Here is a 137,810-nt window from a genome sequence, read left to right as displayed (position 1 = left end):
AAAAGATGTGGAAAGGGAATAAGATGTATTTTGCATGTTCACGCATGTTCAAACGCGAGAAGGAAACCCCTCTCTACGCGACGCGCGGCCGCGAAACGCGCGGGGCGGTCTTGGTGCGTGCTCCTCCTTGGCGCGAACGCTCTTGCTCCAAATACCTTCCTATCTAGAGCGGTGGGGAATGATGGTCACCATGCTCTTTGGTTACCACGCTCTTCCCCGCTCTACTACTATATCTCTCCCTTTAAAGAAATACAGTGGTTGCCAAAATCTGATGATGATGATGATGATGATTGGGATTTTTTTGGCGCAGCGACAACGAAGGTCATAATGCGCCAAGCTTGGTGATGTAATGTAACTTAAGTTAAAACTGTAATGATGTACTTAAAACCACAAGGTAGCATAGATAAAATAACGGAATTAGAATAAGAACAAAGGGGATAAAAATTTACAACTTGTCGAGAATACCTATGTCTCTAAAAAACTTAAAAACGTTCTCAAATTGAACAAGAGGTTCATCACCCAGTAAAAGAGCTGGGTGAAGAGGAATAAAGTTCTTATAGAAGTGTTGAAAGTACCGTTGGCGATGAGTGTTGTACAATGGGCATTCTATGAGAATGTGTATAATGGAAAGTTGTGTGTCGCAGTTCATACAATGCGGCGGCTCCTCTCCCTCAAGTAGGAACCCATGTGTGATATGTGTGTGTCCTATCCTTAGCCGGCAGCGTGTTCTCTCTTGAAGCCGGTTTTCAAGAGGATAAATACACCTCCCAATTTTACCTTTTATGAGACGGAGTTTATTATTGTCTTGAGTTCCCCAAAATTGCTGCCACTTTGCCTTCATTTTGTATTTTAGCACGCGAACTAAATCCTCAAACGGCACATCAAAAGGAGTAACATCATCGGACTGCAGGATGGCAGCTGCAGCCCGGTCAGCACATTCATTTCCTGCAATGCCCACATGGCTGGGCACCCAGCAAATGGTTAACTTGTATCCTTTGCTAGTGATCAATGATGCTAAGTGTCTTGCACGTTGAATAAGGAAGTTTTTTGTTTTGTGGAAACTACATATCGCTTGCAAGGCACTAAGAGAATCAGTGTAGATGACTGATGATGTGATATGGTTCTGCAAGATAAAGTTAAGCGCCAAAATAATAGCATAAACTTCAGCGCTGAATATCGACATCACCAGATTTAGACGATGTGCCCTTGTCGATGTCGTCGTTACCATTGCGCACGATACGCCTGTGCTTGTTTTTGATCCGTCTGTGTAAAGGTCCACATGATCACCAAAACTGTTCCTCAGTTGTTGAAATTCTTGTTGTAGCACAACTGAGGAAGTATCGGTTTTCCTGTACTTGGTTAATGAGCAGTTGGACTGTGTTGGTGCTGACCATGGAGGAAGATCTTTGCCAGATTCGGATACCAAGGAATTGTATTCATTGAAATCATAACATTGAACCTGGTGTGCAATACGCATGGACAAGGGACATGTAGCAGAGGGTCTGTTAAGAAACAGCTGTCTAAGACGTGTACTTTTGACACATGGAAGCGCCGCATGTTGAGGGTAACTTTTCGTCCTCAACGCATAACGGATAGCGAGATAAGTGCGTCGCCTCTCGAGGGACATCTCATCACATTCAACATATAGGCTTTGTACTGGTGAAGTCCGGAAGGCCCCGAGGACGAGTCGTAGCCCTTGGTGGTGTATGGGGTCCAGACGTTTCAATGTGGAGGGCCGTGCCGATCCGTAGATGATGCTTCCATAGTCTAGCCTTGATCGGACAACAGAGGTGAAAATACGGTGAAGAGTGTGTTGATCTGCTCCCCAAGATCTGTGTGAGAGGACTTTTAACAGAGCCAAAGATTTTGTACATTTCACTTTCAGGCTACTTATATGTGGCAAGAACGTGAGTTTCCTATCAAAAATCAGGCCTAAGAATTTGTGTTCTGGCCTGATGGCAAGAGATATCCCGTTCATATAAAGAGATGGGTCTGGAAGCACCCCTCTCCGCCTTGAAAAAGGCACACACACAGTTTTGTCTGCTGAAAACTTGAAGCCGTTCTCAGTGCACCATTTACTCAGTTTGTTAATGGCAAGTTGCAACTGTCTTTCGCATGTGGCTAAGTTAGAGGATGAACATGAAATCTGTAAATCGTCGACATAGAGTGAGTATGTGATAGTCGCGGGTAACGCTTTGGCAACAGAGTTCATTTTGAGAAGAAACAGGGTGACACTCAGCACACATCCCTGCGGTACGCCATTCTCTTGTACAAACGGGCGGGAAAGAGTTGTACCGAGTCGCACCCTAAACGTTCTTCGAGTGAGGAAGTCCGAAATACACTGGAAAAGGCGCCCGCGTATTCCGCACGATTTGAGATCAAGCAATATGCCGTATCGCCAAGTCGTGTCATATGCCTTTTCTAGGTCAAAAAAGATTGATACACAGAGTTGTTTTTTAACGAAGGCTTCGCGAATAGTAGTTTCCAGACGAACAAGATGATCAGTGGTAGAACAGCCAGCCCGGAATCCACACTGGTATCTGTCAAGCAGGTTATGTTGTTCTAGGTAATACACAAGGCGGCTGTTCACCATTCGTTCGAATGTCTTTCCTAAGCAACTCGTGAGTGCTACAGGCCTGTAGCTTGTTGGGTTTGAAGCTTCTTTCCCTGGCTTCAAAAGCGGTATGATTGTTGCAGTCTTCCAATTGGAAGGAAGGTGCCCTTCTTGCCAAATTAAATTGAAGAAATATAGTAGTGCTTCTTGGGAAGTTTTAGACAATTGCTGGAGCATGGAATATGTTATACGATCTGGTCCAGGTGATGTTTGCTTTGTTATTGACAGAGCTTTCAAGAGTTCAATTCTTGTGAAAGGCATATTGTAGAGGCACCTGTCACCTCCACTGCTTTGAATTGTTGCTTTTTCAGCACTTTTCTTAATTTTTATGAAGTCTTTACTGTAATGTGACGAACTGGAGACGTTTTGGAAGTGCTCGCCAAGGACATTGGCCTGTTCACTCATGTTTTTGCAAGGTACTCCATTAACTTGTAAGAGTGGTATTGTGAATCCTGTGTAATCGCCCTTAATTTTTCTAACTCTGTCCCAAACCACTTTAGAAGAAGTGTTGCTGTTCAAAGATGACAAGAAGCTCTTCCACGATGCACGTTTAGCTTCTTTTCTTGTCCACTTAGCTTTCGCTCGAGCTCTCTTAAATTGGATCAGGTTGTCTGGAGTCGGGTACCTGCGAAAGATACCCCACGCTCGATTTTGATCTTTCCGCGTTTTCCCGCATTCATCTGTCCACCAAGGTTTGGGACGCTTGGGGAGACGGCCAGATGTCTGCGGGATAGATCGCTCAGCAGCATTTATAATTATCCCAGTGACAAAACGGTTTGCATCTTCAACAGACCTACCAGCTAAGGATGATGCCACAAGACTGGCTTCCTTTTGGAACAAGTTCCAGTCAGCCTTGGACAGTTTCCATCGTGGTGGTCGTGTAAGAAAAGTGTTTGTGGAACCACGAATTGTCAGGACTACGGGGAAGTGGTCACTCCCACGAGGGTTCTGTTCAACGGTCCAGTCAATACAATTATAAATGGAAGGACTACTAAGAGATATGTCTAAGGATGAAAAACTTTGTGTTGAGGAGTTTATATATGTATGTAATCCTGTGTTTAGTAGACAGACTGGTCGTGAAAGGAATAACCTTTCTACCATTTTCCTCCGGCTATCTACCTTTGAACTGCCCCACAAGGGATTGTGGGCATTCAGGTCACCTAGAATTAGGTATGGCTGAGGAAGTTGGTCACAGAGCTGTTCCAAATCTCTCTGTTCTATTACCACTGAAGGGGGCAGGTACAGTGAACATATCGTAATGACCCTGTCCAGGCATACCTGGACAGCTACTGCTTCCAAATGTGTCACGAGTGGGATCTGTTTTGCAGGTGTGGATAGTGGAAGGACCACAGCCACACCTCCAGATGTACGTGTGGTGTTAATACGATCCTTTCTGAAAACATTGTGTCTGCGAAATGGGTTTACACTTTGTTCATTCAGATATGTCTCTTGTAAGCAAAAACAGACTGCATTGTATTTTTCAAAAAGGTCGTGAATGTCATTTATATTTGAAAGGAGGCCTCGACAATTCCACTGAAGGATTACCTGTCCCATAAAGAAAGTAGTGATAAATAGCAACAAAGAGAGACTGTACATTATGTGGGAGGGGTAACCCTTGGGGGCTTATGTTTCCCTAGGGACGTACTACCCCTGCCTCGGCCTCCTTTTTTCGTTCTCTGTTCCTTCCATGGGGAAGGATTGGGGGGAAGCCTTGACGATGATTTCTGCGACATGCAGTCATCATCGTCAACATCCATCGTGTGTGTGGCAGCCTGGGATGAGCCCCCTGTGAGCCCGTCCCAAACTGACAGCTCGCCATCAACCTCCGTAGAGGTTGTGGCCGCTACCTTCCCGGCTGCCCCCCTGAGCAGCTGGTGCCAGCGGAAGCAAGCTCTCCGCAGGCTTTTCTTGTGTGGGGGGAGTGTGGGGTAGAGACCCAGAAGTCTGGGTCTCTACAGATTTCCTCAGTGGTGCTACTCCCCTGCGCACCACTTCGGAGAAGGTTCCCTTTTTTGAAAACTCAACCTGCGCTTTTGCATCTCTGTACGAAAGATTCTGTGTCACTTTGACCTTCAGTATGTCTTTCTCTTCCTTCCACCGTGGACAGGAGCGAGAGTAGACAGGATGATTACCTTTACAGTTTGCACATCTGACATCCTTCTCACAGGTCTCTGCAGCGTGATCCGTGCCTGCGCATTTCGGGCAGGTGGCCTGTCCACGACAGACCTGCGAGCCGTGGCCAAAACGTTGGCACTTAAAGCACCTCCGCGGATTTGGGATATATGGCCGGACGTGACAGTTGATGTACCCTGCTTTAATGGTAGTGGGAAGCTTATGTAATTGAAATGAAAGGACAATGTGTTTAGTGGAAATCTCCTTACCGTCTCAACGCATAGTTATTCGCCGCGCTGTCACAACACCTTCATCCTTTAGACCTTCTTCGATTTCAGCATCTGAACAATCAAGAAGTTCATGCTCAGATATCACGCCCTTCACTATGTTCAGCGTACGATGCCTCGAAACTGTAACAGGTACGTCAGCAATTCTGTTCAGGGAAAGCAGAGTCGAACTTTGCTGTCGTGTCTGGACATCGATCTGCAAGTCTCCTGTAGTCAACTTTTTCGCGGAGTAGGACTTCCCTATGGCTTTTTCCAGTTCCTTCGCGATCACAAATGGTGATACTTTGCTCAGGGGCTTAGACTCGTTTTCTCCATGGATGATCAGGACCTTTGCAAACCATGGTTCTGGTGTGAGGTCCAGTGATTGTGTTGCTAGTACATCGGTGCGGTGCCGCTTTCGGTACCGATCATGTTTTTTTTAGTTTGAAGAATCCATAAAAGAAATGTTGTGGTTCAGTGCAGTGGTGCGTCGCCCACCATGGAGCCCAACAAGGGAACGTGTCCCACACGCTAACGCCTGCCTCTGCACTATACCCTAGTGCAGCTTCTGGAGAGTGAAAGGACTGCCCAAGGTTGACCCTTGCCGCCAAAGAAGGTGAAAAGAGGAAAAGGAAGATAGTGAAGGAGTGGAGAAAGAAAAAGTAATGAAGGGGGAGATGGCGACTAGCTGAATAATCCTGGCCGGGCCTTCCAGGACCACCCGACTATGGGAAGCAGGGGCCAAAGCGGTGTGTTGCTTTCCCGGAGGGGCCCCGAAGGGTCCTAAACAACCTCCGGGTCCACTCAACCGCCAGGATCCCCCTTTCCCCAGACACGGGAAAGCCACGCACAGCTATACGTGGGGATCTCCCCCCTGCGGCGACCCAACCGTGAGTGCAGGAGGGGGCTACTGCGGCTGCTGCCGGGCGATGGGGGCGCCAAGTTCCCGACGCCGGGGTTGCCAAAATCTGGTTTCACTGTTTGTGCCATTAGGAAACTCTTGGCAGGTACGCAACCTGTAGAACATGGAGCTCTCTCTTGTAGACCAATGATTCCTACCTCCTTGTGCTGGTCCTTTACTTTTTTAAATGTGTGTGTGCATATGTATCTTTTTTTTTCCCTCAAGCATTGTGAGAGCCGCTATATATCTCTCCCTTTAAAGAAATACAGTGCTTGCCAAAATCTGGTTTCACTGTTTGTGCCATTAGGAAACTCTTGGCAGGTACGCAACCTATAGAACATGGAGCTCTCTCTTGTAGACCAATGATTCCTACCTCCTTGTGCTGGTCCTTTACTTTTTTAAATGTGTGTGTGCATATGTATCTTTTTTTTTTTCCTCAAGCATTGTGAGAGCCACTATATATATCTCTCCCTTTAAAGAAATACAGTGCTTGCCAAAATCTGGTTTCACAGTTTGTGCCATTAGGAAACTCTTGGCAGGTACGCAACCTATAGAATATGGAGCTCTCTCTTGTAGACCAGTGATTCCTACCTCCTTGTGCTGGTCCTTTACTTTTTTAAATGTGTGTGTGCATATGTATCTTTTTTTTTCCTCAAGCATTGTGAGAGCCGCTATATATATCTCTCCCTTTAAAGAAATACAGTGCTTGCCAAAATCTGGTTTCACAGTTTGTGCCATTAGGAAACTCTTGGCAGGTACGCAACCTATAGAATATGGAGCTCTCTCTTGTAGACCAGTGATTCCTACCTCCTTGTGCTGGTCCTTTAGTTTTTTAAATGTGTGTGTGCATATGTATCTTTTTTTTGCCTCAAGCATTGTGAGAGCCGCTATATATATCTCTCCCTTTAAAGAAATACAGTGCTTGCCAAAATCTGGTTTCACTGTTTGTGCCATTAGGAAACTCTTGGCAGGTACGCAACCTATAGAATATGGAGCTCTCTCTTGTAGACCAGTGATTCCTACCTCCTTGTGCTGGTCCTTTACTTTTTTAAATGTGTGTGTGCATATGTATCTTTTTTTTTTCCTCAAGCATTGTGAGAGCCGCTATATATATATCTCCCTTTAAAGAAATACAGTGCTTGCCAAAATATGGTTTCACTGTTTGTGCCATTAGGAAACTCTTGGCAGGTACGCAACCTATAGAATATGGAGCTCTCTCTTGTAGACCAGTGATTCCTACCTCCTTGTGCTGGTCCTTTACTTTTTTAAATGTGTGTGTGCATATGTATCTTTTTTTTTCCTCAAGCATTGTGAGAGCCGCTATATATATCTCTCCCTTTAAAGAAATACAGTGCTTGCCAAAATCTGGTTTCACTGTTTGTGCCATTAGGAAACTCTTGGCAGGTACGCAACCTATAGAATATGGAGCTCTCTCTTGTAGACCAGTGATTCCTACCTCCTTGTGCTGGTCCTTTAGTTTTTTAAATGTGTGTGTGCATATGTATCTTTTTTTTGCCTCAAGCATTGTGAGAGCCGCTATATATATCTCTCCCTTTAAAGAAATACAGTGCTTGCCAAAATCTGGTTTCACTGTTTGTGCCATTAGGAAACTCTTGGCAGGTATGCAACCTATAGAATATGGAGCTCTCTCTTGTAGACCAGTGATTCCTACCTCCTTGTGCTGGTCCTTTACTTTTTTAAATGTGTGTGTGCATATGTATCTTTTTTTTTCCTCAAGCATTGTGAGAGCCGCTATATATATCTCTCCCTTTAAAGGGCGACTCCTGGACAATCCGAAACTATTATGATGGCTGTATAAATAAGTTCGATACTTTCTTCCGAAATGAGAAATACAGTTGGTTTGGCAATCGGGGACGCGTTAATTGCCAAAAGAGCTGGGAAGCTCAAAACGAAACCGAAACTTCTGAAGGTTCCCTCTACTACCTCCTGTACCATGCGTGACGTCACCGGTAGTCTCGTGTGGGCCACCGGCTGTTTTTCGGGCACGCGCTTTGTAACTTCTTCGTGTCGCATGGATGACCAGTCGTCTGCTTCCTCGATTTCATTCTAAAATATTCGCCAGCGGTAAAAGCAAAACCTACAGAAAGCCGTACACGAGGAATACCGGTGAGGTGGAGCACAGTGTTGCTGGACTGCTTTTCCCTGGAGGAGCGCCTAATCACTCAAAGGAAAATATTCATTTTCTAATCATCTGGGCCACTTGGGGATGAGAAATTGTATCCACTGAAATATCATACGGTACGGATTGATGTCACACTGTTACCTCAACACGTTTTTGGTGCGGAGTCTCCCTTTAAAGAAATACAGTGCTTGCCAAAATCTGCTTTCCCTGTTTGTGCCATTAGGAAACTCTTGGCAGGTACGCAACCTATAGAATATGGAGCTCTCTCTTGTAGACCAGTGATTCCTACCTCCTTGTGCTGGTCCTTTACTTTTTTAAATGTGTGTGTGCATATGTATCTTTTTTTTTTCCTCAAGCATTGTGAGAGCCGCTATATATATCTCTCCCTTTAAAGAAATACAGTGCTTGCCAAAATCTGGTTTCACTGTTTGTGCCATTAGGAAACTCTTGGCAGGTACGCAACCTATAGAACATGGAGCTCTCTCTTGTAGACCAATGATTCCTACCTCCTTGTGCTGGTCCTTTACTTTTTTAAATGTGTGTGTGCATATGTATCTTTTTTTTTCCTCAAGCATTGTGAGAGCCGCTATATATATCTCTCCCTTTAAAGAAATACAGTGCTTGCCAAAATCTGGTTTCACTGTTTGTGCCATAAGGAAACTCTTGGCAGGTACGCAACCTGTAGAACATGGAGCTCTCTGTTGTAGACAAATGATTCCTACCTCCTTGTGCTGGTGCTTTACTTTTTCACATGTGTGTGTGCATATGTATCTTTTTTTTTCTTCCTCGAGCATTGTGAGTCCCGCTATATATATATATATATATATATATATATAGGTACTAACAAAATATGAGGCAGACAACGAAGATGTGGGAAGTAGAAAAAAAGTCAGTCCTGACGAAGGCGGAGCTTCCGCCGCAACGTTGACTTCCCCCTTAACTTTCCACTAGTAAATAAATAACTCCCCCTTTTTCTACTTCCCACATCTTCGTTGTCTGCCTCATATTTTGTTAGTACCTATTTAATTTCGCGGTCGCCCGAACCCCTTTCTTCCTATATATATATATATATATATCTCCCTTTAAAGAAATACAGTGCTTGCCAAAATCTGGTTTCACTGTTTGTGCCAGTAGGAAACTCTTGGCAGGTACGCAACCTGTAGAACATGGAGCTCTCTCTTGTAGACCAGTGATTCCTACCTCCTTGTGCTGGTCCTTTACTTTTTTAAATGTGTGTGTGCATATGTATCTTTTTTTTCCTCAAGCATTGTGAGAGCCGCTATATATATCTCTCCCTTTAAAGAAATACAGTGCTTGCCAAAATCTGGTTTCACTGTTTGTGCCATTAGGAAACTCTTGGCAGGTACGCAACCTATAGAATATGGAGCTCTCTCTTGTAGACCAGTGATTCCTACCTCCTTGTGCTGGTCCTTTACTTTTTTAAATGTGTGTGTGCATATGTATCTTTTTTTTTTCCTCAAGCATTGTGAGAGCCGCTATATATATATCTCCCTTTAAAGAAATACAGTGCTTGCCAAAATATGGTTTCACTGTTTGTGCCATTAGGAAACTCTTGGCAGGTACGCAACCTATAGAATATGGAGCTCTCTCTTGTAGACCAGTGATTCCTACCTCCTTGTGCTGGTCCTTTACTTTTTTAAATGTGTGTGTGCATATGTATCTTTTTTTTCCTCAAGCATTGTGAGAGCCGCTATATATATCTCTCCCTTTAAAGAAATACAGTGCTTGCCAAAATCTGGTTTCACTGTTTGTGCCATTAGGAAACTCTTGGCAGGTACGCAACCTGTAGAACATGGAGCTCTCTGTTGTAGACAAATGATTCCTACCTCCTTGTGCTGGTGCTTTACTTTTTCAAATATGTGTGTGCATATGTATCTTTTTTTTTCCTCAAGCATTGAGAGAACCGCTATATATATCTCTCCCTTTAAAGAAATACAGTGCTTGCCAAACTAGTCTTTCTGGTTGCCAATTGCAAAAATGGTTCAAACCAAAAAACCACACCAGAAGCATGGTTATTGTGTACCTGTTCGATATAGATATGTGCATTACATACAACATACATGTTGGGTAGGGGTGACATCATCTGAGAGTTGTCATCTTCCTCGGGCTCCAGGAGATCAAAATGCTTCAAATATTGTATTTTAAAATATTTAGAGCAATAATTGCAATAAATGTTCCACAAATTCCTATTTGTGCTGTGGTGACTTAAAGCCTGGGATATAGTTAGTAAATATAGGCACTAGGGATGCAGGGTAGCGCATGCATTGGGAAAATCAAATAAAACCAGTAAAACTAACAGAATTGACCATCCCACAAATAACCTGACGCTGTCCTAATTCAGTCCCTGATGACATGCTTAGGACGATCTGAAGCATAACGTGAGGACATGTATTTAGTGCCACTTTGACACCTACGGGATACCCTGAGGATCGATTTCATCCTCCTCAGGACGTCCTGTCCATCCCTATATGACACCCCTAGGATATCCCAGGGATGACAGTGTGTTCTTGGGGTAATTATGGACGATTTTTGTAAGGATCAAATTGTTTTCAATGCATTTTCGTCTCGTTCATGTGGAGACTCACTTTTCGGACAATGGACAGTCCAGCGAGGTACATATACCATATGCAGCCATGTATTTTCGTCTCGTTATTATGTACCATATAAGTATGGAGGGCAAGCCCCTCCCCACATTCTACAGGATAACTTTTGAAAGTAGGACTTTCTGTTGCACAAATGGAGCTATGCCCTCTTCTTAACAGCTGTCCACAAAAACTATAAGAGGAAAGGGGTTGATTTGTGGACATGAAGGGCCTGGAAAACACAGTGCGACATCATGGGTGTTGAATTTTCCTGCATTGTGGAATATTGTGGATGAAATGTACCCTAACGTGCAAATTAAGAAGATGCTATGGGAGCGAATCGCGAAGGAGGTGAAAGTGATATACCCCATTCTTCGACCCTTCTCTGTTGGTAAGTAAATAACACTACAGTCTTAAATATGGACCATGAAATGCCATACGAAGAATTTGAATTGATCAACTGAGCCTTGTTGTCAAGAAGTAAAGCACAGCTAGTTCCACGTCACAATGCCTGTGCAATTGCATACTTTACCTTATGCGGATCTAAAGTTGCTTTCCGTGCAGCCACACTTCGAGAAATGTGTGTAGCATTAGAGGTCAGCTATGCCGATATCCTAAATAGTCGAAACGGTTGTGATATTCTGAAAGCCCACATCCAGCTCTCCCCAAAATGCACCTTCATTCTCTCAGTTCGGTACAGTACCATGTCAAAAAAATAGATAATTCATTCCGAAACACACATGGGCGCAGCCATTTTTATGACGTAGATGCACCCGAACGGGCATTGTGACGTGCCTTCGTACTTGCCAGTGGATTTCAGCTACGGCTTCTCGCGGTATAGAGTATACTATATACTATATACTACTATAGAGTATACTACTATATACTACTACTGTATACTACTATATGTACTACTGTATACTACTATAGAGTGCTTCACGTATCTGTGCTTGAAGATGGCGGACAGCCGGGTTCCACCGTTCCGCGATAAGTAAACAGTGCAGCAGCTGCGAACTCATTCGTGAACCAACCTCTGTGCGATGTTGTGACCGGAATTCTCGTTTGTGTTTTGTGAGCATGTACAATTTGTATCAAGTCTCGTCTGCGTTAGCCCCTTTACAGCACTTGCCCATTGTAGAGACTGACGTTTCGACAGCCGTGTTAGCAAGAAAATACCGACAGCGTTTTATTCCTGCAGGAAAAAATTGTGCTGTGTATTTGAGAAACCGCATACTACTATGGGACAAGTTTTACGTACGATTTATCAATGTGCAACAGCGTCGACGACGGTATGTAACGACGAGAGACATAAAACGAAATACAAATCACATTTTAAACTTTTTGTGGGATTCTGTGCATTTTCCAGAAGCTATCTTTGAATCACACCCCCACGCTGCGTTGTGTGGCACGCTACAAACTATTGCATTTTATGTCTAACATCTGGATATTGTTTGTAATGAACACCGTCGCACAAAAACATGCACACGAAAGCTCCAGTAGCCATGTGGTTGCACACTATGCAGACGCAAAAGAAGTACCAGAGCACATATTGCCACTTAGAAATTGTGTTTTTAGAAATGTGGTGTCTGAAGAGGTAGAGCATAGCATATATACTAGAAATCAGGTGCACCTTATCCTTCTGTAGAGTGCTCTTTCAATTCACAACTCAGCCCATGGGGTGTAAAAGTGTTAGAGATGTGACTTGTCGTCCCGGGTGACATCACTGGCCAAACTCGGAATTAATTCCGTGCTCAGGAATTATTGTACAAATCACTTTGTATGTAGGACATGATAAGCAATATGTAAGTTGCAACCTTGTCTGCAGCATTTTCGATGGCCTCTTACCTTTACAGTTTGAGACACGTTACCAAACCATTAAAAAGGGCGCACTTACAGCGGCCATGTAATTTGAGTTTTTAATTTATAAAAATATAAGTATACAATATGTAATATGAAATTTATATAAAATAAAAATAACATTTATAAAAGAATTTATAAGAAATAAATGAAAAGGCTTCATGGAAGCAATCCATTAGCATACCCATTGCACATGAAGCACAATTATATATGCTTGGACATCATCTAATTAATCTTCTGAACCATATGTGTGGCTGCATACGAAATTTTTTATGCGCATGCTCTACCTTCCTATTCCTAGATGTGCACACGAATAACAGTGAATATATGTGAAGTGGCAAAAAGCAATGCTAGACTCTACCATCATTGTGCCCCTTTAACTTTTCCACATTTATTTCTGGTCAACAGGGAATATCTCACTAGAAAAGAAGACATTTGTGCATTGTTTGGCAAGCAAATAAATATATTTATTTACATTTTCCATCAATCAACAATGTTGTGACCTGGTGCAAATATTAATGTCAACAAGGAAAGTACTTACAAATTATTCCTATGTGCTCAAATGCAGATATGACAATTCTGTTTTTGTACCTCAGCACAGTACAGTTTCAACATTAACAAACTGCACAGCATCAGCAATCTTAAAGTATCTCAAGAGGGGAGTCACATAAAGCTCCAATAATAGACTGTGCAAACAAAGCTAAAAAAAACAACAAAGTACTTCAAAAAAAATCTGAATAATCGGTTGTCGTTGTGATATGTACTACTATGCACGGTTCATGAATGGAACATGCTACCTCATTGCATTCCCTCCATGTGAGCACTAGCACAGGCAGCTTTTTAGGTCGCTCTTTTCGTGTTTTTCTATTGTCTTTTTTTGTTTTCTGTTTTTGCAATAGCAAGCATGGCCATAGTGAAACACAAGCAGCCAAGGACAGGATGAGACATCTGCAATGCGACTGCTAGCTCTCAACTGATATATTTATTAGCAGACTCTGGAATACACATATATGCTGCTAAGCAAATGACAAGTTAACCAATAGAATAACAGACAAGAAAAAAGGGTTATATATCTTCCCCTCTCCTCATTCTATTTCACAGGCAGCCCTAGTATCATTCGGAGTGTGTCCGTGCGTTCCCTTTGAGATAACGTATCTCAGACAGAAGCAAATCCAACAGCAGACTGCTTACACGTGCAACTGTCTTGTATTTCTCTAACCACTTGTTATTTATCCGCTGCCTTGAGCTGTGTGTTCTGGAAATTTATGCAGCATCCAGAATCCCTGCAATGTGTTGCCATGTTTCTCGAGGGCATCAAAAGTCTGTCCTTGGCTGCCTGTGTTTCACTATATCTCTCAGATACAAACTACCCCATTTCAACACAGTAGAAAACACAGATTTGTAAATAGCATCTGTTGATTGCACTGTACATACCCCTCATATAAAGGATCATAGTGGATACTACATCTCGTGCGATAATGTCAGGAACACAAAAAAGCTAGATTTGAAACCACTTTTACGTCGTAGTAGTAGTATTTGTGTGAAGCTACGCAATTCCTGTCCTGCAAATAATTTAAACGATATGTTTCATCTCCCAGCGTGGTGATCCCCTGAAAAGTAATTCACACTTGGCGGGAACTACTGGTTCTGAAACCTATCCCTGACATGTGTAGCCATCAGGGAGGAAACCCAAGGGCTGCGGTGGAAAAGACAAACACACACGGGCTATGTTCTCAATGTGTGTCAGCTGCTCTGGCTACTAAGAAGAACATGTTCCAAATTAATATAACATGGCTTGACATCATATGCCGGCGGAAGCTAACCAATAGAATTAGTAGTTAAATGTACAATACGTAAACACTTTCCATAACATGACAGTTCTCTTACTGGATTTATGCGCTACCATTCAACCCACATAAACAGTGTGCTGAATTTTTTTTATAGCATTACACGTCGTTTGACAGAACTTGAACAAGATTACATAGCACACGATAGAAGTAGAGTGAACATAATGTGCAGAAAAAATGGCTAGGAAGCAAGTGAGCTGGTGAAGATGATGCATATGTAAAACCCCGAGACTAGGGAACACAAAGGGACGTGTTTGTGTTTGTCCCTTCGTGTTCCTAGTCTTGGGGTTTTACATCATGCATAATGTGCAGCCTTCCATTCACGCTTAATGGCCGTGGCAGTAATGCATGAAGGCCACTGCTAAGTTGTGTTGAAAAACACCACTTTATGTTTGCCATGTCTAAATGAAACGTACCTGACCTGATCCAAATTAACCATTCTGAGTCTGGAGCACACAAAGAGAAAAACGCAACACACGCCACAACATTAACGGATAGACAAATGAGCTGTGGCGAGCTCCACCTTGGGACAAAGCCAACAAGTAATTCACCAAAAGTCAATGAGCGCCTGAAATGTAACATCTCTGACTGGTAGCAGGACGGTCCACGTTCAATTCCTGGTGCTAGCACTGACTGGCTTTTTCATGAATTATTTGTTGAAGTTCCGATGTACTTGAGAACCATTCGTCAACCATTGTATCCTCATGAGGTGATGAGGGTTTGTCATCTCAAAGAGACTCCCTTTCTGCCATGTGTCCTTATGGATGCTCGTCACTGCAGAAAAAAAGAAAGAAAAAGCATTTAATGACAAGAAATGGATAGTCGTATTTACTGTATAATGATTGTGCACAACAGAAAGAAGACTTTCGCACAGAAGGCTGTACTTCTTGAGGTCTAACATCAAGTTACAAAATTCCAGAATATATGACATGTTGTAAGGTAGAGAATAAGTAGAGTTATTGAGTTGTCGAGTTGAGTTGAGGGGGGAGTTGTACCCCCTTTTTATTTTATTATATATGATTGTGTAATTATTTTTATGTCTGTAGCAACCCTCGCTCTCTACATTACAACATGTTTTATATATTCTGGGAGTTTGTAACTTCATGCTAGACATTAACAAGAGCAGCCTTGTGCACGAAAGTCTCGTCCCATTAAAATTTAGATGCTCTCAACAGTCTTCTTTCTGTTGTGAATCTCTATCGCAGCATACCTGCACATTGCTGTTCTACGTACTGTGACTTTGCAGTAAGAGTATGGACTTTGGGTAAAAAGACTACACAGCACTGCTCAGGTATTTTTGCCTATCAAACAGTATGTATGTATGCAGTATGCACACAGTATTTGTGCACCAGACCCACTAAAAATGTAGTGAATGTGGCATTGCCCACGGTAATGCGCCAAGTTCAACACAATTATTGTAGAATCCAGGTATTTTAGCTTACATGTCAAGCCAGTACCACATCCAGTGTGAAGTTGTGACAAATAAATAGTTTCGATTTTTCTAAGCTCTCAGAACACAGACAGTGAATTAATAAGAGTAGACAATGTTAACATGAATTCTGGGCTATTCTCCAATTAAAGGTTCACAGATAGTAAAGGCACCTTCCTCAATGGACGTTGATGACACTGAAAATTCTAAAACGTTATCAGAGGCGACATCAGCTTCTGTGTGTCAAAGGATTGTATGTCCAACAGTAATCCAACTAACAGTAACGAAAATGTGCAAAAGACAAATTAACTGAACTAATGTAACGTACCTTCTATATCAGACAGTGAAGCTTGTAACAGCCCATCCACAGGAACCAGTGTCCAGACAGCAAAAGTGCTTGAACTGGGAGATAGCAGCTAATCGGAATGGCGACCTTTGTTTTCCACCCTGAAAGCACAGGTTGTAACTTTGAGGGCAGATTTAAAAGTGGTGTCAAGATGTCTGCATGCGAGTGCACATGAAAAGTTGAACATAGATGAATACTCAAATTATAACATCACACTGTCGTACCTGTTGGTGGAGGTAGACTGCAACTAACGTGCCAGCAATTTCTTCATGTACACAGATGCAAGCCAGATCATGCTTCATTTCCGCCTTCAGCGTGCACCTGTGACAATTCAGAAGTTAAATTATCAATACTATTGTGTTGTTAATCGTGGTTATATCAGAGTAAGCGCAGTAGGACAGCTGCACAATCGATTCATTAGGCTTGCTATTTTTTGTATCTGAACCTCAACTTACCTTTTTTGCTCTCATTTTTTGCCTTGATCCTCCGTGGCACGTTCAAAATGTTGTGCGTCGGGCACCTCAGATTTTCATCCGACGATTTCGTGCCGATATTCCAAATTGCCTCTGGAGTCGCGCGTAACCTATGATAACATTCGTTGACGAAATCCTTGCAGTTGAAATTAGCAGGCACCACTGTCAGCCAAGAGCTTCGCACTGCTTGGTCTTTTGGCAGCTTATAAAAGGTAACACTTGAATGCTCCGATGAATTGTTCTAACAGCGTAGCACGTAGCACCGTCGCATCTTCGACAACTTCGCCGTGGCATATCGCTCCAGCCCATAAAAGGCAAGGTCAGAACAAGGAAGTGCACTTTCCAAACGACGCCGTGCCAAAAAAAATATTCACATGCTTTGTTTCCGGCTTAGCAATAACATAACAGCTGTTCGCTTATGTACGATGCACAGAGGACGAAACAAAAGAAGCCAAGCGGCCAAGCCAAGAGTCCATGCCAAGCCAAAGACAGATAAACCGAGAGCAGTGACGTCGGTGCGCCTGTGCGCACGGTTTGCCGACGGTCTGACGGCTGGGCATGGGAACTAAAAAAACTGTTTTCTAAAAAACTACGAACAGTTGGAGCAAGATATTTCGCATACATATTCAGTGTTAGGTAACGAACACACAGCGCGAGTATCGCTCAGTTCTGCAGCAGTTCAAAATCGGCATATCTGACCTTTAAAAGTAAGAGCTTGGCACGTAAAGGATGACGACGTGGACCTGATTAGGGACGCGCAGGGATGTGATTGGCCAAAGTCGTTTTGGAGCCACTCTTGGGAGCAACCAAAATTTTGCTTGGAAGCAGAAAAGGTACCTTTCGGAGCAGACACGGGTGTCCACATGCCCTTAAAGTAAGAATATTCCGAAGCCAATGTGGTATTTTAAGCTCAGCTGTGTATATAAAACGGAGCATGATCCACTATAACCAGCTCTTGAAGGGTGGTATTCGACTCAATTTTCAATGCAGTTCTGAGTTCATTCAGAGCAATTTAAGCCCAAAAGGAAAATGTAATGAAACAAGCCTGTTTATTGCAATAGGACTACACTCTAAGAATAAAGGGAGTAATTTTACTTCTATTGGTGACTAAATGCATTATCACAAGAACAGCCACTTTCGGAAGTAAATGCACGGGAGTAAATGAACGTCACAGAGTGGAGACTGCATTTCACGCTCTGTTCTAACAGTTCAAGGTACATAATTTGTGTGCATGCATGAAAACACTTTGATTCAAACCGTCAACCATGACATATAGAGTGATATAAAATCTTGCGACATACATAGGACACAACTTGTGGAGAAAGAAGCACCAACTGTTTCGTACTCTGGGTGGGTGGAAATTTTTTAAGTCAGCTGAGGTTATGCCTTTAGCCTCATGCCATCAAATTAGCCAAGAGCAACCGTTGACCAAGGACCGTTGCATTTCAATGTCAAGTTGTGGGGACTAAAATAGTGAGTAATTGTGCTCTAGGGGACTAGAAGCTGCAATTACTATCTACTTTACTCCCTTTTTCTTAGCATGTAGCTCTTCAACCTATGCAAGAGAATAAATATTATTGGCACATTGAGATGGTTCAGCTGCCACCCACTTTGACGAGACACGTATGAGTTCCTGATGAGTCCAACACATACACAGATTATTATGAATTGGCATTTTTCTTCTTGTTCGATGCCATTTTCTCTAAAGCAGCGCCAAGCCTCACTTTGCCTACCATCAGTAGTGTCTGGCCACTTTCAATATCACCAAATTTCCTTGACTTAAAGGAGCACTAAAATGCAAAAACAACTTGCTGTCAAATCAAAGTCCGTGTTTCAATCAGTATGACGGAAGCAAAATTAGTTCACACAGCGCTACCGTTGAGAAGAAAAACACTATGAAAACAGAGCCGTCTTTGGTGGCAAAGACTGGGGGCATCCAACGAGACAGCAGGAGAAGCGCGCACATACCTATCATGGGCATGTGGATTTGGAATAGGTCCGATCATAGTGTTCCGCATATTTGCAGCATGATGCGCACTGGTGTATTTTTCAATAGTGAATCACTGAGTTGTAGCCCACAAGAGTTCTTGCCAATGTTCCACTGACAACATTTGCGTTCATGTCCTTCGGACAGCGACGCCAGTCCGCTTCGCAACATGCGCAATGTGTTTCACTGGGACTGCTCCATGACACGGCACGCGCAGTGTGGACTTGTACCCTAGTTACACTAGCGTTCTCAACCACAGTTCAGTAGTGTGAACCGCAGTTGACCCAACCATGGTCGAAATCAGTTACACAGAGCGAATTGATCTCAGTCGAGACCAGCGCCCCAAACGGACCAGATCAGAAGCTATGAAACAGTAAAAAAGTTTACGCGGAGCAAAAATAGAATTAAGTCATGCATAAATACATGCATAAACGGCATGTACTGTGTATTTAAAACAGTTTAAGCATTATACGAGCAGGCAGTTATGTATGACAATTTTTTTGGACACTTGCTGCAACTAGGGCTTTCAGTTTTAACGGAATACAACCGGGCGTTAGCAACACTGTAATTCAATCTGTCTTCTTCGTCTTTGTCTGCTCGCCTCCACCGTATTTTTGCCGATTTGCCTTCTGTTTCGTTCGTTTGCTCTCCGAGTTCTTATATAATAACCACCGTGCACTGTTTTCGTGTTGTTGCATATATCTTGTATCTATTATTGTACCTATTGTGCTTCACCGTGCATAGCGGTGTCACTGAACAAAGCTACGTCCGTGGAGATACGGGGGAAAGACAAACTTTTCCTCTGTTTCGCCCAGCTTCAGTGTGAACTCAGACGAAAGCAGTGTGAGCTCAATGCTGTCCGTAATGAACTGGACCGCTAACACCAGAAGAGAAATCGAGCGCAACAATAACTGCAAGCTCTGACCACTGTTGCCTTGCGGTGGTGTACAAGACAGAGACAGCTTCGCAATTACCGCAGTCCAGCATCGTGATGAGAGACAACACTCCTAGTACTTCCCGACAACTATTTTAAAAGTGACTTTTGCGTAACTCGGGCCATTTTAAAATACCTGGTGGAAGTATGCCAAAGTATTGGCCAAGGTTTACACCCACTTAAAGAATGTGATGCCGTCCACAGAGAGAGTAGCCGTTGCCCTGTATAGGCTGCCGTCATCTGCGGAGGACAGGACTGGCGAACTTGTTCGTGGTCAGCAGGTGCTTCGTCAACATTGTCCACAGCAAGTTCTGCACATAAATTGTCAGTAAACTGGAAGCACAGTTTGTCAAGCTTCCAACAGACGCTGAGTTGCCAGAGCACCTGCGTCTGTTTGAAGCCGTAACAGGTTTTCCGCAGGGCTTTGGAGCTCTAGATGGCTGCCATACTGAGGTATCCCACCGAAGGACCAGGGCTCAGACTACTACAATTATAAGGGATGGTACAGTGCTATTTTGCTTGCCATCGCTGACCATACCTACAAGTTCTCATATGTGAATGTGGGCTCCCCTGGAAGGAACCACGATTCAGCAGTACTCCAGAGGTCCAGGGTGCCTGCTGTAATCAACAGTACCCTCTTCAACAGATTCACAGTAACCTTGCGAGGTGTGGATGTGGGCCCTGTCATATTGTGTGACCAGGCTTTTCCACTGCAGCAACATCTAACGAAGCCGTATCCTGACAGGGCTACAAATACATATATCACAAAAACAAGAGTTCAACGCCCGACTCCCTGTTGCAAGGCTTGTCGTGGAGAACGTATTTGGAAGGCTGAAAGCGAAGTTCAGGATTTTACACCAAGGACTTGAGTGTGATATTGACAACTGTACCACCATCATCAGAGCCTGCTGCATCCTCCACAACAACTGTGAGGACCTCAACAACGGAGTTGAGCAACACTGGATTGAAGAGTGCAGACATATCCCAAGGGAGATGCCGCAACATCACACATCCGCTGCTATGGAAAGCGGAGCATGTGTTCGTGATACCCTTGTGCAGCACCTGTACTGCACGAAGACCGCAGCCTAAAGGCAAGCTGCAGAAGACCCTGTCCTGAACGATGGACCATCACGTAACAAAGACAGCTTTTTTTCTGGGCCACCCCAAATGCTTATATCAAAGGCTACATTTGCATGTAGAACAACCCCTTTAAATTTTTTCTTAGGAATACAGACCTTTTGCACAAGTGAGCAAGGGTGGTCATAAGCATCTACCTCAAAGTATCTACATTAAAGACAATGTATGTATCTAGAACACAGAGACACATGTATGAATTAAGAATAACTTGTTGCACATAATTTCCTATCCATGTCGAAACACTATGTACAGTGAACTCTGGTTAACATGCCCATCACAGTTGCAGATTTTGGTCGTAAAACAAATTGTCATACTAACGAGAAAAGCTTTAGTAGTACAAAAAGCCGTACGAGCAATACAGAGATCAACAACATCAGGAGTCCTGTGAAACCTTGGTGCTCTACTTTAGTATCTGTCACCCTCATCCTGAGATATCTATTAACTAGATGGGTTTACATGGCGACGAGATGGCCATTTCAAGCAAATACATGACTGTAATCAGCAAATGGAAAGCAAGTGTAGCACCAGCGTCATCTTCATCACCAGCACAGTCATCGGTTGCGCGCAGTTTGTCCCGAGCTTTCGTTTTTGGTTCACCGCCATTAACCATCCTTTTCTCCTGGGTTTCCCGATTCAGCGTCCTGTCCACTGTCACCACGGACAGAGGACGCCAGTTTGAATCGGTCCTCTTCCGTCACCTGTGCAGCGCCCTCGGAACCCATCACATCCGAACCACGGCGTACCATCTGGCTGCCAACGGCCTGGTCGAGCGCCTTCATCGGCAGCTCAAGGCTTCCCTCAACGCCACTGACCACAGCGACACAACATGGCCGGAGCGTCTTCCCTTAGTCCAGCTTGGCCTTCGCGCCGCGATCCACCAGAACGGCTGCAGTGGGGCCCACATGGTCTACGGCTGCCCGCTTCGCGTTCCCGGAACTTTCTTCACCCCTCGGCAACGATGGTGAAGACCCGTGCGCAGTGACACACGCGTGCGTTGCTCCGTGCGCAGTAACACACATTTTGATACAGATATTGCGAGAGCCGTGTGGGGGTGGCACAGGTACATGCTGAGCCAAATAGGCAATGCGGATCAAACTCCGGTGTACTTTGATATGCCCATGAGCTGGACTGATGATTGTGTTGGCGCGAAGGAGGTGAAGATTCGCACGACAGGCAACGAGAAGCAAAGGATCACAGTAATCTTGGCCTGCACAGCGGACGAGAAGCGGCTTCCACCATACATCATTTTTAACAGAAAGACGCTACTGAAATACGAATGTTTCCCAGCGGGGGTGATTGTTTGCTGCAATGACAAGGGCTGGATGACGGCGGACATGTTTAGTGAGTGACTTTGATTGGTGTGGTTCAGCGACCTGGTGCGCTACTTAGCCCCCGCTCTATGCTCGTTGTGGATTCTTTCAAAGGCCACACAACCGACACCAGCAAGGCACTGCTTGTCGCCACCAAGTGTGACCTCGTTGACATCCCCGGAGGAATGACATCCCAGTTGCAGTCGCAGACGTAATCATAAGCCCACAAATTACACCTCTGTTTCAATAGTCGGCACAGGATAAGCTGTCTGACTGGAGAGCTAAGTAGATGACTTCCGACTAGAGATTTGGGACAGGCTTGCTGGCTGCAGGCGGGTGCACGCCATCTATTGATGGCTGTAACAAACTTTGCATTCTTAGACACGCAGTGCCGTGTTCTCGCATCTCGGCAACACTTTCCGCTCTTGCTCTAGCTGTTTACCCTTGCCATGGATGCATCAGACATTAGATTGGAGGAAATATTCTTGCTATTGTCCACCATCATTCTGCTTACGGTTGCAAGAAACTGCATGCTCTTGCAGTGGACAACTGGTATTCATCGCAGGAGTATCAGAGCCTGAATAAATTTAAGTAAAGGAACTTGTATGCTGCATTCCCTACCTTTAAGCTCTCGGGTTAAAGTTGACATTAAAACTAACTATCATGGTTTGTTACCACAAGTGAATTGCTGTAATAACTCCTTTGTATGCTACAAAACCTGAGCAGCATTTGCTTACACAATGAAACTCGTGCAGCTACTATCCCCTTTTTTGGGGTTTCACTGCGTCTAATAATATAGCAGCAAGCCTGCGCTCTTGCACTTCAGCATTTACATGTGGTTTATGTAATGGCAGTGTTCATTTATCATACCATGCATTTTTCCTGAATTACCATGCTAAGGAACAAGTGCGGCTTTCAACATGCTGCTTTTTTCGTTATTTAAAGGTGGAACCTGTTTACGGCAACCCACAGATGCGTAGCATCACGCTGGAATATTTGACTGATGAACGGCTGGACTTCAAGCAGCATTTTAGGATAAGCCAGCAAAGTTTCAGGATTCTTCTTGGGGTTCTCTGGAGCGACATGCCATCAAGGACACACTCCTGGAAAAGGGAGGTCGAGCTACTGAGATCCCTGCTTTGGCTCGGCTGTGGCTCCGCATTTCGGATTGACTGCGGTGCGCCTTCAACATACCAAGAACCACAACCTTTCGCATTGTTCATCATGTGTTGAAGGCAATTGTGGCAAAGCTACATCTCATTGTCTTTCCAACACAACTGGGGAAGTTAGATGTCGTGCAGCAAGGCTTTGCACGGTTGTCCCGCAACAAGAACTTTCTTGGGTTTGTGGGAGCCATTGACGGGTGTCATGTGAGGGTACTGGCTCCAGTAGCCCTTCATGACGACTACATAAACCGAAAGCGTTTCTACTCTGTGCAGCTGCAAGCAGTTTGTGACCATGAAGGTGTGTTTCTGGACATATTCGCTGGGTACCCTGGGAGTGTTCACGACTCTCGTGTGCTCAGAAACAGCAATCCCTCTATCCTCCGCCAGGCTTTGCTATTCTTGGAGATTCAGGCTACCCCTGCATATCTTCCCCAATTATGTTGATCAGGCCCTTTAAGGGTCCACGGACGCCTGTTGACAGCAGGTCTAACACCTTACACTCTAAGGCCCACTCTGTAGTGGAGAGGGCATTTGTACTTATGAAGGGAAGGTGCCGATCAGTGTTCACAAAGGCCCTTGAGGTGTCAGCGAAGAAGGCACCCCTAGTAATCACTGCCTGTGCTGCTAGGCACAATGTGTGTTGCATGTGTGTGCATTCGGGCTGAGGACTTTTGTGTCGAATAGCTAAGGGAGGGTAAGAAGAGCCAGAAAGCATGCTAGCTGGCAACGTAGAACATGAAGGTGACGCTACAAGATTTCGAAGTAAGCTTGCTGCACGATTGTCATGTCCCACAAGCTCATCCTCCTCGGATCATGACTACCATCAAGTTTTAGCTAATAGCTTTTAGCTAAATAGCTTTGTAAATAGTTTTGTACATATGTCACCTTTTTAAAGTTGCATTCAACATTGTCTGTCTTTGTTTCCACATTTCTTTAATGTTGCATAAGCTTGTCCGACAGCAAACTAAAAAACTTTCCCATAATCTCTGTGTGCTTCTGCATTTCCTCCAGGAGGCTTGCCTCCATGTCAAAGACACAGCTCCTGTGTTTAGCTGGCCTCCTTTTTTCACTTGCCAATGGCCTGGTGTCGTTAGGTGGGTCCGAGTCAGTTGCTGCGGCCATTGGACTCACCACACCAGCTGAGGAGACGAGGCATGGTTGAGCGATAATGGCCCGACCACTCATAATGCTGTCTAATGAGTAATAGGGCCATGACTACTTCCCATCCTCACTCCCGGCAGGGGCGGTCCCAGCGAAGTACTTTGGGGGGAGGCGACATATGCGAGCCTTTAGCCAGTCGCTATCCATTTGGGTGTGACGGGGGAGGGGGGGGGGGGTTCTGGACACGGGCTCAACCTCTTGTGCTTTAATTCTGTCAAAAGACTGCAGAAACAAACAAAAACAGAATGGTGTGATACTTTTTTTTTTGCAGGGAGTTGCGCATACGCAACTTAGCAAAAGCCTAGTCGGCTCTCTGCTGAACACAGAAGCTGTTCGGCCTATTGTGTTGCCCATTTTCACAGTACAAAGCATTAATGAAAATGTACGACAAAGAACTTCTTCTGGTGGAAGTGCTTCTTCTTCCGAAGAAGAGGAAGAAGCTCACTCAACAAGGGAAGCGGTGGTGGGTGCGACCACTCCGGCTTAACAGGAAACAAGACAGTGATTACCACACTGCGGTGAGTATAAGAGACTCTAAATTTCAGAATATTTAGCTACAGCATTTTTTATGTAAAAAAGAGTGAATGCCATTAGAAAGCCTGCATATGTGCTTTACTGTATTCTAGATGGCTCTTATGCGTCAGAGCGGAGACGTCACATGCTCTGTGAATCATTTCCAGATGACTCCCAAAAAATGTTACCATTTACATAGCCGCGTGGGGAAAGAGTTGCAAAAGCAGCATGTGTGCAAGGAGCATATTTCATCGGCCGAGCGCCTGGCACTGGCATTGAGGTACTTTGGCACATAAAGTATCCTGAACAGACAAATGTGCACATAGTCATCTGCTTGTTGGCACTATCCTTTGCGTTAATATATGTGCCATTTTTTTCTTCATGACTTCACAGGTGTTTGTCATCCAGGATGACAATCAAAGACATGGCCCAGGAATTCAGAGTGTGCATACAGACCACCAGGGAAGCAATTCATCCGACACAGTCTGCCCTTAGGAATACGCTTAAAGACCTATACATGAAGGTATTGCAACCAACTGGATTACATAGTTAAGATCTCCACAGTTATCTCTGACCAGTTTCCTGTTTGAAATGGAATTGCAATTCCCCAAAGAATCTAGAAGGTAAGTCGTTGCGAAGGGATTTTCAAACTCATGATGATGAATGGATTTTTCTGGTGCAAAAGCAACAAGGGCCATAGAGCACCAAGACTGCATTCGAAAAAAGATGGCCCTTTCCCAACTGCACTGGAGCAGTAGATGGTGAGAATGTAAAAATCAAGTGTGTCTAAAGAAATGAAATCATGCAGCCTGTTTTACAATTACAAGGCAGCAAAGTAATGTCTTGTACAACTGGACACCACTTCGTATGTAGCATCTAACACTGTTGCGGGGTACATTCTCTATCGCACTCATGGCTGTCATTGACAGCCAGTACAAATTTGTGCTCAGTGACATAGGAGCTGAGGGCTGAAGAGTGACTCGGGGGTTTTGAAAGCCTCGGCTATAGGCAACTGCCTGGATCATCAGTACTACCTGAGACGAGCACTGCAGCTCTCCACGTCTTGATTGGAGATGAGGCCTTTCAGCTGCGGATAAATTTCTTGAGGCCCTATCCTGCCTGTGAGCTGACAAGCAAAAAGGGGGCCTTCCCCTTTAGGCTCAGGAGTGCAAAGTATCAAGTAGCTGCCACTTTAACAAACTCAAGACATATGTACCTCCAGTGCATAATGCAGTCCGGAACAAACATCCTTTGATTCAAAATTTAAATGCATGTGTATTTATTTTGGTACTGCAGGGAGTCTCATTGTGCGACCCTGTTTTTAATGTTCACGGTTTCCTTTATCTGGAAAAGATACCTGCAGAGCAATTTTTGCTAGTGCTTCTTGATCTGATAACACCAATGCCGATAGTGGTATTGCTTCTGTGTTTTGGCATTGTCAGTAGTGCTGCCTATATTGTGTACATACAACACATGCAGTTTAGTGTATAGTATACTGTGTACTGTATTGTGTACTGTACAGTAAATCCCGCGGATAGCGATATCGCGTACAACGATATCCCTCGTAAAACGATGTTTCATGATTTTACTGTCAAAATATACTATTTACTATCGTTTCTATGGGGAAACGACCCGCGTACAGCGATGGAAAACGCGGTTCCGAGTACTCGTATAACGATGTTGGACGCTGTCCCGTGCGTATAACCTCGCCGCAATTTTCGCCGCGATAAAATACAGTAGAATCTCGATGATACAAATCTCACGGGGTAGCGGAAAAAATTCGTATCGTCCGAAATTCACATCAAAAGAATTAAACCAAAATAAAAATTGAGGCAAGAAAATAGACAGCGACTGTTCATTTTCCAATACTGTCAGTGAAAGAGGTAGATGGTAACGCTTTTGTGTCTCCGTATTTGGCCAGTGCTGCTCAAATTCGCGAGATGATTCAAAAGGCCTAGAACGTGCTTTCCACCCGCGAGTCGCGCGACAGGGTTCCAAAGCGAGCTTCTCCTAAAGCGCGCAGGCGTTAGGTGAAGCCGGCTTGCGGAATGGTGACGTGTAGTGTTGCCAGAAGTTGTCCTGATATGTTCCCTGGTTCCCTCCACGAGCTCTGGTCGCCAAGCCAGTGCAATGTCACACAGCTTCGAGTTGTTTTTAGCATCTGTTTCTTTTTCTTTTGCTACACGCGGGGTGGCGCGCGACTTTTCGGGGACGCGCTATTTAGGTCAGCCCTCGTTTAACGATGTACCCCGTATAACGATGGAATTCGCGATTACCGTCAATATCGTTATACGCGGGTTTCACTGTATATGTGTGTATAGTGTACTGTATAGAGTAGTGATCAACATAGTATGTATGCTCTCATTTTTCCCAGGAACTGCATCGAGAATACCTTCGTCATTCTCTCTGCACGTTAGCGAGCACTGCTGTAGACTATAAATCTTGACCATGCAAATACAGAGGATGCTGTAGAGGCAAGCTGTGTGCTCCACAACTTCCTCCTGGAGCACTCCCAACTTTACAACACTTACGGTGATGTCATGGACTGCTTCAGATATATAGGTGGTGTCGGTTTGACAGACGAGGAGGAAAGGTGAGAGGAGGAAGCACTTCCGGGTCGAAGTTTCAGCGTCTCTCCGTGTCGCATACGTGAAACCCCTGGTCAACGATCATCATTTACGAGGTATTCTGTTAGAATGTGGCAAAATTAGTCGCATTTTGTGAGCATAGACACATGTAGCGACACATTTTGAAGGAAACAAACTTCATAAGCGATGTTCAGCGGTGAAGTTTAAATTGCGTGCGTGCATCTCGTTCGCTGTTCATGCGTATGTTATCGGACGGAAAATTTTGAGACTTTTGCTGAGATGGGGCGATTGCTCATTTTAGAGTGATGGTCAGACACTGCAGTATGTTTCGCTAGCATGTTGCAAAATATTGAAGTACAGGGCAGAATCGGCGCAGGAAATGAACGTTAAACAAGGTCTGCAAAGAGCAGCTTACATTTTATTTCCCCAGCAAGTTTGTAGTAAGTACAACGCGTCAGTTCGATGTTGGAACAATATTTTAACATCTGGAAGGCATTATCGAAACACATGCTCTTTGCATTTACTGCCCCGACAGCTGATCAAGGGCACACGGTTCCCTTCATACTCTCTTTCAAATCAACGCTTCAGTCCCCATCTACGTCAGGAAATATTGGTCAAAATATATATAATATAATTTTTAACTTTTCTACTCTTCAGTGAGCCAATGCAGAGAGGTAATCCCCATTGCCTGCTCATGTAAGACCACTGTATCTCACTCCTGTCGCATTTCTCTATGTGCTAGCTAGTTTGTAACAGTGACTCTACTGCGGCACGCTAAGCACCTTGTATTGATAAATCTTGCAGTGGGATCCATCTGGATATGACATCCGGGCACTTCAGTACACTGCAGACAAATGCATGTGGCCCCTCTTGACAGAAGCAGATATCAAATCATACTTCCTGCAGGAACTGGGGGTTGACAGCCAGCCTTTCGAGGCTTTTAAAGCCCTTGAGGGCGACAACTATGTTATGTCAGGTATACGTCCAGGGGCTTTGTGTGCAGCAGGTTTTCCAAAAACAAGACATTGCAATTTTAAAGGTTAAGTCGGTAAATGTTACTGTAACAAATTTTGTAACAAAACCTTTTTCTGGTGTTATTGCGCAAAAAAACATGAAACATCATCAAAACCCCTTTTTGCGCAGGCAAAGTGCACAGCGTGCTGAGTGCGAGTCCAGCAGTTGGCACTGTTGTTCTGCAAGGCGAAGTGACCCCCCACAAAGATCCGAGAAGCCTGCTGGATAGCAGCAACAGCATATGGCAAGATACTTGACGCATACTGCACATGTATGGCAGGGTAAGTGTAATGTTTCAGCGGAGATAACTGGATGACACTTGTTTTGCATGTGAAATTTTACTAATAAGAAACCTTCAGATATGGTAGGTGCTGCAGCTATGCAGCTGCCATCTGCTTCACAGTAAAAATGTGGCACGAAGAAACTGCACAATCTTGTGGTCCAACAGACCAGGCCTGCCAGTGGGCTGTGCCCTGCCTCAAGAAGGTATTTTGCACTTTATAACATATAGAACAGTAATTGTAATAGCATTCTGATTTCATAGTGATGATGCGTTAGTTAGCAACATAATCTGAAGTTGTTCTTGGAATTGTAGCAATCATCTGCAAATGGTTAGAGCCTGAAGTTTTGCAGTTTAACCAGATTCTCTCCCGATTTAACACTGCGAATTCAGGATGACTATTTTAGGGTAAAACCTGATTACTAACAGAAAAATAGCCCTTTGCTAAACCATATGCAGGTAATGCTTTTTGTCTACGATAGTACCTACCAACACCCAGGATCGCTCAAGCCTCATGACTATAGCTGTGCCAATAGGTCTGATTTAGTTGTCCTTCTTTTGTGTTCCTAGTCTCCATGTTTAGGTTATCTCGTAGGATATCATCATGTATGTATAGGTTGTGCTACCTGTTCTATAATGTGTACAAAACTAGCCTACAGCACTAATGGTTTTTGAGGGTGCAATAAGATTTGCTTCAGATTCTAGAGTCCGGTTGCCTCGTGAAACTGGCATGCTGAAAGGGTTCCTACCTATTTGCATAAATTTATTGCACATACTTAATTACCCGATTTGTACCCAAAATTGGGGAAAAAATATTTTCTCTAAATGTTCAGGCTCTAAAAATGTTCTTGTTGCTGTAACACACATGTACAGTCTGTTGCTGCATGTGATACACTCACGTTTCATGATTGTATTTCCCTTCAGGTTCAACCTGTGCCAGCAGAGGAGTTGTTGTTTGTCCATAAGAGGACAGAAGTAAGGCAAAGAAAACGTCCACTGCAAGCTGCACAACAGATTGAACCAGAAGTTGATGCGTCCCTGGCAGAGCTGAAGAGAGTAAGCTTTGCACAATATGACTTCACTTGGAACATGCAGAGCTGAACTGTCCAAATTCATCATGACACTGAATATTCCTTTACAGATTGCACCAGATGCACGGTACTTCACATTAGTGGAGATGAATGAAACGTCAGAACCTGCCTCTGACAGTAGTGATGACATATCTGACAGTGATGGTCTTCCAGAGGAGCCACAGAAGATCGTCATTAACTTGGAGACTCCTCTGTGCTCGCTGACCCAGCGAACCCTGCGAAAGAAAGGGCACTGTAATGAGAATATAACTGAACTATGTGAAAGTGTTGTGCACCACTTGTGTGTGAGTGAAGACGATGCCATTGAGATAGAACAGGCAACACGTGCGCAGCACGAATGCGTAGAATGGAAAAACCATCGTAAGGGGCGCATCACTGCCTCTCTGTTCAAGGACGTGTGTCTATCAAAGATGGTGAACTGCTCCTCACTGCTGAGAAAAATCCATGACCATTAACTACGCCGGCAGTACTGTATGGCCGGAAAAATGAGCCAATTACAAAAGTGGCGTTACTGGATGCCCTCCGCCAGAGGCATCTCAATGCCCTCCTGAAGGAATGTGGGTTGATGGTGCACCCCAAGTACCCCTTCTTGGACTGTACACCGGACGGAATTTTTGAGTGCGACTGCCACCCTCCATCACTGGTGGAAGTGAAATGCCTGTACTCTTTGGAGGATGTGAATCCTTGCGACCTCCTTTCTGTGGGGCAATCAAAGAAGGATTTTTGTCTTGATAAAGACGGAAACCTAAAGACTGCACATAGGTACTATTACCAGGTACAAGCACAAATCCACCTCAACCTGCAGAACATCAACCAATGCTACTTTTACGTCCACGTAAATGGTGGAGGACATTTGGTGTTGATCGAAAAGGACGATGATAACTTTTTGAACCGAAACATGGCTAAGTTGCGTACATTTTATACACAGAAGGTCCTCCCACAAATGCTCCTAAATAGCAGTTGTTAATTCCTACACACAAATCTGTGCACATTGTATATATTTTCAGTTGTCCCCACAATTTCCTTGGGAGTGCCGTAATGAAGAATAGCTTCGATTTTTTCCCATGCTGCTGTCATTGTCTTTGATATTGTAAATAGCATCTATACATAGTGCCCTATTTTTTTTTCATTGTAAGTGCTTAATCCCATTATTTTTGGTCAACACTGTCTTATCTCACATCATTGCGTGTTTCATAAATATTTTCCAAGTCTGAACAGATATCTCTTGTTTGTTCTGCAGAGTAGCTGATTATCATATAACATACCTTTCTTTGCAATCGGTAGTGCTACATTTGTCAGTCCTGACACCACAACAAGTATGTCATCATACATTGGGCAGAGGTGGTATGGAACAGTCCCTGTCAAGATACGCCACTTCTTCAGGTACCCAATAGCCCGCTCCACAATGATCCGTGTTGAGGATATTCTCCGTGATTTGGCAGTCTCAATGGCACTCAACTGTTGCTTGTTTTTGGTGAATGTGGGCGTAATCAGCTCCACATTTCTCAGGGCAAATTCGTCATGCAGAAGGAATCCTCGGTCTGCCAGGACCTGGTCCTTTTCATTGAGAAGATCGAGGAACCCTGCAAATATAGCAATACAATATGCTTGGTCTCTGTACTCCTAGTATGAATGCGTTTGAATCATTCCATACTTAAGGTGGCCTTCAACAGTGCATTCAAGCTATAATACATCTTAAAATGCAATGACATTGTGTTCGTCAAATTTATTGCAGTGCCTCTTTCAGGGCTTACTAATTATCGATTAGGTAGAGCAGACAGCAGCAAGAAAACAAGATTTATACATACCACCCTTCAGGGTGACGGACTTATCCGATATACGACCTCCACACGCCATGCTACATTCCATATTGCAGTAGAGAGTCCTTACCGTGATACCTTCACTTCTGTGCAGTCCATAATGCTGCGCAGACGTGGGAACTTCTTCTTTCTGTCTTTGCTAGCCAACTCTGTGCAACACTTGGACTGAGAAATTTCACTAGATGGCTGCATCGAATTGCCAGTGGCTTGATCCAGATCTTGAATGTAGAGCTGACAGTGTGTCGGTGGACGTTAAACCTGTATGCTAAGTCCTGGTACGGTAGTGCTAGTCTCAACTTCATAAGTACCATGAGAAGCTGAGCTGAATGCGGGATTTTCTGTGCCTGTGGTAGGCACACCACAATAGCTGCCAGCAAGGCTAAGAATCTTGCCTTGGAAATGCCTGCAAGCAATGTTGTTTGTATCAATGATCCAGCAGATGCCAGAGTAACGCGTTGACGGTGGCACACCAAGGAAGGGAACAATGAAGGGAGGTTTACATACCAGTATAAAATATCAGCTGCTTCTCTGGCATCAAGTTGACATTGTTCTGTGATGCAAGCTGTTCAGACAGTTTCTTGTTGGAGATGGTAAGTTCTTCTACCCTTTGTGTAAGAATGTTGACCTTCTTGTGCAGAATATTGCAGGAGGTGCATAGCGCTCCACATGGAGCAGTTTGCACTTCTGCGTCCACAACGTGGTTTGTCGTCAGATCTGACAGCGTCGTATCTGTAGTGTGTCAAAAGCGTGATGGAATAGCGCACACCACACCATACAGTGAAAGTATTGACTAGTTACTGAAGAAAACTAACTGTTAGAATTGGAACGTGTTAGAATTGGAAACGGATGCGGATTGGCATGTGGACATTGTGTTTATATGATAGTGAGAATGGATGAAGTGGCTCGTGGTGTCAGGTACCGACAGTTAGGAGCGGTGCGTTCTCAAGGGAGCCGACGGTGATGTAAGCAACACCTGGAAAATGATGATGTAAGCAAGAGGAAGGAAAGAACGAGGCAGAAGGAGCTCAGGTGCCATCAAGGAGAGTTGGCCGAACGCTCACGTGCCTTCTCTAAGTTGTACATGTAGACTTATTTGCATAAAGTATGTGCTTGTTAAACATCGACTGCTGCAATCTGTTTTCCTGAACTATTGGGGAAACTTTACTGGCGCAGTCGACAGGATTGCAGCACCCACCATCGTCAGCAACACACACTTGAGCGACTGAGATCGACAGTACAACAGTGGGAGAAGATGAGCAAAGCTAGATCTACGTGAGAAGTTGTGGTGGCTACGGCTGAGCAGTACGGAGTGTCATCGAAGCGGCATCGGGAGGCTTCGACAAAAATGTTTCTGTAAGGCGGTACCTACGAGGGAGGTCTTACGAGGGCTACGGCCAGCAGAGCGAAGCGGCACCTACGTGGGAGGCTTCGGGAGCTACGGCTAAATTGGAGCGGCACCTAAGCGGGAGGCTCCGAGGACTACGGTCAGAACAGCGGAAAGAACTGCAGAGAAGCAGCAACGAAACACAGACGCATCATAGAAGACTGCGAGGACAGGTAGGCCTTTGTCCTGTTTTCTTCGAGGTCCACCATGTCGGTAACAACTAGGTCAATGGAGAAAAAGAGCCCTTCTGACGCAGATCCTGTAGAAGTCGTGATAGATGAAAATGGGACCCAAACTGGGCAGGAAGATGTAAAAATGAGATTGAGGGAAAAAGAAATGGAACTACAAGCGTTACAGCTACGGATTGAATTAGAAAAGCTAAAACTCTGTGATGACGTCACGCCAAAGAAGTGAAGATCTGCATTTACTGCGAGAAGTTGCTGTAATTAATCCTTTTGAAGGACCTGGAAGGTGGAAAAAAGTGATAGATGCACTCAACAGCTATCTAGGGCCATCATTTTCAGTGTGTGCTGTGCGTGGTCCCACACACTAGCTGATGTGGCTTTTTATCCAGCAGGACCACGCAAGCTTGAGAAAGTGAGTTCCCTTTTTAGCTATGCCCTAATATAAGGTGCAGACAGCAATTTCGGCTTTGAGAAGTGCGGCGCCATTTTTTCGCTCACAGCACCACCCCATGGCAAACAGCCATGTAGCTCACGGGGACTGTGGGAATCCGGCGCGCACGCTTGTTTATCTGCACGGTTCATGCTTACGGCTGCACATGGCAGGCTCAAAAGTTGTCCTGGATTCCACTGCAGATGGTGAGATGTAGCATTGTTTGCACGCGTTATATTCACACACTGCTCATCCAAGTTTTTAGAGAATACATCTGCGCACAGGTGTGCTGATAAGGCATGGAGAGACGTGTCGCAGGACACATTTTGAAACTATGTTCTAACTATGTTTGAAGTGTGAAAGAACCTTTGTTGTGCCACAGTAACACTATGAGAAGTGCTCTGTTAAACATTTCGATAAGACATATGCGGCTCTGTGTGTCAGTCCACTTCGCCTAGGACCCAAAGCACAGGGACGGGATGGTCATGTTAAACTCAGCTCTATTTACAAATAGATGTGTCAAAAGCTCGAACTGTGACGAAGGCGTCACTGTATCTAGTGCATACAATAGACATGGAGGGGGTTCTGTATAAATCACCAAAGCGGTGTGCCAATAACGGTGGTTTATGTTTCAGTGTCATCTCCATGTGTTCAGCCCCCTCTTCATGAGGAAGATAAGTGGCAGGATAACGTGAAGTTATGGCCGCCACTTCGAGAGCGCAACATCGTGTATTATCTACTTAAAACCAATGCCTGTGACATAGAAGAAGTACAGGCAGTAATAAGCATGGACTCATATAAGTTTGTTGTCAGCGGGAAAGTGGGACGAGTGCTCGTATTGAGGCCCTTGCATGACCTGTGCTACTTGAAAACAGATGTCATGCCATCCCAAAGTGAAAATGAAAAGCCACACAAGCCTTGGGTTTGCATCAACGCTGACTGCAAAACGTTATCTGCAGCTTGTTCATGCAAAGTTGGGACTACATGTGTCTGCAGTCATGTTGGAAAGTTCAAAACAATACAAAAGCAACATGCTGTTCACACATCTAATATGTAGAGTTCCTGCTAATCCTTGCTTTGGCCTATGTCTTCTTACTATTGCAGGTGCATTGCTGTGGAAAATTGAATTTGCCCACCGCAGTGGACTCACTGGCACTGCATGCACCGACCAGAGTGCAACGTGATACAGGTGCCCCAAACGGAATGTGCAGCCTGGGTTGATTGCACAGATGGACTTTTCGCTCCGGAAGGAGTCCCATAATTCCAGTTCAGGAAGCCAACAGCCACCATCATTTAAGAAGTTTGCATTACATCGTGACTTCGTGGAGGATATCCTGTCATCAGCAGCCGCACCTCTGCTACAAACCAGAGGAACCCTGCTGCACACTGTGGTAACGGCAGATGTTGAGCCAGCCCACATGAGAGCTCCTCAAGGCCCAAACCCAACAGTCCAGCATGGTCATCATGGTGCTATTGATCCTTTGACGTGCCTTTGCTGGGAGTTTTATAACAAATGGATTGCTATCAGTGAAAAAGCAGTATGTGAACTATCAAATGCCACCAAAAATCAGACTGATACCGTCTGCGAATTCACAAGAAAGATACAACTGACCGCATCACTAGTATCCCAGGTTCCTAAAAGGCCTGACATTCCTCCGGACAGGTTTGTCAGGAGCATCTTGTCTCCTACGTTTCACAGCTCTAAGGCAACTATGCATGGCCAGCACTATGAGCCAGTAGACCTCTTGAAATCCCTAGAGGTTAGGCAAAGGTGTGGCGCAGTTGTGTCATCATCTCAGAACTTCCTCTCGACATCTCCCGACGGTCTTATAGGAACAGACAGCATACTTGAAATCAAATGCCCCATGACACAAGACTGCAATGAACAAGTAAAGACTGGAAAATATGATGTCAGAGTTGACTGTGATGGGAAGTTTTTTCTGGCTGAGAACAGGAGCAGAGGGTACTACTATCAAGTGCAGCTTGTAATGTTTTGTACCAGGTGCACAAAATGTCTCTTCTTTGTCTGGTCTAACAACAACAACTGTATTTTGAGATGGAGAGTGGGGAGGTTCATCGCCAGAGGCGATACTCTACCCCATTGCTGATGGAGTTGTGGGGAATTAAATATTGAGCCCCTTCACAAGAACGATCGAAGTTCGATGGTGGCCAGAAATGTCAGAAGAGCTTTGAGCGCAGATCGTTGCTGGGCTGGATTGGGCCAAGGAACAAGCAATTTCGATAGGTAGAAAGGGCGAGAGTCCAGCTGACTAAGAGACTCAGAGAGTCTCTTAGTCAGTCTGGTCTATGCACAGCTTCATCTTACTTGAAGTGCCATTTAATTATGAGTTCATTCTTAAGCACATCATCAGGCTGTCTAGTTTCTAGTTTCAGCATTTTCTGCCATCTGTTGTGGACGCTGTGGCCAGTGGGTGATGAACATTCCTGATACATACAAAGCTCTAGCCAGTCTCTGAATGTGACAAGGGTGGTTGCGATAGTAAACTTTCTGACATTATGCATGCATGTCCCAACAGTCAAGTAGAGTTCTTCTTACTGCAGCAATAATTCCCACTAAGTATCATTATCGTATTCTGTCTTTCAATTTCAGCACCCTGTTGCCAGCAGTATGTGAAATACCTGTAATGAGCTTGTTTTTATTTCTTCATTTTGGTATATTTTATGAGTGCTTCTGCACGGGAGTCATTTTGAGAATTCTGGGATGCAGGATACATGTGCAATATCTGTGATGTCACAAGACATTGATCTCAGAAAAGTGTCTTGCTAGCAGTACAGAAAATATGATATTTTTTATTATCTTTTAGTTAATGCAGTGTTCAGCACGGAGTCTTGAGAATTCTGTGACGATGATAATGACGATGATGATTCGGGTTTTCGTGGCGCATCAGCTACTAAGGCCATAACTTGAGAATTTTATGATGTGGGTTACATGAGCAATATCTGTGATGCCATAAGTCATCGATCTCAGAAAAGCACTGTGATATTTTTTTGTTTTAGTAATGCAGTGTTCAGCACAGAGAGCCTTCTTGAGAATTCTGTGATCCGGAATGATAGGTAATACCACAGACGACGCTGATACCACAAGATAAGTGTTTTGAAAGCAGCATGTCAAATACGTAGCTGCTAGGTTGTCACTTCAGTAAAGAAATACACTAACCCTGTTTTGTGATAGTCTCATAGCTGAACTTCTAAAAACTTTTGTTTGCAGCCAAATTGCTGTCTACAGATTTTAACCTGACTCTCTTCAACATGCTTGTTTCTGTGACGTGCTGTGATTAGCAATCAGCGCTTCTTTTAAATTACACGGACCAGCACATGTCAGTAACATACTGTCCATTATATTTTTGTGGAACTGGCAGCGGCTGCTTGAAAATGCTGTAAGGCTACGAAGCTTCGCAAGGTGCAAACGAAATGGGATGAGCCAAACATCAGGACTGCTGGTGGACACGTCGTACCCCCGACTGGCTGATGCACGGCAGCCGTACAAGTGCGTAACATCCAGTATGTCGTCAGCTTCGTCGTCCTCCCGAACTGCCCACGTGACGTCATCCTCACGATGGACTTTCTACTGGAAAACAAAGCAGTTATCGGCTTCACCAATGGAGTAATTTCCTTAGAGACGCCAGAAGGAGAAGACGATGATAATGCGTGGCTCACACGTATAGGCCCAGAGGAGCGCACAAATACGCATGTGACAACTATAGCAAGTCAGCGGGTCGACCTTCCTCCCTTGTCATCAGTCATTATTACTGCTGTGACTGACACAGCACCCAATGGTTGTCTGTTGGCCGAAGAAAACACTCATCTCCTCTAGAACGCGGAATGGGGATAGCAACAGGAATTGTGCCTGTCAAAGACGGAAAAATTCAGCTACTAATTACAAACTTTAGCAAGGAACTGCAGCATCTCACAAAAGGCACAAAAATAGCTGTTCCTGCGGATGATTATGTCATCACAGGTATTTGTTTACTGGACAGTGTATGCATCGACTGCACCACAGAACACTACGACTGCCCGTTCGAAGTAAACCCTCAACTAACTGCGGCGCAGAAGCAGGCACACTTCGACCCCAACGCTGAAACCGAAATATACACCGATGCAAGCAATGAAGCTCTCGGCGCAGTGCTGGTTCAACTACGAGACGGCCTCGAACATGTCATTGCTTACGCAAGCAGAATGCTATCCAAGGCCAAGAAGAACTAGTGGACAACAGATAAGGAGTGCCTTGCTCTTATATGGGCCATCACGAAGCTGCGCCCCTACTTGTACGGATGACCTTTCAAAGTAGTGACAGACGATCATGCTCTATGCTGGCTCGCCGGTTTAAGAGACCCGTCGGGGCGATTAGCACGGTGGAGTCTTTGGCTACAGGAGTACAACGTCACCATCACCTACAAGTTGGGAAGAAAGCATAACGACGCAGACTGCTTGTCGCGGGCACCACTCCAGGGAGCAGACAGGTTATTTTTTTTTTTTATATTAAAAAGGTTTATTTGTCATCACTAGGAAACAAGGAACAAGAAAAACCGTGGCGCGTGTCCAATAGCTTTCGCTAGTACAGGCTCATGCCCCGCGGGGCTCATATAACAGCTGGTACAGGCTCATATAAATATGAAGGTTAGCACTGCTCATACTTTCATGACTTTGCTAGCCATTTTCCTGTGATGGGATATTAATTACCATTTGTAAATTTTTGCAACTTGCATGCGAAGAGCAGCCATGTGGATATTTACCTTCTCTGTGCTGATGCTTGTTATTATGAATTATATGAGTACAAATATAAAATCTATATGCAATTACACAGGCTCTCTCAGGCACGTAGGGTGTCAGAGAATGCCTTCGGAATTCTGGCAAACCGTTGGAGAATATACCAGTACCTGGTAGGTCACAACCTAGAAGAATGTAGTGCGATAGTAAAGGCTACTGTGGTACTACACAATTACCTGAGGTCCAAAATCATTCCAAGGGGACGCTACACTCCACCAGGAAGTCTGGACACCGAGGATATTGCAACATCCTCTGTGTGTCTGTGTTTATTTGAAATGCCAGCTGCTAGAGCAGGTGACATTTCCAATAAATAATACTTTGCTATTGAAGAAATGTATGTTGTAGTATGCCATGGTATTTGAACAAATAACATAATTCTAGGCACAGTAAGCGGGGTCCTCGCGACATGAGGGAGGTCTGCTTGGTCCATGGTCCATGTATTTGGTATTTGGTCCATGTATTTCTTTGAAAAAGCGATTTGTGGTCTTGTTGGATCCTACAAACGTCACTATTTTTGTGAAAACTGTAATGGTATGACAGAGTGTGGAACAGATCTGGAGAGAGAAGCACAGTGCAAGAAATGCAAAAGTGTCCAGTCGGCAAACTCTTACTTTCTCACAATTGATGTTGCTCATGAGATCAGAAGGATACTTGAGCAAGGAGGGCACGGATCAGTGAGGCTACCATCAGGTAATCCCTCCATAAGCGACATTTACGACGAACTGTTGTACAAGGAGCTACACTGCGAAGGATTCCTACAGAATACAAATAACTTTACGTACACATTCAACACAGATGGCTGTCCCTCATTCAAGTCATCAGGGCTGTCTGTCTGGCCAATATACATAATGCTGAATGAGCTGAGCCCTGCCGAACGGTTCAAGAATGTGATCTTGTCTGGCCTGTGGGTTGGGAGAAAAGATCCAGCAATGCATGTATTCCTCCAGGAGTTTGTACAACAAGCCAAGCATCTCTTCTTTGAAGGAGTGCAATGGATAAAAAATCAAGAGTTGATTACTAGCAAATTTGCTGCTGTCTGCTGTTGTGTGGACTCTGTGGCACGACCACTACTACAGAATATGAAACAGATCAATGGGAAATTTGGATGCTCCTTCTGCCTCCACCCTGGTGAAGTTGTAGGACGTACGGTGAAGTACACCATGATGCGACCGGAGCCAAGGAACAGGACAGATGACAAAACACTACAACACATGGAAACTGCACTTACCACAGGAGAGACTCATAGAGGCGTAAAGGGACCAACAGCTCTGATCAACCTTCCACTTTTCCGCATTGTTACAGGGTTTGTCCCTGACTACATGCACTCGGTTTGCCTTGGAGAGGGGCGGCAAGTTACCCTGCTTTGGTATATTGGACCGCTGAGCTCATACCATCTGGTGCCCAGCGAAAGGAAGAGCCTGAATGCCAAATTGCGCAGCATTTCACCACCCATTGAACTGTGCCGTGTGCCCCGAACACTTCAAATGTACAAAGTGTGGAAAGCAATGGAGTGGAAGAACTGGCTTCTATACTACAGCATCCCATGTTTGAAAGGCGTCCTACCCTCAGACCACATCATCCACTGGTCAAAACTTGTTACGGCTATCTACATCATTCTGCAAGACAACATCTCCACTTCCGAACTTCGAAAGTCTCAGAAGCTCTTGCAAGAATTCGTCTGTGGCACAGAACAGCTATACCAGGAGGAACAGATGACGTTCAACGTACACCTTTTGCTGCATTTGACAAGAAGTGTAAAAAACTGGGGACCACTCTGGGCACACTCTGCATTTATGTTCGAAGGCATGAACCACATCGTCCAGAAGTTTGCCAGAGCCCTGAAGGGTCTTGCCCTCCAAGTGGCCAGAGGCTATCTGCTGTCATCAGCACTGAGGACTATGAGGATGCACAGCTCCATCTCTGAGGTGGCGCTTCAATATGGGTCAAACCTGACAAGCTACAGAAATGTGAAACATAGCATGTCAACGAACTTTTTTAGTGCCTTAGGAAAGGCCATGCCTATCCGTCATGAAGAACTCATTCCTCTTGCGCATTACGTGAACTGTCACCATCCATCCGTGTCTGAATCCTCCCTTAGGAAAGTGCGGAGGGTCGTATATAAATCCCTCACATTTTCAAGCAGTGACCGGGCCACTAAGATTTGTGACAATAGCAGCAATAACCTAAGCGAAAAGAGATAATTTTTGGCTCCACTTGGCCAAGCTGCCGAACAGGATAGACGCGTCCTTCTAACTATATCTGTCAACTAAACTTGTCTGGGAGTCCTATGAAACAGGAAGTGGCAAAAGTAGAGATCCATTTGAAGGTTGCAGTGATTTTATATGTATTTCACTTTCTTAGCTGAATATTGTGACTTGTAATAAATGGGTAACAGCTCTTCATCTGTTGCAGCAAAAACCTTTTTAGGTTAATGCCTCAGCATAATCTAAATATCACAAAGAGGTGCGCAGAACAACGGCACAGATCGGCTACTTTTTGCAGTAGCGGCTCATGTCAGCAACCTTCAGCACGATTACAGCAGGTTTGCTGCAACTCCAAATCTGCTGTATCCTGCTGTGTCTTGCAGTTGCTGCACATTTCAGCAGGACCGCAACAGCCCTGCTGGAAGTCAGATCTACTGGATCCTGCTGCTTGTTGCAGTAAGACTCATGTCTGCAGTCTTCAGCACGATTGCACAGGTTTGCTGCAACTGCAAATCTGCTGTATCTTGCAGTACATGCACATTTCATCAGAACTGCGGCAGCTTTGCTGTAAGTAAGATCCTCATGTCAGCAACCCTCAGCAGGTTTGCAGTTACCACAAATCTGCTGTATATTGCTGCTTCTTACAGTAGGTGCACATTTCAGCAGGACTGCAGCACCTTTGCTGTAAGTCAGATCTGCTGCATCCTGCTGCTTGTTGCAGTAAAGACTCGTATCAGCAACCCTCAGCAGGACTGCAGCAGCTTTGCTGTTACTGCAGACCTGCTGTATCCTTCTGCTTTTCTGCTGCTACAACAGAAATGCAGCAGGATAGCAGCAAAGTTAGTTAGCAAAGTTAGCCTGTCATGATCTCGCAGCAGAAATGCAGTAGAAGTCTGCATTTTTGCTGTAATTGTTACAGCAGAATATCCTGCTGTATCTTGGTGTGCTTTGCTGTTTTCAGCAAAATGCACTAAAAACACAGCTGGAATTCAGCAAAAAGTTAGAAATACAGCATATATGCAGCAGGAGTACAGCTCATATTTTTGACAGGGACCTCAGCACTGATGCAGGTATGAACTGCTCCACAGGTGTCAAACCTGTTTGTGATGTCATCAAAGATTAGTTCAACAATGAAGGCCAAGTAAGCTGACAGCACAAAATGATATGAAATGCACTGAACATGTGTGGAATCTAGGAGAACAGTAGCATCATTGACACCACCATTCACATTGTATATAACTATGTGTCGCTCCAAATAAAGTGTACATTCAGTGCTCCGCAGTCATACCTGCTGACAATACAGATAACCTGTCAAAGAAGATGGATGCTGCAGGGGGGGTCGGTAATGTGACATTATTTCACTCTTCTAGGCATTCTTGCAGAAAGCCGAACCATTGCTTGTCTTCTACAATGAGCCAACAACAAACTGCAAAAAGCTTTATGGGCAATGCCCCACTGCCTGTGTTTTTGGACAGGCCAGGGAAGCCGGATATTCCCTGGGTACGGTAGCATTGAAGATTTGAAATCTTCTAGCGAGCTTCAGCAGTGCAGGGTTTCCCAGCGGAAGGCTATCGCACAACACTCAGTGGGGACGGAGGGACAACAAGCCTACTTTCCACTACCTCAAGTCTTTCCGCGGTCACAGGTAATGGAAGGTGCACATGTAGGAGCAACAGCTACGAAGGACCAGCAGGAAACGGCAAGTCCACCGGACTCTTATGATGTTGCTATTGCTATGCTAGATGCGCACTAGGTAACCGCTGGAAATGTAAGCGGAGAAATGTAACCTCTTCGTTTGTATTCATCCAGCAAGTATCTTCTGTCAAGCTGTGCGTATGAGATAAATAGAAGGAATTGGATGTCCTATGCCCAGGCATTGTAACTGTGTATAACTAACACATGGGTGGTGTACATCTTGCCAATATGCTGATAGAGTTCTACCCACAGGGGTGGCATGCAATATATTGCTCCGTAGGCAAAAGCGTACTGGGCAAACGCAATGCATCTTGGACAGGTCCTGGTCGCACGTTACAGCAAACATCAAGGCACACGTGACCTTAAAGATGGTGGCACCTATGATCGGCGCCCAAACCATTTGTAAACGATGTGGTTGTTGTTTCTGTGCAACGTTTCGGGTGTCTTTCGATCACAGCAGTTATTGTTACCCGATAATCTCACAGTAAAACGTGCAGTTTTGCACATAAGCCTCTTACTGTAGACAACTTCCAAAGATGTGATGACGACCGCGCATTAAGACTCAGAGACTTAAACTAAGGAGAAATTGGCTACCATGTTGCAGAAGAAGCACCATATGGTTTACGCTGGCAAATTATGTTCATCTCCTGGCATTATGATGACAGAAACATGTCGGTAGACAGCAAAACGACATGTAAACAAAGTCACATGACCTCAAAATGACGTTTTCTATGACGTGCGACCAGGTCAAGATTGCAGTTTTACCACAAGTACACACTTGAGGGAATTTACAACAATGGTGGGTTTGTGTCACCCTGTGATTATACCGCGCACCAACAAAGGCAAAAAGATGGCACTTACACATGTTTGGTCACCAGCTGTATATCGGTGTGATAAATGCTTGACTGCTTTCTCGTCGCCACCATGAAGGCACAGGAGTGATGCCGAAAGCGATCAGACCTTCTGTTGCAGAAGCACTACAGTATGGAAACAGAAATGCAGATGGCCCTCACTAGGCTTGCATTCTACAACAAAGAGGTCGACCTCCACCCTGTACCCTGTGGAGGACTTCCGCTACGATGCTTTTGCACACTGGACAATGCACATTGTGAAAGTCTGGTTCCTCAACCGTGCGCTGTACAGAATGCAACGGTTTGTCTTGTCTTGTGCCTGGTTCCAAACAGAAACTGCTCTGTTGTTAAAATCTTGGGTGCAGAAGATTATCACGATATCCCATGTTTTATAGGCGCACACGTCGCAGCCATAGGTGGGCATTTTCCTGCAGCTTCACTCATCCTCACCTCACAAAGCACAGACGTTATCGGTCTCAGCCACCCTCACCCTCCATTTTAAATTTTGTCCTCACAAACCTCACCTCAGGGCATCAGGGCCCCGAAAGGCCTCACCGTACTAATCCTCACATGCCTTCACCCCATAAGGCAAATCACAACCCTCATGTCCTCACGTATCTTCACCTCATGAAGGTCCTCATCCTCACGTGTCCTCACCTCATGAGTGCCCTCATGGCCTCAGGAATCCTCATCCTCACGTGGCCTCACCTCATGAGGGCCCTCATGTCCTCACGGCACCTCACATACTTTTGCCTAATGAGGACCCACATGGCCTCACGGGTCCTTATCCTCATGTACCCTCATCGCCTCACGACCGCTCATCCTCATGAACACCCTCATAGCCTCACGTGTCTTGAAGTCAATAGGAGGCAGCCCCGGACGATATGTACAGCCTGCTGTACACGGTGTGCCCAGCTTCACCTGTGCCGAACGACACAGAGTTAGACAGATACTTGTGAGCTCCACTTCCATTTTGGAAGACAAATTCTTGCATCTACCCACAGCTTGCGAAGCTTGCTGCTATGTGTCCCGACATGCCAGCTATATTAGGGTCAGCTGAAAGACTTCTTTCCATTGCTGGCTCGCTACATGCACGAAGGTCATCACTCAAACCTGAGACAATCGAGCAGCTGATGCTCGTCGGGGAACTTGTTCGTTCAACAAATCCATGATAACACGAACACTTCATGTACGATGAAAGATGAAAGTCGCTGTTGTTCCAGCCTCAGAACATCAGTTCTTTCAAGTTCGTGTACTTCTGGTAGACCGCCAATGACAAACAAGAGGCAATTTATCAACTGTTGGATTTGGAGATAGTGACTTATTTCGCGGCGGGTGCAGCCGCTTATCGTCCATTGATATCGTACACGTGTAGTAGTAGGGGGCGCTGAAGACTGTCATCGATACCCTTAAAAAGGCGGGCGTGTTTGTATTGTGGCACTTCCTGGGGGATCCTCGAGCTGGTCACGGATCGTTGGCATCGCAGGGTATGCAAGTATGGTAATAAATTGTTGTTTCTCTGCTATTTGAATGGTTGTTTCGTACTACCTCCGGCGAGGCAAACGGATGCGGAAGGCCCCGAGAGTGGGAGCCCTGTGCCCAGTTGGGCAGGGGCGGTAGTTTTCCCACACAACTTATGAAAATAAAGAGTTATCATGACGTCGGTTGGTCTCAGTCTCGCACGCTTGCTTTATGTCAAGGTATGCTCACTGAGAACTCAAGTTAGAAGACTGCGGTGCACGAAACAGACCACAATTCTCTCCCATCGGTCGATCTCTGTCGTCCGTATTTAAGTCTGCACTTCTGCCTCATCTTTGATCATGTCATGCCCCTTTCTTCTTTCATTTTTGTTTATTAATATCTTAATCTATTAATGCTTTAATTGTCTTCCGCGAGTTTTTGAATGTTGTTTGTTTGTTCTGTTCTGTTAGTTCCTTCCTTAGTACTTCCTTCATTATTCCACGTCGACGAAGACTGTCCGGCCTCTGACTTCGGTCGTGCTTTCGTTTGCCTCAAAGGGTCCATCCCTGCACAGTTCTCCCTGCCCTTGCACGCCCCGGTGCTGTGGACGCTTGCCAGACCCGATGTCTGTGCCAGTATCCCCGGCCTCCATAGGAAGAACGATGTGTCTGTGGCAGTAGCCCGCCAGCTCACGCCCGAGCATCTCAGTTCGGCCTATCCGCAGAGCCGCGCCATCTATACTGATGGTTCGGTAGCGAATGAATCAGCAGCAGCGGCCTTCTACGTCTAGCAGGAAAACCGTGACCTCACCATCCGACTTCCCTACAGTGTCCTCCACGGATGCAGAGCTGCTCGGTCCGCTCGCCGCTCTGCGGCATATCGTTGGATCTGTGCCTGGTGCGTGGGTCATCCTCACAGACAGCAAGGCGTCTCTGGCACTCCTGTCAGCATACCACCCGAGCGTCGTGAGTGATCTGCTTACCATGGTACTTCGCCCACCTCTCCTCGGTCGGCCACAGTATCTGCCTTCAGTGGGTACCCGGGCATACAGGGCCACACGGAAACGCCATGTGCGGACGCGGCTGCAAGACACGCCATGCTTGGTGCGGCCACGCCTGTGCCCCTACTGCCACTCCTGGTGTCTGCGTGTCGCCTGCTAACACGGCGTCTCGGCGACGACGGCAGTTTCTTGTAGACGCTATCCGACCTCATGCATTCCTGCAGTCCATCGATCCCTCACTGGAGTTTGTCATCGGCTGTCGCTATACCTGCGAATAAGAGTCCCTTCTACATCGTCTTCGGCTGAGCGTTTCCCTCACCCGTTCACTCCTGCTCACAATGGCCCACGTCCCCACTCGCCCATGCTGCGCCATAGAAGACGTTACCTCCCATCAGCTCCTCCACTGTCAGCGTCACCACCATCATCTGGCCGTGCTCCGGCAACACCTCTCAGAGCTTGAGTGCATGGATGAATGGATGGATGGATGGATGGACGGATGCATCGACGGACAAACAGGCGGATGGACGTTTCTTTCGCAACACTCCTTAGCCCTGTGCAGCGAGCTAGCCAGTGGAGAGTCACAAAAACGGTGCTCTGGTTTCTGCGTGATACGGGCCTACTGGGCTCTCTGTCAGCCGGGTTTCTTTTTTATTTTTCTTGTTCTTTTTTTATTTGTGTCTTGTTCTTTTATGTCTTTTTTATGTTTTATTTATTTTCTTTTTTGTTAAGGGAATAGCAAGCCGGTGTGCTGCATGGCTAACTTTTCCCCTTTTATCTTTCCTTTTCCTTTTTTTTCTGCAAATGAATCCCCCCCTCATTATTGCTGTCGCACAGTCTTTGGAGAACCTGGTAAAGGCTGTTTGATATTGAGCTTTATGCTGTTAAGCACAAGAGGCGTCAAACTAAAAAGAAAGTCTCGTTACGTTCCCAGCAGCGGTAACATTTGTTTCAAAAGAAAATACAAAAATACGGAATATGACACAACATAGCATGCATGTGTCCACTTGCAATCATTCGAAATTGGCGAGGAAAAGCAGTTACCCGCACTTTTAAAAACGCAGTACAGGGCCAGTACAGAAATGTTATTGCATATCTAGGGCTCTATTGTTGTTACGTAAACTTTCTGGTCTCAATTCTCTTGAATGAGCTGTTAACGAAGAAGCTGTCACTAAGACTGTTGCCATTCCCTATCATAACACTGTATCACATAATATACTGGCTGTAGTCAGAGATTTCGGTATGAAGATTGTGTTTTCTGATGTGTTAAACAGACTCCCCTTTTTCTTCCATTTGCAAAGGTTGTAATGCCAATCACTGCAACCCACTCGGTTGCTAATGCAACCCTGTTGTCTATTGTGTCTCATTTGAGTGTGGTATGCACTATGTAGAGAAAAGTCCTTGGTGCATTAATGAGAGGCTTAGAGAGCAGCAGCTTAGCCCTGAAAGAACCCACATCTCTAGTGAACTTGTTGAACATGTCCGTGAATGCAGCAATTGTCAACACATATTCCCTGAAACCCTCATTCTTTGGAAAGACGAGGCAACCTGATGAAGGCTCTTTAGGGAGTCAATGGAGATAGCCACACAAGTATATTGTATAAGTAATTGATTTCTTTGCCTCCTGTTCACAGGTTTTTGAGTATATAAGGTTTGCTGCCATTAAACTTGTTGCTGTGTAACCATAATTTGTCTGCACTCCTTGTCTCAGGATTATTTCACAGTCATGCGCTATCTTGTCAGCATCATTTCGCTTTCCTTGAAATGCAAGTATTGCGCATCTGCAAAAGAAGTCCGCCACGGGAACGCGACGCCGCGACCCAGAGAAGATCTCCACACCATCTCCTTGGAACAGAACCAGCCTCATAAATCACCACCATGAGGAAAAGCTAAAAGTGAAAATGACACTCATTCTCCAGTGTACCAAATGCCACCACTTGTCCATATCTGCTTTGGATGACAAGTAGAGCGGCTCTTAAACCGTCGATCACCGGTGATCGACACTCTATGGGCGCAGTAAGGAATGAGCTCTAGAGCATTTATCTCACTCCCTCTCTGAATATTCAAGCCAGAAGTGCTCCTAGTGTGCAGTATGTATCGTTAGAGGGTAGTTTCATTTCAAATCGAACAAGCCATGACACTTTGCATTTCCGATAACGGCGAAAAAAATTGATGTTGTAGCTATTGCCGAGCAAAGAAGAAAGAAGGCATTTCGGAGTTTCTATGTCGCGCGGTTCGTCAATGAGGAGCGACAGAAGATTGAGCCTTCGAAATTGAACGTTCGTTTGGCGCGAGTTTGAACGCCGCTACCGTTGGCGTACTGTGACCTACCACGGTCAAACTTTTTTTACTCGTTCTCTGGGTCGTCCGCAACTAACGTTCATACTGTCATTGCCATGCAAAATTTAGTTCATGCGTGAAAAATTGGCAAAGTTGGCTCTTTGCGCGAAAATCACTTAAGTTCAGCGCTAGATCAAAAATCATCCGCGATAGCAAGAAAGGCGAGCTGCACACCATTTTATTGCTCGTTATAAGACCTTTCTAATGGTACCAAGCTCTTTATTGTATCGTTCGCAGAACGGAAAGGGCCGGGGGGACAAACCATACCCATGAAAAATGGAGCATTTCGCACCCCTGTAGTCAAAAAACCCCACCCGAAACATGCCCTCATATTTTTATATTTTGCAAGTGTATCCTCGGACAGTCCGCAGAAAAAAAATTGGGATTCGACTTTCAGGTGGAGAGCCGCTGGGAATTTTTACGTGGGGTGTGTTATCTCACCAACTGCTGACAACCACCCTCGTTACAAAAGAGTCTTTGACGTCTCAACGCTTCAACCCCGGCTTCCGAAGGCCACTTCCTTCTGTTTGTTCCAAACCTTGCCCAGGCTACATGTCTGGCGCCTAGCCGAGGTGTCCTTCGCTCTCGGCTAAAACAACAACGGAGTCAGAGGTGGGGGCTCAAATCGAATTACAGCACGTCATGTTGCCTTGGTTCCCGCCGTCTCCCACCCAGCTTGCTGTTCATTCTGAAGCTTCGACTTGACTTCGACGCCGACAGGCGATTTTCATTCTGCCATTGCTTGACCTAGAGAACTTTTCGTTGGTATGCAGCAGTGAGTTGTGCACCATGGCATCTTCGTTATACAGCAAAGATCGTGTTTACTGTCCAGACTATCGTGTGATCCACAAGAAGCAAATTCTCCGCACTAAGGATTTCCGCTGTGTTACAGACATCGGCGTCGAAGCTGTAAAGGCTCTTCTTCCCTCCGAAAACGCCAGGAAAGTGAAAGAGACTGATTACATCTGCAGAGCTTGTTTTAGGTACTTTAGTGAGAAAGTGAGCGACCCTGGACCAGTCGATTTGTCGCCGACAACCGAAAGAAGCTCGGAAAATGACCAGTACGTTCCTCAACCGGATGCTGTCGATGACATCAATGAGTACATAATGTCGGCTGGAATTGATGTGACTCCAGTGAGGTCGAAAAGACGGTCGGTCCAAGCATATGCGAAGCGAAAGTGCGTGGAAATACAGGAAGCTCTCGGCAAAAAGGCCAGCCGCAAAATTGAAACCGCCTTCGGTGTCCCAGTTCCCGGGACCTCCAAGAGTGAAGGGTGTCAGTCGTGCAGCGAATGGATCGCTAATATGAGAACCGCGTACAACATGAGTGCGTCGTTACATGAACGTTGTCGACTGCTCACCTTGATTCCTGTGTCGTGGCCAGAAAGCAAGATCTTGGAAGCAATTCCGGAGGCTACCCGTTATAAGATACGGAAGTCGAGAAAGATATGCAAAGACAAGCATGTGTGGGCTGCCCCTGATCCATATCAGGGCCATCTGCTGAGCGAGGAACATGTAAACGCTGCTCTTCAATTCTTCACCAGCGATGAACTTGACTGCTCAGTGCAAAGCCCTCGGCCCAGAGACGTGATTCAAGTCCAGGAAGGAGGGGTAAAAGTGAGTAAGCCGAAGCGGTACATGACCCGTTCCATCCGTGAAACTTATGAACTGTTTAGAACTGCTCACCCCAACATCAAACTGAACCTGACGAAATTCTACAGCCTGAGGCCGAAATGGGTCAGTATCAGCCCATGTAGGGAAGAATGCGTTTGTGTCTATTGTGCAAACTTTGAACTCTGTGCTATCGCGATTAACAATGCGTCTGCTTCTAGCATGACCACGGAAGAACTAATAAACCGTTGCTTGTGTCCGAAGCGTCAGGAAGCTTGTTTTCTTGGTGAGTGTCGCGCATGTCCTGGCAGAGAGGCTTTAACCCCAGAAAGCCTACAGATTTCGGAGGATGTTGAGGAATTGGACATGGCCCTTTGGGAGCACGGAGGTCTTGTCAAAAAAATATTGCCTCTTCAGAGCTTCCTCGATGTCATCAGGCACTGGGTAGTCAGCTACATCAGCCACGATTACACAAGAAATGCACAACGCCAGGCCATTCGACAGGAAAAGCAGAATGTGGTGCCAGGAACTGTAGTGTTCCACTTTGATTTTGCAGAGAACTGGACGGTCATTCTACCTAATGAGATCCAGAGTTATCACTGGAAGAAAACGCAGATTTCTATATTTACATGCGTGGTCACAACAGCAAAAGGTGGCACGCGCAGCTACGCCGTGGTCAGCGATGACACGCGACATGACACCGCCGCAGCGCTCCTTGCCATTCAGAAAATCGACGACGACATCGATGAAAACGGTCCTATTTATGGCACCGCTATCTACATCTCCGACGGAGCAAGCGCACATTTTAAAAATCGGTTTCAGTTCTACGAAATGAGGACAAATAGTGCACTGAAGAAATGGGTTTTTTCAGCTCCTGGCCACGGAAAAAACGCCTGTGATGGCATTGGAGGCGTTATGAAGCACGCAGCTACAGTTCACAACCTTCGCTCCCCAGCAGTTCATGCCATTCAAAACGCCAGTGAGCTTGTCCGTGCCCTGTCAGGAAAGCTGCAAAAAGTGACAGTTGTTCACCTGCCACGAGAGGAGCTACAAAGTTTCCGACAGTTGAAACAGGAGACGTGGAAGTCTATACCTTCCGTGCAAGGCCTTCGCTCAAACTTCGTGTGGGAGAAATGCCAACAGGACCAGCCATCAGAGATCACATTGCGCAAAATTGTTCGCGACGACCCAGGAAATGTGTGAACGCTGAGTTAGGGCTGTGCCAGTGCATTCAGGACTCATGGGGGACATTGCAGGGCGTTAAAGTATAGGTACCTACCAGAACGCACAATATTCAGCTGTTTTAAGTGGCATAATAAAATGTTATAGGCATGTGAAAATGCGCTCGTACGCTGTTCCAGCTTACTGACTGGGCTAATATGCGGCTGGTGGACAGATAGCAGCGATGGGTAGCCCTGAATGTCTTCTTAACCAAAATCTGTATTATGCATAATGAAATATTGTTCACAGGCGGTCCCTGAAGGGAACCGTGGTAAGGCGGACCCTGCCTTAGGGCCATTGGTGGCATGCTGTACCAAGGGCGACAAAAAAATTCCCAGCGGCTCTCCGCCTGAAAGTCGAATCCCAATTTTTTTTCTGCGGACTGTCCGAGGATACACTTGCAAAATATAAAAATATGAGGGCATGTTTCGGGTGGGGTTTTTTGACTACAGGGGTGCGAAATGTTCCATTTTTCATGGGTATGGTTTAATTGTCCCCCCGGCCCTTTCCGTTCTGCGAACGATACAATAAAGAGCTTGGTACCATTAGAAAGGTCTTATAACGAGCAATAAAATGGTGTGCAGCTCGCCTTTCTCGCTATCGCGGAGGATTTTTGATCTAGCGCTGAACTTAAGTGATTTTCGCGCAAAGAGCCAACTTTGCTAATTTTTCACGCATGAACTAAATTTTGCATGGCAATGACAGTATGAACGTTAGTTGCGGACGACCCATAGAACGAGTAAAAAAAGTTTGACCGTGGTAGGTCACAGTACGCCAACGGTAGCAGCGTTCAAACTCGCGCCAAACGAACGTTCAATTTCGAAGGCTCAATCTTCCGTCGCTCCTCATTGACGAACCGCGCGACATAGAAACTCCGAAATGCCTTCTTTCTTCTTTGCTCGGCAATAGCTACAACATCAATTTTTTTCGCCGTTATCGGAACTGCAAAGTGTCATGGCTTGTTCGATTTGAAATGAAACTACCCTAGAGTGACTTGCGAATGAAGGGTGCTGACTGCCCCATGGCCACTCTTTAGTGGGAAATAATGGGGGAATGGGCACTCTCACTTGTGGATTGAAATACATCACCCGAACTCGTCACAAGTGATTTCATGTAATAACCAACAAAAATGCTGACACACAGAGGACTTTCTTTGGCATAGTGCCAGCTACGCCAAGGCATTCATTGTCATGCATGTGGGAGGCAGAACTTTGTTGCTAAGTCCACTTGAAATATTTTCTGTGGACAAGACACAGAGGTTTTGGGCTGATACTTGAGTAGGCATCATAAGCATACAAGAGACCTTCTGTGAGGGCCACAGTTTCAAAGTTGTTCTTGGGTCCCTTGTTGACATGATAGCCAAGTGTTGGGAAATATGAACAAAACACACAAGATGGTGCTTAACTCAGTACCAGGGACATCAATAACATCTACTTCCTTTTTCTATTTGTTTTTTTATTCTCTCTTTTTTAATCCTTGTTTTCAGGCAAATTAGTAATCTGCCCTTCTGTACAAACTTCTGCCACCCATGCACTGAGATGTGATGGTCACGTGAGGATTCTTGCTGGCCCCAGTCCCCGTCTTGAGGAGGGCCCGGTCATTGCTGCCACTTTCACGACTCTGGCGCTAAATTTAGCGACAAACTACTATGTGCACGAAGTAGCAGCCCTGGCAGAGACCAAGGACACTACTGGATCAAAAATTCGAACCAGACGAAAGAAGTGGAGGATTGAGCGACGACAATTGGGAAAGCAAATATCCAAAGTTGGACTCTAACTTTGCTTGAGACTTTTTGTGTGTGTCTCCCGTTTTGTCCCTCGTCTCAGGGTTTTGGGCCTCTTGCACCTTTCGGAGTGAGAAATGAGAATGTTGCAAGGACACAGGATGCAATATAGTTAGGGAGTGACTTTTTCGGGTTAAATGCCTTTCTCAGATTCAGGGGGTAAAAATGGGGCGCTATTTTTGAATCTGTAGTTCGCGGTAAAATCGAGCGGTAACTGTGCATTCGGGTGTTATCGGATCTTTTTGTTTCTCCTCTTGTCTATTAAGTCCTCCCCTAATCTCTCTCTTTTTTTTTCTTTCCGGGATCGTGACCTTCCAGTGGTAATCCCCGAAGGCATAGACAGTGTTGACACACATGGGTGTATTGCTGGGAACGTAAGTGACCCACTTTTACATGTGTTACACATGGCGACCTTTGTTCGTCTTCAGTAGAAATGTCACTTGAGGATTTCATAGTGACTGGAATTCGGGAAGAAATCGGGTTTCACCCGAATTGGTCGGAGGTCAGTTCAGGGGGAATAACCGGGCGGAATTGGGTTTAACCCGAAAAAGTCACTCCCTGAATATAGTGCACCGCATGATGACACACATGAGCTCTCAGCAAGCTTAATTTTTTTACCTTTGGATTATACAGTCAAAGTCTTTTCCAACAAAGTCCAAGGGGCCGCGGAAAACATTCGTTGCAAAGGTGACTTTGTGAAAAAAGACCGTGGAGCGATATGGCAGTTCAAACTGACCGTAATAGGGACCGTGCGACACCTACAGGGGGCGCGCTGCTCCGTCGCGACAGCGCCGCCAGTGGCGATCATGGACGTATCCCACGTGATACCACGCCGCCCGTTCTATGCATTCTCAAGCGAAACCGCAGCTTGCGTGGCGACCTCCGTAATTAGAAGGGCTAATTTTCGAAGTGCAAATAATGTGGAACCTTTCTGGGGCGCGAACGAAGAGAATGGAGACAAACTGCACAGAAGCAACCACCGTATTTATAATGCATCTAACAGTACGGAAGGAGAACAGCCACTCGCGTCTGCCCGGTCAAAACACCTGTAAGTGATACACCGAGAGGATGGTTATTTGACTCCTCACAAAATGGCTTGCTAGCGAAAGCTATATACGTGTATTCCTCTGACTCCAGCCATTCGTAATATCATGTTTTTGACTGAGTCTTGTATTCCTTTCGTCGTCTTTGCACACACATAGCTTCCTCACTGAAATTTACATCGTGCGTCCGTTTTATTCATACAAATAAACACGTGGGGTCACAACTTATTGCATGAACTTGTACTGCAGTTTTTCCAGTACCTTCAGATACAATAACTCTAAAGAGATCCTCAAAGAAGAAAGTATATGAGTTTTTACCTCGGCTACCGCCGTAAGCTTGCAGGACGACAGCTGTGAAATGGTCAGTGAGTAAATACTAAACCTTTTGGACAATGTAGAACTTCTGTTCTCACTGTGAGACTCGTCATACCGAGAGCAATACCGACTCTGGGCACTGGCGATGAAACACCTAAATCATTGTCTCGAAATAGGTTGCCGTTTGGTCGGTGCATTTGACGGTGATACAGTATCCAGTGGCGTTTCACCGTCACGAAAGTGGCAACTGTAAATCATTGATCATTTTGCAAGTCCTCATTCAGTTTCATTCAAACTACGTAGAACAAAAGAAATAGAATATATTCGCTCATGTTGTGCACACCTCATGCAATGGCCGAACGCACGTCACAAACGCTATTCGCTGCGAGTCTAGTGACCTCGGTGGTATTGGAAGTGTAGAAATCACGAGAAATGAAGCATCTGGTCCCTAATGAAGGGTTCTTTTAGGTGCTGGCACAGTTAGCGATGCTGTGGCAAAAGAAGATACCCGCAGTTCACATGTAAACAAAGCTGGCTACCCAGCGGCTATCACGCAAGGTACTTTCTTCGGAGGCCGCATCGCGGCGCCACCAGTTTGTCGCACAGTCCCTATAGTCGCGATGCAATAGTACGAGGGTAGGCTCAGGGAGAAACCTATCACGCACGTGTGAAAACGTCTGCCGCTCCAGCGGCGATCAAAGTCCGAACGCAGAGTCGTAGGCCCTATTTTGGCATCAGTTTCCGCTATGACAACATATTTCTCGGAACGAGTTTGAATACCAACCGTGCGAAGGTTATGCTTCGCGGAGCCGATGACCGGTGTCGTATTAGCGTAGACTCAGGAAGAAACCTATCACACATCGTGTGAAAACGACCAAAGTCAAGTCCGACCACAGAGTCGTAGGCCCCTTTAAGTTTCAGCGTTCAGCCCCTAGTGAGTCAGTGGCCACGGGGCCTCTGGAGGGACATGACCTCCGTGTCCTCCGACAGCGTTGCCTCCGATTAGAGTCACTAGATAGGGGCTATTTAGTGACTCTACCTCCGATAATGCCATCACAAAACCCGCGGAAACCGGGAACAACGGCCGCGTGATTCAGGTGGCGAGAGGGTAAACGACGCTGCGCGACATGCTGCGCGGCCCATTGCCACATGTCAGGAGCATTTTCTTTTGAAACTTCGTTGTATGGGTCCTGCGCTTCGGCAATCGGACCGCAGAATTACTTTGTTATTTCGGCAGTTTCGTTGTAAAGGATTTCGTTATAAAGGTTCTAATTATACACTGCGCCCTATGAAGCACTGACTGGACCGTCAAAAACGTTCGTTAAAACGGTCTTTTCGTTAAAAAAGCATTTGTTGTAAAGGACTTCGACTGTACTTTCCCCAGTGTTATGCTATTGAAAAGTGAGTCCTAAACCAGTTCTTTGCGCATACAGCAGTCATTTGGATATTGTAAAAGCTGGTGTCATGTCTACATTGGACAGTAGTAGTCACTTTATCTCCAATGAAGAAGTGCGGTTGCCACAATGTGTACAAAGGTCTGACATTTCAGCAATGCAGGCTACAGAGTACAGGCTACCTTAGTTCTCTAAACTGTGTGTGTTGAACTTGTGAAATCCAAGAAGAAACACCCTGTGGTTGTATTCCTCACCATAATGCACCATAATATTCTATGTGTGTACAAGTTTGTTTTTTGTTTTTTTCTAATGCTCCCTAACTTTTTTAGGTATACTTTATTTCTGAAGAAAAAGGAGGCACATGAAAAACGTGGGGTCTACTCTTTCTGACTGGTGTTTATTTGTGTATCGAGATATAGTAAGATCAGGATAATGGTTGGCCACCAACACATTCAAAGTAGTTAAAGTCACACTCTAGTGGGCATAGTGACATCAAGTATATTGCTGACCAGGAATGTCAAAAACATACAGATTTGAGGAGAAGGATCTTGCCAGAGATATTATAGTATACAATACTATAGTCACCGACAGCTTCAGTCCTACAATTGGGACCGCCCACTCATCCATGGAAGGCTCCTGCGATTGGCTACCAACCTTTCTTGCACGACACTGCTTCTTCGTGACGTAGTGCCGCCATAGCTTGAGACTTGCGAAACTCAGCAGATGATAAAAATTTAATACTGACTCAAAAAGTGTTTTCTTGTCCACTGACACACTTATAAAAAGCTCACAATATTCTGTTATAAGGTTTCGGGAACAGCAAGCGGTGTGCCGGCCACCCTCAGTTCCATCATGGCGTCTCCCATGACTGAAACTCCCAATTTGGGTTTTTTGCCACAATGCTTCAAAAAGCAGTACTCAACTGGTGATGATGATGATTCAGGTTTTCTTGGCGCATAAGCAACGAAGGCCATAAAGTACTCAACTGGAAAACTGCTCACTCACAGCAAAAACCAAATGGCACTGAATGTGTACGCCCAGATGCGGGAGCAGTTTCCAAGGAAGCCACTGGCAGAGATCTACGAAATGACAGTAAATGCCACAGGCATCGGAAAGCAGTCACTGATGAATGTGAAGCAGGAGTTCCTGAGGAGCGCCGACAAAGTGTGCACTCCGAACCAGGAGCAGTCTCGCAGTGGAGGCATTCACCATCGACTGGTGAAGTACGATGCCTTCATTCTTACTGCAGTGAGAAGCTGCATTCACAGCCGTTCTGCCGCAACGAAGCGCCGCCGGTGAAAAAGATCACCGACGAACTGCACGAGGCTGATGACGAAGTGCCGCACGGACTCTCACACAGGACTGTTTTGCATGTACTGAAGGACCTCGGTTTCGAGAGAAAAGCCCAGGAACGTGAATCTCTTCGAATCGAAAAAGATGAAATTGTTGCCTGGCCACAGAGATACCTACGCACGATTCAAAGGTCTCAGAGGGAAGAATGACACATCATCTACCACGACGAAACATGGGTAAACTCCGGACATCGCAAGAAGATAGTTTGGAAAGGCACGACGATCTAAAGCGCTAGGCAGGCGTTCACTGAAGGACAGACAGTTGGCTTGAAACCATCATCAGGCAAAGGCAAAAGGCCGATAATTACACACGCGGGCTGGATGAGTGACTGCCTCGATGTGTTCCGCGGCAACAAGAAGGAAGACTACCATAAAGAAATGGACAGTCAAGGCTCGAAATGTGGTTTTCGACGTTGCTGTTGAACGTGCCGGAGGGTACAGCGATCATCCTGGACAATGTGTTGTACCACAGCGAGTGGGTGGAAGCCATCCCGACTCAGGCATCACGAAAAGGCGAAATCCGTGACTGGCTATCCTCAAAACGTATCGCATGGGAGGGGGAAATGTTAACCCTTACATGCACGGTGGGGTATATGCTTCCCACTTGAAACTTCTGCAAAGAAAACACACTGGGTAGCATTTTCCCACATGTAACTCGTGCTGCCATCTCGGAGAGGGACTTCCAAACACATGTAATTTCATTTCTAGCTGCTCAGGCAACACTGGTTCGTCTACTACGCATGTTTATGCGGTTGAGTGACCAGTGGACGCCATTCTTCGTTCTCTTCGTGTTTGCGCCGGCAAATGGTAAGCGAACAAGCTATATTTTTAGATGTCGCGCTGCCTTTTTAGCCTCGGTTGAGTCGTGTATGGTTTTGTGGAGCAGTTTGTTACTTCCTGCGGCGTATTTGGCTGACGCCGCGGTGCGAGAGAAAGTATCAGGCTGCTGTGGCGATATACTTCCCACTGTGCCGTCCACGACTAACAAGCTTCGTTCTCTTTTTCTTCAGCTCGCTGCCTCCTGTGTGCAATGGCAGGAAGTCATTCAAGACCGTTGAGGACAAGATCGACTTTGTCGCAGGAAGAGGCCCTGGAACTCCTTTTTTCGCTGCCTGATGTCAGCGATTCCGACCAGGATGCCGATTCCGACGACGACCCAGATTGGACGGACGGGAAGAACAACAACGCTTCTGTGTCCGCGGTCTCACTTGTGGACAACTGTGACTCATCTTCTTCAGATGAAGATAGACCACCTGCAAAACGTGGCCCGCGTCAGGTGCATCATTCAACGTCGAAGAAACGACAAGTGCCGAACCGCTCCGATGACGAAAGCGATTGCGACGAGCCTGTGTCGGGTTGGGTTCAATCAGTCACATCCCAGGTATGGAACCATGCATTTGCGGATGTAGCGAGACCAACGGAAGATTACGACCCTGAAACGGAGGTCATTGACTTTTTCTCAAGATATTTTTCGGATGCTGTGTTCGAGCATATGGTCGAACAGACGAACCTTTACGCTTCACAAACAAAGGTTACGGACTGGACGGCAACTACAGAAGAAGAGCTGAGGGCATTCCTTGGAGTGTTGATCAAGATGGCCCTTATTCCACGAACCAGTTATCGTCTTTATTGGTCATCTGACCCAGAACTGGGTGTACCATCTGTGAGCGCCGTGATGACACTGAGAAGATTTCAGAAGTTACTCCAAGCGTTTCACCTGAACGACAACACAAAGAACTTGCCACGAACTGACCCAAATCATGACAACCTCTACAGGATTCGTCCGCTTATCGATGAGCTGGGTGCTGCGTTCCTACGAGAGCTGTCTCCTTCCTCGTTTCAATCTGTTGACGAATGTATGGTGCTTTTCAAAGGACGCTCGAGTCTCAAGCAGTACATGCCTATGAAGCCGACGAAAAGAGGCTACAAAGTGTGGGCCCGTGCTGACGCCTCATGTGGTTACCTGTGCCAGTTCGAGGTGTACTGTGGGAGGGCACAACCTGCGAGTGATGCTGTGACAGACGGCCTGGGCCCTCGAGTGGTGAAGGACTTGTCAGCGACACTCAAGCACCAAAATAAGCTCGTAGTTTTTGACATGCTTTGACACTTTTTGACTGCTGAATATTGTCGCCCACGAAGAGCACAGGTACATTCAGTAAAAGGCTGATAAAATGGTGCCCCCATATCACTGCGAACCGAACCCCACTGAACTGATCTGGGCACAGGTGAAGAACGAGGTGGCAGCAAAGAACACAAGTGGAAGCATCCCAGTGGAAGCATCTCTGGCATAGAAGCTCTTGATTAGACGACAACAGATGCATCCATGCGCAGAGAATAGTGAGAGCGGATCCCTCCAAAGTATCCGTTTGTGGTAAGACGTGGCATCTTTTCATCAGCTGTCCTTGATTAATCATCTATTGACAGCCAACAACTTGAACATTCATCATCTCAAAGAACCGACAAATACAACATTCCACAATCAGAGAACAGTGAGAGTGGATGCCTCCAAAGAAGCTTTGCTTTCGGCGACATCACCCTTGGACTTCCAGGTATGAAGCTATCGAGTCGTGCACTGAGAATAGCATTTCATTCCTTTGGGCAGTTGTGAGGCATGATTAGATAAAGAATAAAATATCCCTTTGTTACTCAGCTTTTCAGTCATTCGTGTGGTATGTGTTTAGTTGAGTGTTTACAGCATTCAGGCAGACAGTAAAAGGAAAAGAAAAAAAAAGAGAGGGGGGGAGGTGGGTTATAGTAATGTGGACGACCCATCCTTCCATGTGTTTTTGGATTTCATTTGGGTTTTTCTGGCGCACTAGCTACTAACCATATGTTTTTGTTTACTGAGGTGATGGGGGATGTTTCTCCTCCACTGTCATTTGAAATCAGCCTGTCTTAGCTGCAGGTTTATAAAGAAGAGGGCCGTTACTCAGCCAATAATATGGTGCACTTGAAGGAGTTGAATCAAAGCTATCCCATCCTATTTTTTGACGTCCATAACTGGTATATGGCTGCTACAGCCACGAATTTCCGCAGCTCTCTCTTCGTGAACGAAGTTATGAAGCACAGGGATGTTTTGGAAGACCTCTGGGCAAACAAGTGGCTAACGTAAGACACCCACGAGCATTTGCTATGGTGAGTGGATGATACTGTAGAGCCTTTAGGACAGATGTTTGTTTGTAGAAAAGTTACCGTAGGAAATAGTTGTTGAGAGCATAAACGAGACTCAAGGTGTCGCCACCTTATCGCCACATAAATTCTAAGCCTCCTGAATTTCAAGCTAAGCATCAGAGACGCTCTGACAGCAGTTCAGGCTGCCCTTACACGATGAAGAAAACATCACAAGCCCTTACATGCAAGAGTACCCTGCATAGAGAAGCGCCTGGACAAGTTTGATCACTGGCCCATGGCAGACTAGAAGGTTGCGAAGAACGAATGCGCACAAAATGTAAAACGTGCAATGTGTACCTCTGTTTGTCAAAAAAGAGGAACTGTACAGGTTTTTTTCGTACCAATAAATAGATGTTATGTGGTCTCGGTTATGTCCAGTCAACAGAAACATGTTGGTTTCGTAATTAGCGCATCACTAAGGCACCATGATTATCTTGGCCTTTTGGTGTTCCCTGATATCCTTATCTCTATAAATTGAGCATTCGAAGATAGACTTCGAGTTCTTTCACCGCCATAAGTCCTGTCGCAAGCGTTGGAGACCTGATAATACGAGCACAGTTCAGCAGCAGAGCACAGCGGCAGTTCAAGCATCGTATGAACTGGCTTTGGAAACTGCCAAACAAAAGATGCCGCATACAATCGTAGGGACTCTCATCAAGCCCTGTGCATTGAAGATGGTTAAGTTACTCCTTGGGGAAGCCAGCGAGGCCAAGATACGACAAATTTCTCTATCCACCACTCAGAGGCGCATTTCAGACATGTCAGAAGATGTGAAAGATCAGGGTATTGAAGAAGTAAGAGAGTCTCCATTGTGTTCTTTTCAAGTTGACAACAAGCTGACAAAAAGCTTGTTTCATGCTAGAAGAACTGCTTCCATGGCACAGTTAAGTACCTTATCAATAGCCCAGATAATTAACAGTGCATCACGGTATATGTCAAAGGAGGCACTTGAAATTTCCAGGGTTCAGTTGTACTTGTGGCGCAAGTATGGACTGCGGCGGCCTGAATACTGCAGAAGTTTACCCTAAAGTTGCACTTCTTGGGACCAAAGGCTTAGATATTCAAGTCTGTTCCCGGCTTTGCCAACTGAGCGTACGGTCCGTACTTGGCTAAAGGATATGCACGTGGAGCCTGGAGTGCTGCCCGGGGTTTTCAACAGGCTGGAGGTCAAGCTCAAGGACTTACCACTGAAGGACTGTACATGCATGTCGATGTGTGATGAGATGTCTATCAGACAACATCTACAGTATGATTGCGGTTCTGATGTGGCACTTTGTTTTGTTGACAAGGGCCAATTTGGATCTTTGGAGAAGAATACTCCCTCTGTGTCCGAGTCGGAGCGTACACGAGCCTTCGGTGTCGCAGGTTATCCAGTCAGACAGCTCACTTCAGGGATGGGGGGCCTACTCCGAGGGCCGCGTTGTGGGACATCAGTGGTCCAAGGACTACATCACCTACCACATAAACGAATTGGAGCTTCTAGCTGCCTTCTTAGCTCTGAAAACGCTAGCGAGGAAATCGCACAATGGGGGCATCCTACTCCAATTAGACAGCAGGTCAGCAGTGGCAGCGATCAACCGTATGGGAAGTACCCGCTCAGCTCGGCTGAACACGATTGCTCTGCAGTTGTGGGCATGGTTTTTGGAGCGAGGTATAACAGTGAAGGCCCAACACATTCCAGGCAATACCAATATAGTGGCAGACCGGGCGTCACGTTTCCAGTTCGACAGCAGCAGCTGGAAGCTGCATCCCTCAGTCTTCGAAAGGATAAATGCTCTATGGGGTCCAATTCAGACAGACCTCTTCGCAGACCTCTCAAATTACCAAGTCCCACGCTATTTCAGCTGGAAACCAGACCCGGGAGCAGCGGGTGTGGACGCTTTCAGCCAGGATTGGTCGGAGAGTGGTCTTTATGCCTTTCCCCCGTTCAGTCTAGTGAATCATTGCCTTCTCAAGATGTGCGCAGCAGCGAGCTCACTGATTCTAGTGGCCCCGGTATGGCCCTCCCAGCCATGGTACCCAGCTCTCCTTCGGTTATCCTGCAAGGTACCTCGCTTGATTTCCCCCCTTCCAAACCTTCTTTCCAGTCCGCAAGGCCTGGCTCACCCTTTACTGGATCAGGGGCTCCGGTTGGCGGTGTGGAAGTTATCCAGCAACCCACACCATATCCAAGCCTTTCGGAAGGAGCTGTCAAGCTCATCTCCGCCGCACGGCGAACACGCACCCAGCTTGCATACAACTCTTGCTGGCGGAAATGGGTTTGCTGGTGCAGTCCTCGGGAAGTTAATCCCTTTTCTCCACCTGTGACCCAGGTGTTAAACTTCCTCGCCCACCTTCATTTTGAGGAACGTCTTGCCTACAGGACCATAAATTGCTATCGCTCTGCCTTGTCGCAAATCATTGGCACTTGTGAAGGGTACCCTCTCGGGGAACACCCTTCTGTCAGCAGGTTGCTCAGGGGGGTCTTCAATCTCAATCCCCCCCCGTCCGAGGTACTCGTCAACTTGGTCCGTAGAAACAGTCACAAACTTTATTTGTTCCCTGGGCCCGAATGATTCGCTCACATTACGGCTTCTTACATACAAGCTGGCTATGCTCCTTGCCTTAACTACAGCAGCTCGCTCGGCTGACCTCCGTTTATTATCCTGGGTGGGCATCAGACGCCAGGACTTGGGTTGGGAGTTGATGCTCGACGGGCTCAGGAAAACCTCTGGTCCCGCCAAGGCCTGGCCATCTGTCTTTGTTCCAGCTCTCCCGCAGCAACCACTTCTTTGTCCAGTTCTTTGTCTGGAATCATATCTCTTATGCACCTACCCCCATCGCGCACACTACACTCAACTTCTCCTAACAACTCAAAAGCCCTTCCAGCCAGCATCTCGTGATACGATCGCAAATTGGTTGAAGAGACTCTTAGCAGCAGCGGGTGTTGACACATCTATTTTTGGGGCCCATTCAACCAGGGGAGCTGCAACCTCTAAGGCTCAAGAAAAAGGCGTTTCAGTCCCTGAAATTCTTGCGGTTGCAGACTGGTCCTCGGACACTACGTTTAACCGTTTTTACAGGGGAACTAGTCACACGAGAGCAAATTTTGGGGTACAGGTGCTATCCCAAGCATGAGCAAAGCTTTAAAGAAGCAGTTGTAAACCCTGATAGTAAGTGGCGACAGGTACAGAAGTATAATTACCAGTTCTAACGAATGGTACTTACCTGAAGTTGGAGTTGGAATTATACGATGTATAGGGAGACACTTACTATCAGGGGTACAGCCCAACCCTTTCCATTTTGGAGTCCCTCCCAAGGCTCTTCTCATCCGTCATAATGGTCCTTTACAGTGAGTTTCTTATTTTCCAGGCCGTGGTGGCACACACACACCCCCTACAGGACATAGGAGCTATGACCTCAGACTTCAAGATGACCTCGGACACACTAATAGCCTTCAATAAATCTTTGGATACCCTGCGGGGCCCATTCAGTGTGTATCCGACTTGGTTTTTTCTTTTATTCTGTCTCTTTTGCAGTAACAGGGGTTTTTTCTCTCCTTTGCGACATCGCAACAGTCAAAAGTAGCCGTTACAGCCTTTCTCCCGTTCCAAGGGTTACTTAGGCCGGTCTCGAGCTGTCCATCACGGAAGGGCAGTAGCTACCACTTGTTGTCTTTGGTGATGTCGTACCATATGCTTTTGACCACGGGCTGTTTGCAGGCAGGAGGGTGGCGGAGCATGGTTGCTATATAATCAACTGGATTCCCTTTAGCAAGCAGTGTTTCCTTGGAGACTAAAAGGCATTAGGTGATAAAGGGCGGTACCCGAGCGAGCCAACCACAATAGCAACAGCGTATCCTCCTTCTGGATTGATTTCCTCATGCAGTCTAAACGAACTGTTTGAAGGAACCGGCCTCGAACTGCGTGGGCAGGGTATGGCAGGACGGGGTACGCCTTGCTACGACGCTCCCTACAGCGCTCCAACACTGTCCTTTTGAGCGTTCCGAAACCCACCTGAAGGGTGTTTCGGTAGGGGGCTATGGGCCCCACGGACGGACACGTATCGCAAACGCTCCTACGTTACTGAAGTTGTTTCGGAACGCTCTGGGGGTCGGAAAGACGAGAGGAGGATGAAACCGCATGGCATTTATAAGGAGGGGCGAGAGGCGCCATCTCTTTTGAAAACTTTGAACTTGACACCGGCTCACGCCAAAATGGAAAAAGCAGTTGTAAACCCTGATAGTAAGTGTCTCCCTATACATCGTATAATTCCAGCTCCAACTTCAGGTAAGTACCATTCGTTAGAACTGGTAATTGTTTTTGTGTGCTGTGTGCTGCGTTGATAGTGTACAAAGAATGCCACGATCATCCACGAGTTGGACAAAAAAAAAGGACTTTCAAAGGAAACAGGTTTGTCCAGAAGAAGCACAGCGAGAAGCAGGAACGGCGACCCTTCAATGTGGACGGCGCAGCCATGTCGGGCTATCCTCTAATTGATTTCGAGCTTTTACGTGCATGTCTACAGGACACCGCTGTCTGCAGCAGGTGCAAGAGAAGTAATTTACAATGGGAAGATGACATTCAAAAGCGAAGTGGGCTGGCTTGTACTATAAATGTGTCCTGCAGTGACTGTGACTTCTCTAAGCTTTACCAAATCTCGAAAGCTACTGCACGCAACGTTTTTGAGGTGAACGAGAGGTTCTTCTACGCGCTTCGAACCTGTGGAAAGTGACTGACTACTGGCCGTGTTATATGCGCAATACTGAATATGCCCCAGGGATATTTTGTAACATTACCCTAAGCAGACTGGACAAAGAGAGAGTAGGCCAGGCCGAGTTCCGGAGCTCTGCAGAGAGCAAAGAACAACGCAGAAAGAAGAGAAACCTCAAAAGAGGCTTTGGGGAGGCCAGTAAAAAGGCCAGAAGTGAGCAGTACTCTGCTGGTGCATTTTAACTGTACTTCGTGGATAACTGCACATAAAAATTCATTTTTCTCAAATTGGAAATTCTGTCATTTCCTCAACTTCAGTGTACCTTTTCTCTAGAACTACTTATCTTAGGATAATGAAACCTTGCAGGATTGTAATATAGTCCTTCCCGAATAAGCTGAACTAAAAATATATCACAGAATTGCTTGCTATCTTATAAATGAACGGAAGCGCCAGTACAGGCCACTTCTGCAATTAGTCACAAGTAAACAAAATATATTTTTCTGTCTAAACTCCAGATAAATTTTTACTTCTGTTTAGTTCAGAATTAAAGTGATGTAGTTGAGAAGAAATCCTACAAATATCATCATGAAGTTCTTTGCAGTTGTTGAGAAAAGGTACATTACATTTTGAAACCTTACACCTTAAACTTTGGGCGCTCCTAACTTCTGTCCTGGGCGAGCTGCCCAAGCCAAAATGCATGATAACCACAATGACATCCTTCCTGAGCACGCAAAATTTCATGTTCTTGTGTGCATGTGTTTCTGAAATATGACATTAAAACCAACACCTATCTTGGACCCTACCATGCCCCCTTAATGATAAACATTTTGTACAAATCCACGGACCTGCCCATGGGCTCTCGGGTGTCTCCCAATTTCGCCAACCTTTTCATGGGTCGTTTCGAGAAAATTTCTCTAGAATTTTTTGCCATGAAGGCTCTACTGTTCCTTAGATTCATAAACGACATCTTTATCCTCTGGTCTGATGACCAAGCCTCTCTCCAAGCATTTTTCGAACATTTCAATTCGATCCACGACAAAATCTAATTTTCTTGCATCTACTCCCAGACTTCTACCAACTTCCTTGATGTCAAGGTGCCCCTTAGAGACGGCATGCTTGATACTGACCTTTACAAGAAACCTACAGACAAGCGACAATATCTCTATTTCGAAAGCTATCACCCCAACACACAAAAGAAGAGCATACTGTTGTGTATTGTTGCGTGGTGTATGATTCAGCCAGGTGCGACGGCGCCGCTTTGGCGCGAGAAGATCATGTATCGCGGGGAAGCGCGTGTTCTCTGGTTTCGGGGATCACGCAATGCGTTCACTCTGATGCGCCAGTCGGGCGTATCCCTTCTTACAGAACAGATGTAGTCCAGAAAGCAATAAAGTTCGAGTTCATCATGATCAACGGAGTCTCAATCTTCCCAAACTCAACATTGGCGACGAGGATGGGATTTACTGGGCTTTCTCCTGGGAAGATCGACTTTCGTACGTGATCGTGCCCGATTCACAAAATCACAGACTTCAGATGGCAGCTATCGGAACAATCAGTGAGTTCGATGTTTCGAATCCTTCTTCATGGGATGTCTACGCGGATCAACTGCGCTTCTATTGCGAAGCTAATGCTATCACGGATGCTGCAAAAAAAGCGTGCTACGCTGCTGGCCGTTTGTGGTATCAAGACACTTGGAATCGTTCCATCCCTTGTTTCACCAGCGTCTCTATCCGAAAAGTCCTACGATGAACTGATCACACTGCTGCAAAGTCATTTCACTCTGAAGCCATCGGTAATATACAGCCGCTTCCAGTTCCACAAACGCGTGCAACGTTCCGACGAAAGGATCACTACATACGTGACTGAGTTACACCGGCTAGCAGAGGACTGCAACTTCGGATCCACACTGAGTGAAAGGCTACATGATCAGCTTGTGTGCGGCATTCGTGATGACGGGTTACAACGGCGTCTGCTCGCCGAAACAGATTTAACCTTCGAGAGCGCTAAAGCAAAAGCCCTCGCTGCCGAAGCAGCGGCCGACCAAGCGAAGGAAATACAAACTCAGGGGTTAGCTTCCGCGGCCCATCACATCAACAATGATCCCCGGGATCGTAACCGCAAAGGATCCACAGCGGAGTCCCGACATGCCAGGAGACCCCCGAAGACTTCTAGCCACGGATGTGTAGCGTCACATGACTGCGACCGGTGCCCGTTCCGAAAAGCAATTTGCCGTCACTGTCACAAAAAAGGGCACATTGAACGCGTGTGTCGTGCAAAGAACTCTCGTGACCAGAAAGTACAAGAACCTGCCCGACAGCAACACCGACAGGGTCAAAAATCTTCGCCAACAACGCATGCAGTTGAACAGCCACAAGAACACGTCTCACATACCGCAAGTATCTATCAGATGAACAATGTGAACGAAATAGGAACATCCATTCTCCAGAAGCAGTACACCAAAGTGAGGATAGATGGGTCTGAATGCCAGATGGAAGTCGACTCAGGATCCGATTATTCTATTATTTCTCAAGCTACATACAAGTGCCTATGGCCAGAGAAGGGCCCAACTATTCATCCACTCTCAATTTCACTACGCGACTCCAAAAGCAGCCAATTCCGCTGCGTGGCACATGCTTCGTTGATGTTCAGTATGGGTCCTTCAGAGGTCCGCTGCGGCTTCTTATCGCTGATGGAGAACGAGTGAGTCTGCTGGGGTACGAATGGTTCGCACCATTGGGTATCAAGTTGATGGGTGTTCACCACATGGATGCCAACCCCCTAGAGCAAGTACTCAACGACTTCAAAGAAGTATTTCAGGAAGGCCTTGGAAATTACACAGGACCTGTTGTTTCACTTCCACTAGATCCTTCTGTTCCACCCATCCGACTGAAGGCAAGGAATGTTCCCCTGGCATTACGTCCGAAAATTGATGCTGCACTCGATCGTCTTATCGCTGATAATGTTATTGAAGCAATTTCAAATCCAAAATGGGCTACTCCTGTTGTTCCTGTCATCAAACCGCCAGGAGAAGTAAGACTGTGTGGCGACTACAAGGTTACTAATGTGAGTGTATAACGTCGCACCGGCCACCGCATTCCTTCTCAGGCGTCTATGCGCGCAGCCATTGGACTCTGCACCCTCTCTCCCAGCTTGCCGCGGAGAGCGCGCACGAGATCTCCTCTGGGCGCGGCAGTGGTTGGATGTACTCTCTGCGTGTCTTCAGTAAATTCATTCCCAGTTTGACTCAGTCTCCGTAGCCTCATCTTTTATACTTCCTATCCCTGTGCTTCCAGCATCGGGCCCCTGGGCTTTCCCAGTGGTGGTTGTGTCACAACAAGACAAGAAGCGCCTGTGCGTTAACTACGCTCCGTTGAATGAACGCACTGTGTCTGTGATTCATCCGCTAGCCCTGATTGACGACATCATTCAGGACGTCGCAGGTTCAGAATACTTCGCAACACTTGACCTGAAATCTGCATATTGGCAAGTTAGCCTTCGCCCGCAAGACTATGAGAAAACTGCATTTATTACGCACCACGGCACTTTTATGTGGACCAGAATGCCCTTCGGCTTGAAAAATGTGCCGTCCACATTTCAACGCATCATGCAAACAGTGTTCAGCAACCTTCAACTTCGATCGGACAATTCTGGTGTCAGAGTATACCAGGATTTATCATCTCCAAAGATGGCTATCAACCAGACCCAGACAAAGCTGCCGCCATGTGTCGTATCCCCACTCAGAGTACCCACAAGCAGGTTCTCTCATGGATACAGACTTCTAGTTTCTACCGTCGCTTCATTAAAGGCTTATCCAAGGTTGTAGCACCCCTCCAAGCTCTTCTCAAGTCCGTTACATTTCAATGGACTCTGGAGTGCGCACAAGCGTTCCAGACCATTCGCGCTGCACTCACTCAGCCTCCCCTTCTTGCCCACTTCGACCCAACAGCGTCCACCACTGTCACAACAGACGCCTCTGGTGTTGCAGTTGGTGCTGTGCTCTCGCAGGTCCAAAATAACATGGACGTTGTCATTGTCTTTGCAAGCTGTTCCCTCACACCAGATGAGCGCAAACTCCACTCCAACGTGTGGGAATGCATCGCTGTCCATTGGGCAATCACGGTGGAACTGTGTCATTATTTGCTTGGAATCAAGTTCTTTCTCATGACTGACAACTGGACTGTCGCATGCCTCACCAAGCAAATCAAGCCGTCGCGTCGTTTCACCACTATGATCATGGACCTTCTGGAGTTCGATTTCTCTGTGCAACATCGCCCCGGACGTCAGAATGTTGTAGCGCAGTGTTTCCCAAAGTGTGGTCCGCGGACCCCTGGGGGTCCGCGAGAGTGTCCGTGGGGGCCCGCGACCGTCTCTCCCGTTTCAGTGAGGATTTTCGTCCCCACAAACACGCGCTCGTACATGCTGCCCGATTTCCAAACACCCAGAATTTCCAAAATTGCTACAAGCATGCTTCAACGGCTAGTTTCTAATTTCTGATAGAAAAGTCCTGCAATGCACGTTTGTCCGCGTCATAGACATACAAGCAAGAAGAACAAACCAGTCTGGAATCCTTTCTGAAGCTATATCAAAAGCACGCAGCAGCTGACGAGGTTGCTGGTTATGCACTAGCTAGCATGGGAAATACAGTGCGTCATATCGTTTTGCTTCGAGTTCGAACTGACTGAAGAGTGTTCCTGTGTTTAGTGCATTTTATATTTGGCAGCCTGCGGTCCTCTTGCAGCGATGGTGGCACTACAGATGATACCTCGCACTGAACGCGGCGTTGGAAGTCAACTTCGCTTCTGTCTAGACAGTCACTTGACCACCTTTATGCTTGCACAAATGTAGTTTCGTTCCTTGTTATACCCTGTCGCGCATATTAAACGCGGTCTGCAATGCACTGTACACAGCGCGTATTCCGGTATATATTTGTGGGGGGGGGGGGGGGGGGGGTCCGTGAATTTGTTCTCATTGCTTCCAGGGGTCCGTCACCGCCAGAAGTTAGGGAAACGCTGTTGTAGCGGACCATCTGTCCCACCTTTCATGCGCTACAGCACATCCTTCATCCTCCCTCCCGCCCGGCTTGGCAGCGCCAGGACCCTGAGTGTAACAGGACTCTTCAAGGCATTTCCGATGCGCCAACAGAGGACTTTAGTGTCATCGACAATATCTTGTATCACCGGTCTCCAACGGGCGCATACGTCATAGTTGCCCCAGCCGTACTGCAACCCGCCATACTGCAGGCTATGCATGACCATGCAGGACACTTCAATGCCCAAAGAACCATGCAAAAAATAAAGTCCCGCTACTGGTGGCCAACACTGGACTCTTCGGTTCAGAGTTACGTGTCCTCATGCCAAACTTGCCAGCAGTACAACCGTTCAGTGTCGCGCAACGTGGGTCTAATGGGCCGCATGCCCACATCAGATGTCCCATTTTCAAGTATTGCACTCGACCATGTGACTATGCGCTCAACCAGCTCAGCAGCATACATCCTCAACGTTACTGATGTTGCCACTCGCTTCATTGCCCCCGCTGCAGTGCCATCCATAGCCACTGCACCGGTTCTAAAACATTTGCATTGGATGTTCTATACTTATGGGACCCCTGACCATTGTCTGTCGGATCATGGCTCAGACTTCGAGTCTGCAGAGTTCCTGCGTTTTATGCGCTTGCACAACGTTGAAATGCATTATTCCACAGCCTACCACCCAGAAGGCAACGGCCTTGTTGAGCGAAGTAACGGGACTCTCGTCACCGTTTTGCACAAACTCTGCATTGTGGAGCCTCTATCGTGGCCAGCAAGGCTCCATGAAGCCGCCTTTGCCATCAATACATCTGTAAGCTCAAGTACGGGCTTTTTCCCGTTTCAACTGGTTTTCGGCTACGTGCCAAAGATCCCTTTACAACAGCATTGTTCACTGCAACAGCCTCCTCTCGTTGAATGACTTCTGGACATGCATACACAGCGATCTGCAGCAGCTGCTAACTCTGAAGCCGCCCAGGCTTCCAGAAAGGCATTGTACGACCGCAGCCACCGTTCTCATTCATTTTCTACTGGTGATCTTGTATGGGTGAAGAGTCAAGGACCCGAAAAGCACGGAAAACTGTCACCTCATTTCAAAGGTGTCTACCGTCTTGTTGAAGAGCTCACTCCCGTGACGTTCAAGGCCCTTCGTGTCTCAGATTTGGGCACCCACTTACTTAATCAAGCGCGGACAGTACACGTGTCCCAAATCAAGGCGTACCTGCCCCCAGTATCACCAGTTCAGGTGCCACAGTCCACCTCTGAAGCTCCCCTCACGATCGAACCGGATCCACAGGATCTCGATCAGGCTTCCAGTTCGACGGCTGTATCCCCTAATGATCAAACCCCTATCAGTGATCCCTGGGAAAGGCACCAGCCTAGCACCGATCCGCTGAATGAGTCACACGACGAACTACAAAGCACTCTTCCGACCGCCTCGGACAGTGTTCCCTCTTCTGAGCGTCACTCAACGCGTCAACGACAACTTCCTTGGCTTCCACTTGGCTGACTTTGAACTTTTCTAACCTGTTTGCCATGTTTTTTTTCTTTTTGCTATTAGTATGAGTCTTTGTTTATGATTTTGTATCCATTTGCCTTTGCCTTTTTGTATTTCACTTGCATTTACGACCAAGAGGACTTGGTCTTTACAGCTGGGTGGATTGTCAGTGTATAACGTTGCACCGGCCACCGCATTCCTTCTCAGGCGCCTTTGCGCGCAGCCATTGGATCCTGCACCCTTTCTCTCAGCTTGCCTCGGAGAGAGCGCGCGAGATCGCCTCTGGGCGCAGCAGTGGTTGGATGTACTCTCTGCGTGTCTTCAGTAAATTCACTCCCAGTTTGACCCAGTCTCCGTAGCCTCATCTTTTATATTTCCTATCCCTCCATTCCCTAACTCTCACACCAGTAACAACAACAACTTTATTTTGGCTTTGGAGAGTGGGGAGGTTCATCGTCACAGGCGATACTCTACCCCATTGCTGGTGGGAATGTGGGGAATAAAATAAGGAGCCCCTCCACAATAACGATCGAAGTCCGATGGTGTCCAGAAATGTCAGAAGAGCTTTGAGCACAGAGCGTTTCTGGGCAGGATTAGGCCAGGGACCAAGCAATTTCGATAGGGAGAAGGGGCAAGAGTCCAGCTGACGAAGAGACTCTGAGAGTGTGGTTTGGGAAGGTTGGTAGTGGGAGCAATGAAGAAGAATATGCTCCAGATCCTCAAGAACACCACAGTGGCAGCAGGTGGGAGAGTCAACTTGTCTCAAGCGGTAACGCCACTGAGCTGTAAATGCCACATCGAGGCGCATTCGGTGGAATAATGCAGCATCTTGACGAGAGGCGTTTCATGGCATGCGGAAAGTGAGCGTTGGATCAACTCTGCTCAACATAGATGGGGGGAGAATGTCGGTGGTCCATTGGCGGGAAGCCAGGGGTGTCAATGGCGTCGGATAATTGAACGGCGGTCTCCTCTTAGCAGAACAATACTGGTCCGTTTCCTATACGAGAGTGCTGCTTCTGTGGCGCTGTCGGCCTACTCATTCCCCATGACACCACAATGGGCTGGAACCCACTGGAGAACTAGCCTGTGGCCTGCTGCGTAGACAGTGTGGTAAGCCATTAACACATCTGTGACTAGGGGTGCGGATGGGCCTCGTATGCCGGAATTTTCAATTGCTTGAAGTGCAGATTTGGAGTCTGTGAAGACTGCCCATTCCCGCGGTGTAAAATCAGCGATGTGTTGTAGAAAGAAAAGGATGTCATAGAGTTCCGCAGCTGTGGAGGAGGTTGGATGTGAAAGGCGTCTTCCATGCACTACGCCTCTGGATGGTATGACGAATGCTGAGGCGGACTTGTTGTTTCGGGATGCGCCATCGGTATATGCTGCCGTAAATGTAGAAAACTTCTCGTCTACCAGAGCATGAAAATGGGCTCGGAGGACTTGAAGGGGGACCTGATCTCTTCTTTCCAGAAAGTTCTTTCCAGGAAGTTCTTTCCAGAAGGTTTGGAAGGCGTACAAAAGCGGGCGGTACTGGTAGAGACCAGGGGGCTTCCGGCGGTATAGTGTCCTTAGTTATGAAGCCAGTGAGAGTCTGGCGTGTCCTCTGCGCTACTCGATAGAAGTCGCTTTCAGGGCAGTATCGAATTTTCCTGAGGAGCGGGTGGCGGGGAATGTGAGCACGCAAACGGAGGAAGTGCTGAGCCGTTTCACGTTCACGGAGAACCTCAATTGGGAGCTCAAAAGCTTGAGCCAGTACTTGCCGTGTTTCAGACATTCTTGGAACTCCGAAGCATCGTCGATGGCTTCGAGCAAACAGGGACCGAAGTGTATTTAATGAAGTGGTTGATATCCTGTGCAGAATAGGAAGGCTGTAAAGCACAGTCGCCCTCACCAATGCCGCGTGAACCGCGACCAGGGAACGCTGATCACAGCCCCATTCTGTGCCAGAAAGATGTTGAATTGCGGGGGGCCATCGCTGCACTTTTGTTTCAAGGTGTTTAATGTGCCGAGCCCAGCGCAAGTCCGAGTCCGAGATGGAAGTATGTTGGTACAAAAGGTGCGCCAGGTAATCACGAGTTAGCAATTAAGCGAGCCGTGGGATCATTATACGCATGGGCGGATTCCATCATTCATGAAAATCAGACCCATCCGTTCAGGTATACACCTGACCTAGCATGGACACGAACACACCTCGGGACCATTGAGTCACCGAAGATTCGTCATGTTTGGGGCAGAGCGTCTCACAATATCATTCTTGAGGGAATGAGTGCAGCGCCGCTGATCCAACACTACCAAAGAGTTGGAAAGCCAATTGTCGTAGTTACGAATACATACAAACAGCTGGCAAGTCTAATTCACTCATATCTATGGGATGGAGAAGACAGGAAGATCGGAGTCGGTCTCGATATGTCAAGTTTTGACACCTGCCCCATGCAATGGTTGGTCAACGAGGTATTCGATATGATATCGAGCTACCTTTACTTTCCAGACAAGGAGAGTCGATTAGCCTTTGAGTACACGAGAAAGTTCTTCATTGATACTCCGGTGATCATGCCGGATGGCCGGATGTGGTTGAAGCGTCTTGGTTTTCCATCAGGAAGCTACTATACCCAGCTGGTTGACTCAGTGATTAACCATGTCATAATCATGTACCTACAATAGGCCTTATTCATAAGTGCTGCCATCTCGTGGCGGCGGCTGGCGGCGGCGCCATGTTTGAGTATTCGGGCGGTCTTGCTATGTGCGATTTCCTGCAACGGGACCAGCTGGAAAGTCGGGAAACTTGCGATTCAAGCTTTTTAGCATGGCAGGCGAGCAGGAAGAATGCACAGCCGAGCTCACGAAGCTAACGTTATACGAACTTTTCTTTCGGACAACTTCGTTATTGTCTTCTACAACGAGCAAACAGCATCGGATAAGCACGCTCGGCGTAGCTGCAACTTCGTGACTGAATCTCACGTCGAACTGCGGAATTTTGGGCACTCTGACGCTTTTGTACATATGAATACTCAACTACTTGCCCGAACTTTACAGCAGAGTGTTCTGATGCGGTGTGTTACGCAGATACGTAGCGGGTCCCTATGTGCGCGTTTGTGCAGCATGGAGTGGCGATGGATGATCTTACTACAGGACTCTCTGCTTAGCTGCTGGTCCTGTTCAGTAACGGAATAAAAAAACATTTGAGCACCTGTGACTAGCCATATTTTGTGTACCTTCAGTAAAATATCAGATGTACTTTCATACTCGCACATGTAGTTGTTTGGTACCAGTAACCCAACAAAAGGTGAACGGATACATACTTTTTTAGATGGAAGTCGTGTGGAGCTGACTGTTCACACAAAGAAAGAGGAAGAGCCCCTTTCTTGGATACACAGAAAATCAGACTTTCTGTGATGATTTGACGATTTCCTCGCATCATATGCCATTTTCTTTGTGATGCAAAGGCAACGGCACATCAGAAGGAGCACATTGCTTTTGCTCTGAAATCTGATGCGTCGTACTTGGTTATCTGCTTGGTACATAGCTCCTTTTTAAAAGCAGTTATAGCAACAATGTCCCAAACGGACATGCTCCACTAAGAGAGACAGTGCACAAAGCTCATTTTCCCAATCATCTTCTAAATGCTGGTCTGGCAGCACGCTTCCACTGGAAATTCAACACTCCTGCACATAAATGAGGTCCTCTGTAGCTCGCGTTTAGTATAGACCTACTTCTGAAAGAAGCTGCCGTCCCGTGACACGCCAAACAACCTCAATCTAAGCATAGATGGGTAGAAATCCAGCGAACCGGTAGAATGTAGGAAGGGAGTTGCCTCATGTAGGAGGCAGTTGCATCATTGGCATGGTATTTAAAGGGTTAGGTGTGACGTCACGTCACACCTAACCCTTTAAATACCATGCCAATGATGAGGACGGTGCCCAGAAGAAGAACAGTCTCTGTTCGAAATATCGGCGGCTTCTGTCCTGAGGCAACTCCCTTCCTCAATCTAAGCATGTTCTGACCGTGAACGTGTCACGTGCCTTTTAAATTATTTTAGAGGCAATAATAGTGAACTGAGGATTTACCTTATCGGTATTCGAGCCAATATTGGCCTTTTGGGTGCACAGTGGCACGAGCAGTAATGAGCAGTTGCCGGTCAACCTCCCGGGATGCTGCGTTGCTGGCGATAGGCGATGTGGCGAAAACCGAAACCACCGGCAGCTATACTCAAACATGGCGCGTAAACATAGTCTCCGTCTCCGCACATAGATGGCGCGCACTTATGCATAGGGCGTATTGAACATGTACAACTAAGTGTTCGATACGTGGGTCCTAGGAGACGACAGCCTCTATGGCATACCCGAAGAGATGGGCATGCCTGACCTGGAAGAGGCCCAACGCATCGTAAAGAGATTAGGCTTTGACCTATCTCCGAAGAAGTGCGTGGTCGCACTACATCCAAAGGATCTTGAATTCTTAGGACATGTAGAACGCGGCACGTCTGTTGATCGTGAATGGTCGAAGATGATTAAATTGACTCTACAGTGGACTCTCGTTAAGCCGAACCCGCTTAAGCCGAATTTCCGTATATGCGGAACAAAACGGAAGTATTTGGTTGATTCCCCATAGACACCCATGTAAAAAAAATTCGCTTAAGACGAACCGCTTCAGTCTGCCGCTTCGGTTAGCGCGAACCCTAGGCCGCGTCAGCTCCGAAAAGCTTCTGCATTCCGCCCGGCGTCAGCGCTGTTCTAAGCGCACTCACCCCTTTGACCCCTGGATGAGGAGCGGGAGAGAGTAAGGAAAGCATAATTGGTGGATTCTCCATGCAGCTCGAGGGGCGCCGGCCAATCACAGCACGACATCCCGAATGCTCCGACCACGACTTTCTCTGCTTTCTCTTCTCGCCGTCCATGTTGACAAGCGAACCTGTTGCACGTGCGTCTCTCTTTGTGTGGGGCATCGACGTTTTCTTCGCCACGCTAGCGCAGCAATGTCGAAACGGGCGTGCCAGTCGATTCCTCTTGAAACGAAGGTGGCAATACTGTCGGAGGTGAATTCTGGTAAGCTCTCGAAGACAGAGATTGCGAAAAAGTTTGGCATTCCCAAGAGCACGCTTTCGGGAATTGTGAAAGACAAAACTCGGATATTGGAGTCTTTCAACAACGGAGGCTTCGGACCGAAGCGAAAAAGGATGCGGACAGCTGCACACAGGGACCTAGAAGACGTCCTCGTCACGTGGATCCAGCGTGCACGCAGTGCAAATTTGCCTGTCAACGGACCTGTACTACGTGCCAAAGCTGAGGAAATCGCCACGCGTTTGGACATCGAGTTCTCGTGCAGCGATGGATGGATGGACCGCTTCCGAAAGCGTCACGGTCTGGTTTTCCGTTCCGTTGTTGGGGAAGCTGCAGCCGTCGACGAAACTGTTTGCCAGGACTGGCGGTCTTCTAGGTTGCGACAGTTGCTTGAAGAGTACGACCCCGCAGACGTGTACAACGCGGACGAAACCGCGTTGTACTATCAACTGCTTCCTGACAAGACGCTGACTTTTGTCGGAGATACGTGCACAGGAGGTAAGCACAGCAAGGTGCGCATTACAGTGCTTGTTGGTGCGAACATGAGTGGGACTGACAAACTGAAGTTGTTGGTGATAGGCAAGGCCAAGTCGCCACGCTGCTTTAAACACGTGAAGACACTGCCTGTGGACTATACGGCGAATTCCAAGTCATGGATGACTCAGGCACTGTTTGAGCAGTGGTTGCGGGGCATGGATCGTCGCTTTGTGCGAGAGAAGAGGAAAGTACTTTTTCTTGTCGACAATTGCCCGGGCCATGGTGATGTCGCTGGACTCTCGGCCATCCGGCTCGAGTTTTTGCCGCCAAACACGACAGCAAAGCTTCAGCCAATGGATCAGGGCGTAATTAGCAGCCTGAAGCGACATTATCGGCGATCGCTCCTCCAACGCATGCTGTTGTGCATGGAGACTGAGAAAGACTATCAAGTCAACCTGCTAAGTGCGCTCCATCTTCTGGCACGTGCCTGGGATATGGTGACAGAAACCACCATTGCGAACTCATTCCGTCATGCAGGGTTTCTTGAGCACGGCATGCCTGCGCAGAATCTTGTTGAAGACTCTGAAGGAATGCAAGAGGACAGCGGCCTGCTTTCTAACCTCCGCAATGCAGGTGTCTCTGTGGACATCGAATCCTACATCACTCTGGACGAAGATGTTGCTACCTGCAGGCAGGACACTATGGATGCCATCATTGAAGAGGTGCTACACACTGATGAACCCTCAAACACTGAAGTTGATGAGGATGAAGACTGTGATGTTGAAGTTGCACCAGTGACTTGCGATGCAGCTGAGAGTGCTCTCAGTGTGCTGCTCCAGTTTTTCCAGGAGCGTGAGGGGTCTGAGCAATATTTGAGCCAGATTGGACAGATGTCATCTTTTGTCACTGGACAACATCTTGCTGGACAGAGGCAGCGAAAACTTACGGAATGGTTTAGCTAGCCAACAACTGATGGACAAAAACATCTCAGTCTTTTTAAGGTTGTGCCATTGAAATAAATCGCTGGTTTTCTCTTGTCTGTTAATGTAAGTCTTTTGATATTAACTATTAGCAATTTAAGCATTATAGGCATGATATATTGGACACTTCTCTTAAGCCGAACTTCTGATAAGCCGAACAGATTTCTCAGGTCCCCTCAAGTTCGTGTTAAGGGGAGTTCACTGTATTTCCTGAAAGGGGAGTCACCGATCCGGGTCAATCACTTTCGCGGCTGTATGGTTTGTTGATAGATTCAGCACTCAACAACCAACCTCTTATTACACTCGCTCCGACTATGGAGGCGATCTATAACTATCCTGTAATGCCTCACATTAGTCATGAAAACTGAAACTGGCTACAAGCTGTAGTTGGTATCAGTTCGCTGCCGCCACACATTGATTTACTTAAAGTGTGGACCTTGACATGAAACTTGTAACTTTGTGTTATGATCGAGTGCGCATAATCCATTGCGTATATTTGTTAATTTTGAGACTACGGATCGAAGATCCACCTCCACCGTGTCGCTTCCTTGGCGTGGTGACCAGTAACAATTAATGCTGTGCTTGCGTTGTGGAATGACCTCCATAGAATTCCAACTTAGAGTACTTGCTCACCAGGTGACTCAGACAAGATACCCTAGAAAACATGTTTGAACAGCTTTGGCAAATGCATGAAAGCAATGGAACACCTAATGTGTTTCAGTTTGAGCCTGGACTGAAGCATACACTGACAAGCGAAGTTGTCAATGAGTCAGGTAGGGGTAACTGCGCTGAACCTAATCCTCAAGGAACTGAAACGCATGCCTTTTTCTACTGGTGCATCTATCCCACCAGAGGAACCACAGCGTGATCTGCCTCAGGATGAGACATCATATACGTCACCTGACATTGATTCTGCTAATTTATATATGCACTTTGCATGTGCAGGACACTTAGTTGAATTGTTTCTTGAAATCTCCAACTGTAGCAATGCAATGAACACCTTAAAGGAACAAAGGACGTCCATCAGGACCCTTCTAGCATGTTTCTTTATTTGTGTGCTAAAGAGCAAACCTGTGTCCCTTGAAGTACCTTGTCTGAATATTATCAGAAACTTCAGACGATATTTCATGGAGATGTTGGTGACCTATTGCACAAGGAAAACATAAAGGTGAACTTGCTGCTGATCTTAAAGCAGTACAGTTCCGAACCAAGTTGTGATGCAGCTGGCATGACAAAATTCCTTTCCATGTTTGCCATCCAGTGCGTAGAGAACCACTTAAGGCTGATGAATGCTGCAAACAGGCAAATTTCAATAGAGCAGAAACAGAGCAGAAGAAAGTGCAAGAAGCCTGCTTCATGAATACAAGTATAAAGTCTCGTCATTGCATATTGACATTATCCAAATTTGAAGTACAGTTTCAGTACTACCAACATTCCTGAAATGTTATCCCGCACACCGAAATGCACTGTATGTTTCAGTGGCTGTAAACTTAAAACGGCAATTATGTAGAATTGGCGCATATGACCCCACAACTGTCCAGGACAGAAGATACAGTAAACTCCCGTTATCTCGAATTCGCATATCTCGAAATATCGGATAATTCGAAGGTTTCTGGCGTCACAGAAATAAATTCACTGTTTACCATGCATTTGACATCGCTTATCTCGAAGCATTTTTGGGACCGAGTTCGGATATCTCGAAAATTCCTCACCGAAACATTCAAAAATGCGCACGCTGCAGCTCCATACCTCCTCCCCGGGCAAGCTCCTCCCCCCTCTGCCGTCGTCCTCTCACGTCTCAGGTCGGGAGAGCCCTGAAATCTCATTGGTCGGTGGAAAGAGGAATTGAAAACAAAGGGCGAAAGAGAAGTGGACTGGGTGGACGTTCGTCAGTTCGTTCGAAACTGCAACCAGTGTGTACGTGTTTGTCACAGTTTGTCTGAATCTGCAACCACGTGTTCGTCAAACTTCGTGCTTTCCTCAACATGGCAAAGGCAGGGAAGCAGTGCAAGGAGCTAACGCTGGAGCGGAAAGTCGCGCTAATCAAGGAAGTTGACAAAGGAGGTAGGACCAAATCATCCATCGCCAAAGAATTTGGCATTCCTTCGTCAACGCTATCAACGATCTTGAAGAATAGAGCACGAGTCTTTGAGACATTCGAACAAAGTTTTTCGAGCAAGAGGAAAAGGTCTCGAAACTCCAAGTTCCCTGATGTCGAAGCAGCGCTACTCCTCTGGCTACAGAACGCAAGAGCTGCCAATCTGCCAGTGACAGGCCCATTATTAATGGAGAAAGCAGACACCCTGGCCTAGCAGATGGGCTACACCGATTTCAGCTGCAGTGTTGGCTGGTTCGACCGATTCAAGAAGCGGCACAACGTGTCGTCCAAGACCGTGCATGGGGAAAGCGGCGCTGTTGATGGTGCAGTTGCGGACAACTGGCGCAGCCATTGGCTCGTCGAGTTGCAGAGCTTGTACGATGACAAAGACATCTTCAATTTGGACGAGGCAGCTCTTTTTTATAAGATGCTGCCCAACAGGACGTTTGCTTCGAAGGATGACCCCTGCAGAGGAGCCAAGCAGCGGAAAGACAGAGTGACGATCCTTTTCGGAACAAACGCTACCAGCGAAGAAAAGCTCCCACTTCTAATCATTGGGAAAGCTAAGAAACCAGTGTGCTTTCAAAACGCAAGGCTGCCAAAGGACGTTATTTACACATCCAACAAGACCGCTTGGATGACGGCTGCAGTGTTCGAAGAGTACGTGCGCACGCTTGACCGAAAACTGGCGAAGCAGAAACGCAAGGTTCTCTTCGTTGTTGACAACTGCCCGGGACATGGAGCAATTGCGAACCTGGAAGCCATCACCGTGGAGTTTCTCCCTGCCAACATGGCATCAGTTTTACAGCCGATGGATCAGGGGGTGATCGAGATGACCAGGAAGATCTACAGAAAGAATCTTCTCCGGCGGATTTTGTTGTCGTATGACAACGGCAAGGGGTACGACATCGACCTTCTGGGTGCCATTCACCTTATCGACGACGCCTGGAGGAATGTGCGTCCGTCCTCAATAGCGAACTGCTTCGCTCATGCAGGATTCTCCCGGACCTCAAGTTTTCCGCAAACTGATGCCTACCAGTTCACTGACTGTGATGAGCTCTGCCGGGAAGTACTCCAACTCACCAGTGATGAGTGCTGTGACACCGACGTAGACATGGTCTTCGAGCAGTACGCGCTGTATGAGAAGGATGTCCCGGTATGTGGGGAAATGACGGACAGTGAACTAATCGAAATGGCGTCGGACCGTGCTTCGTGTGGGACAGGCGACGTCGAAGAGGGAGAAGCACATGAAGAGCCTTGGGATGTGCCAACTTTCACCGAAACAAGGGAAATCCTCCGTTTGTTACTGAACAAGGTTGAATGCAGCGGCGGTGAAGAACGTTTGATGCTTTGCGTAAAGCATCTTGAGGACGCTTTCCTCGCGCCAACGGCACGAAAGCAGTCGCTAATAACGTCGTTTTTTGGAACCAATGTGTAAATAAAGTCCTACCTTTGATTGTGCAAACTGGGATTGTGTTTCTGGCGGTAAGAACTGCACCCACTGGGAAAGTTTCACTATTTCTGCCACAACTAAGCTTGTAAAAGCAAGAAAACCTTGCACTACCTCATTACTGCATTGAAAATCGCGATGTATCGCTTATCTCGAAACTCCGCTTATCTCGAATTTTTGGCCGGTTTTTATGGCTTCGAGTTAACAGAAGTTTACTGTATCTTTGCTTTCTTTGATTTATTTAAACAAAAAGAAAGGCTGAGTTCTGCTGTAGTATATCATGACATTCTCACGTTTTTTCAGCACTACCCTTCAGATTGGCATTTGCTGCTTTTATTTCCTTCTGTGCAGTAACTTGCCCGCGTGTAACTCAAGGAAGGCAATAGATCAAGTTACACATGGTACTAAATATTTCATACTGCATTGCTTCCACTGCCTGCTCTGTGCTCACTGAGTCCTGGTAAAACAGTGTAGGGGCTCCGAGCAGGAGAGTGGATCCTCGGGAAAGCTCGAGTAAATAAACTAAAAGGGACATAGATGGCTTTTGCTTTTGCCTTTCTGGAACACAGCATCATTACATGTATAGTACATGTGATGTAGATGTCGTTACTGATTAAGGTTCAGCAAGTTTCGTGTTCCCATTTTACCATACAACCATACAAAAAAGGAAACAGATCAAATTTAGACATAATATCGCAAATTTCGTATTGCATTGCTTCACTGTGCCATCTCTGTGCTTACTGAGTCCTGGTAAAACAATGAAGGAGCCCTAAGCATCACAGTGGATTCCCTACTGACCAGAAGTAAACTAAACTAAAACGAATACAGATGTTTTTTGCTTTTGCCTATTTTGAACAGTGTGTGTGTGTGTGTGTGTGTAAATGTATACTTGTGAACTCACTGTGCATAATATACCACCACAAACAATGATAATATTATTTCATACTTTTTTTCACAGTAAACCCGTTAACGCTAGGACAACTTTTAGGAATCCATCCAGCTGGACACCAGATTCGTCCAAAACCAGTCCCCTTATTGATAACTAGTAACTATATTAAAGCCGTATGTAAGGATATATTGAGTGTCCTTTCTAAGCCCGACAATGCCAACCACAACAACCTGTCTAGGCAAGAGAAAACTGCTCGGAGTGACCTCAAAACACGCCGAGACATCATCATCAGACCTGCCGATAAAGGTGGCGGTTTAGTCGTTCTGAACTCGCCAGACTACATCACAGAAGCCAATAGACGACTTAATGATCCCAAATTTTCTAAGGCCCTTGAACAGGATCCTACCCCTCTTTTTATTTTCTCATCAAAAACGAAATTACTGGACTTGTTAAGAGCAACCTCATTCTCGACCATATCTCCGAATTTCTTCAACCCAAAAATGTCAGGCCAAGCTCCTTCTACCTTCTCATTAAGGTTCACAAGAAATAGAATCCTGGGAGACCAATTATCTCTGGCACCAACACCGGAAAAGTTATCTCTGGTTGTTGATCACTGCATAAAGCGCACACTGCCCATTATGCCTTTGTAAATTAACGATACGAACAATTTCCTATGCAAAATTAACACTTTCAACGCAAATTTTACTGGATTCAGCAATATTCTCCTGGCTACCATGGATGTTGTTTCATTATACACCAACATCCCTCATGAAGAAGGCCTTCTTGCGGTTGAGTCACTTCTAAATTCCTTTCCCTCTGACATCCTACACTGTTCTGCCACCATCCCGCTCTTAGAATTGGTCCTGAATTGTAATAACTTCGTCTTTAATGATAAACATTTTGTAAAAGTCCACGGACCTGCCCATGGGCTTTCGGGTGTCTCCCAATTTCGCCAACCTTTTCATGGGTCGTTTCGAGAAAATTTCTCTAGAATTTTTTTGCCATGAAAGCTCTACTGTTCCTTAGATTCATAAACGACATCTTTATCCTCTGGTCTGATGATCAATCCTCTCTCCAAGCATTTTTTGAACATTTCAATTCGATCCACGACAAAATCAAATTTTCTTGCATCTACTCCTAGACTTCTATCAACTTCCTTGACGTTAAGGTGCCCCTTAGAGACGGCATGCTTGATACTGACCTTTACAAGAAACCTACAGACAAGCGACAATATTTCTATTTCGAAAGCTACCACCCCAACACACAAAAGAAGAGCATACCATATGGACAATTCGTCCGGCTAAAACGAATTAGCTCAGACAATACTAATTTTATCAAGCATGATCAAAAAAGGAAGATTATTCACCAAAATTATTCAAAAAAGAAGTTATCCACCCGGTCTTATTCAAGAAGCCTTTACTAGGTCTTCCTAATAGAAACTCCCTACTCATCCACAAGCAAAAAAAAAAAAAAAACATAACAATAACTTGGTCTTTGCCACCACTTTTCACAAATCACTTACTAATGCCAAATCCATCCTTAGGCGACACCTCAACATTCTGCATGCAGACAACAAGTTAAAATAAGTTTTTCCTTCTCCGCCCGTGGTAGCCTTCCGTAGACCTAGTAACTTACGTAATATCCTTACATCATCCCGGCTAACACAAAACAAACCTGGTTGTCATCCTTGTGGCAATACGCGTTGCCAGATATCTTCCCCTGATGACTGCACATAGCTCCAGATCTAACTTTGAACTTGAAATACGTCAATCCCTTCACTGTCATACCTCTAATATTTGTTAGCTAATATTTTGCAACAAGTGTCATGTGCAATATAGTACTGGGAAAACTTCGAACACTATGCGAGAGAGATTCTACTGTCATAAATTCGATATCCTAAATAACCGATAATCTCCAGTATCAATTCGCTTTAACCTGCCGGACCACAACATTGATAATGATCTTAAAATTGTGCTACTAGGGTCTGTTTTAAACACAGACATCAAGTGCAAAAATCGTGAGTCATTCCTGATATCCAAACTTAACTCCCTAAATCCACACAGTCTCAATATCAGCCCTGGTTCCTTTCATCAGTTAATTGAGGTTTAACCTCCCTATTTCCAAAGCCAAGCATACTTTCACCCATTTTCCACCAGCTCAGACAAACGTACACTGTAAAGTATTAAGTAGGACCGCCGCCTTGTCGGCTACCTTTCTCTGGCCACCTTTCTGTCTCTACTTGACCTCCCCAGTGCAATTCCCCCGAACCTTGACATAAGGCCAAGGTCACTCACAAGGCAGGTTCCTCTCCTCCTCCTTTTTTTCACGTGGCATCCTGTTGACTATGTAATGTACACTGTGTGCCCTGTTGTCGTTTACACCTGAAGAAATATAGACTACTACATGAAAGCTTGTGCGATTAAATAAGTGGAAAACTTCAGTGTTGGATTCAGGGTGTCGAACCGAAACGTTTTTTGTTCCGGTTTTCGTTCCGGTTCTATCATAAACGGTCCGGTACCGGTTCTGCTCCGGAGCAAAAAAAGTAACGGTTCATACCGGTTTGAACCAGTTCCGCTTCTGGTGGGCATATTCATTTCCAGAAAAAAAATCAATGTTGCAAAATGTAAACCCATTTATTCCGCATACATGATATTTATTATTAATACCCAGTAAACCACAAACATCCTAGAGATGTCCAAAATGTGTCGCAGACGTCCAAGACATCGAGACATCCATTGTACGCCCCATGGATATTCGTGATGTGATCCAAACTACAGTAAACCCTCGTTAACTCAAACTCGGATATCTCGAAACCCCGGATAACTCGAAATTTTTTTTCATCATGTAATATTCTCCTATAATTGCCATGTATTTGCCTCCTCTTATCTCGAAGGGCGTTGAGGGAAAAAAACGGATAACTCGAAATCTCCTCAGCGGGAAGCCTCCGAACCGGTCTGTGCATTCTTTCCTTCCGCACGCCGAGGAGAATGTGGAGGTCAAAGCCCGGAGGAGTCTTTTACAACTGCTTGTGAAATCTCCAAACACTCCAAACCTATGCGCCTGCACTCAGAGTCACACGATGGTGAGGAGGTGCGAGCGCGTGGCGGCGTGGCCCAATGAACCCGTGGCAATGGGGAGAGCAGGGCAGAGGGCTACGAACGCGCCCCGGTCTCTGGTTCACTTCTGCTTCTGTTGTTGCCGTCTTCTCTTGCTTCCAACGCTGCACCCTCCTAGGCTGTACCCGAATGTCGCCATGGCCCAACGCAGGCAGTGCAAGACTATCACACTGGAACGGAAGGCTGCACTGGTCAAGGAAGTGGAAAAGTGCGGCAAGACGAGAACAACAATCACAAAGGAATTTGGCATCCCTTTGTCCACACTTTCCACAGTCCTGAAGAACAAGGAAAAGGTGCTTAATGGATTCCAACAGAGCTTTTCAAACAAGCGGAAACAGTGCAGATCTTCAAAGTTCCTGGACGTCGAAGCTGCCCTACTGTTGTGGCTGCAAAACGCGAGGGCCACAAATCTACCAGTGACAGGACCTATGATGATGGAAAAGCCCGAGGACTTTGCCCTGCAGATGGTTCGACCATGGTTTGGATGGTTCGACCGTTTTAAAGCCAGGAAACAATGTTGTGTCCAAGACCATACATGGTGAAAGTGGGGCGGTTGATGGTGCTGTAGCGGTAAATTGGCGTAATCACCAGCTCGTCCAATTGCAGCAGTTGTACAGTGACAAAGACATGTTCAACCTCGACGAGGCAGCTTTGTTTTTTAAGATGCTTCGCGGCCGAACCTTTGCACCGAAGGGCGATACTTGTGTGGGCGCAAAGCAGCGAAAAGACAGGATCACGCTGCTTTTCGGAGCCAATGCAACTGGCGAAGTCTGATCATCGGAAAAGCATGTAACCCAATGTGCTTCAGGAATGCACGGCTGCCAAGAGATGTGCACTACAAGACGAACAAGACCGCGTGGATGACGGCAGCTCTACTTGAAGAGTATGTGCACACTCTGGACCGCAAACTTGCGAGGGACAATCGCAAAGTGTTGTTCCTTAGGAACAATTGCCCGGGGCATGGCAAGATTGAGAACCTTGATGCCATTGAGTTTGGCAACATGATAACACGCTCTACATCTTCTCATACTTATACGAGGGGTAGTCAAAGTTTTAATTATCACAGCAAAAAAATAAAGTTAAATGGTTAATTTTTTTTGTTGGTAGGTGCAGTGTTGGTGCACGTTGAAACCCTGCGCGACAGTACCGCAGCACAACGCTAGAGGAGCCAAAACAGAATGGTGCAGCCCATTGATAAAGTGCAGTATTGTGCAGTAATTCGTTTTTGCATTTGAAGGGGAACAACGCTGCAGCAATCCAGAGTTGGGGGAAGCACTGTACCATCATGTGACACAATGGATAGGTGACAGACGCTTCCAGTGTGCTCAAACAAGCCTGAATCGCAAAGGACGAAGTGGAAGATCATCTCCCTGTGAAGGACTGGAAATTGCAACACAAGTGGAGGCCCTGGTGCTCGAAGACCGGCGTACCACAGTCGAGGCGATAGTGGAAATACAGTATACTCCAGTTAAGATGAACTCTCTTAAGATGAATTCCCGGTTATGATGAACAAGGTATGGGTGTTTGGTTGGTTTCCCATAAACTCAATGTAAAAAATATACGTTTAGCATGAACTAGTACTTCGGATAGCACGAACTTTTCGATCATCACGTTCCTCCGAACTCCCGCAAATGCTGACGGGCAGGCACGCACGTGTCGTGTGCAAGACGTCGAAAACACGAAAATGACGCCATGCGTCCACTCTTGGCTACAGCTGTGGGCCAACCGACCAATGCCGGGCAGCGCTTGATGTCACTCTTGCTTGTCACTGACACCGAGAAATGTGACTTCGCCATTTTCATTTACCATCGTGACTGCTGGGTGCCATTTTCGTTCGTCATTTTTCGCAGTGTTACATTCCATTCATGGATTCCACTTCTGCCATTGACGTAAAACGTAACTGCCATGTCAAAGCGGACGTCCCAGGCGCTTTCACTCGCAAAGAAGGTGGAAATCTTGCAAGAAGTGGAAGATGGAAAGTCGTTGAAGACGGAAATTGCAAGGAAATTTGGTATAGCGAAAAGCACAGTGTGTGGGATAATGAAAAATCGCCAGAAAATAATGGACGCCTTTAGCGGCAGTGAGTTCGCAAAAAAGAGAACCGAGTTAGCAGTGGAAATGTTGCAGTTGTGTCAGGCCAATACAGATGCCTTCTCTAGCTGCCTAATCATCATGGACGAGTGCTGGGTGTATCACTATGACCCCCGAGACAAAGGAGCAAAGCAAGCAGTGGAAACATGTGGAATCACCACCACCGAAAGAGGTGAAGATCCAATCATCATCGGGCGAGGTGATGATGAGTGTTTTTTGGGACTGCCATGGTGTGGTGCTAACAGATTATACTCATAAGGGGGGGGACAAACCATCACAGGAGCATACTACCAAAATCTCCTGAAAAGGTTGTGGAGAAGCAAGACGAAGGAGGCCTGGTCAAGACGAAGCGTTGCGGGAAGCTGTCCAAAGGGGTACTTTTGCTCCATGACAACACCCTAGCTCATTCAGAACAGGACACAGTCACACATGCTGCTCCTTTGGGCTATCTAACAAACGCAGGACCCGGATTAAAGAACATTGATGAGACATCACAAGGCTAAAGAAGAAGAAACTCGTTCACCTAAAGAGAAAAGAAAGAAGACTAAAGAAAAAAGAAAGAAGAAACTCATTGACCACTGCTGGAGAATGGGGGCACACTTTCAACTATGACAATGCTGCAACCTTAGCGAAGGAACAACGGTGGGTGTCACGAAAGTATCTAGAATTACGGCACGTACAGAGAAAGCCTACCACTTGCAATGCCAACTGTGGCCTGTTTCCCGGTGTACACAACGACTTTGCTGGTTTTCGGTCAACTGATTCCCTCCTGAGGCTGCATTGATGATGTCTCCCATACGGGAGGCGAAATGGCTGATTAAATCGTTGACTTCGTTATGTTAAGTCGGTGCTATTTCTTCCTTCCTGCATTACGATTCCCAGCTTTTCGAATGTAACAGCAGAGAATGTCTCCTTCATTTTAACGGTTTCTGTTTGTGCACAGTGACTTTTGGCATTGTGATGTCATGTCGTACCTCACCAACAAAAACCGCTGGATCGCTGGGTGGGTTTGAAGGGGTTATTGTAGATCAAAATGATGTGACTTGATCACAAAAGAAAATGTATACCAGAGTGTGCCATAAATGGCATGGAATATTCAGCAGACAGCAAACTCAAAAGCTCGTCAAATAAGAACAAGAACTGCAAAGAAGGTATGTCCAGCCTGGAGGTAAAGTTGCCACATCAAGGTAGTGAGTCTGCTGCATGCACAACAGAAAAAATAGTTGTTTGTTAGCTGTACTATGAGAATGGAAAACTGAATAAAAACAACCTGCATCCCAGAAATGGATGGAAATATGTACTTTCAGGGCAGCTATTGCATGCACGGGCACAAAAACCGATGCTGCTGTTCAAATTTGACATTATATCAGGCACTCTGTGGAGGAAGGTGCCTCTCAGCACTCAACATTTCTTGCAGACACACAGAGTACACACAATGCACAACACCTATCAAGCAAGTTACAACTTAATCTGCCTGCACTAGGTGTTCGATTGTTTCATCAACACTCCAAGTGAACCAATAAAAAAATCCAGCAAACGCCCGCTTTCGTTTCAATCAAATGGCTTGCGACCAAATGACCTGCATACAATCAAACAGCTTTCCACCAAACGATGTTCGATTGAATGCCCCGGAACCGTCACACCGATTGGACACGCGGTTCCGGAGTAAGGATCAGAAGTACGTCCTTCGACGGGAGCCACATAGTTTCAAAAGTCAATGACAGTGTGTAACGATACATCACTCAAAAGGTCTCTTCAAGCAGATTCCAAAAATATAATTATTTTCAAAATCGGAGCACTCAGTGCGAAATTACAGCCATCAATAAAAAAAATTCAGGCTTAACGAAGACCAACCACCCGCCATATCTCGGGCTCTACTGGACCAGGTGGTGCACGATTCCCCTGCCCTGATTCCCCATGCACAAAACAACCCGCTCATCTCCACTGCCCACAACAACTCACCCGTCGCATTTCCCCTCCGATTGGTAATTGGTTAGTTTTAATGAAATGCTTATACCTTTTAATGAATCACTGGATCATTTTCTCTTAAACTGTTAATGCTTTTATCATGGTCTTGGCGCATTATGGTCGTAGTTACCGCTGCACCATTAAAACACGAATCATCATCAGCATTTCCCCTCCTCAGTGCAACGACCTGCAAAGGCTACAACAGAAGAATGGCTTGGGAGGCTAAACACTTCTTTATCTCTTGTTTTTGAATGGCAAGGCTAAAGTGTGTTGTGTCTATGTGCCGCAAAAGTGCTTAATTCTGTTGTGGAACTCAATCTCGGCATTAGTGTCTCTTCTGATATAAATGCTCATAACTAGCTTCATTCCTACTCTTCGGCAGCAAAAACAGATACGGCTTGTGGAAAGCCTTACAATACCTGGTCGCTCCTTCGCAGACTCATTTATTGCTTGAAGGGGCGCTTCTGACAAAAGTTCTGATAAATAGCAAGCTTGGGGTTTGATTAGGTCAGTCGTTTGTTCCTTACTAACAATAGAGCGTCATTTGATGGAACGGGTCACTTGGCGTTAAAAGCGATGCGTTCGTGCATTTCTACAGGGTGAATTTAGCAAAGGTTACACATTTCGATCGAGTTGTAAGGTAACGCCTCTGGCGCTTCAAACTTTGCACACTGATAGTAATTCACCCTAAGTTTTGCCCTTATTTTTTTCAAATGCTACCACTTTGTAGAAAGAAATATACAGCCATTTTCTCCTCCCCCTTCTTCACAGTCACAACACCACATATAGGTGGCGCTACCTGGAGACAAAGCAAAACCAGAACCTACAACCAACAAACCAACAACCAACCCACAACCAGATGGACCACATGCAGGGTTTCAAGGCAGCACCACCTAAACGTGGTCATGTGAACGTGAAGCAGACAGAGGAAGACACTGCACTTTGCGGCCGGTATAGGCAATGGAAAATGCATGGGGTGAGAATATGCTTGGTTTCTAACTTTTTTTCTACAACATGATACCACTTGAAAAAAATATCGATAAAACTTGAGACAAATGACTATAAGTGTGCAAAGTTCGAAGCACCAGAGATGTCATCTTTTATTTTTATGACGCGTTTGACATGTGTAACCTTTGCTAAATTCACCTTGTAGTTTTATGTACAGATGCGATGTAATGAGTCATTTATGTTTCTTCCAACAGCCCTGATAATTAAATGTGATCGTAGTTGAAGGGCTCATTTTTGTCTTTCATGTGTCATCACGATCCACTCCCTTCTCTGCTTTCGACATTTGTTGGGTTGGGCTCTACGTAAAGCACGAAAAAATTTTGCTGTTTTTTGTGATGCCTATAACTGCAATTTTTGTGCCTTACAAAGAGTTTTTCTGCCTTTTATAGGGAAGACGGACTTCTCCAGGGGCAGCACCACACTGCGGGGGTTCATTTCCCAACTGGGTAGGTGGTAAGTCAGTCAGCTGTTACTAAGAGGTGGAGCTAGCCCGCAAAGGGAGAAACTGGAGAGTCATGATAATAAGGACATGAGTACATAGTATTTTTCTCGTTAGGCTCGATTTCCATATAGTCATATTTACCCAATTATATGTGTACAACCGTTCTAACACATAATCACATAAGCCAGAATGGTTTTTAAAGTTCTACAAATCAACACACAGAGAGCCAAGACTGCTACCCTGAACTTAATCCAGGAAATAGCAACTTAGAAATACAACGTAATCCTTGAACAGGAGCCTTTCAAATGGAACCTCAATGAATATGGCCTCTCAAAACGGTTCGCAATATTCGAACACACAACCAACCCCCGAACCCGGATAATCTGCCATCTACCCAACCACGATGCTTTCCCTATAGAAAGCTTCCTTGATAGTCATAAAAGTAAGCAACAATGAAGAAAAAGCAATATTCATATCAGCATATAACTCTCCAGCAGATGATTTAGAAATACTACAAAACTGCTACCAAATTATACATGAGCATAGAGACACACAAATAATCGGAGGAGATCTCAATGCAAAACATCCACTATGGGGGAAGCCCCAAGATGGATGAAAAAGGCAATAAAGTAATACACTTCATAATGGCAAACGACTTAGCAATATTAAATAATTTAATAACGTAACCTCCCCGTAAACCCGTAAGGCGCTGGTGCAAAATACTTTTCAAAATCTCAGTCGCAAAATAAACTGCTTATTATTACCCGGAAACTTCAGTAATATATTTTAGAGTCTCCTCTTTTTTCCTGTTTTCCCTTCCTGGTTCACATTACACAAGCCCAGAAAAATGATGTCACTGGAGAATCCCAAGTGACAGGGGCCTTCCCTTCTGTCTTGGCTGGTCACCCTCGTTTTGCCAGCCTTACAAAGGAAGGGGGATAAAGTCTTTGGGTCGTCACATGCGAAACCAGCCAGGGAAGATATGGAAAAGTCAAATGGCGGAGCCTCGGAGCAGTATTCTCGACATTTCCAACAGAGACTGTTTTCTTTTTTTTTCCTGGACGCCAAGAAGAACAATGCGACAAATAATACAAGGGCATAGAGTAATCAAATAATACTAATGGTCACTTGACAACATAACAGTTTCTTGTTTCAGCGTGGAAAAAAGTGCAGTTTGACCTCCTTATATTTCATGTGGAACAAGAAAATATATGCTTTTTTTTTTGTACAAGAACTTCTGGATCATAAATCTTTTTCCTCAGGGTTTCGTCTTGTTGGACGCTAAGGGCTCAGTGAATTCAATCCAAACTTGAAAACGTGTAATTCATTCAGTGCCCCTTCTGACTCCCATGGAGTCATGGAAAGAGCTGAAGAACAGGACATCTTATCAGCCAAGTTTATGCATATTTTAGCCAAATCACTAATCTTGTAGGGCAATCAGACAAAGATGGAATTACAAAATGGGGGTTTCCAGAGATGAATCTGAGCACTAGTCAACTGCCAACCAAAGGAATGATGACAGAGAAGTTATTTAATATAATCAAAGCTTGCTCTAGAGGTTGGTTTTTCGAAGGCTGTCACCTCGCTGTATTAGCAGCTGTATAACAGGCTACAGAGAATGCCTGCACCCCACACTTACAATCTCTTATAGCGGGTCCCGGAAAAACTGGTAAAACAAGTACTTTTTTTCTGCATCTGCTTACACCCTAAACCCTGGCATACAGCCATAATCAGGCAGCAGATTACCTTCACATTACCTCTTAAGAGGTAATGTGAAGGTGTGACCCATGAAAGGGTCACAGAAGGGTCTCTGAGCTCGTCAGGACCAAGCATGGGGCCAACAGCAAGCAGTGCATCTTCGCTGAGTACTCCAGCAGAGAATACTGTAAGTATTACTGTACCGAGGATTGCAGCAGAAGATTTCCAAAGAAACATAACCCCACCCTTTGTGAAACACGTCCTGATCTCTGCATATCTCACCCCATGGTGGTCAACCACATGCTGGCCAGTTACAACTTTCACATATTCTGTTCCCCTATGTCCTACAGGTAGACTTTGGAGCTGGAGTGCACTTGCGGAAAAACGACTGGCACAATATTCAAGCCGAAGTCAAGGACAGCCAGTTTGTCCGAGACCTTCTGTTGGCAGTGTGGGGACCTGCCAAGCTGAAGGGGAGGTCTATTGAGAGTATGTTCATATCACATCAAACAGATACCCCTTCTAGTGACATCAGGTTCTCAACAATGCCATTTGTTTTTGCCATTACAGCTGAAGGGTAAAGTGGGTAGACATTGTCATGGGTAAAGACGCTTTTTTTTGTAGTCATTTTAAAACTATTGCTCGGGTGGTGCCACGGGTGGTAAATCATTTTGTGAGAAAAAAGGGAAACTCGAAAAGAAGTATACGTGGGGTTAAAATGCATTTGGTCATCTTGGGGAAGGCATCGCACAAGGGGGTAGCATTACTAAAATTTTGATCGTGTCATTTGTACACAGTGTTTCGTTCTGACCTTTTGCGCAGATGCAGCAAAGAGATCCACAGTACGGCCACTTGTTTTATCTTTAAGAAAATGTGACATACTTTTGACTGAGGGGCCGCAGTGTCAGTGTGCAGCATCTCTACTGCCTTTAACCCATCCCCTGGCATTAGTTTTGTTGCCATATCATAATAGTGAAATGCCTTCGAAATGCATTACTCTTGTTTGTTTGTTCCTCCAGGGAAGCATTACCCACGAGACCCCACAAAGCCAAGGAAGGACCCCCTCTCTCCAGAGAAACTGCAGGTGGTTAGAGGTATGTGTTGGTGTTATATTAATTAATATGGTTTTTACAAAGATTTCCTTTCAGACCTCTACAGGCAGAGACTCCTCAAAAATGGCATGCCGGAACATTTGATCCCCTCCACCATGAAGGGCCTAAACCGAATTATCAGCAGCAAGATCGATCGATTTGGAAAAGGCCGACAAAAGGTGAATATCGGAAATTTTTTTCTCTGATGATGTGGTCTAACGGTACATCTCCTGTCTTTGCAGGAAGGTACTTTCCAGCTCAGAAATGACTCCTGCATCCGGCTAAAGCCTGCCCTTGCCCTGTATCTCTGTAAATATATGACGTGCCTCTGTGTAAATATGAGTAGAAAATCTGTCTGTAAATACCGATATATAACTTCCCTGTTTGTAAATATTATTAAATAATGTCTGTCTGTAAATAAATGTGTCAAATGTCTGAGAAATGTTTCTGTCTTCTTCAAAGTACCGCATCGGGCCAGAGTGGGAGCTCTGCACGCTTCCAACTGGACCCTGACCAATTGGAAGTTGGCCATTTGGCATATGGCAATTGGGCTTTTTCCAATTGGCAACCAATTAGACTATGCCCAATTGTGAGCCCAATTGGATGATATCCAATTGGAAGTCCAAAACACTAATTGGCATTTCCAATTGGAACCAATTGAAAATGCCTCCCAATACCTCTCTCATTCCCTCCTGCTGCTTCCCTCCCAGAAAGTGTTGGAAGATCACCTACACAGGATGAGATGGATGTGCCTCTCTTTTGCCACCCTGCTGTCACTGAAGACACCTGTTCTGATGTGTCAGGCCTTGCAGACGACCAACTAACTTTCAAGTGTGTGCAGGAACAGTTTATGCAAGAAGAACATTTGCAACTCAGACAGATGTGCCTCTCACATCTTCAGCTTTCTATGAACGAAGAAAGTGGCATGCCAAGGAGCATCAGCTTCGAGCAGAGCTCGAAAAGTTGAAGGGCACAGTTGACCGATACAAAGAAGAACTGCGTCAGCTGAAAGAGGATAGCCACGTAAGCTCATTTCATGACATTGTGAAAGATTCACATGAGAAAAATGTTAAGGCAACCTTCATACTTGATCAGGTTGCAAACTACAAGAAGAGGAGACCAACATGGACTGAAACAACCATTCGGCATTGCATTGTTCTTCGTAACCTCTCCACAAAAGCTTACGAACACCTCAGGGAAGAACTTCTGTGCTTGCCATGTAGGAATACTCTGCAAAAGTATATCGGCACGACTGCTGGAGAAGTTGGGTTCAGTCCCCTTGTGAAGTGTAGTTTGGAAGCAGAACTTCCAAATCTTACTGCTTCACAAGCTAAAGTTTGTAATACTGCTCCACAAGCTAAAGTTTGTAATTTGATTGTGGATGAAATGCACATGCGTCAGAAATTGGGAGTACAGCAAGCAGCGAGATGCATTTATTGGTGATGTTGATATGGGAGCAGGCCTGGAGCACGTACTGCCACGTTGTGCTGCCGAACTGGCAAACTCTCTTCTGTGTTTTCTCTGTTGTGGACTTTCCGTAAGTTTCAAAATACCAGTTGGGTATTTCTTTACCCGTGCCTGCTCAGGTGCGCAACTTTCTGCAGCAATTCTACACGTTATAAAGAAGGTAGAAGAAGAAGGTTTTTAAATTTTGAGGACTGTGAGCGACAATCACAAAACCAATATTGCAGCTATGGAAATCCTCTGTCGTGGGAGTATTAGACACTGCATTGAACATCCAGTAGATGCTTCCAGAAAGCTTTCTCTGGCTTTTGATCAAAGCCACATTCTAAAGAATCTACGATCACAGTTCCTTTCGAAGCAGTTCGGACATGAAGAAATTTCTGCTTCGTACCTAAAAAGTCTGTACAAGATGCAGCAGGGAAGTGTTGTCAAACCTGTCAGATTCTTGACCAGGAAACACATATATCCGACAAACACAGAGAAAATGAATATTCGGACTGAAATACAAATCTTCTCTCCTGCTGTGACAGCTGCGCTCAGCTTTATGAAAGAACAAGCTGGGCACACGTATGACATCGAGTTTGCGAACACAGAACCAACCACACAATTCATGGAATATGTTCACAGGTAGTTCCTGCTCATGGATGTTAGTAACTGTGAGCAGCACATACACCAAAACTATCCTGATACAAGACAGTTCTCATGTGCTGCAGATGACAGACTGGGGTGGCTCAAGACGACATTCCGGCTATGAGTACATGTAGCAATTTGAAGGCGGAGAGCTTACCACAATATTCCTTGAGCAAGGAAACACAAGCAGCCCTGCTATTAATGACAACCTCCAATGTACAATGCGTCCTCAGGCGCACTGCAGATTGCAATGATGCTCTTAATGTAAAGTCTGCATTGTGCGGACTGGAGAAGATGCTCAAGACTGGAATCATATCATCATCAGAGCGCAGCAATGTTTCCAGTTCATCCCCTTACTGCAGCAATGCGCTTGTCACAAGAAGGAGTACTCAGATCACCGCAAGCACATTTTTTCCTCCTGCAGCAGAAGCGAAACTGAGAGGGATCTGTGCGTCTTCTATGTCAAGGCTTCCCGATCCACAAACTGCAACTCTGTCCCTTATTGGTGGATATCTTGCTCAAGTGGTCATAGAAAAAGTGGCATATGAAAATTGCATCTCGCTTGTGCAGAAGCCAAATGGGAATGCGCCTGCAGATCGATTAATAGTGCATCAGGATCGAGGCGGACTGATGTACCAGACAGATGAGCTTTTGAAGCTGCTGTACGGCCTCAAAAGGTTTGTTGACGTTGTTCTACCAGATCGCAAGTCCATAAACAAGCCCCTAGCATCACGTGTTCAACACAGTGTGAATGTATTAATGGACATCCCAATTCTTATGTGCGGAAATGAAGACAAGGAGCACAGAAGATGTTTCTTGGAGTTAATCTGCAGGAAATTCATCAAACCGCTGTTCACAAACTTTGCTATGGACCTCAGCGACAGAAATGCTGTCAGGAAGGCTTATGTGAAGAAGCCGCTGTCAAGAAAGTTGCTGAAGCTTTCAGAACTAGTTTTGCAACCTGTATTGTGTAAATACAGTGGACTCTCGTTAAGCCGAACCCGCTTAAGCCGAATTTCCGTATATGCGGAACAAAACGGAAGTATTTGGTTGATTCCCCATAGACACCCATGTAAAAAAAATTCGCTTAAGACGAACCGCTTCAGTCTGCCGCTTCGGTTAGCGCGAACCCTAGGCCGCGTCAGCTCCGAAAAGCTTCTGCATTCCGCCCGGCGTCAGCGCTGTTTTAAGCGCACTCACCCCTTTGACCCCCGGATGAGGAGCGGGAGAGAGTAAGGAAAGCACAATTGGTGGATTCTCCATGCAGCTCGAGGGGCGCCGGCCAATCACAGCACGACATCCCGAATGCTCCGACCACGACTTTCTCTGCTTTCTCTTCTCGCCGTCCATGTTGACAAGCGAACCTGTTGCACGTGCGTCTCTCTTTGCGTGGGGCATCGACGTTTTCTTCGCCACGCTAGCGCGGCAATGTCGAAACGGGCGTGCCAGTCGATTCCTCTTGAAACGAAGGTGGCAATACTGTCGGAGGTGAATTCTGGTAAGCTCTCGAAGACAGAGATTGCGAAAAAGTTTGGCATTCCCAAGAGCACGCTTTCGGGAATTGTGAAAGACAAAACTCGGATATTGGAGTCTTTCAACAACGGAGGCTTCGGACCGAAGCGAAAAAGGATGCGGACAGCTGCACACAGGGACCTAGAAGACGTCCTCGTCACGTGGATCCAGCGTGCACGCAGTGCAAATTTGCCTGTCAACGGACCTGTACTACGTGCCAAAGCTGAGGAAATCGCCACGCGTTTGGACATCGAGTTCTCGTGCAGCGATGGATGGATGGACCGCTTCCGAAAGCGTCACGGTCTGGTTTTCCGTTCCGTTGTTGGGGAAGCTGCAGCCGTCGACGAAACTGTTTGCCAGGACTGGCGGTCTTCTAGGTTGCGACAGTTGCTTGAAGAGTACGACCCCGCAGACGTGTACAACGCGGACGAAACCGCGTTGTACTATCAACTGCTTCCTGACAAGACGCTGACTTTTGTCGGAGATACGTGCACAGGAGGTAAGCACAGCAAGGTGCGCATTACAGTGCTTGTTGGTGCGAACATGAGTGGGACTGACAAACTGAAGTTGTTGGTGATAGGCAAGGCCAAGTCGCCACACTGCTTTAAACACGTGAAGACACTGCCTGTGGACTATACGGCGAATTCCAAGTCATGGATGACTCAGGCACTGTTTGAGCAGTGGTTGCGGGGCATGGATCGTCGCTTTGTGCGAGAGAAGAGGAAAGTTCTTTTTCTTGTCGACAATTGCCCGGGCCATGGTGATGTCGCTGGACTCTCGGCCATCCGGCTCGAGTTTTTGCCGCCAAACACGACAGCAAAGCTTCAGCCGATGGATCAGGGCGTAATTAGCAGCCTGAAGCGACATTATCGGCGATCGCTCCTCCAACGCATGCTGTTGTGCATGGAGACTGAGAAAGACTATCAAGTCAACCTGCTAAGTGCGCTCCATCTTCTGGCACGTGCCTGGGATATGGTGACAGAAACCACCATTGCGAACTCATTCCGTCATGCAGGGTTTCTTGAGCACGGCATGCCTGCGCAGAATCTTGTTGAAGACTCTGAAGGAATGCAAGAGGACAGCGGCCTGCTTTCTAACCTCCGCAATGCAGGTGTCTCTGTGGACATCGAATCCTACATCACTCTGGACGAAGATGTTGCTACCTGCAGGCAGGACACTATGGATGCCATCATTGAAGAGGTGCTACACACTGATGAACCCTCAAACACTGAAGTTGATGAGGATGAAGACTGTGATGTTGAAGTTGCACCAGTGACTTGCGATGCAGCTGAGAGTGCCCTCAGTGTGCTGCTCCAGTTTTTCCAGGACCGTGAGGGGTCTGAGCGATATTTGAGCCAGATTGGACAGATGTCATCTTTTGTCACTGGACAACATCTTGCTGCAGAGGCAGCGAAAACTTACGGAATGGTTTAGCTAGCCAACAACTGATGGACAAAAACATCTCAGTCTTTTTAAGGTTGTGCCATTGAAATAAATCGCTGGTTTTCTCTTGTCTGTTAATGTAAGTCTTTTGATATTAACTATTAGCAATTTAAGCATTATAGGCATGATATATTGGACACTTCTCTTAAGCCGAACTTCTGATAAGCCGAACAGATTTCTCAGGTCCCCTCAAGTTCGTGTTAAGGGGAGTTCACTGTATACTGACTTGTAAATATACTGTAACTACTGATCTATGGCATACTGATAAGTTGGGGGCACACTGATGTATATGATAGTTTCAGCATCTGAGTAGTACTTAGTTCACATGTGTCTCGTATACAGCTTTAGTTATTGATAATGATGATTGCAGTTTTTATGGCGCATGAGCAACTAGACTATAAAACTGTGATGTGTGTGGAAAGGTAAAACTAACTGTTCAATTAAAACCGAATTATCTCAGAATTTGAGATGTAAACCACAGTAAAAGAGAAAGTCATTCGCACTATAGGACATTTAAATAGCCGATATCTCTAAAAAAGTTGAAAATTCTCATGTAGGGTAAAAGCGGTTCATCCCCAAGCAATAGAGCAGGGTGAAAAGGCACGTGATATTGGTAAAATTCTTTAAAATGGAGACGACGGTGATTTTCGTGTAGTGGACACGTGATTAGGATGTGCACCACAGAGAGCTACTCACCACAGCATGTTCATTGAGGAGGCTCCTCTCCACGGAGTAAAAAACCATGCGTGATGAAAGTATGACCGAGCCTTAATCGAGCTAAAATTACTTCATGAAATCGGTTTCCTAAATTGTTTGGTTGATTCCCTATGGTATCCTTCGTTAGGCAGAGTTTGTTATAGTGCTGCTGGTTCCAGTGTTGCTGCCATTTCCTATTTATTGTTCTTCTTAGGACCGCCACGAGGTCCTGAGAAGGAACATCGAATGGAGTCATGTTAAAAGAAATTGCAGCTGTAGCAGCTGCATCAGCACGTTCGTTGCCGGGTATGCCCACATGACTGGGTATCCAGCAAAAGTTTAAGGGGGGATGTGGGTTTCGAGACAAACTTTTTTATTTCTAGGCAGATTTTGATGAAAATTGGTGGAAGCATTCATCATGTGTCTGAAGTGATTTTGCCCAAGTTTCAAAGGAATATTCCTTGTAGAAGTTTCTAAATGATTTTTTAAAGATTTTTTCACCTTCATCTCTCGTGGAGAGGCTGGAGAACTAAAAAATTGTGATAGAAGCATGTTCTAACCTGCTGTGTATTCCCAAGTGATAGCTCTACCTGATTACATTCTTCTTTTCTTCTCCCTCTCGCTTCAGAATTTCTGGTTTCGATTTTTCGTTGTGTAGTTATAACCTGCCAGTGTGTTACGCACACAAATGCACATGTTACAAACCACGGATCATCAAATTGAAAAAAATAAGATTGTCATCAGGTACAGTGGTCTTCCATGAGACTGACGAAACAAACGGAGCAAAAATAGACCTAGTGGTTGTGAAGCTATCCGCTCCACGAGCGAAGCAACTAGCGAAAAAACTCATTCTGAGAAAATGATTGCCAAACTTTGGATAAACATTTACTGTACTAAAAAGCACCAGGATTATAATCCTTGTCACTTTGGACACGGGCTTTCTTGACTTTCAGTTGCTTCGTTTGGTGGGCTTTCGATGCTTTCTTTCTGCGCAAGCGGTCTTTTTCCGCAGCTCGACGTAGTGCATGCGCACCAGGTTGAAGACCAATGGAACTGCAGAACTCCTTGTAAGCACGGAGTGTGCCAGAATTGTATCGGCAAATTGCCTCGCTCACGCCAGTTTCCACAGCAATGAGTGATGCGTGTTCATCCTTTGAGAGAAGCGACCATATCACTGAGTGGAGGCTTTCTGCAGCGTTTTGGGTTCCTTGACACCTCTCGAGAAGCTGTGGATCAGACAAGCGCTGGTATATCGGCAGGACTGCCTCGGCAACATGACGTGTCAGCCGGTACTTGTGTGGCAGCTGAGGCTGGCCTCCTTCTTCAGCTATTCTGTGCCTACACCAGCTCGTGGGACCTGGTGGGCACAACTCATGATGAGGATCTTAATCTGTAGACGTAACGTGATAGTAGGTTGCCATGACGGCTCGCTGCATGTCATTTACTTCTTCGTTGTTTCGCAGTGCCAATCCATAGTAATTTGTCAGCTTTTTTATCAAGTCCTGGGTGAGGCCACCACGTCCCCCGAGGGGCTTGTCTTTTTTGCTCTTTGTAACAAGTGTGCGCAGTGCAGAACCCATACGCTTTTGGACATGGTTGATACAGTCTTCTTTCTTCAATGGTATGAAGCCGTATGTTTTGTCCTCGCACAGAGCCAAGAACGTCCTGCTGTCCCTGTCACACACGATAATTGTGTATCGTAGGTCGTTCTTTGCGAGAGAGCGCCTGAACATTTGGAGGGCAGCCTCTACTTCCATACCAGAGGACTTTACATCTGTATTTTTTTGGCACACATGCGACTCTCTCCATTCTGCGTAACCGGAGTCTTCCTCCTTTGGGCCTTTTACGCAGCCAAGGCACCAGTTGGAAAGCACTATGGAGTCAATTAGCAGTCCACTGTAGAAATCTATCACTGTGCCAACACCGATATGCGAAGTGTGCCCGCGCGTCATCCACGTGCCATCGTAGACAACAGTGATGTTTCTTGTGAATGTTTCGTCCATTTTTTGGTAGACCTCCTTCACTGCAGCTACAGCATCTTTGAACACACTTTCAGCTGCTGCCGAAGCAGCAGGTCGAAAAGTCCGCTTCAAGTGCTCTTGAAATGTTTTGTGGTGCAGGCCCCGGTGAGAGACATTCATGATAGACCAGAAGTCAGTGAGGGCAGTAGAGCCTTTTCCTATACTCTTTATAGCCTGCATGGCTCTCATGTTTACCTGAAAGGCTCTGCTGTCCTCCATACGCAGGGAGGACCACTCAGTCGCGATAGTTCCGCAGGATTCACAAGTCAGTTCCATTTTTGCCGCCAGCCCGTGCTTAGTGCCAAGCGCAACACTAACTCCGCGCTGCCCGCATTCCTCGCATAGTGTGTGGCCCAGCAGAGCGTTCATTGCCGCAATCTGGCAAATCAAAAATTCTTCCGACTCCGGTGGATCTCCGGAATCGCGACTGTCGCCTGTCAGGTCCATCTTGCGTTCAGTCGCCGACACGGCACGCAACGCGGCTTGAACTGTCTCGGACGCCCGACGTGATGCTTCGTGATCCACAAAAGTAGGCTCCAAATGCACCTGAATAGTCCTACCTGAGCTCGTAGACGGCATTTGGTCATCGTTAGAACCAACGTTCCGGTGAACATCGTCGCCAGAACCCTCATACGCAATAACATGAACGTTACTTTTGGTTTCCAATACAGGAGTCGACGTAGTCGTCTTTTTCTTCTTTACATTGGGTGACTTTCGCTTACGGCTACCGAATTGATGTCTGGTAGTGCGCTTCTTTTTGAATGATCGTCGTTCCATATCTTCCGAAGGAATCGGACAATAAAGCACGCAAAAAACGAAACGGGAGTCTCAAGCAGTCGCCGACCATGCGAAAGGATAGAAGACACCCTGGTGGCAGTCGTCACCATGGCAACCGCGGACGAGTCCAATGGCAAAGCGCACAGCGACCACGTGGGCCGAAGTAGCCAATGAGGGCTCACGCGGGTCCCTCTGAATTCCAGCAGTTTGCCACCTTGCTTCGCATTGGCGCAGATAGCCGAAGCGGGAACTTTGAACGCGAAAGATTTCTCTTTCCAGCGATACCAAGATGGCGCCGATCGGCGGTCCCGTTCCAGAGATAGAGGCGTTCAAAAATAGCCGTTTTTTTCGGAATTTCTGGTGCGCATCGCAATTCCTTGACTTATGAAACAATTTTTTTTTTTGCATTTACGGTGCGTTTTCAGGGAAAATACTTTGGCACTGTGTAGAATAGGTATTATAGAGACCAGTCATGCCATTTTCAAAAAATTGATTTTTTTGTATTTTTTTCGAAGTTGGAACCCGCGTCCCCCCTTCAATGGAGATGTTTGTTGATTATTCTACTGGAAAGGCATTGCGCTCTCTGTACAAGAAGGTTCTTTGATATCTGTATGTTACATATGGCTTGTAGGCAACTAAGTGAGTCAGTGTAAATGACTGAAGATTTGACGTGATGTTCTAAGATGTAATTGAGTGCTAAGATTACACCACAAACCTCAGCACTGAAGATTGATAACATATTTAGTTATTTTTAGTTATTTTGGAGCTTATTTTATAACTTTGTGCTATGACAGTACCTGCGGCCTCGTGACAAACTGGACAGGGTGTATCAAGCATCAATAATGTTAATTAATCTGCGAAATAGAACGTTTTCCATGAATGCAACCGCTAAAGGTCCAACACGCACAATCGGACGCGACAAGGAAACGCACTGAAGCGAGCATCACGTACAATGGGCTGGGAGTCGAACTGACAGGCATCTAGTATAGAGGAGAAAGATAAGGTCGAAACGCTGCTACAAAAATTATCAGAAGAACAAGATGGAGAATACCAACTATTATTTGACCTCTGAAGTTTCTACATAAAGCTAGAGCGGAATCTGGTCGGAAAACGTAACGCAGAAGGTGGACAAGCCTTCATCACCTTATGCGATACAGGCACATATCCGTTCATCATATCCAACCTATTTAAAGATATCCTCGTTGGACCCCCCGTACATTTTAATGTACATTTGTTTCGGCTGTTTATCATGGAAACTTTTGGAAACTTCAATCTGAGACCGAGTGGCAACGAAAATGTACAACCTATCCTGCCATCTGGTGCATTGAAAATCAAGCTCACGGTCCAGGTGGCGCACGACGCCACTTTTAAACATGGCAGAACTATGCACGGCGGCGTTTTATTGGAGCCGGCAAGGTAAGTTTCATATTTCTCACTTATTGTTAATACCTCGTCACTTTTTTTGCTCTAATTTAAGCGTAGACATGTCAGGGAATCAGGAACATACCGCATATGAAAAAAAAAAAACCTTCGTTTCTGTTATACGAGGAACTTTCTGACCGTGTGCATTTTAATGCATGCCGGGTCTCGGTGCATAGTTTTTGTTGGTGATTGCGCGGCTACGTTTATTGTTTTCACAAGTGCCTTGTGCCACCCATACTACACATTTTGACTGTTCTTTCTTCTAAGGAGTGCGAGAAGAGACTGCCGAACGCATTCTTGAGGCTATAGCAAAGCAAGATTCTTCGGACCTTGATTTGTCTGACGATGAAGTGAATGACCGGTCACTTGTTGTATCTGGGGGTACGGCAACTCAAGTGGAAGCTGATGAAGGTAGGTGAAAGAGAGGTCTCTTGAATTTATCTTAAATTTTTATGAAATGAGCGTTATGTAGCTTTTATTCCATTCCTTCACGGACTCTTCCAACGATGATGAGGAGCCACAACAAAGTTCCAGCAGAAAACGGCCAACGGTGTGGAAATGAACATCATCTTTTCACTCTTCTATTTGCGACATGCCATGTCCCCCAGACACCAGTCCTGAACTTCGACAACATTGGCGGCCAATGGACTACTTTTCCCAGTACATAGCCGAAGATGTATACGACAAGTTCCAGGACTCAACAAATGTTGCGTACCACCTGAGGACTGAGAAACTCCTGAGCAGATCAGCCGCAGAAATAAAGAACTTCATTGGTGCTACATTTCTTATGAGCTGCCTAGGATACCCCAAGATGCGCTTGTACTGAGCACAGGGAACCCGCGTTCCAGTTATAGCCGACGTGATGTCAAGGGACCGTTTTTTTACCCTGCAAAGCAACCTGAAAGTGGTTAACGACTTGGATGTTCCAGATGATGTCAAGAAAAGCGATCGCTTGTGGAAAATCAAGCCAGTCATTAACAGCATCAGAGGCGTGTCGCAAACTTCCGAGGCCACCAATGGTGAGCATTGACGAGCAGATCATTCCCTTTACTGGCATCACAACCCTCAAGCAGTACGTACCTGGGAAGCCACATCCTACTAGCTCGACAAACTTTGTTCTGGCTAGTCCTAGTGGACTCGTGCTTGACTATGAAATCTACCAGGGCAAGTCAACCCTGTGTGGTGGGAAAAACCAGGAACTGGGAATTGGAGCAAACGTCATTTTACACTTGACAGCAACTCTCTCGCCTGGAACAGCAGTATTTTTTTACCGGTATTTTACAACGATTCCCCTTCTGGAAGAATTAGCGAAGAAAAACTTGCGAGCAACTGGGACAATAATGAAAAACAGGCTACCAAAAGGCACCAAAATGGAAGATGACAAGACTCTCAGCAAGAGGGGCAGGGGCTCTAGCTGCCAAATTGTCAACAGCACTTCAAGCACCTCTTTGGTAAAGTAGATGGACAACAAGCCCATAACCCTTGCATCTACCCACATTGGTGAGGAACCTATTGGGAGCTGCCGAAGGTGGTCCAAGAAAGAGAAAAAGTACCTAGATGTCCGGCACCCTGCTATTGTTGACGAATACAACAGGAACATCGGTGGCATAGACTTATGCGACCGGATGCTGAGTTTGTATTCAACAACACCAAGAAGTGGACCAAGAAGTGGACTGTCCAAGCAATGATTTTTCTTCTTGATTTGGCAGCTGTGAACTCATGGCTGCAATACAAAGAGGATTCAGTGCTGCTTGTCAGGTCAAAGAACATCCTTGGTTTTCTCGAATTCAAAATGGCCCTTGGACATCATCTGCTTGCAGTGGACCATGGTGACACAGAAACCTGCGACGAGCCTCCAGCAAAAATGCTCAAAATGAAGGTTACTCCTTTGCCTCCAGTTCCACAAAGGCACTCGTACGCAAAGCACATGCCGGAGCTTGTCAGCAAGTCATTCTCACCAAGGTGTCGGAACCCTGGCTGCCAAAAACGTTCAAAGGTCAGGTGCACTACCTGCGACGTGTTCCTATGCATGACAGCAAACAGAAACTGTTACAAGCAGTTTCACACTGAATAGTGAATAAAAGCATGTTTTCCAGCACTGAAGAATAAATTCAATAAGTCACTCCAATTTCTCAACATTTGTGTGTACTGAGTCCCACTGTGCATTAAAAAAAATGCACATGCCATTCCACAGAAACTACTCATACCCCAGTTTTGAAAGTTTGGAATTGATTTCAGTTGGCCATGAGGACCTCAGAAATTTACTTTTCAGGCAGATGAATTATTTAATCCCTTCTCGGGCGATACAGGCACATATCCGTTCATCATATCCAACCTATTTAAAGATATGGTTCCCCGTGAAAGAATACAAGGCATGCTCGTACACGTTATATCAATGTGGAATTAATCACTAACAGCTCAAGATGCTGAATATATAATTTTTGTTTATAATTTTTGTCCACTTTAATAAACTCGTACTCCTGGATCAAAAGGTACTGGATTCTTGTCACCTCTCTGGTAACCTTCGGCCTCTTGGGCGGATTTTGTGTTGTTGTAGCCAGTGTGGGAATCTGGAAACGACTCTCGTCTCCTAAGGTGAATAACGACGACAATCGTCCAAACCAGAGAGGTTTGAAAGGCCTCACCCTGTGCTGTGGGTGCTCAGATGTGACGCTGGTAGCGGCTTGAAGTAATGAGAGTTCTGTCGCCAAACAGATTGCCCTGTGCACCCACTTTGAAAGGCGTGCATGGGCAGTACGCACTGTCTATGGCAAATGACCGGTACTTGAAAGTAGACGTGCTGTTCTGCGCTTGATAGTGTATAAGTTGTAATTTTCACGAGGACCTATTTTTCGCGAAATTAAAGTCCCGCGAAATATTCGAAGCAATGACAGAAAAATGAGACTAAGCAATAACGCCCAGGACGCTGATACATCTCATGTACGCGGTTCATTATGCACTTATACTGCACTTTCAGTTCTGCACGTGACTTCAGGACTATAGTAGTTGTAGTTGCCACGTTTACGCTTCTGGTTGTGCCGATCAGCGACTTCGCGAGAGACATGTTCATTGGCAGTAGAAAAAGTTTGTTGCCTACCGTAATGAGGATGGCACTTTCGGGCAGTCCATGCACGTGGTCTCTGGTTGAAGGAGGAGGACACGGCGACGTTAGCTTTATGTACCGGAGCAAGGACATGGTGGTAATGAGTCGAAAAGTACGAAGCTGTCAGGATGTTCACTGTGTCGATGCGGACACAAGAATAACGGGAGACACGGAAATTCGGCAATGACCCAGATGCCACCCGAGTGATGACCCCTCATTGTAGCACTCTGAGTCAGAAGGGCTTAAAAGGGATGAAATGGGTTATGGGTTGTTGTTCTTTTGTTAGTTCAAGGTAAAAAGTCCCAAAGACACGGAAGCGACGCACTGCGGTACCGCGAATTTAAGGTTCCGCGAAAAATTGCTTGATCCTGGCTCCTCGCAGATTTGCGAATAATTACATAATCTTTATTGAAAAGCTTTGAGATCTCATATCATTTTTGTAGCAGGCTTATACGGCCAAATAGAATGTCATTATACAGGGTGTTTGCTCTAACGTGTCCAGAAATTGTATTTAAAGCGAGCGATAAAAGAGAAACGAGCGCCACTTTTCAGCTACCGTATTTGCACGATTCTAACGCGCACTTTTTTTCGGCAAAATTGGTGCTCAAAACCAGGTGCGCGTTACAATCGGGTGCCAAGAACTGGCGCCTAAGTCAAATGCTAACGAGTACTCGGTGAAGGGCGGTTGGCCCATCGTCATCGGCACAACTACCTGGCCACACGATCACGCGTTTGCTGATATCGGATATCTGTTACACGTGGTTTCGGACGTGTGACAACGTGCTCCACGATGCCACAGCACCGCCGTCATTATCAAGCTTGTTTCAAGCGAAAAGTAATCCAGTCCGCAGAAGAGGATGGAAATCGAGCAGCTTCACGTCTCTTCAGTGTTCCGGAAACGTGCGTCCGTGAGTGGAGGAAACAAAAGGACAGGATTTTCAACTGCAAATCTACGAGGAAAGGTTTTAATGGGCCAAGACAAGGTCGGTTTCCCCAGCTGGAAGACGCTCTTGCGGATTACATCAAGGAATTACGGCTAGGTCAACGTCCCGTCTCGACGGAGATCATAAAAGTGAAAGCGCTCCAACTGGCACGCTCATACGAGATTCCGCCATCTTGCTTTCGAGCCAGCCGGAGCTGGATCTCGAAGTTCATGAAACGAAAAGGGTTTTCGCTGAGGCGAAGGACGAGCATCTGCCAAAGGCTTCCCGAGGAATATGAGGAGAAGTTGACTGCGTTCCAGCAGTTTGTTATCCGACTTCGCAGGGCAAACGACTACATGCCGGGTCAGATTGGAAACGCTGACCAAACGCCAATATTTTTTTATATGCCGTCGAACTACAGTGTGGACACAAAAGGTGCAAAGCAAGTGCGGCTCCTTTCGTCCGGAAACGAAAAGAGCAGGATCACTGCGATGTTGTGTTGCACGGCGGACGGGCAGAAGCTCAAGCCCTTCTTAATTTTTAAAAGAAAGACTCTGCCTAAGGATATGACATTTCCTGCAGACGTGGAGGTCAGAGTCCATCCGAAAGGTTGGATGGATAACGATTTGGTCATTGACTGGATCGACTCCGTGTGGCGGAAGAGGCCTGGAGCCGAACTGGGCGTGCGCTCAATGCTAGTTTTGGATTCTTTCCGGTGTCGGGTGACGACCACGCGTTAACCCCGGCAGGAAGAATAAAGAAGGCCACAATCGGCGAACTCATAAGGTGGGTGTATGGTGCCTGGAAGTCACTGCCGACCTCCATGGTTGCAAAAGCATTTAAAAAATGCGGGATTTCCAACGCTTTGGATGGAAGTGAGGACGACTACTTGTGGTCGCTCGACAGCGACAAAGAAAACTCGTCCGGCTCCGAGAGCGAAACTGAATGATCTGATAACTATCTTTTTACTTCTAGTCATATAGTACTCATTTTGCTTTTTCATTGTATGTGCTGGTCATATTCTCACCTGATTTTCACCATGTAACTGCATCTTTTGGTCATAAATGTGTTTTTGAAGAGTTTTGTAGCATTTTTGGCAAGTTTTTGATTTTTCTCAGATAAAATCACCTGCGCGTTAGAATCGGGGGCGCGTTAGAATCGTGCAAATACGGTACTTGACTAAGAAACAGATGCTACTACAAGGTGCAGTAAAATCTTTGGACACATTTCGAAGAAGCGTTAAAAATCGTATGCATGTCTAATAACAATGAAATTTGGTAAACTATCGTAGTTCTGTCAGAAGTTTTGAAAAAACTCAAGCTTTCTTTTATGCACCCAACATGTTCCAAGATACGAGTGGAAGAATGCCAGATCCCATGCATTTTGAATGCCATACACCGCTGCCGCTAGGCTTAGCGCGGGAGCAGTTTTCTCCGTTCCATGCCGTACTGGGTGTTTGGGCGCTGTGCCCGAAAACGAAACTGAAGTTGCAGATGTCGTCAAGTGACAAGAAAGGCATCATCACGGCCCCAACGCAACGAAGCAGACTGTCGAAAATTTCGGGTATCGTTCGCTCCTCGTTGCTCGAGCAGATGAAGCTAGCCTACGTGGCGGACGACACTGTCATCTGCTTCGAAGGACAAGGAGGTGCAGTTACCAACAAAGAATACAGTAGCATAGAAAGTGATGATAAATAAACGGTACTGTGCATTGATTCCCTGTTTTCTTTATTTTACAAATTCGCGTACCCTAAACTCGGGGATCGTCTTATATTTGAGGTCATCTTAGATTCGATAAAATACGGTAAGCTACGGCAGTGTGACTGACATATTCTTGAGGAAATCGAGTGAAGCTACAGGGAAAATTCACTTCATGGGAAAATATTTTCTAGACTGCACCTCAACATGCTGGAATACGACAGGGCATTTGCCTCCATTGGATGCCTCCAAACCTGTTCAACATCTTCATCAACATATTACATGAAGAATGCAATCCCGCAGGGAAACTGGTATGTCTCAACTCAAAAAGAACAGAGGGAAGTGAACAAACAATTATCTCCACCCTAACATTGGTGGATGGTGTAGCCCTAAAAACAGCACCCCAAGCATCTCCTGGATATGTGCAACTGCAGAAGATGGGCCGACAGCATGCCATTCAGCACCAAGAAAAAAATCTGTACTGTGATTTCTGTTCCACAGCTTTCCGCTATGTCTCTTTTGGGGAGCGCCTTTCCAGCATTCACGGCTTGGGGTTTCCCTCTTACCGTTTCCCTTTTTCTTTTCCCTCGAAGATGCAGAGTCTTTGCACAGACATCTCACAACTCACAGAGCCTTCTGGACCATGTGGCCCCCTTCCCTCGGCGAAGCCGTCAGCACCGGTCCATCAACGGATCCCACATACCATAGCCACCCCCTCCTCAAGAATGTTTAGTCTCTGGACTGTAGTGGCCAACGGGCAACCGGTACCCTGGGCATCTAGAAGTCGATGGTTGCACCAGCCCCACCCCCTACGGGGAGACGATCTTTCTCGGACTCCGCAACCCTTCCTTGGACTCACCAGTGCCGTGCATGCCAAAGGGAGTCTGGCCATTAATGGGACCTGCCTATACCTGAGGCTCCACCCACTTTATGAGGTATCTAGCCAATCACAGGTCGAAATACAGTTGTCTATTGTTACATCCATCCAGTACTTATACCTCACCCTTATTTACTGGGTGCTACCATTTTGGAGAAAATTGATGGATTTGGATTAAAACAGATATCACTGGTGACAGACCAAAACGACGGATTTTGCGCCCACTTTTATCAACGCCATCTGCACAGAGAGGGGCATGTTGGGAAGGCTCAGAATTGCAGAAATGGTTGCTGGCAGAAGTGATTGGCCAGGATGGCGGTACAACCGCTTCTTCGTAGCAGACGACAGCTGGTATGAAGTTTTATATCACGTAATGGAAGTACATTGAATCAAAAAGGAGCAAAGGTGTATGGATAAATAAAACCCAATTATATAATGCAAAATCCTACGTATAAGGGTCGTCCTTCTTGCTATTTTCCTGGTATCACGATCTTAACTAGGCCTAACGTTAGCGACGAAACATCCCATTTTCACGTAAATAATGATGGCGGAGCGAAAGTTGAAGCTGATTTTGCACATGCGTACATGAGGATATATACTCACAGTATGAAATTAAAGTAGTCCATGAAAATTTTTTGTCACGGAATCTCCGCTTCGCTGTTCCAAGCACCATCCTCCATTTTGGAGAAAATTTGGTATCATGGCAGCTCCCATGGAAAACGGTAACCAATGAAATGCGCCTAAGTTTGATTGACAGGTCGAGCCTCTTTTTTAGGCTCCTCCTAATGGCCAGACCCCCTTTGGCATACACGGCACTGGGACACTTTCTGAGCGCCACCCAGTGGACCCATTGCAGCCACTCACCCAGGAAGAAAGGCGAATCCTATGTCCGCAATGCGGTGTTCCGGAGCTCCACCGGGTGACCAACCGCCGAGGGTCCCTCCATGCCTCCCGTACCAAAGCAGCCGAAGCCGCGAACAACGTCAGCACCGCTCTGTCTACCCTGAGACGCCTGCACCCAAAGCTATTGGCAGAAACCAGGGCATTCCAGACCCCGGCCACTGCTCCCAGTGTACCAACTGCTTCGGTGGCATCCCCCACCTCGGAAGACGTCCTCCTTGAACTCTCTGAAGACGATGTCAGTGTGAGCTTGGGGAGGGGGGACACGTGGCATTTTGTATGGAATGCAGCTTGGCGTCATCACAATCACGATCTGATTAGATGGGCTGCGGCCGTCACAGGGGTGGCGCCATATTTTTGTGCTTAAGCAGATCCTCCTGCTGGGTTGTGGTCTTCTGTTGCTTGTCCTGGAGAGGACTGAGCGTGCGTTCACCAGGAAGGTAAAACAAACCCATGTTGCATTGATGCGATTGTTGTGCCGCTTGTTCCTTCGCATGCGGAACGGACGGGCTGATGCCCAGGGGTTGAGGGACCTTAGGAAGTTTCCACAGGCTTCATAGACAGCGTACACACCTGATTAATTGTGTGAAGTTATTCGTCGACTATTCCTACGACTATTCCATAAGCGTTTGACAGTCATATATTGCTTATATTTGCACTTTGGTGATATACAGTAAACCCTCGTTAACTCGAACTCGCTTATCTCGAAATATCGGTTATCTCGAATATTTTTCGCGTCCCGATCCATGTCCCAATGCTTCCTATATATTTGGGCCCTTTTAACTCTAAGCCTTTTTTTGCCCGAGTACGGATATCTCGAAATCCCATCACCGGTAGGTCAGCGTACCTACGGCTGATAACGTGCATTCTTCGGTCCCCGAGGCTAGGTCAAGGTCAAAGCGTTTCAGTCCTAGTGACTCACGCCTCACGCGCCGCTAGCTGTGGCAGGCAGACAGCACTACCCTTTCCACCCAACGTCACTCCTCCTCCTCCTCTGCATTCGTCCGAGCTTCTCTTCGTTTTGTTCTTCGCGCCGCCATGATGGCTGAAAAACGCGCATGAAAGTCCCTGACTTTGGAGCGGAAGGTGGCACTTATCAAAGGCCTGGTAGAAAGTTCATCAAGCCAATAGCATGAACTCTTTCATTCATGCGGGTTTCTGGTCTTCTATCGCCGTACCGGAGCCAGCAGACTAGTTCAGTGGCTGTGATGAATTGTGCAACGACGTGATGCGCCACACATGTTTTGGGGAGAGTGACTTAGGACTTGAACATCGAGGACTATGCGCTTTACGACGGCGATGTTCCAGTAGCGGTGAACTGGGTGATACAGAAATCGTCGAGAGTGCCCGCGGTAGTGACGTGCCGGGAGGAGCCTCTCATGCGTTGCATTGAAGTGCTTGAAGATGCTTTCTTGTTCTAAGACGCAAATGCCAAGCAGATTGCTATTACGGAGTTATTCAGTGTCAGATGATGTTAAAAAATAAATGGCTTCGGAATTGTTTACGAGCCCTATTACTGTAGGAACGCTTTTTTTTTTTACGTTTCATAACATAGCGCATTGTAGTAACATCGTGGCAACGTAATTTTCGCTGTTCACTTAACTCGAAACCCTGCTTATCTCGAAATTTTTTCCGGTTTTTACGACTTCGAGTTATCGGGGGTTTACTGTATAATAGAACGCGTTTTGTGTTTTTCTACTTGTCTGCAAAGGTTTGCGTAGGTTGTAGTAGGCATCGCTGTATGCAGGGGCCTTTGTCGCATATTAGTCGCACTTAACGCATATGAGGTTGGTGTCTGTCCATCACTGAGTGCGCCGTATTGCCTGTTGGGGCAGGCAAACGCGTCCTGCGCGTTCAGCTTCACTACGCCACCGTCAGCAGTGTGGGCGATGCTCACCCTCCAGCGATACTACCAGTATACTTGTAAAAATAGGTCGCAGATGGTGCCACAGTTCCCCGGAGAAGCCTCAAGCAGCAAAACAGTACCATAAATAACCCTCATAAAGAGAGGGCACAAAAACTGCAACCAAGACGTTCGGACGCACCAATGCGCTCGTACCCTTCAAAGGGTAAAAAGGCGTACTTATTTTTCCATCTGACCAAAACTGACCCAGGATTGCCCTGGAAGGGAGTGGAACCCTAAGATACTCTTTTCCTCAATACATGTCACGTGTATTTTTTGGTTCGTCAGCCATATTGTGTTTGAATACGTGTTACTTTTGTTTATTTTTACTGCCCGTGTGCTTCCATCGTATTTGCATACTGATGGCTTTCATATGAAGCTCGGGCCAATTTCGGGTGACCACATAGACTTTTGCATGTAGCTTCGCAGATGTGTGGTTGTAGCAAACACAAAATAAGCACACAAAAAAACCATGATAAGTGCAACCACTAAGTGCAAGCTCTAATATGTATACTGAACATGCCCACTTACCCATTCAATAATGCTTTTGAAGGCAGTTGTAGCACTGGATTGTTCGTAAGGCACAATTGCAACCTCAAGGGTTTGACCCCAGGGGTTCTCTAGAGCACAATCGGATGTCACGCAGTGTCCAGCTGTTGGAAGAGTCCGAACATAACAAATGAATACAAATGAACAAATGAATAATCTGTTTCTTACAAGTTGGTGTTCGCTCAAGTTAGTGCTCAGCATGATTACGTGTGGTATCCTTTGGAACATACAAGGTATAATGCTGCAGTGACACGCACAAACACATTATTAACACACAGAACAAGATGTAATGCAGGAAAATAAGAAACTGGCAGCAGGACAGAGCTCACAGCACAAGACTATCCCCATACATCACCCCATTAGGCCTTGACTTTCTTTCTGTTTGTCCTGTGTCTCAGGGAAATGTTACTTTATCACGTTAACTTGCGCAGCCATGCCACCTGTCAGACATTACAGACTGAAACAATGCTTATGAGCAAGTTGTGTTACGCACCAACCCACTCCGTTTTGTAATACCTTGCATGAATATTTGCTTCCAGGCAGTACACCAAGCAGTGTTGCTCAGTAAACAATTCACTGAACTTTCACCTGAGTCAGTTGTAATGCACATGTGCATATGTACTGCGCTGAAAGTCATAGAAGCTGTGAAAAGATGTGGTTTTGACCAGGCTTTGACATTTATCGATACATCAAATGAGGCAGCACACAGGATAGGTAGAGAGGCCTCAGATGCAAAAGGTGGAAATGTAGTCAATGAAGTACTAACACATGGGTCATCCTTAAAGGAGCAATGACGTATCATTTAACATGGCTTGAAACCCTGTCTGATTCATCAAGCTGTCCATAAGGAGCCACCATGCAAAATATTTTTGCTCTGCGGTGTATTATAACTGCAAAATAAAATTTATAAAACAGTCGGAAAAAGCAGCTGCGGACGGCTGACATGAACCTGGTGTGACGTAGGGAAGTCCCCGTGCCTTCTCTCTTTGTTTCTTTTGCCCCCGTTCACATGCTGCTTGACCTCTGCCGCTCTATGTCATGAGTCAAGTGCCCGGACGGGGACCATGTTACGTCATGACTAAATCGGGGATAAATAAGCACTAAAAACTCCCCAAAGTATGCATGCAGCTATGCACTGAAAGTCTTCAAAATATGCAGTAGACATCCTCAATACATGCAATGTTTTTCGTTGTTCTTGGTACATGCACCGAATGCCTATAAAAGAAAGAAGTGAGTATTTTATCAGGGATCATACAGTAAAATGATCCTGCTTTGTTCTGCAGGACACAACAAAGAATGCTTGCACTACAGATAAAAATCACAAAGCTGAAGGTTTTGCGTTCGCAATTGATAAAATAGTGTAAACACAGGCTGGCGGACGAAACCCATGATGAAGCGACACTTGACAGCAAATCGAAAAATACCAACATACACAACAAAACGCAACTGCGAGCTTCGTTGTGTATGTTCGTGTTGTTCATGTTACCCATGCTCATGCTTGTTTCGTCATGGCTTGGCGTTGGCACTTCATCGTGTCGTTAAAATGTGAACGGTGCCCATCTTTGTAACAGTAAAGTGGCACAGGTGAAGTATGGCCCATCGGCCATGCAAGCTATGGTGGATGAAGCAGCCAATGTATGGGGCTGAACACCGCACTTCACCCCATTGGAGCGTGGAGAATATTCTGTTCTGACCAGAGCTTCCGCGAAAGACAACTCAACACTGTCTCAAAACCAGACTTGTACATATTTTACGAATTGCATTTCAAATACTGTATTTAAAATACTGTTTTTCAGCATTACAACATCAAGTTGTTTTTTTTAATGCGTTCAGATGGAGTCGTCTGGCTAGTTGTCCTCTAAAGACGAAGTCTGTAGCGTCAAGCACGGACAACCCTGAGTGTGCCGCAAACAAAAGTTTTTTTTATTCTATTCCACTTGAGTGCGTTTTTGTGTGCGTGTCGGACAGACAGGTCACTGCGTGAATGAAAGGATTTGGGGACACATGGCCAATGCTAATAAGATGTCCGGTAACTCAGAAATTGTAAAACACCCGAAGGAGTGTCGGGGCTGTGCGACATGTTTCGAGGACCCCATAATGCTTGCATGAGGAACGAGTCATCGATCAGTCATCGAAGGTTGTTTCGGGAATCATTGGAAATAGCCAGCAGCCCAGACAACCATTGCGAATTTTATACGTCCTGAGAACGTCGGATGAATGCCCAATAGGGCGATTCAAAAATATGCCCCAGAAAAGCACCGTGAACGCCGAACGTGGGCTATTCCCTGCAGAGAGCGCGAGGGCTCGAGGAGGGAGGGGGCGAAAGCTCGGCAGCTGGCGCGTGAAGCTCCTCGAGCGTGGCGAGGGACGCCCAAGCCGAAGACAAGTCAAGATATGCTCATTCGCAAGTGGAGGCAATTGAAAGACGCATGTGTAACAGGCAACCCAGCCGAAAATCAAGGTGGAATTATTCTGCATGCGGTATGTTCCCGATTAGTCATTTCCACTGTGTTTGTGTGTGTTTCCATTGTGTGTTGTGACGTTGTTTTAAGAACGTTATATGGGTTAAGCGTTAAGTGTCCTGTTCCGGTGAACCAGAATCTGACGCCTCACACGTTGGCGTTTTCTGCGTGTTCCTACTTTTGTGCTGGCGATATAGATATTTCCTCTCAAGTTTGCATACGCTTTTGGTTGCTATACGTGTTGAGGAAATTACATACGAGCAAAACAGCGTTTGGCGATTTTGCCAGAAAACTAGTGAAACAAGTGAACGCGGTACGTGTATGTGGGTTTCTGCCGGAGGCAACATTAATGTAAACATTAATGTGTGCGCCCAGTTCATTCTTGAACCAATCCTTCATTACCTTGCGCATTTAATGCACCTATATGCTGTGAGACGCTTCATACATTGTGAGCTCTAGTCGCTTCGGATCGCAGTGTTGCTTGCATGAAGATCTTCTCAAACGGGCTTTTGAACGGTTACAGACAGACTGAGTGTGGTACCACGCATATTGTTGTTGCAGACGAACTTGGAACGCTTTCTGGAAAGTTATTTATTTTATTTTTTTTAGAGCTCAGAGTTGGCATAGCGCTGCATGCGAAATTAGTGCGTTTTCTTTATTCTCTGTTCCTGTGTTTCAGGCTCGCATCCATCAATGCACAAGAAGTCGTCCACAATTCTGTCAACCCGTATGAATGGAATCCAGCAATCGTGCTCGCACCCACCCGCACCAACCCGTGTGTTGTTGAACTGAAATCTAATGTAAGCACGTAAGCTAATCTAAGTAAATGTAAGCATATCGAAGTGATTTTCTACTAGCACATATGAAGAAGTAAGAGCGCAGTGCGAAACAACAGGTTTAATGACAGGCTACGACAGGCTAGAATGAGTGCGCGAGACACAGTGCTCATGCGCCACAAGGCTGTTGTCGCCCTCTTCTAACACCCCCCCTCGACAACTAATGCTCAAAGAGACCCATGTGCTCCCTCAGAAGCAGTAGTCGCGGTCGCGGGATGGGTTTGGTTAATGCGTCGGCGACCATCCTGGCTGTTTCGCAGTATTGCAGGTGTATGACTCCGCGTTGGACCAAATCTCTGAGATGATGATGTCGCACGTCAATGTGTTTTGTTCGCGCGCTGTGTCCCTCGCGAAGTGCAAGCTTGATGCAGCCTTGGTTGTCCTCGTAAAGGCAGGTCGGCTGAAGTTGGTCATAACCAAAAACTTGTAAGAGCTGTCGAAGCCACAAAACTTCTTGTGACGCGTGTGCCGCTGCGACATATTCGGCCTCTGTAGATGACAACGCTACAGACATCTGTTTCCTCGTGGACCAGGAGACGGGACTGCCTCCCAGCTGGACGAAGTACCCGCTAGTCGATTTGCGGTCCGACACATCTCCTGCCCAATCCGCATCCACGTAGCACTCCAGCTTCATACCTGGCTGCCCGGAGAGCTTCAGCTTTAAGCCTCTGGTGTACTTCAAGTAACGTAAAAGCACGGCATTCCAGTCTTTCCAGTTTTCCAGCATTCCAGTCTTTCCAGTTTTCCGGCATTCCAGTTTTTCACGGCATTCCAGTCTTGCTGGCGTGGCTTACTCACGCGACGACAAAGAATTCCGATGGCACAAGCAATGTCCGGTCGCGTAGTTGTGCTCAAGTACAGCAGCTCCCCGACAGCTTGACGGTACTGATCGTTGGTCGGCAGTAAGCTGTGATCCCCACTAAATTTCAGGTAGTCGGGGTCCATAGGTGTGTGACTAGGCTTGACGTCCATGAGCTGGTATTTTTCCAGAAGGGTGTCGATATTTTTAGCTTGGTGGATGTAGAAGCAACCATCTTCTGATCTCTCTATTTCGATTCCTAGGTACCGGCTGACATGCCCAAGGTCCTTGAGCTCGAAATGCTTGTTCAAACTTTTCCAGACTCCAGTAATCACTGAATCATCCTTGTGGCAAATCAGCATATCGTCAACATAGAGAAGGATATATATGCGACTGCCTTTTTCTGTCTTGAAGTAGAGGCAGGGGTCTGCCTCGCTACGGCTGAAGCCCTCTTCAAGAAAGACTTCGTTTGCCTTGATGTTCCATGCCCTTGCGGCCTGCTTGAGCCCATAGAGGGATCTCTGCAGCTTGCAGACTAGATGCTCTTTACCCACCGAAACGAAACCTTCGGGCTGTCTCATGTATATGTCTTCTTCAATCACTCCATTGAGGAAAGCAGTCTTCACATCGTAGTGACGAACCTGCAACTTTCGTGAAGCTGATACCGTGAGAAGAACCCGCAAGGTCGTAAGCTTTGCAACGGGGGCGAAAGTAGCGTCGTAGTCCTCTCCGTATTTTTGAGAGTACCCCTGGGCAACGAGCCTTGCCTTGTACCTCTCAACATTGCCGTCTTTGTCTCTCTTTGTTTTGAAAACCCATTTGCAACCGAATGGTCGTTTTCCAGGGGGAAGCTCCACAAGAGCCCACGTGTTAAGTTGGTGAAGTGAAGCAATCTCTTCATTTGCAGCCTCAATCCACTTCACTCTCTCACAAGCTGGCAATGCTTGAACTTCTTTCCAGCTCCCAGGATCAGCAGTTGGCGCGGCCTGAGCAATGTAGGAAAATCGGTCTGGCGGGACGCCCTTATTGCTCCTAGCCGAACGCCGAAGCTCAGTTACGGCTGTCCCTCGATCCTCTCCCGGTGTACCACTGACCTCTTCTTCCCCGGGTGAAGATATGCTCGGCCACATCTCTACTTCTATCTCGCTGGGACTATCTGCACCCGCTTCATGACGTAGCCGGTGATCTCCTGATTCTTCGTGACATGGTGGAGACGATTCTGAGCAGAACTTCTGTATGATTGGAGCTTCATCGATTACCGCGTCCCGAGTCACCTTTATCTTATGACTCCCCTTGAGAAGTACTTGGTATCCCTTCTGAGTTTCTCCGTAGCCAACCAGTCTCCCTTCGACAGCACGAGCATCCCATTTAGACCGTTTTTCCTTTGGAACATGCACGAAGACGTGACTCCCAAACATCCTGAGATGTTCCAAGCTCGGCTTTTTGCTGTGCCACAGCTCGTAAGGTGTTCTGTGAACTGCTCTGCCTGGTAGACGGTTTTGGAGGTAGCACGCCGTCACGATGGCTTCGCCCCAAAAAGTCGTTGGCATATCAACAGCGTTGGCGAAACAACAGGTTTAATGACAGGCTACGACAGGCTAGAATGAGTGCGCGAGACACAGTGCTCATGCGCCACAAGGCTGTTGTCGCCCTCTTCTAACAACATATAAAAATGCCGAAACACAAGGGAGTACGTGCCAGCCGCAAGGCACGCAAAATCACGAACAGGCTTATTGACCTCCTCAGTGAACCTGGGCCTTCATATGAACATCCTGAGCACGAAGAGATACAGAACTTACCATCCATCCTGCCGAGTCATGATGGTTCTTCAGAGGCAGCGATATGCAGTGAGGTTTCTCAAAGGTCTCTCAGCTACTTGTCAGGAGGAGAAAATAGTGGTGACATAGGACCTTCAGAACATCACGATAGCAGTACTGCAGGATCAGTTCCTGACGCTACCCCACAAGCACATAGCTACAACACATGCAGCAGTACCGCAGCTGTGCACACAAGCGGAGAATGCACTGAGGCAAATGACAACCCGGAAGCTTTTCGAGCACAACTCAAGGCTTGGGCAGTTAGGAACAATATCCCCCAGTCCTCTGTAACGTCCCTTTTGAAGGTCCTCAGGACTCATTCCTGCCTCGTGCACTTGCCAAGCGATGCTAGGACACTTCTGGCAACACCACGGGACAGCAAGATTTCTAGTAATGTGACGGACATGCCCCCTGGGCAGTACTGTCACTTCGGATTGGCTACGGGACTCAAAGCACAGTTAAGATATGTCAGCAGTGACCTCCCCCCAGCTCTCAATTTAAGTTTCAGTGTTGATGGACTCCCTCTCTCAAAAAGCACGCGAAAGCAATTGTGGCCTATTCAGTGCTTGGTGAAGAACTGTGCTAGTCGACAGCCGTTCCTCGTTGGCGTGTACGTTGGTAATGCAAAGCCAAAATCTGCTAATGATTATCTCCGTCAATTAGTATCAGAATTGCAGTGTATACTTCGATATGGAATCCAGATTTCGCAACACGTTATTAAGATCCGCATTGCCAGTTTCATTTGCGATGCCCCAGCCAGAAGCTTCATCCTCATCACCAAAGGCCACACAGGATACTCTAATTGCCCAAAATGCACTGTGGAGGGCGTGTTTTTGCAAAACCGTGTTTGCTTCTCAACTTCACCAGGAATGTTGCGGACAGACTGCAGCTTTCGCCGTCAGGTTGATCCAGAACACCACAACGGTACTTCAATTCTGACCGAGCTTCCAATAGACTGCGTAGCTTGCATGCTTCTCGACTATATGCATTTAGTGTGTCTGGGTGTAATGAGGAAAATGCTTCATACATGGCTGGCTGGGCCACTGGGTGTCCGCTTAGGCCCTCGGCAGCGTAACGTACTGTCAGATGCCATATCAAACTTAGCACCATACACACCAAGAGAGTTCAACCGAAAACCAAGGTCGCTGGATGACCTCGACCGCTGGAAGGCGACCGAGTTCCGTACGTTTCTCTTGTACATAGGGCCAGCAGTCTTACAGGGTATTCTATCACAGGAGCATTATGCCCACTTCCTTATTCTTCACTGCGCAATGCTCATCCTAACAAAGAAAGAACTATATGCAAGCCAGAACGACTACGCACGTTCTCTGCTGGAGCTCTTCGTGAAGAAGTTTTCATACCTGTACGGAGCAAATCAAATCTCTTTTAATGTGCATTGCCTCTTGCACCTTGCGGACGATGCCAAAGTACATGGGCTCATTGATGAATTCAGTGCCTTTCCATTTGAAAATTATATGCAGCATCTTAAATCGCAGCTGCGTAAGCCTGATGTGCCACTCCTCCAGCTATTTAATAGAGTTTCTGAAGCATACACGGTTCATCCGCTACCAGCAGTGGAGACAGCTGGCACTTGGTTTTCGAAACAGCATTCATCGGGCCCCCTTCCTTCACAGTGCTCCTCACCACAGTACAAGCTTGTTAGGTTGGAGGGCTTCACTCTTGCAACACTCAAAGCAGACAACTGCTGCATAGTGGGAGGCAGCATTGTTGAAGTGATGAACATAGCACAGCTCAGATCTTCTGGTGAGCCATGTGTCATTGGTCGGGAGTACCTCGAGAAGGACAACTTATACCTTTTGCCATTTGAATCCTCAAGAGTAGGAATACTTGTGGTCTCTGAGCTTTCAGATATCAGATGTTGGCCATTACACAGCATACAGAAAGCAATGAAGATTCCCTTCGAGGGCAAGCATGCTGTAATTCCTCTGCTCCACACACAGTAAAAATGTATCTAGATCGCGGTATGAAACACTCAAGTGCAGTGTCCATGTCCTTTGATTTCGATGTCTTACATTTGTTGAATATGCTACACCCCGCTCCATTAATATGCATAATTTATCATTCTACCTTTCTGTCGAGTTCACCAATGCCTCTTGAGGACCCCCTCAAGCTCTGATATATGAGCCCGTATCGTCTGAGGACGGCAGTGTGCAAGTACAGGTCGGCTTGACACGTGTCTACTGAAACTGCTCACACATCATGTAATCTGTTGTTTAGATGCATTTTCCCAATGCCTACTTTGTGAGCCGCAATGAGGTGGAAATCGTACCCTGTTCATGGCTGACGGGAACCAAGTACTTCTGGCCAAATGCAACGATGTCGAAAGCTAAGCACATGATAATGAAAGGGGTCCCCCCCGGGTTGGATTGGAAGTACATCATAGAAGTAAAAGGTGTCTTCTGTAAGTCGTAACCTCATACTTGTACAATGCCGTGTCTGTACGTACGATCATAACTCGGCATTTCGGGCCTCGAAGCTCACAATCATCTGATAAGGTGTGAGTTCAGGGCCGGCTACCAACTCACGTGAAGGTCGACATGTCGTATCAGTGAGCTTGATCATGCCACATATATTAGTGCACTTACTGGATAACATCACACTTGTAAAGGGAGCAAGTGTGACGCTATCTGGTGAGCGCACTAATATACGGCATGATGGAGCTCTCCGATACGCCATGTCGACCTTCACGTGATTTCGTAGCCGGGCGTGAACACGCGTCGTGTCAAATGATTGTGATCGTGAGTTTCGAGGCCCAAAGTGCCAAGCTATGCTTACGACACGCTAAATTATGTTTCTAGCTTCCTACAAAGATGCAAGAAAGATGCTCCCGCTGTCACAATATACATCAGATTTGGGATCAGACGACACAAGGAAGGAGAGGGTTCCAAAGAGAAGATACCCTACGGACAGTGACAGCGATGGCAGTACGACAAAAGTTATAAGAAAACGTCACTGTGAGACAAAAAAGAAATCCAAGAAAGCACCCCCCCCCAGCTTTTGGAGACGACCCTGCAGATGACATACCATGCGTACCATACACCTTTCCTTGTGGTTTGCTCCGACCCGGTAAGTCCTCGGATAATGAAGCATTGCTGTATTGCTTATCGCGTTTTCCACTATATTTTCCTTGTATGTTAATGTGTATCTCTGCCTGAGTAGCGCTTCCCGATCCATTACTGGCCGATGCCTCACACCTAGAAAGCAGTGAACCACCAGAAGAGAGGTCTGAAGGCTTCGCTGCAATTGCTCGCCAGCAGTGCCCACCCCTTCCTGGTAGGCTAATGTTTTGCCTGCAACAAGCACCGTTAGTGCTACATAAGCGTACCTGTCTAACGCAACAAACAAATGGTTTCCATTGCCCTAGGAACAACACAGAGTCTGCAGGAGATTCCCTCAGTAGCCAATAGCCAGTCTCCTCACCTGGGTAATATAATACATCACTCTTGTCCAACCTGCCGTATTTTATTTGTTTACACTTTGTTAGCAGTGTTAAGGCCAGTGCTGTACCCGCTACCCGAAAAAGGTAGCGCAATACAGATACGCGCTACCTGAGCAAAAAGTAACGAAATCCCGATATCGTTACACGTACCTAAAAGTAGCGGAATACCGCTACCGTTACTCGTAAAAAGTAACGCGATACTTCATGCTCTACTTTTTAGGAAAGAAACAAATAGTATCGTTGATGACGTACTTCAAACGTCTTAAAATAATAAAATAAAACAATATCTCAAAATAATAAATCGACGTCCAATGGAGGTTACACGTAAGTTGCCTGAAGGCTAAAATTTTGAAAACCGTTTTTTTACAGATTTACTAAAGCCTACTCGGTATCCTGCATATCTTTTTCTCTTCCTCTAAAGCAAATAAAGCACAAAGCAAGTCTACGGATAAAAGGCTCAGCAGCTTTGTCACAAAAAGAACTCGGATTGCCCGGAACGAGAAGTTAGTAAACATACCATGGTGTGCTATTGCAAATTGGACGTTGACTTCCTTGACGCACAGATAAAGCTTTCCCACGGAGGCGCATAGTAGACATCTGAACACCAAGCTACTGTTTTGTACTGTAGCAGGCAATGGCCCCTCCATTGCAGCGGACAAGAAATGGCAACTGTCAAGCACCTGAGCGTACGTGGTGCAATGTCATGTGGAATGTCATGACTCATAGCTAGCGAGGACGCCTCCAGAATGGAGTGACGTCAGTTTGCAGACAATGCACCAAATCTTCAAGAAGGTTCATCCCAAATAGGGAACACGTGGAGGACACAGCCTCTTTGTAAGATAACGGCCTCTGTGCCCTCCTTTCGGCTATTTGCCCAGTCTTTCCAGAATGGGTTGTGATATCGGGCAGCTTGATCGAAGGCAGGCAGAGTGGAGGTTTGATGATAGGTCGAAGTCGAGTTGTCGGGAACCCCAGCTCGGAAAGTAGCGGTAGCGCTCAAAGATTGCGCTACCGCAAATCTGTAGCGGAAGTACTTCTTTCGTTACCAGTTTAAAAAAGTAGCGCGATCTCTACTCCGCTACCGAAAAAAGTAACGGATACGGTAGCGCCGTTACTAGTAGCGGCGCTACGTACAACACTGGTTAAGGCCTTGTTACCTTTAGTCCTAGCATAGACATGGAGATTATAGACATACTGGTAAAAGCATGCGCAATATCAAGGGGATATGCTGTGTTACAGAACCCTGCAATCCCAGATCCCCGTGGACGCCACCTAACATGTTCCAAAGTGTGACGCCTCCACCACAAGTGTACGGTATGTGACAGCCAAGATCGTTGCACACATGTCAATTGTGCAATACAAGGTATCCTGAGCAGTCAGGTCACATAGCTACCTCTAAAGTTTAATTTATGCCCAGATTTACCAAGGAACAAGTGTCATAGCAGACCACATCATTAGTCATTAACCTAACATAATTCTACAGTTACTTGGGTACAAGAATGCTTTAATTTGCACTGGTGTGGCAATCTTGGCAACACAGCTAGTTTGGCTGTTCCGTAAGGTCACGACAACATTTTACAGTGTGACTTCGAGGTCAGGATGACAACAACTTGCAGAGCAGGCTATCACAGCATGTAATGACCGCATTATACTGGCTGAATCACTCTTGCGCTTTTTTATGTATTCAAAAAGTATGTAGCGAAAAATGCCAAGGTATATACTTATTTGCAGATAGAGACAATGCTACAGAAGCAAACGGTTTTGAGTGTGCTCCTTCTGCGGTCGGTCACAACATGTTCACTGATCACACAGGTCCACCGATGCCGTTTGGTGGGTGCACGGCATGACGATGATTTCGGAACCACTAATTCACATTCTGTCTTTCTTGTCTTTTGTTTCGTCTCAAGACTGTCCTGGAACCATGAATGTGAGAACAAGTAGACCCCTTGAAGTAATGAGCACACCCCATCCACGTGGTAAGCTTTTCATGTTTTGGATCATCGCTTGTGAAGTCACAAGTGCAATATGTATTGCAATGCAGGTCCGTCTGACTGTGATTCCCAGCCAAGTGCAGCTCAAGCGTCATGCAGTGTGCAGAGAATCGCACCACGTGAAACACACCATACGTACGTTCACAGCAGTACGTATAACAGCCTATGAACTCAGTAGATTCAGTAATTATGCTACATTTCACTTGGCATGCCTGTGTTCCACTTGCGTTTCTGCTGTAAAAAGTAGTCTATAATCCTGGCTGACAATACCATACTAACATTGTTTGTTTTCAGCTCCTCGTCCACCTCAAAGGAACAGCGTTCCTGTCAACATAAGACCCATGGACTTGACGCCTTGCTCCACTCCCGCTCCAACTACAGTCCCAATGCTCCCACAAGAAGGTGAGTCATTATACAGGGAGGATTTGTCAAAGAATTTCGGGGAGAGGGTACCATATCCGTGCACACCAACGTGGCCTCTTATTTTGACAGAGTTCCAGCGACAGGTCCTGTGTCAGTTGCAGACTATTCGGCTGATACTACAGCAGCATACTGACGTCATACATCACATGACTGAGAACCGCACAGTAGAAAGCTCTACGCCGCAGGGATGTATCATCAAGAAACCGTTTGAGAGCATTGACGAGTTCAAGGCATTTGATGAGTCCTTGACACTACAGATGGAGGAGAAACTTGTAAGTGTGATTAGCGTCTGTTTTTCTTTTCTCTTTTTATTTCCTAGAGGATTCAGGTGCATATATCGAATTTTATTGTTCTTTTATAATCCTGGTGGCCGCGAGCACCTTAGTAATTTGTGGGTTTAGGTTGAACTTACTGCATGCAGTTGTTTCTGGGAAGGTGTTAAGTTTTGTTCAGCTTGCTAATCACATTAGGTGCATATTTTGGTGTCCTAGGTTGATGGAGGGTCGTTTCCCCCCAATCCTCACGCACAGCATGTCACTGTGGAGAATGTTTGTTAACGAGACCAGTAGCGTAACCAATGTCACTCTATTTAGTCGCTGGTACAGTGTTACAAACATCGCCATAAAGAAGGCTTCGACGACTGCTTTTGTGACATGGTGCAAAGCCGACATTCCGAGCAGCGATATTCCACAGCTCTTTTTTGTTTCTTTCTTTCTCTCTTTTTTTTGGAGGGGGTGTATATTAGACAAAACTGCATCATGGTAAGTTTTATTGGGGGAATAACTGTCGGGCGTAATCGGGTATTACACGAAGGGGTCAGCCCCTGAGTATAATGCATGCTATGCAGACACACGAAGGTACACAATTTCAGTGCTACCCCTTGGTATCAGGCAAGCAAATCATGGTCATGTGTTTGACAAATGTGGTGTTCCCACACTGCTGCCACATTGGCTGACGAGAGAACCTGTGCAGTTGGTGTTCGCTATGTGCTGCCTTGCAATCACATGTTCTATATTTCCTATGCAGGTATGCGAGTTACAATACTTAGGCGGGAAGGACATTAACTCAACGACACGCAGGATCCTCAACTATATTATGACTCCCAGTGTAGCAAAGCACTATAGATGGGTTGGCCATAAGGGCAAAGAAAAGTTTTGCCTTTTAAGGATCTCAAACGCAATTATGTGTGAGTACTAATGTTTAGCTTTTTTATTGAGCCGCATGGCATGAATAATTTTATCTTGTGCCATAGAAGTGCCAGCCAGTGGAAATCATTATGGAACATGGAATTTTTATTTTATCGTCGGCGGTTTGGGTCATACTTTATCCCTATTTATTTGTATTATGGTCGTCATATGCTTCCATCTGCAACTGTCTGCACGAAAACAAATCGGTTAACCGATGAACAAATTAGAACGGTGCAAGCGAGCTGGAGTACTGTAGAAGAGAAATTTCCTTGCGCTTCTGGAACACACTAGACGATGAGGACTAGAAAAACACAAACAAACAATGAAGTTGGTTTGAGTTTTGTGTCATCCACATCATCCTGCATGTTCCTAAAACTAAGGAACCTCTTTCTCTACGTTAAACGGGTTGTGCAGCAAAAATTTATTTGACAAGGAATGCCAACTTTTTATGACAGCCACCTTACTAAAAAGAAGTGCGGAGGTGTGTTTGTAGCTTTGATACGTATATGCCTCACGCTTCCCTTGTGCTCAATTTCCAGGTGCAGTCAAGAAGAACAGGAGGCTAGGCAAGATCAGCGCTTTCGAGGTTGAATGCGTCATACAGTCGTACCTGCGACATGCTAAATAATTAGCCAAACAAGAATAGCGGCGCTTTCTTTTCATATTAATTGTACTAGTCGTGTCTGGTTGTCGTCCATTATCAATATGTATATTGTTGTACCCAAATAAAATGGAAATCACTATATGTACTCTGTGTCTTTTTTATGCAAGCCTCTAACACCACATTATCTGCAGATGCTTCCCACAAAGCTCTATATCAACATGTAAAAGAACGCTCGAAATATGATAAATATGCGTAACTCTATGCAAAATAATAAGAGTATATCAATGTAATTTAAAAGGACATTAACCACCACTATAAGGGCATTTATGTCTTTGTGGGGCGTTCCTTGGACTTTCCCAGGAATGTTGCAAATGGGACCCCCGGGACTTGCGAGAGCCTACCCAGGAATATCCGCAGAATGTACCAGGAATATTTGAACATCCATAAAGGAATGACCTCGGGATATTCATGGGATGTTCTTTGGTTGACTGGGAGAGGGAATGTAACAAGCAATGGTTCCTTCTTTCCTCTTGCTCCTTTGCCAATTTTTGGCAATATAAGTTGGTTGGCCATAATAAATGTCTTTGCTGTGTCCGAGGATCTGTGTGTGTGTTTCCCTATTTTTTTTATCTGTGCCTCTCTGTTATCCTACATCACGGCTTAGTATCTTACTAGTTACTTCTTCCAATGAGTATTTTTTCTATATCTAAAATACTTTTTGTTTGTATATTCTACTCAGTACTTTAATTAATTTGTCAATTGACTTCGCACTGCTGCCAGCTTCTGGCAGCCTTTCACAGTTTCTCTTTGTTTTATTTCTTTTGTGTCCATTTTGTCCTTGAGTGATGAGATGAGCGAGTTTGAGTTAGGACACCGCCCAATAAGTTTCAGTTACGTAGTGTCCTTTGGGACGTCTGCTTTGTCAGATTGCAGCCTGGAGCCTACCAAGCAGCCGCCTATACATCCTTGGCGATATGTCAGCTTAAGTTTCAAAACGACACACATGGGTCTTCTTTGCAACTGATAGAGCTGACATAACTTAAACGTATCTTAGGTACCTTTTGAGGTATTTGGTACCCTATTATAAACACCTTTGTTTTCAAGTAATTTGAGCTGCATGTTAATTACAATCTGCTCTTAATATTTCGTAACTAATTTTAACTACATTTGTGTGGTATTTTGTGCACGTCTGTCCACCAACCATCAAAAACCAACAAAACCATCCATAAAAAAAAACGTAAGCTCTTGCACCTCATATAATGCACTATTCATGCACTTTCATGAGAAATATGCCACAACGTCCAAAACATGCATTTATATGCACCGTAAAACAATTCTGATCGGTCCCAAACCAAGACCAAGAGGCTTTTTCATCGTCCAGATACTAAACCATGTCAAGAAAAAAACATGCAGGTGCATGAAAATCTGCGCCCCCGTCATGACCTTCCTCGTTCTCGGATGTGCTCTTTTCACGAGTGTGGGACTTTTTGTGTGTGTGTGGAAGAAGGCCCTTGCAGACGCTCAGTAGGTCACCCACACTCATCGTTCTTTCAAAGGAGCCCATTTTGTTCATTTCAGAACACACTGTGGAAAAAAACTAAAAGCAGTAAACCAATTGGGGGATTGCCTTGACATAATTCAGATTACGAGTAACACACCAACCTGCAAGGGCTACAATTTTGCAGTTCAATGCAGTAATGCCACACAGACAAAAAAAAAAAGAAAGGACTGTTTACCTCCATCTACTTGTCAGCAAGGCATTGGGCATGCTAGAGTTAGCAGCTTTTCGGAGACAGCCAGGGAAACTGAAGTATACTACGTCTATAACTGGGTCAGTATGATTGTGAAAGGGCTTGGCCACACATTCAAAGTTGATTATGTATTAGGGTCCACGTCAAACAGAATGCACAGGTGTATGCTATAAAGCAGATAATGGCAATCTCAGACTACGTGTGTGATATGTTCAGAAATCTTGTGTACTACATAGTGAACAGTTTCTTGTCAGTTTGTTAAAGGTACTGTAAAGCAGTAGACAAGCATGATATGCCGGTGATGTGACTAGAGACTTTGTTGCTTCTAAATACCATATGCGGAACCATACGACAGAGAACGCGCTATAAATACTTTTAATTTGCCATGAAAGATGCGGCGTATTGGAGCGATGCGATGCCTGGTGTCAAACAACCCCCTGTACAGCGGTCAACACTGAAAATTGGTATTACACACTATTACATCGGAACTTCGTTATTTTAGTAACCATATTATTAGTTTTCCTGTTTACCTATGCATTCTGAAACCCCTGTTAACAGTTTAAACTTTTAACCCATGTTTTTGCGAAGTATCCCAGTGCTGGCCGCTGTTCGATGGCGGCTCTCCCTACTTCTCTGCTGCGCCTGCGCGCTCCTTTTGTTCGCGGCCTCTTTCGAACGAACAAACTCTCCCTGTGAACCTCTGTGAACAAACAAGTCCCAACGCTGTCTGGTTTCTTGAACGTCTGACACATTTTTTTCAACGGCTCAGCATTTCATTTCAGTTTGCTTATCCGTTTATCCTCAGATGTGGATCGTTGTGTGGATTGCAGGGGCGGATTTTATGGTGGAGTGTGGTGGATATTAAGTCGGGCCCAGTGTTATACGCATGCAATGTGGTTGCCGCCGTATGTGTCAGAAGTACGGATTCATTTCGAATACCTAGTACAGTGTTGCCCGTAATCTTTAATTGTAATTTTCTAATTAACTGCACCGTTGATTGGAATGAAACTTGCACAGTTTTCTTCCTGGTGGCTTGGACTATCGAATAGCCACACTAAATGACATTTGATCGGTGCTGCTTTACAGTACCTTTAACATTATGGCAGTCAATACACTCAATATAAACTACGGGTGCACTGGTCTGCAAATATTGTCAACGTGCTAATTCAGACTTCAGATAGAAGGTTTGGAACATGCGCTATTGTTGCTCAGCATGTACAACAGAACAACTTCCAGTCTGCAGTATATGTATCACATAAGAATCCATACTCAGAGTATACAGGGTGTTTGCTCTAACGTGTCCAGAAATTATATTTAAAGCGAGCGATAAAAGAAAAGAAAGTGGTACTTTCTGCTACTTGAGTAAGAAACAGGTACTGCTTCACTAGTAGCACCTGTTTCTTAGTCAAGTAGCTAAAAAGTAGCGCTCGTTTCCCTTTTATCGCTCGCTTTAAACAAAATTTCTGGACACGTTAGAGCAAACACCCTGGAGAATGAAAATTGTCACCGACTTAAGCGTCCGACTGCGAGGAGCACCAAAACCAGCACCTCATTCCCGTCACTAGCCTTGCACTGATGATGTCTCCCGCATAGGAGAAGAAACGTCTAAATAAATTGTTATTTCCTGTTGCGTTAAGTCGGTGACAATTTTCTTCTCCAGTTATGACGCCCGGCTTTTGGAATATCTTAGCAAACACCCTGTATAAGCTGCAGGCAGCTTTGCATGTGAGGAAACGCGACAGCAACATGCAAAGATAGTAGCCAGAAGCAGTAAAGAGGCAGCTAAAGGAAAAAGACGTCATATTTTCTCATGTAATGTACCACTGTGTTGATCGTAAATAAAGTACTTATGGTTACTTACCTTTTTACTTCCGTCTTTTTGACGTGCAACAAGGTTCATGGATCGCAATTCGCTCCGTTACTTCAGTAATACCATGGTAAGACATGTTGCACACCGCACACGTAGGCTTCAAGGAAATATCTCGGTACAAAATCTGTCACGACAGCGTCGACTCTACTGCACACCACAAACAATGCAAAAGTTCACGTGTGGACAAATGTCAACACTAATACAATCTCAACATCAAAACCCAATACCTTAAACGTAACATGCGTGCCTCAGCAATAGTGGCAGAGTTCCAGTTTCCTAATCTACGGCTTCATTACCGCTTCGTTCGTGCAGTTGCGTGTTTTGTTTAGACAAGCTTTACGCCAAATGTAACGAACAGCGTGAATGTCAAAACGTCGCATAATACAGGGCCTCCTCAATTTCGCCACTCAGTTTCAAAGCGAAAAAAAAATCAACTGCACACACCTTGCCTACTTGAAAAACAGGGACGGGTGCCGAAGAAGTCCTTTGTTTTCGCGCACATTTTTCACACACGTGACAACGCCAACAAAGCCAGAGACAAAAACAAAACACACACACACAGGGTTGCCAGATGCCAAACACGTCTCCCGCCAAAACAGATTCAGAAAATAGCCGAAAAGTAGCCAACGCACGCCAACGCATAAAAGAAAAATAGCCAAAAGCGTTTTCGTTACTCTATCCACAAAGCCGGAAGAATATACAACATAAAATAAGATACTGGGTAGGGATAGAGATCCATACTCTTGGACTATGGACAGATTAGTTCGCTTGTAAACTGTTCAGGAAGGCGACGGATGGCACAGTCTTTACAGCAACGCCCATTTATCCGCTTGACGAATTTCACGTGAAGAATGATCATTTGTCACCTTATTCCTAAGGTGTGTTTTTATTAACGTGAATTAACTGAATACGCGTTCGACTGCCGCGTTAGAAAGTGGCAAGAAAGAAAGCTTAGACTGAGACTTGACATGATGTCATTCCGTATGCTAACCGGTGTTAAATGATCTGTTTAAGAACCACAAGATGTGTTGAATCAGATATGATGCACCACATATCTTATCACTTTATTGCTTATATAAATAAAGGTCACTTTCAACGACATCAAGCCGGGGGCAGCATGATATTGAGTACAGGTCTGACATACAGGTCCCCACCCCCCACCCCCTTCCATAGAAGCGGCACCTTTACTCAAAAGTGCCCCCGTGCTCGCCATATTGCGAATTGCTAACGTGAAGGTGAGAACCTGAACTGGGGCTGCGTCTACTAAAGCAGCGCCGCTGCCAGCGCTGTCAGCGGATGGCAAGTTACCGTCTACTAGGGCAGCGCGCTCGTTTCGTAGACAACCTGCTGCCGCAGCGCCGCTGCTCCCGCTGGCCAGCGCAGGCAGCAGGTCGGGAGCAGAGCCGTATATCAAAAGGGAGTCTGGCCATTGGGAGGAGTCACAAAAAGAGGCTCGACCTGTCAATCACAGTTTCGCTCCTCTGATTGGTTTGCTTTTTACCAAGGGGGTCACCATGACACCATACTGCCACCCAAAATGGCGACGAAGACAAACGCAGTGAAGCGGGGATTTCGTGACAAAAAATTTTCACAGACTAACCTGATTTTACGCTGCAAATGTACATCCTAATATCAGTTTCTCGGAAATCAGTTTCAACTTATGCTCATCCATCGATATCTAACTGAAAATAATACGTTTTGTCGCCGGTGTTAGGCCTAGTGAAGACGGCGATCACAACGAAATCACAACAAAAACGGCGCTGTGCTGTACAATCTTATATTTAATTGCTGGATTTCATGGATATAAACATTCTTGCCTCTTATATTCCAACTATTCATGTAGATTTGTTTAAAAATCATACCGACAACAGAATGTGTCCCGGCAGGTAGTTCTGCCGGCAGTGGTACAACGACGGAAGCAGACGACAATTCCCGACGTGCCTTACGCTCCCTAGGTGGCGCTCATCAAATTTGCACCAACAATCCACTACTTTTGCAGATTGCGAGAGGTATCCATTTCAATCCCATCCAATCCACTTGCCACCCAAAATGGCGCTGCCCATGTTGGATAAGGGGGCAAATAGTGAGGATAGGCTGATTGATAGCGCCCCATATTTCAAGACTTCATTGGTCGGAAAGCTGAAAAAGTGGGTGGAGCTTCAGGTATAGGCATGACCCATTAATAGCCAGACTCCCTTTTAATATACGGCTCTGGTCGGGAGCCGCTGAGCGCGCTGCTGCTGGCTGTGGGCGTTTATGTTTATTCCACTGATCTCTATCTATAAAGGCTGGATGGCGCATGGGAGAGGGGCTCGCGGGGGAGAGGCGTGCATTCGGGCCGCCATGTTGGGAGGCCCTAAAGCGCAGTGTGCGCCCATAGAAAACAATGGGAGGCAACGGAGATTGTGAGTATTTATAGCGCTGCAGGCGTTGATCGTTGCTTGTCATCACACAATTTTGTAAGGTGCCAGTATACTGATGTATCCTAACAGTGTTTCACAGGTGTCCTGCCGTTCGATTCTTATTTACGTTATGTTTTGCATTCCGAAACTAGACCGTCACAGCAGTGCAGCGCTGGGGATTGTACTACAGTACGTTTCCTAGCCAATATTTCAACAAGAAACGATGTGAGATTAACAACCACCATGTATGTAATATCCCGTGCTGCGTTCTGGACAAAAATTGTTCCATAAAGAACGGTCCGGGAAAGGATAGACTCGCATGGCAGAAAGAGATCGTTCTGTAGAATCACAGCCGTTGTTTTAGCCGTGTATTGGTTTCGTATGATTTATATCAAGCACCGCCGCAGAAAGTGTCTTTTAGTGAACGACTGCGGTGCTTTGCCTCGCAAATATGGACACACCGAAGCAGCCCAAATACGTTGTGAGCGTGATTTAATTGCTTTACGCAATTAGAACACGCTCGTTAGGACAGTTAATGAGGTAGTGATGTAAGCTTAATCAATTAAGTTCCTTAAAAGTGGTAACACCTCCTTGAGACACAAGATTTACCTCTTTTTGAAGTACAGCCCTTCTATGTTTGTTTGTTTCTTCCTTCATTTGTTCTGATTATTTGCAGGCGCGGTTGTGCCAAACTGAATGTCCTTCTCGAGTACTCACATGCTTTTGCTGAATACAACTGCAGCGTGAGCAAAGCTGCTTAGGAACGGGGCCTGCTATCCAGTGCTGACTTTGTCATGCTTGTTATGTGGAGCACGTTCGAAAAAATGCAGCTGCACATCTGAAACTCCAATGAGTATCACCGTCATCTAAAAGAGAGCGCCGTAGCACCGTTGTGAGACCAGACACGCTTTCTGAATATCTTCTATGGCACCTTCCGCAGTTTGCACAATTTTGTTCAGCATCGAAGTCTCTCATAGGAACCACTTTGCATTAACTGTGACTCCCATCTTACATTTTGATGTGCAAGGGCCTTCTTGCACTACACACGTATGGTCTGCAACAGGATAATTGCAGCAGGACGATTTTGGAGCTTGAAACAGTTGTGATTTTGTCATTTTGGCCCTCGTGTACACCGTCTGTGAAACGTAAACAAAAAAAATCTAACACGATATGCTTTTGTAAAGAAGGTCACTGATGGTGAGTAAAGAGAATATACAAGTTCAAGTTTATTCAACATTTTATATCATACATTATATTATTCAACATTTTATATCAAGTTTATACAACATCAAGTTTATTCAAGTTATTTCTTGCACTTATGCGTTTCAGGATACAATGAACGTGCAGGGAGGTCACAAAAGACTACATTTATTGTTTTATGACCTTGCTACAATGACAATATATATTTTAGGAATGACAATGGACAGGTACTCTCTCTAAATTTGTAGCACTCAATTTTAGGTTAGAATGAGCAATGAATAGCAACTTCCCTCCTGGTATTTTCTTATATATGATGAATTTTGAATTTAATGTGATCAAATATGTGTTAATATAATAATATATATAAGAATATAATATGTGATAAATGAATGTGATCAACAGTAGATGTAAACAACACCAGTAGCCAGAGAAGTGCATTCTCAAGAAATAATTTTCTTCTTATAGCATATATGTGCATGCCTATTAACTGAAACAATTATCACAGTTCTCACGGTTTTAATTTCTGAGAGTGTACTGTAGAGACGGCTTAGATCTACAACAGTTAATACAAGGTATTATATACTGTGAATCCCATGTTAAAAATTCCATGTGACACATACTTTTTGGAGGTGCTGTGGTAATCAAAGTTTGTGGGCATTACGCAGGTTCTGCACCCATTTCTTGAGTATGTCGAGGCAGCTGTGAAGTAACCTACATTGATGATGATTATTCCAATTTTTATGGTGCATCGACAACAAAGGAAATAATACATCAGAACATTGGTTTGGGTGCAACCAGTTAAAAATGAATATGTTGTTTAATAAATGCATTGGACAAATGTTAAAACATCAGTTTAAAACATGGTTTACAATCCCTGTATCTTCTAAAAATTAAAAAGATGAAAAACTATTCTAAAAAGAATATGGGGAACTCTTCTAAAAAGAATTATAATTATTATATTGCTGGGTGAAGGAGCCTAAAGTGTAAGGTGTGTTTCTGATGTGAACATGTAAGAAAATATGCAAAACTGAGAGAGGCTAACCACAGTGCGTGCACTGAGGTTGTTCCTTCCTGTAAAGTAGAAACCAGTGGATGATGAACGTGATACTTACCTGTACACCCAGCCGTATCACACTACACAGATTATTCACTGGGTAGCCCTCATGACGAAACCTGTATTGAGAGACCACCCTTAAAAACTGCTTCAAATAGCACGACACGCTACAAATTATTACTATCGTAACAAGCTGACGATACAGCTCAGACAAAGGCGTTATTCAAGTCGCGCCACACCACCGTTACGTAGGATTCTTTGTCACAAATCAAACCAAGGCACAAAACAATACCAATACATGAAAAAAGGTGACAATCGTGGTCTCATTATGACGTAATACCGAACTTGTGCGCGAAGGTAATTCAAAGAAATGAATGTGGCACTTGCTTCCGCAGAGAACACCATGTACCATGCTAGCAATGCATGCAAAAATGCGCTCGAGTGCTCGCACATATATTGATGACAACACTACCTGTGTAGTGTAACGTGTTCTTTCAAGCATATTATGCACGCAAACTGTATTTGCCGCCGGGTAAAATGCAAGTGTGCTCCATTGAACGTCGGAAGAGCGATCAAGCAACCTGCATCCAGTGCTCGTTTTGGGCAAAAAAACACTTCATAATGGTCAACTAAATATACAGAACGAACGCCTATTTATTCCTCGATAAAGAGTGACTCACCTGTACAAATTTAGGCCCTGTAACCTTGCCAGTACGGTTGGTACGACCGTAATTGCAAGAAGTTGCCATGATCGCTGCGGCGACTGTTGTGAGCACCGTAAGATGGCGGCTGGTTTCTTCACGCTCGCGCTCCCTATCCGCGATCCAGCCTTTTACAATCGAGATCAGTGGTTTATTCGCTCGGAGCAGATCCCGAGCTGAGCGGAAGTGCGTCACCGAACCAGAAATCGATCGGTCGGGTGTAAAGCGAGGAGAAAATTAAATTCCATACGCGACCGAGCGACAACGGCTTTGCGCTTGCGCAGTATCTATTGCTGTGTCGTCTGCTTCCGTTGATGTTCGTCGTAGGGCACCGTTTATGCCTTAGTGGCTTGAAGGTTTCGCTTCTGTCAGTTTTTCTGATTTTGTGTTCCTTCTTTTTTCTTTTTGTACATCATTTCATGTTTCATTCCATGTTGCACGTAGCGTGTGGAAGACGACGACGACCGATTTGCTTGCCGTTCGCGCGGGGCCACTCGCGCGTTCGTCCATCGCGACGCTGGCTGCAAACTCTGCATCAAAGCCTGTGTTACATAAAGTTTCTCGACATCTGTCAGAGAGTTTTGCATTTTCAAGCACTAATTCCACAACTGGTTCGTGTGGTACGGCGGTCTAGATTGTCTGGATGAAAGCCATCTCAAAATTTCAAAATAGCCGCCATCTTCTAGCTCAGGAATTGTGGGAAGGATCTGCGAGCTCGCCCTCCAAGCTCCGAGCGAAGAGAACTGCCTCGGAGGTGACTCTGAGCGAATATCCAAACACAAAGAGGGCGGATCTGAGCCAATTCTCATACGCTCTAGAGCCAGATCTGTGACGACATATCCGCTCCGAGCGCCTCCGGGCGATTAAACATAAACGCCCTGTGTGACGTCACGATAGCAGATGACATCGCCCGCCGCGTAGTTTGAACATGGAGTCCACATCGACTGCTGGGCTACCCGACGCTAACATGCAGACTATACGGGTCGTGGATACATGAACTAACCTCAAACGATGTTGGTGACATTCTAAAATCGGTCTGGAAGTGGTAGGGGTTGAACTGAGATACGCTTTCGGCGAGACTAACATGAAGGCGCCTCTCGTGCATGGCCTCGGATTCTTTCTCTATTTGCCTTTTTGTAGTAAGGACGAAAAGCGCACAATATACACAGCTCTTCATCTGCCTCGGAGGCTTCGGATCCAGTAATCGACCTGCGGTACCATCGGGGATCTCGTCGTCTGCTCGTTGGCCGCCATTTTCAGCAAAACCAGCGAGCTTGTCTACTAAACACGGAGGAGAAGTAAGGAGACCGAACTCCGCTGAAAAACGACGTCCCAATTTATCGAGTCAATTGTTGGCCGCGGCGCGGCGCTCGCGTTCCCTCCGGTACAGAGCCGTATATTAAAAGGGAGTCTGGCCATTGGGAGGAGTCACAAAAAGAGGCTCGACCTGTCAATCACAGTTTCGTTCCTCTGATTGGTTTGCTTTTTACCAAGGGGGTCGCCATGACACCATACTGCCACCCAAAATGGCGACGGAAACAAACACAGTGAAGCGGGGACTTCGTGACAAAAAATTTTCACAGACTAACCTGATTTTACGTTGCAAATGTACATCCTAATATAAATTTCTCGGAAATCAGTTTCAACTTATGCTCATCCATCGATATCCAACTGAAAATAATACGTTTTGTCGCCGGTGTTAGGCCTAGTGAACACGGCGATCACAACGAAATCATAACAAAAACGGCGCTGTGCTGTACAGTCTTATATTTAACAGCTGGATTTCATGGATATAAACATTCTTGTCTCTTATATTCCAACTATTCATGTAGATTTGTTTAAAAATCATACCGACAACAGAACGTGTCCCAGCAGGTGGTTCTGCCGGCAGCGGTACAACGACGGAAGCAGACGACAATTCCCGACGTGCCTTACGCTCCC

The 137,810-nt window shown here is 45.9% G+C and overlaps 1 protein-coding gene, 1 long non-coding RNA gene and 1 pseudogene across 4 annotated transcripts; 1 reads left to right on the top strand and 2 right to left on the bottom strand.

Moving 5' to 3' along the window:
* Positions 1–15,761: 15,761 nt before the first annotated feature.
* On the bottom strand, positions 15,762–17,691 carry LOC135383153 (uncharacterized). Its single transcript, XR_010419698.1, has 3 exons — positions 16,574–17,691; positions 16,343–16,439; positions 15,762–16,219 (listed from the first exon to the last, which is right to left on the bottom strand). It is a non-coding gene; the product is annotated as an uncharacterized LOC135383153 (long non-coding RNA).
* A 10,094-nt stretch (positions 17,692–27,785) lies between these two features.
* Positions 27,786–131,058, bottom strand: LOC135385228 (uncharacterized). 3 transcript variants are annotated; one of them, XR_010420362.1, is made up of 7 exons: positions 130,740–131,058; positions 130,504–130,659; positions 113,295–113,416; positions 32,097–32,321; positions 31,663–31,995; positions 31,038–31,355; positions 27,786–30,470 (listed from the first exon to the last, which is right to left on the bottom strand). XR_010420362.1 is itself a non-coding variant. In XM_064614424.1 (7 exons), the coding sequence occupies exons 3-5, from the start codon at positions 113,296–113,298 to the stop codon at positions 31,673–31,675; spliced, it is 552 nt and encodes a 183-aa protein (XP_064470494.1). In that variant the 5' UTR covers positions 113,299–113,416; positions 130,504–130,659; positions 130,740–131,058; the 3' UTR covers positions 27,786–29,987; positions 31,038–31,355; positions 31,663–31,672. The 3 variants fall into 3 exon arrangements, 1 of the variants encoding a protein (XP_064470494.1); XR_010420363.1 differs by having other exon boundaries at positions 27,786–29,987; positions 130,957–131,058; XM_064614424.1 differs by having other exon boundaries at positions 27,786–29,987.
* LOC135386402 (uncharacterized) lies at positions 58,818–62,934 on the top strand (annotated as a pseudogene).
* Positions 131,059–137,810: the final 6,752 nt, after the last annotated feature.

The sequence above is a fragment of the Ornithodoros turicata genome, chromosome 2 (assembly GCF_037126465.1).
Source record: "Ornithodoros turicata isolate Travis chromosome 2, ASM3712646v1, whole genome shotgun sequence".
Lineage (NCBI taxonomy): Eukaryota > Metazoa > Arthropoda > Arachnida > Ixodida > Argasidae > Ornithodoros > Ornithodoros turicata.
This window is presented reverse-complemented; position numbering and strand designations above follow the sequence as displayed.

Bases quoted from the DNA above. Each gene is read 5' to 3' on its own strand.
- LOC135385228 (XM_064614424.1), bottom strand. The intron at 31,996-32,096 runs GTATGTAAACCT...CATTGCTTGCAG, and splicing joins GCAGCTGATATTTTATACTG to GCATTTCCAAGGCAAGATTC.